Source organism: Haliotis cracherodii, unplaced genomic scaffold (assembly GCF_022045235.1).
Source record: "Haliotis cracherodii isolate W230 unplaced genomic scaffold, xgHalCrac1.p SCAF_17, whole genome shotgun sequence".
Classification (NCBI taxonomy): Eukaryota; Metazoa; Mollusca; class Gastropoda; order Lepetellida; family Haliotidae; genus Haliotis; species Haliotis cracherodii.
The window spans coordinates 10,318,968-10,446,740 of record NW_027266272.1 but is presented as its reverse complement, the minus strand read 5'-3'; the positions used below and the strand labels follow the sequence as shown (position 1 = coordinate 10,446,740).

At 41.8% G+C, this 127,773-nt stretch overlaps 6 protein-coding genes across 6 annotated transcripts; 4 read left to right on the top strand and 2 right to left on the bottom strand.

The window, feature by feature from the left end:
- Positions 1 to 9,051: 9,051 nt before the first annotated feature.
- LOC139464367 (general transcription factor 3C polypeptide 4-like) lies at positions 9,052 to 33,890 on the bottom strand. Its single transcript, XM_071245896.1, has 20 exons — positions 33,771 to 33,890; positions 32,574 to 32,706; positions 31,883 to 32,000; positions 31,487 to 31,565; positions 29,072 to 29,171; positions 26,842 to 26,962; positions 25,500 to 25,591; positions 23,872 to 24,017; positions 23,046 to 23,169; positions 22,372 to 22,464; positions 20,292 to 20,403; positions 18,464 to 18,509; positions 17,928 to 17,976; positions 17,305 to 17,449; positions 15,339 to 15,396; positions 14,092 to 14,206; positions 12,311 to 12,457; positions 11,599 to 11,649; positions 9,850 to 9,945; positions 9,052 to 9,508 (listed from the first exon to the last, which is right to left on the bottom strand). Exons 1-20 carry the CDS (start codon positions 33,888 to 33,890, stop codon positions 9,447 to 9,449), a joined length of 2,007 nt encoding a protein of 668 aa, XP_071101997.1. The 3' UTR covers positions 9,052 to 9,446.
- Positions 33,891 to 34,089: 199 nt separating this feature from the next.
- LOC139464366 (histidine protein methyltransferase 1 homolog) lies at positions 34,090 to 53,971 on the top strand. The gene is made up of 9 exons (XM_071245895.1): positions 34,090 to 34,174; positions 36,998 to 37,086; positions 38,008 to 38,146; positions 39,626 to 39,714; positions 42,731 to 42,805; positions 44,408 to 44,541; positions 45,333 to 45,431; positions 45,691 to 45,806; positions 53,855 to 53,971. The coding sequence occupies exons 1-9, from the start codon at positions 34,120 to 34,122 to the stop codon at positions 53,896 to 53,898; spliced, it is 840 nt and encodes a 279-aa protein (XP_071101996.1). The 5' UTR covers positions 34,090 to 34,119; the 3' UTR covers positions 53,899 to 53,971.
- A 1,766-nt stretch (positions 53,972 to 55,737) lies between these two features.
- LOC139464365 (uncharacterized) lies at positions 55,738 to 64,743 on the bottom strand. The gene is made up of 6 exons (XM_071245894.1): positions 64,713 to 64,743; positions 63,590 to 63,772; positions 62,048 to 62,168; positions 58,608 to 58,769; positions 57,861 to 57,945; positions 55,738 to 56,470 (listed from the first exon to the last, which is right to left on the bottom strand). The coding sequence occupies exons 2-6, from the start codon at positions 63,751 to 63,753 to the stop codon at positions 56,148 to 56,150; spliced, it is 855 nt and encodes a 284-aa protein (XP_071101995.1). The 5' UTR covers positions 63,754 to 63,772; positions 64,713 to 64,743; the 3' UTR covers positions 55,738 to 56,147.
- A 6,364-nt stretch (positions 64,744 to 71,107) lies between these two features.
- LOC139464364 (latent-transforming growth factor beta-binding protein 3-like) lies at positions 71,108 to 82,206 on the top strand. Its single transcript, XM_071245893.1, has 8 exons — positions 71,108 to 71,159; positions 74,381 to 74,512; positions 76,219 to 76,335; positions 77,308 to 77,436; positions 78,254 to 78,394; positions 79,015 to 79,173; positions 80,929 to 81,054; positions 82,094 to 82,206. Exons 1-8 carry the CDS (start codon positions 71,108 to 71,110, stop codon positions 82,168 to 82,170), a joined length of 933 nt encoding a protein of 310 aa, XP_071101994.1. The 3' UTR covers positions 82,171 to 82,206.
- A 6,910-nt stretch (positions 82,207 to 89,116) lies between these two features.
- LOC139465036 (uncharacterized) lies at positions 89,117 to 94,329 on the top strand. Its single transcript, XM_071246711.1, has 3 exons — positions 89,117 to 89,249; positions 91,032 to 91,208; positions 94,193 to 94,329. The coding sequence occupies exons 1-3, from the start codon at positions 89,117 to 89,119 to the stop codon at positions 94,327 to 94,329; spliced, it is 447 nt and encodes a 148-aa protein (XP_071102812.1).
- Positions 94,330 to 101,866: 7,537 nt separating this feature from the next.
- Positions 101,867 to 118,987, top strand: LOC139464363 (matrilin-3-like). The gene is made up of 6 exons (XM_071245892.1): positions 101,867 to 101,875; positions 105,884 to 105,938; positions 106,976 to 107,176; positions 111,904 to 112,047; positions 115,624 to 115,740; positions 118,410 to 118,987. Exons 1-6 carry the CDS (start codon positions 101,867 to 101,869, stop codon positions 118,985 to 118,987), a joined length of 1,104 nt encoding a protein of 367 aa, XP_071101993.1.
- The last annotated feature ends 8,786 nt before the right edge of the window (positions 118,988 to 127,773 follow it).

Below are 127,773 nucleotides of genomic sequence, written 5' to 3'. Positions count from 1 at the left end.
TGCCATGGATCCATGACTTCGTGTTCAATATATACCAAAAATCATTGACCTACCTCTCTCTCTCTCTCTTGGGTTCATTGTCCATATACAACACATATATAACGCCCACACAACATTGGGTTCCATGTGACGCACAACCTCTTTGTCCATATACTAGTATAACACGCGCACACAGCCTCCTTTGCCATATACAACACACACAACTTTCTTTCCATGTGACTCACAACTTCACTTTCCATATATAATACAGGCGCACAACCTCCTTTTCCATATATAACACAGACACACAACCTCCTTTTCCATATATAACACAGACACATAACCTCCTTTTCCATATATAACACAGACACAACCTCCTTTTCCATATATAACAGAGGCACAACCTCCTTTTCCATATATAACACAGACACAACCTCCTTTACCGTATATAACACAGACACATAACCTCCTTTTCCATATATAACACAGACACACAACCTCCTTTAAAATATATAACACAGACATACAACCTCCTTTACAATATATAACAGCCGCAGAACCTCCTTTTCCATATATAACACAGACATACGATTTGACTTTCATATATTACACAACACACAACACTGCAACTATATTAATTTAGACGCATTTCTTTGTGGACATTCGCCTGCATAGTTCCGACGTATATTTGCACCAGATAATTACAAACCATGCGAAACAATTATCCGATATATGTTTGTTGTTTAACGTAGCACACAAGAATATTCCAGTTATGTGACTGCGGTAGAAGCACTCCTTGCATCGTAGCAAGAGGTGGATTAAGGCGTTGTTCATTGCGAGCTGATCAGTATATCAGAATAAAGTATTTGTTGAAGTAGATATAACTATTCTCAAAATAGTCTATCATTAAACAATTTTATTTAGCTGAACGTGGACGTTGATGCTGGGCACAGCAAGTAAAAATTTTATTGTTTAAATAGCGTTGGATATGTATGGGTGAATGTTGACAGTGTTAAACCTTTTTTAAAATATGTGTAAGGAAGGGTGCATGGCAATTTGCAGTCAGATGTTGTGCGACCAAATCTAACAGTTTTCTAAATTTAAACATGTACATTTTTTGTTTGTTTAGTTGTTGTTTAACGACGCACTGAGCAATATTTCAGCTATATGACTGCGATCTGCAAATAATCGATTCTGGAGCGGAAATTCAAGTGATTGACATTATAAGCATCGATCTACTCGATTGGACTACTATGTGACGCTATCAACCAAGTCAGCGAGCGTGACCACCCCATTTCGTTAGTCGCCTCTTACAATCAGTATTTGTTTCTCCAGAATCATCTGGGTGCGATTCAGTAGGGGGAACTTGAGGACGCATATTATCTTTGTTTGTTTGTTGTTTAACGCAGCATTCAGCAATATTCTAGCTATCTCACGGTGGTCTGTAAATGACTGAGTCTGGACCAGACAATCCAGTGATTGACACCACGAGCATCGGATATGATGACATGCATCAACCAAGTCAGTGACCTGACCCCCGATCCCGTTAGTAGCCTCTTACAAGCATAATCATCTTTTACGGCAAGCATGGGTTGCTGAAGGCCTATTCTAACCCGGATATATCCGGATCTTCACGGGTCTATTATCTAAGTTTCCTTTACATTGGAGACTGCATGCTGAATAGTATATTTTTTAATCGAATATGACTTGCCGTAATATATTGTTAGAAATCCTAGAAACATAATCGGGGCGAACCGGGATTCGAACCCACAATCACAGGTTTCTAGCGTGTCCAAGGGACGCAACTCTGCACAGCAAATTGCGGCGCCTTAGACGACTGTGTCACCCTTGCCCCTTTTTCAGTGTAGTGAGTGAGTGAGTGAGTTTGTTGTTTAACGCCGCACTCAGCAATATTCCAGCTATATGACGGCGGTCTGTAAATAATCGAGTCTGGAATAGACAATCCAGTGATTGACATCATGGGCATCGATCCACGCCATTCGGATCGATGACATGCATCAAGTCAGCAAGCCTGACCACCCGATCCCGTTAGTAGCCTCTTACGACAAGCATAGTCGCCTTTTACGGCAAGCATGGGTTGCTGAAGACCTATTCTACCCCGGATCTTCACGGGTCTTTTTCAGTGTAGTTACATGTAGGTTACCAGCAGATATAACCTCGCTAAATTGCGTGTTGTATCGAACGCACTGCCGGGACTTCCTAATGTTAAATTTAGCTTGTTTCCAAATTCAATTTCAAGGCACAGGTAACCCAGATCTACGCTGGAAACACAGTGCTCGTGTTCGGTTTTAAAACCCCTGGCGGTCCTGCTGAACTCAAGCAGACCAAGGTTAAGCCAAGTTAACTTGGTTTGACCAATGTTAACACATGTTAACTGACCACACTTCGGTTGATCATAGTTGCCCATTCCTAGTGAACCCCTGAAGTGGTGTTTGTTTGTTTGTAGTTTAACGCTGCAGCTTTATGACGGCCATCTGTAAAAATCAAATCTGGACCAGACAATCTGGTGACTGACATCATGAGCATCAATCTACACAATTGGGATACGATTACATGCATCAAGCAAGTCGCGGAACCTGACCACCCGATCCCGTTAGTCGACTCTTACAAGCAAGAGTTGCTGAAGATCAATTCTAACCCGGATCTTCACGGGAATGTGGAGTGATACTCTGGTTAGGAGCCTCAAAATGACGTCATCACGTTAAAGGTAATTAGTTTTCACTGATGATTTATTTAGCACAATGTAATTAATCAGGTTTCTATATTACATAAGTATGACATGCGAAATATTTAATTTTCAATTTGGGCGTAAATACTTCAGAATCAATAATGCAACTTGATGTTGATTTTGCGTCTCAATTTGGTGTTCTGCGCGTTATTTTTAAACATACTGTCTCGTTTAACTCTTATATAGACGCGGACAGCATTGTCTCGTTATAAAACACGTGTTAGCCACTCACAGTTGTATTATAGCAATGACTGACAATAGTTATTAATTCAGTTAGATCATTGAAATGTGTTTAAATCAAACCCACAAAAAATATTTATCTCACATATTTGTTAATTATTAAAGACATAATCTTCAAAGTTGTGCAAGCTTTACTATGAGGACATGTCTTATCCATATTCCGCATTACAAAAAAAAAAATCAATTTTATTTTCTGTTTTGTCGACGCGAACACCATGTTTTCTCAATGCGAATGAAATGTTGTTAAGTTTTACTGAATTGAGTTATGCCCCTTTGCACGCGCAATCACAAACAGCGAAGAGACAAACTTGATTACTGGTATTGACATTGAACAGGCAGACGTGGAATATATATATCGAGTTTAGAGCATGAGAAACGCAGGCTGTTTCTGTGTGTGATCTACCATACAGACCATCGAGAAATGCCGTGTTATTACATACTGAGATCATTAACGGAGACACGAAAAAACGAGGGAGGATTTCCTTGTGTGACATATTTTATCGTTATTGTCATAATCTTGGCACATAAAGGTGCATTAATGAGGGATTTTTCCAAAGCCAATCCCATTACTGATTGGTCCTATTGCGGCGGACAAGAACAGAAAATGAAACAAAATCGAGCATCTTGGATCTTTTATAATACAAATAAATAATCAAACTCTTCAAAAACAACATAAAATTAAAACATATTTAACCACAATTGTAACACAATTATGCAAAAAACATACAGAAGAATTCAGATGACAACTATAGCTCCCAACACAAATAACTTCCCAAAAGTTCAATATGCAAATTTCATGTACCGAGCACGTGGAAAATAATCCATGATCCACATCCTCAACATTGCCATCACTAAAGTCAATCAAAAGCAACACCCCTCGCTCAACTGCGTCAGCTTGGATCATGTGATTCAAGTCTGCCAAGAGAAGAGGGTAGATTACATCTGACTAAAGAAGCAGCTGATGCTTACATAGCATCTGATGTGCCGAATGATCAGATACAAACTCTTTTGATGGGATTAGGATAATGATCATTCTCAATAAAATCAGATCTTAGTTCTCACTGCCATGAAACAAAGATCTGAGGACATACCATTACGGGTCTCGTCAGACCGACCAATGGAATTACTGACAAGAAGACGACATAAGCCAATCAGAAGGCAGCTTTCTCATGCTTTACAGCACTAATTTAATATTGGCGACTACGCTTTGAAACATATTTTGACAAATTCTCGCTTAAAAATTTGAAACCTGAACAAAAGAACGTTCTAGAATGACTAATATATGGTCTAGATTGTATAGATTCAGTCGTTAAGCCCGTAACTATCGTTCGGAATACCCCGTTTTAACGTTTTCGAGGCTGCATGATTAGAAATCACATTCTGACTGTCACTTTCATGATCTGGTAAGCGACACTTTGATTGGTCGGATGAAAGGTCGTTCTGGGGTGCCCCCTAATGGGATGTCCTTAGATCTTTGTTTAGCGGTAGCGAGAACTGAGATCTGATTTTAATGAGATTGGGATAATGATTTAAGAATCTGTGGTATAAAGGGAGACACATTCCAGATTGTATTTGCAATCAAGTCATCCAAGGGATAATGGGATGACAATTAGCATCACATTTGTTTTGTTTTAGTTGTCAATACATCTATGAACAGATGTGTAGATCATATGAATAGAGGGAAATCACATTTGAGAGTACCTGTATATAGAGAGAAGACACATTTGAGAGTCCGTATTATTGAGGGAATACACACTTGAGAGTCTATATAGGCAAGTCACATTTAAAAGTCTGTATTGAAGGGTGAACACACATTTGAGAGTGCCTGTTTTATAGAGGGGAGATGTATTATTGAGGGAATACACATTTGAGAGTGCCTGTATAATAGAGGGAAGACACATTTGAGAGTCTGTATTACAAAGGGAAGTCATATTTGATAGTCTGTATAATAGAGGGAATACGTATTTGAGAGTGCCTGTATTATAGAGAGAAGACACATTTGGGAGTCTGTATTATAAAGGAAACACATTTGGGAGACTGTTTTATAGAGGGAAGACATTTAAGAGTGCCTGTATCAAAGAGGGAAGACACATTTTGAGAGTCTGTATTATAGAGGGAAGACACATTTGAGAGTGCCTGTATCATAGAGGGAATACACATTTGAGAGTGCCTGTATTATAGAGGGAAGATACAATTGAGAGTGCCTGTATTATAGAGGGAAGACATATTTGAGAGTCTGTTTTATTGATAGAAGACACATTTGAGAGTGCCTGTATTATAGAAGGGACACATTTGAGCATCTGTTTTATAAAGGAAACACATTTGAGAATCTGTATTATAAAGGAAACACTAGACTAACATATAGTCTCTGAAATGAACATATCGCACAGAAAAAAACAGTTGTTCAGTTATCTATATAAAAATCTAATAAAAAGGGAGCCCAGTGATTCTCTTCATTTTCAGATACTGCAGTAATCTAGACTTGCCAAACATTATAGACTTGCATGGGCTGTAGTTGATATAAATGTATCAGGGTCTGTAAGACAGACTAAGGAAACACATTGGAGAGTGCCTGTATCAAAGAGGGAAGACACTTTAGAGAGAGCCTGTATTATAGAGGGAAGACACATTTGAGAGTGCCTGTATCAAAGAGAGAAGACACATTTGAGAGTGCCTGTATCAAAGAGGGAAGACACATTTGAGAGTGCCTGTATCAAAGAGGGAAGACACATTTGAGAGTCTGTATTATAGAGGGAATACACATTTGAGAGAGCCTGTATTATAAAGGAAACACATTTGAGAGTGCCTGTATTATAAAGGAAACACATTTGAGAGTCTGTATTATAGAGGGAATACACATTTGAGAGAGCCTGTATTATAAAGGAAACACATTTGAGAGTGCCTGTATTATAAAGGAAACACATTTGAGAGTGCCTGTATCAAAGAGGGAAGACACATTTGAGAGTCTGTATTATAGAGGGAATACACATTTGAGAGAGCCTGTATTATAAAGGAAACATATTTGAGAGTGCCTGTATTATAAAGGAAACACATTTGAGAGTCTGTATTATAGAGGGAATACACATTTGAGAGAGCCTGTATTATAAAGGAAACACATTTGAGAGTGCCTGTATTATAAAGGAAACATTTGAGAGTGCCTGTATCAAAGAGGGAAGACATATTTGAGAGTCTGTATTATAGAGGGAATACACATTTGAGAGAGCCTGCATTATAGAGGGAAGACATATTTGTAGTGTATTATTGAGAGAAGACACATTTGAGAGTGCCTGTATTATAGAGGGAAGACATATTTGAGAGTCTGTTTTATAGAGGGGACACATTTGAGAGTGCCTGTATTATAAAGGAAACACATTTGAGAGTGCCTGTATCAAAGAGGGAAGACATATTTGAGAGTCAGTATTCTTGAGAAGACACATTTGAGAGTGCCTGTATTATAGAGGGAAGACATATTTGAGAGTCTGTTTTATAGAGGGGACACATTTGAGAGTGCCTGTATTATAAAGGAAACACATTTGAGAGTGCCTGTATCAAAGAGGGAAGACATATTTGAGAGTCAGTATTCTTGAGAAGACACATTTGAGAGTGCCTGTATTATAGAGGGAAGACATATTTGAGAGTCTGTTTTATAGAGGGGACACATTTGAGAGTGCCTGTATTATAAAGGAAACACATTTGAGAGTGCCTGTATCAAAGAGGGAAGACATATTTGAGAGTCAGTATTCTTGAGAGAAGACACATTTGAGAGTGCCTGTATTATAAAGGAAACACGTTTGAGAGTGCCTGTATCAAAGAGGGAAGACATATTTGAGAGTCAGTATTCTTGAGAGAAGACACATTTGAGAGTGTATTTGAGGGTGAAGACACAACTGAGGGTCTGTATTATAGAGGGAACACATTTGAGGGTCTGTATTAGAGAGGGAACACACTTTTGAGAGTGTGTATCATAAAGGAAACACATGTAAGGACCTGTATTATACAGGGTACATATTTTCATCTGTTTTCCTTCTAAACTACAAACTTGCATTTGGGATCTCTCTAATACAGATATTTAAATGAGCATTTCCCCTTTCTTGTCTGCAATTATATAAGGAATGGATTTTCATGAGACGTTGATCCAAGTGATTCATTTAAAGGATCTGACAACCACATATACATAAGGGAATGAGTCCCACATGATACTTCAAGCAATCCAGTGATTGACATCATGAGCATTCTATCCCTACAAAAAGTCTTGGGAAGAAAACACAACTGAGAGGTTGGAAATGTTTATCTGGTTTATTGCAAGTCCTTTTTGTACATTTGTTCCATTTCTGAAGACAGCAGAACGCTATTGCATCATCAACCAGATGGAAACACAAGTCCAAAACATCAGTGGAATCCCTGACAACAGATGATGAGGTTTTCCTACCAAACGGACTTGTGGTGTTGATTAATGAGTAAAGTCGCACAATGTTGAAACGATGTTGAATGTTGTAATTTCCGTGTATATCGCTGTGTTATTCTAACTCGGATCATCACGGGTCCATGGCAGTCTTATTGTCTGTTTATCTCAGTATGGATATACTTGAAACTCACCACCAAGTACCAAGAGTGAGTCAGTGTGTTTAATGTCACAGTCAGTCATCATGGCACCTCAGGACAAGGAACACCAGCCCCTTGGCACAGATCCATGTCAAGGCTATGTCATCCAACCATGTTGCAGAGTCTGACTACTCTCTATTGTCCACTCACAGGACAAGCATGATTCACTGGGAACCTGTTCTCCAGACAGTTCCAAACAGCGGTTGATTGTTTGGCCTTCAAGCCAGCAGCCACGTCTGTGGACAGAGATCCCATGGTAATGCATCGGCAGTGGACACTTTGGATACCCACTGGAAGTGATCCCAGGCATGTCCAGGCGTCACAGTGCTGGATGTGTCAGTCAGTTCCAGGTGGTCATGTCGTGGTCGACTGTCCAGGCTAGAGAGTTCAAGATGGTTCTGGACGACTGTCACAAGAGAGTTCCAGGTGGTCATGTCATGGTCGACTGTCCAGGCTAGCGAGTTCAAGATGGTTGTGGACAACTGTCACAAGAGAGTTCCAGGTGGTCATGTCGTGGTCGACTGTCCAGGCTAGCGAGTTCAAGATGGTTGTGGACGACTGTCACAAGAGAGTTCCAAGTGGTCATGTCGTGGTCGACTGTCCAGGCTAGAGAGTTCAAGATGGTTGTGGATGACTGTCACAAGAGAGTTCCAGGTGGTCATGTCGTGGTCGATTGTCCAGGCTAGCGAGTTCAGGATGGTTCTGGACGATTCACAAGAGAGTTCCAGGTGGTCATGTCGTGGTCGACTGTCCAGGCTAGCGAGTTCAAGATGGTTCTGGACGATTCACAAGAGAGTTCCAGGTGGTCATGTCGTGGTCGACTGTCCAGGCTAGAGAGTTCAAGATGGTTGTGGATGACTGTCACAAGAGAGTTCCAGGTGGTCATGTCGTGGTCCACTGTCCAGGCTAGAGAGTTCAAGATGGTTCTGGACGATTCACAAGAGAGAACCAGGTGGTCATGTCGTGGTCGACTGTCCAGGCTAGAGAGTTCAAGATGGTTCTGGACGATTCACAAGAGAGTTCCAGGTGGTCATGTCGTGGTCGACTGTCCAGGCTAGCGAGTTCAAGATGGTTCTGGACGATTCACAAGAGAGTTCCAGGTGGTCATGTCGTGGTCGACTGTCCAGGCTAGAGAGTTCAAGATGGTTGTGGATGACTGTCACAAGAGAGTTCCAGGTGGTCATGTCATGGTCGACTGTCCAGGCTAGCGAGTTCAAGATGGTTCTAGACGATTCACAAGAGACTTCCAGGTGGTCATGTCGTGGTCGACTGTCCAGGCTAGCGAGTTCAAGATGGTTCTGGACGATTCACAAGAGAGTTCCAGGTGGTCATGTCGTGGTCGACTGTCCAGGCTAGAGAGTTCAAGATGGTTGTGGATGACTGTCACAAGAGAGTTCCAGGTGGTCATGTCGTGGTCGATTGTCCAGGCTAGCGAGTTCAGGATGGTTCTGGACGATTCACAAGAGAGTTCCAGGTGGTCATGTCGTGGTCGACTGTCCAGGCTAGAGAGTTCAAGATGGTTCTGGACGATTCACAAGAGAGTTCCAGGTGGTCATGTCGTGGTCGACTGTCCAGGCTAGCGAGTTCAAGATGGTTCTAGACGATTCACAAGAGACTTCCAGGTGGTCATGTCGTGGTCGACTGTCCAGGCTAGCGAGTTCAAGATGGTTGTGGACAACTGTCACAAGAGAGTTCCAGGTGGTCATGTCGTGGTCGACTGTCCAGGCTAGAGAGTTCAAGATGGTTGTGGACGACTGTCACAAGAGAGTTCCAGGTGGTCATGTCGTGGTCGACTGTCCAGGCTAGAGAGTTCAAGATGGTTGTGGACGACTGTCCAGGCTAGAGAGCTCCAGATGGTCATGCAGTGTTCGACCAATCAGAGTAGCTGTCCCTCACATAGCGCACATCGGGTCAGGTCGGCGGCCAGCCAGGTTATATCTGAAACAAGACGCACATAATATGGAGGTTAATCTGATTCCATTTGGTATTTGTTTGTTATGTGTGTTCGCCACACAACGCAGCTACATGATGGCAGCCTGTAAATAATCATGTCTGGACCAGACAACCAAGTGATTGATATTGTGAGCAAGGATCCATGCCTTCAGGGAACTATGAACCGCAATCAACAGTCTCCCGAGCCTGACCAACCAATCCATTAAGTCGCCTTATATGACCAGCATGGGGAGACATTCTGTATTGTCTCTTAGATGACTAGCCCACCCACATGGCAGCTCTTGACATCAACTGTCACACTATTGAACTTGAGGATATCCTGGTACCTTTCAGTTGCTCCAGGTGCATAGAGAGGGCGCCACAGGTCTGGCACTTCCTGTACGGGATCTGGTCACACGGCAGCAATGTCAAACAACACGCCCCTGGAGAGACAAGAAACACACATCAACTAAGACCAGGACACCACAAGTTTTCCATTCTAAGGAGTATGTGAGTGAGTTGGGTTAAACCCCGCTTTTAACTGTATTCTAGTTATATCATGGCATGTCAGCTTAATGTAGGAGGAAAGCCTGAAGTGATGCAGGTCTAAGATGTTTAGCACTTGGGTGAAACCCATGAGCACGGGTATGGTGCTGACAAACCTAGAAACATGATTGGGGCGAACCGGAATTCAAACCCACAATCATAGGATTCTTGCATACCCAAGGGACGCAACTCTGCACAGCGAATTGCGGTGCTTTAGACGACTGGGCCACCTGTGTCCCCTCATTAAGTAGGAGATGTTGATTAATTTATGTATACTACTCCAAAGTAAAGGTCCACCCGACTCTTTCATATCATTAGAGTTAATGTGTCATGGCAGCACAGACAGACCTTTACTTCTTGTGAGTAGTATATATAATTAACCTTTTGGCTAAAGTTTTTGGTTTGTCTAACTGCACTGATATATAAATAGAATGACACTATTCAGAAAATAAAAAATTGTGATGACATATGTGATTGTTCTGATAATATAACAACAACTGTCAAGTTAATCAATATCAAACAATAGTGAAAACCAACACTTCAAAGATTATATTTGAGTGAGTGAGTTGGGTTTAACGCCGCTTTTAACAGTATTCCAGTTATATCACGGCGTGTCAGCTTAATGTGGGAGGAAAGCCCGAAGTGATGCAGGTCTCAGACGTTTACCACATCGGTGAAACCCACGAGCACGGGTACGGTGCTGACAAACCTAGAAACATAATCGGGGCGAACCGGGATTCGAACCCACAATCATAGGTTTCTGGCGTGCCCAAGGGACGCAATTCTGCACAGCAAATCGCGGCGCCTTAGACGACTGGGCCACCCGTGCCTCCTCATATAGTAGGAGATGTTGATTAATTTATGCATACTACTCAAAAGTAAAAGTCCACTTGACTCTTTCATATCATTTGAGTTAATCTGTCATGACAGGACAGATGGACCTTTACTTCTTGTGAGTAGTATATATAATTTAACTTTTTGGCTAAAGTTTTGGGTTTGTATATCTGCACTGATATATAAATAGAATGACACTATTAAGAAAATAATAAAAATGTGATGACATATGTGATTGTTCTGATAATATAACAACAACTGTCAAGATAATCAATATCAAACAATAGTGAAAACCAACACTTCAAAGATTATATTTGAATTTGGCAGTGTAGTGTTTTTTAAAAACCTGGCAAAGAAGAACCAAAAAGACCCTGTCTTTGCAGTTTCACAACCTTCATTCCACATAAAAGAATTCTATAGTCCTCAGTTTCCTTTGATCCTCACAAAAGAAGCTACTGGAGAGTCACTTTACCAGTTTGCTGATGTCTGTGAACAGCTGGTTGAAAAGGCTCAGAAAACTATGGATGATATTAAACATGGTAACCATTCTCTATGTTTCATTCCAGTAGTTTAAAAAAAAAATATAGAGCCATTAGGCTCTGTAGCGCACCTTAATAATGAACAAATAATGACAACCACGGCATACAATCACTTGACCTTCAGTCAGGTGAGCTAACAATGAGTGTGCTATGGAACTATGAAAACTAAATGCTTACCAAATGTATGCCCGTTGACACATTTACAGCTGGAGGGATCCATCTGAAGACCTGCTGATGTTAAGGTTAATTAGGGATTGCTCAAACCTGGGAGCCTATAGAAGACTAGTTGACTACATCTGTACAGCAAAGTGAAGCAGCTATATGACTAACAGTCGCTTCCTACAAAGACAACCAACATGGTGAGCTCGGGACTAGTCTCACCCAAAAAGAGATAAGCATTGGGTGTTGGAATCTAGTCTGCCCAGACAGAATGGTTCTACAAGGATAGGGTGCTGGTGCTGGGGATCTAGTCTGCCCAGACAGAATGGTTCTACAAGGATAGGATGCTGGGGATCTAGTCTGTCCAGACAGAATGGTTCTACAAGGATAGGATGCTGGGGATCTAGTCTGTCCAGACAGAATGGTTCTACAAGGATAGGATGCTGGGGATCTAGTCTGTCCAGACAGGGTGGTTCTACAAGCATGGGGTGCTGGGGACCTAGTCTGCCCAGACAGAATGGTTCTACAGGGAAGGGGTGCTGGGGATCTAGTCTGTCCAGACAGGGTGGTTCTACAAGGATGGGGTGCTGGGGATCTAGTCTGCCCAGACAACTTTGGTTCTACAGGCAAGGGTTGTTGGGGACCTAGTCTGCCCAGACAACGTTGGTTCTACAGGCAAGGGATACTGGGGACCTAGTGTGCCCAGACAACGTTGGTTCAAAAAGGATATTCTCTTCACAGATGGTGCAGGCGGAGGGTGGGAGGTGCATCACACGGCCCATGACTTTGATGACGACGTCCGACTCAGCGTACTGGTGTAAAGTCTCATTAGAACTTCGCTCCAACCACTGGCACATGTGGGTCACGATTTTCTGCTCTGAAGTTTTATAATATCATTTCAGAAAGTAAAGAATGTCCTAAAACTCGCACTGTAAATATCATCAAGTATCTCTTCAAAATATACCTCACTGTATGACATGTCCCGGTCTGCCATGACACGGCAGTCCCCTTTGTTTGTTTGTTTGTACTCTACACAGCACTCAACTATACTACTCTACATATGACAGGGATATCTGTTATATGTCGGTTGTTTGTTTGTTTGTTGTTTAACGCCGCACTCAGCTATTTCAGCTAGATGACGGCGGTCAATAAAAAAATCAAGGCTGGACCAGACAATCCAGTGATTGATATCATGAGCATCGATCCACGCAATTGGGATACAGTGACATGCATCAACCAAGTTAGCGAGCCTGACCACCCGATCCTTAGTCGCCTTTTACAGGGTTGCTGAAGACCTATTCTACCCGGACCTTCACAGGTTCTGTCATATGTCAAGTGTCTGACAGGTCTGAATATTTCTATCAAAGGGTGAGTAGTATATATACTCACCGACAAAAGAAACGCGAATACCATACATGTTTGTTAATATATGAAAAATTACTTATATTCAAGAGATTGGTTCGATGCACAAACGAACATACTGTTATGTTGTGTGAACACATCACATGTGACGTCAAAGATCCATGACTTCAGACGAACCATTTGTCTCGTGCAGGATTAGCGTGTAAAGTTTGGAAATCATTTGAATATTGTGATAAAAATAAGGAAACTCTGCGGTAACACTTGACTGGTTGTTAGTTTTGTCATTAAGTGATACAAATTTGAAACATCTCTTCTTAACGTACATACTCCTCTACATGTTCCCATGATTCGTGTTTCTTTTGGAGGTGAGTATATATATATACTACTCAACTGTGATGAGATTTTCCTTTCAGGGTCAGATAGGTAAAAGCTGGACAAATGGACACTGCTGCCAGGGTTTAACCTGGGTTAATTATTTTATGGATCTAGGGGACTTAAATTGTAGGGTCTCAGTTTAGAAAATGAGGCTCTTACGCTTGAAAATGGGGTCTTACAGAAATGTCAAATATTGAATACAGTACTCTAGTTGGTTGGTTGGTTTGTTGTTTTACGCCACACTCAGCAATATCCCAGCTATATGATGGTGGTCTGTAAGTAATTGAGTCTGGACTAGACAATCCAGTGATTGATATCATGAGCATCGATCCATGCAATTTCGATTTCAACCAAGTCAGTGAGCCTGACCACCCGATCCCGTCAGTCGTCTCTTACTACAAGCATAGTCACCTCTGTGACATAAGGTTATGTCAGAGGTTGTAAGTTAAACATGGACATTGAGTTCGCCCACAGAAACGAATCTACAAGTACTAACACTAGAAGCTCGTGAAGCATTTGGCTGTGTACTGTTCTTTTTAAATGATAATGTACAGAAAATAATTGCAAGTTTGACCAAATTATGAAAAAGTAGCTTTCATTTCAAACATGTAATTTTTAGGATCTGTTTCCATTTTTATAGAGAATGCAGGATTTCACGTCCAGTAACTCCCTGCTTGACTCTTGACTATACAAGATTGTAATATCCTAATTATTGATATTTGTTTCATTTCCGTTTGATGACAAAGATTAGTTCCAACTATCTATTCAACATACCCAGCTGTGAGAGCTTTCCTTTGCATTTGTTGATGTCTTCAAATCTTTGTTTAATTAAGCGGCCATGAATTTCATCTGTGAACTTCTCAATGTCTTTAGAAATTGGCTGAAAACCCTGGAGGACAAAAAGATGGTAAAATGTGTTTGAACAGATTGTGAGTGAGTGAGTGAGTGAGTGAGTGAGTGAGTGAGTGTGTGTGGCTTTACGCCGATTTTAGCAATATTCCAGCAATATCACGGCAGGGGACTCCAGAAATGGGCTTCACCCATTGTACCCATGTCGGGAATCAAACTCGGGTCTTCCGCGTGACGAGCAAACGCTTTAACCGCTAGGCTACCTGATCGCCCCAAACACTTGTGAGTAAGACAAAAACTGAATCAGGATTCAGCATATCCCCATGCTCAGTATATTGAGGAAGTCAAGGATCAGGGTGAACCGGGATTCAGGGTTTTACCTTGACTTACAAAAGCGGGGATCCAGGGGACCCCCAATAATTCACCTTAAGGGTCCTTGCAGGCAACATGAGGGTCCTGCAAAGTTATGAAAGGGCGTTGTGTACTGTACTGTATACATCCGCAGATAAGCCGAATTTTGACCAGAAATAAGATTCTGTATAAAGGGGTCGTCTTATCCACGGGATACACTTTCATGATAGTATTTTTCAGATCGTGATCTGTCAGAAACATCGCCTGAATGACGGTCCCGAAAGAGTGGAAGTTGTCACGACTACAGCCATTATTGTTATAAATTATCAATAAAGTTATTATTATACAATCAATGTTGTCATTATTAAAAATATTTATGCATGTCACTATTTCCGATCAAAAGTTTTCAAATGTTCATGGTTTAGCATTCTTCATAAACTCCACGATCTTTACATATAACAATTTAATCCACAGATATAATCGCATGTTTCGATAACTACTTTAGAGCCTGTAATACATAATAAACATGTGGACAGTGCTCATGATTGATGTGTGAAATAACAGACACCCATAACTGCTCTTGATGTGCTGTAGGTACAATGAATATCATTATGCATCCCTTGGGACGCAGTATATTTTTTTCCTGCATCCATCCTCTACATTTGTGCATCACGTAAATCCCTGGAGCCCACAATCACTGGTGTCTGGTGTGCCCAAGGGATGCAACTCTGCACAGTGTATTGCGGTGCCTCAGACAACTGTCCCAGACATAAGCAAGTGATACAGGACAACGTGGTGAACAGTCCAGGAAAATACCCTACCTCTTCTTCCTCATCAATTGTGTTTCGCAGAAGGTTATCCAAGACTAGAAACAAAAATCTGAAAACAAAACATAATGCTCACTTTTATGTTCATTTAGCATCCATTTAGCATCCGACCAGCGAAGATTCCGGGGTAGAATAGGTCTTCAGGAACCCATGCTTGCCGTAAAAGGTGACTATGCTTGTCGTAAAAGGCGACTAACGGGATCAGGTGGTCAGACTCGCTGACTTGGTTGATGCATGTCATCGAACTCTGTTACGTGGATCGATGCACCTGATATCAATCACTGGATTGTCTGGTCCAGACTCTGATTATTTACAGACTGTTGTCATATAGCTGGAATATTGCTGAGTGCGGCGTTAAACAACAAACAAACAAAATCATTTAGCATCCATATACCACTTGATATATTCCATGAAGTCTTGCCCACTTTCACTGCAGGAATATGACCACCCCAAGGCAGTGGGATGTTTACTACACAGCTGCAATTTTGAATTATAATAACATGTGAATACACAATGCCATTAAGAGTGTGGTCAAATGTAACAAATGTTATATTTGTGGAACCCTCGGTGGATAAGGGGGCTAGATTGCTGAGTTTGTGGGCTGACGATCTGGTGCCACACTGGCAGTGTGAGTTTTACCGTTACTCAGAAAGTGTTGCCCCCAAATAACATTTGTTGACTATGAGATGTTTTAAAGTAACCAATTATATTGAATACTCATGTAACCTTTGAAATTCTGTTTTGAAGACTAGTCCAAAGGACTACAGGGCTACAACTTACCACTTATTACACCTACCATATTCAACGTACTAAGCGCCCCGCTCTAATAAGTGCCCATGGCGATATTTGCTAATGTATTGGCTCGTGAACAATTCCAATTAGCACCCCTTCCGATTGATCAATGTACACAAGACTTATTTATTCACGTATAATACGCACTCGTGTAGTTATATGCACCTTAAATATGGGCAATTAAATTCTTGGAAAATATATCTGTCGTATATAAACATTTCAGGCTGTCAGCATAAACAACGAAATTTATCTTTCAACTCACCAAAATAATATTCTAATAAGAGCCCCCATATTTCTAATTTTGAGAGCGCCCTGGGCGCTTATTACGTCGAATACGGTAGTACAAATTCCTGAATGCTTGTATAAATTTTTCAATTTCCTCATTGTTTTAACATCACAAGGGCATTTTATCTTACCCATGCCAGAAAAACATTTGAGTTTAACCCTGGACTAGCTTCAAACCTATTTCATTCATCCTCAGAGCTTGCAGTTGGTCCTGCTAAAGTGAGTGAGTAAGTTTGGTTTTACGCCGCTTTTAGCAAAATTACAGCAATATTACGGCGGGGGACACCAGAAATGGGTTCAAACATTGTACCCATGTCGGGAATTGAACCCAGGTCTTCGGCGTGATTAGCGAACGCTTTAACCACTTGGCTACCCTATCGCCCCTGGTCCTGCTAGACTAACTTGTAGTAAAATCAAAGCATCGAGAACTGGTAAAGTTATAAAAAACAAAGAATTATAACCATAAAATATTACTAGTCATTGTAGACTACCATTGTTAAATTATTAATTATGCTCATAAACATTTAGTAGTCTCTTGCTAGAAGGATTCTTGAAGGAATGTCAAGAAGCATCTGATATAACAAAAAATTTGTTTGAAAACATACTTGTCTAAATCAGTGTAATGCTGTAAATCTTGAAATTATCCCGAGCCCCAATTAAATGTGTCAAGAGTTCTACCCACTTGTGTCAAACTAGGCATCATTGACCACTCCAATCAGTGAACTGTTGTTGGGTTGGGGGTAGTCGCATTGATTTTGAGTCACATTTTTTTCTTGGCGTCAGCAGTCGTATTGATTTGGAGATGCATTAATTTCAAGATTCACGGTAAATGTTTGGGATTTGTTTCTCGAGTCATGGGAATCCAATAAACATTAAATCTCACCTGTAGATCTTGAGGGCCTTCAAGGGCTGGTCGTTGAGGTCGGTGATGTTGAGGCGATGCTCCTTTAGGAGGTCCTGGGGGTCAACCTCACAACATATACTCTGTCTGTAGGCTTCAAAAACATCTCCGGCCCTACATAACGACCCTGCAACACAGTCAACATAGTGAGTAGGACCAGTACCTGACGGCAGTGTATTGTTAACTTCCTTGTCCTAACTTCAGCAACATCACAGTGAGGGACACCAGGACCCACTTGCACAAAGAGATCTTAGTGCTATGACTACTGTAAGCCTATGTTAAAGTATGGGAGTTACGATCATCTTTCGCTAAGATCGCTTTGTGCAAGTGGGCCCTGAAATGGGCTTCACATATTACATGTATACCCACGAGGAGAAATGAACCCAGGTCTTTGGTGTGACAAGCGAACGCTCCATCCACTAGGCTACCCGACTGTCCTGATTTGCATGAACACCAGGTCAAGTGAAATAGGGAAACAAATAAATGTATGTTCCATGTGAAGTTGTTTTTTAGGACCCTGCTGAAGCAGCCCTGGAAATTGTCTGGGGTTCCTTCAGAAAGTGCAATGGCAAGTAGTCAAGTATTGAGCAGAGTAGACACCATACCTGCATACTCATGGATGATTTCTTTCTCTTCCACATGAATGACTTGAAGCTGAAACAAAATATAGAATAAGGCATTGATGTTTAAAGGTGTGTGTGCGCCGATGCGTGCGTGCGTTGTCGAATACAACACTCAGCAGTATTCCAGCTATATGATGGCGGTCTCCAAATGATCTGAGTCTGGACCAGACAAGGATTGAGATTGTGAGCAACATTCCACACAATCGGGGTACAATGACACCATCAACCAAGTCTCATAGTCGGAACACCCAGTCCATTAAGTCGCCTCTTACGACCAGCATAGGTTGCTGGGGACCATTCTAACCCGGAATCTCCATGGTTGTTTGCTTTCAGACAATACAGGAAATTTGTTTAACTGAAATTGAGCACCTTTTCATTTTGTCAGAATTGTATAACCCTGTAAGTTCAAACTTCCTGCACTCCATGTATTGTCTAAGCCAATGTTATCAGCATATAATCTGAACGTGGCACTGGACTTTGTCCTGAGAAGGCTTCCCTCAAGTTGACGGTCAGCTTACCTTTACTGGTTCTCTCATTTCTAGATGGCAGAACCTGGATGATGGTCTGAAATCAGATCCAGAACGATTAAGGTACTTGAGGACCATGGTAGCATTTCTATTGTCAACTGTACAAGACGTATACGACAGCACTGGAAGGTGGTTACAGGCGTCAATATCAGCTGGCCCTGACTGTCGGTGTTGAGATACTGGACAATTTGATTGTGAAGCTTGATTTATAATTTATGATAAGATATATGACACATGATATGATATATGATGACATATGATGACACATAATATGATATATATAGAATACTAAACGAGCTCCCGTGTAATACCAATTTTATGAAACGAGTGAATAGTTGTGGTATTTGACGAGCGAAAGCGAGTCAGATACCACAACTATTCACGAGTTTCATAAAATTGGTTTTACACGGGAGCTCGTTTAGTATTTTATTTATTACTTGCCATTTAAAACGATTTAGAATTATACTGTCGAGTGTGAATAGGCTGACACCTACACGATCCACGGCATAATACAATTGAGTTTAACAGAATAATACTTCAAACACGTCAAAAGTTGAAACGTATGAATTTAATACCATACAATGGTCTATCTTTAGAATTCAGGCGTCCGTTCCACAAAAATATCGTAGCGTTAAGGTTATCGCAACTCACATACTTAAACTTAGACCAAGGACTGTCGTTGCGCTACAATACGATCGCCTTGTGGAACGGGGCCTTGCACCTCAAAGTTTACAATCACGTCACAATACCCGATGACGTAATTTGTGGAATTTTGTTGCAAGATCCTTCGGCGAAACAATGCCATGTGACGTCAGCCTAGCAACAAGGTTGCTGTGGTCATCGAGTGTGTTTAAGCTCCTCTCAGTGATCTATCATCTCCACACGCAATGTCGTTGAATAAGCCAAGGGATGTTGAGAGCTTTCAATATTTGTTCGTGAAACGTGTTCCGAGAGTACATAAGCACGCGTTTTGGTATTACACAATGTGTAATACAGCTGTATGTTTATTAAACGGGTGATCTCTTCACTGGCAAGTAATAAATGATGACACATGATATGATATATGACACATGATATGATATATGACATATATGACACATGATAAGATATATGATGACCTATATGACACATGATATGATACATATATGATGATATATGATGACATATGATATGATCTATATGATATATGATGACATATGATATGACATATGATATGATATAGGATGACATATATGACACATGATATGATATATCGTCCTATCCTGTGTTTTCAGACTCTGTAAATACTCAGATGATCGCTTGATTTTAAGATAAAATTGTCTTTTATAAGTGAGTGAGATGTTTTACGATTGTTCTTGTGATTAGCAAGCAAACTACACATGTTTCTCAAGCATCTGAATAATATATGGTATGATATGATATGATATTAATTTGATTTTAAGATAAAATTGTCTTTTATAAGTGAGTGAGATGTTTTACGATTGTTCTTGTGATTAGCAAGCAAACTACACGTTTCTCAAGCATCTGAATAATATATGGTATGATATGATATGATATATGATATGATATGACATGACATATGATATGTGACACATGACATGACATATGACACATGACATGACATACACCATGACATGACATATGACATGACATATGACATGACATGACATGACATGACATGACATGACCTAAATCAATCTATATATGTCACACTGGTTTCTTCACTTCACAATACAACAGCACACAATTCATATTCAAGTGTAAAATAACAGCAAGGACTCTGACAGCCTCCAGCTGGCTGCATGAGGTGAACACTTACGTGAAGACCGCCGCACAGAAGGAGCCATTGGGGGACAAACACGTGCCGTGACAGCTCCACAGATATTTGTCGTCTTTAGGAAATGGTAGCAGGCTGGTGTCAACCACAATTTCTACAATAAACAGCATGATTGAATCATTACGTCGCTTTTAGCAATAGTCAGCAATATGAAAATGAGCATTGAAATCAGGGCTTCCACGTGACAAGCAAACAAATTAACCACTAGGCTACCCCTGCCTCTGAGTGAGTAAGTTATGTGTAGGTGTGGTGGTGGTGGTGAAATGGGGCTTAAAGTCACATTCAGGATTATTGCACTTATATGGCAATGCACATGTGTGAATGTGAGTTTCTGGGTCTTCTTGTACGAGTCCAGTCTAATGACCATTTTCTAGTGCTAGCCCACTAAGATACCATGAGGCAATCTAACTTGGATATCCACTCAGACACAGTATACTGACTCCGAGCCAAACGGTCCTTGTTTTAACCCCTTAATGTCAAGTGCCAGACAGGAAACCATCAGTACAATATTTTAAGACTTTTGGTATGATGCTGCAGGGTTCAAACCACCAACATTCTGTTTCCTGGCAGACACTCTTTCCACTACACCACACTGGAGGTGCAGTATGAATGGAGTTTTATGCAAAAAGGACCAATGTTGCTTCTTGGTGTAGCAGTATTCTCACAATACCACATTGGCCTGTAAATATGAGTGAGTAAGTGTGTTGTGTTTAACGCCGCTTTAAACATTATTCCAGTTATATCACGGCTTATTGTGTTGCAGGTCACCGATGTTTACCACTTCGATGAAACCCACGAGCACGGGTATGGTGTTGACAAACCTAGAAACCAGGGGTGAACCAGGGGTGAACCAGGAGTCGAACCCCCAATCATAGGTTTCTGGCGTGCCTAAGGGACGTAACCCTGCACAGCAAATTGCGGCATCTTAGACAACTGGGCCACCCGTGCCCCCGGCCTGTAAATATGGAACTGGGTTAAATCAAATCATTTGAGCACCATTCGACACCATCATGGCCAAGTCACAGTTTCAAGTGGGAGTTTCAAGTTTCACATTACTGAACTACAGCAATCATATCTCACACCCAAAACTGATTGCTGTAGCTGCTGAATCCTCATTAGTCATTGGCTACTCACAGAGAGACAGTCATAGGGTACTAGGGACCGATCCTGACTCAGAATTCCGAGTCATGCATTGTAACAGCATGATACAATGAGTGAGTGAGTGAGTTGGGTTTGAAGTATATGCAAGTAATGTGATACCGGTATGTGGAATCTGTTTGGTCAATAGGAGGGACATAGAAATGACATAATTTGAAATAGCCACTAGTCACAACACATTTAAGCCACGAAATCCAAGCCTTGTTCGACAAGGGTGGAAACTGAACTTTTAACCCCTTGTCTCGGGAAGAGTGAGTGAGTGAGTAAGTTAGGTTTAACGCCACCTTTAACAGTATTCAAGGTATATCGCAGCGTGTCAGCTTAATGCGGGAGGAAACCCCGAAGTGATGCAGGTCTCAGATGTTTACTACTTCGGTGAAACCCAAGAGCATGGGTATGGTGCTGACAAACCTAGAAACATAATCGGGGCAAACCAGGATTTGAACCCACAATCGTAGTTTTCTGGCGTGCTCAAGGGACGCAACTTGCGCCAGCTTAGACGACTGGGCCACCCGTGCCCCCGTGAAGTATGTAATGGTGTAGTGCACTGTGTGCTTTGATAACTACTTTTGAGCAACATAAATACATAACAGTCATGTGAACAGTGGTCATGATCAATGGATGAAATAACAGACACCATAACTGCTCTTGATAAACTGTAGGTACAATGAATATTATTATGCATCCCTTTTCTGCATCCATTCTCTACATTTATGCGTCCGTTAAAGGATGGTGTATGGTGCTGACAAACCTAGAAACATAATTGGGGCGAACCAGGATTTGAACCCACAATCATAGGTTTCTGGCGTGCCCAAGGGCGCAACTCTGCACAACGAACCGCAGCGCCTCGGATGACTGGGCCACCCGTGCCCCCATGTTACAATGAAACCAGACTACCCGGTACCTGCACTCTTGTTCCTCATCTCGGTGACCGTGACCTTCTGTACAACTCCGTCCGCTGAACCCAAAACAGTGATACTGTCGTGACTGGCTAAACCTACAACATAGAAGGTACTGACACATTCCTCACGTTTCAATTAAAATTCATGCTAGCCCGTGACTACTGGAAATTTGTTGAGCAAAAAATTATAAAGATGACTAGTAGCATTTAAAGGCTATAATTTTGAATGAGTTCTCAAGGCTTCAATTTTGCTTCAAATTGGAACTGAAAACTAACTGACAGAATGTAAATAGAGTACATATTTTAGTCTTGTTCAAGCATGTCCAGCTACAAACTCTGAGGACTAGTAAAATAAGGTTTAGACAAGTCAGGACTAGTCATAAAAAAAAAGCACAAAAAACCCATGAATTTCTCATGCTGCTAAACCTCTCCAGCCATTCCTGGAGACAGCTATTGCTGAGTGCGGCCATATTGTCATGCCGCACTCAGCAATAGCTATGTGTAAAAACCTGTAAATAATCTGATCAGGGTCCCATTCCATAATGTGATCCAAGCGCTGCAACTATCGTATGTAAGTATGGTATCTTAAGTGTGGGACTTACGATCATCTCAGCACTAAGACCAATTTGTGGAACAGGGCCAAGAGAAACAAGTGACAGACATTATGTGCAACCTACCAGTGCCGGCCATCCAGTGACTTCCTGTAACTGTGGCCTTCTGGGAGAAACTCAGTTTGTTGTCTACTTTAACACTGTGAGTCAATAAATATTGTTCCTTGCTGGATATCAGTAGGTAGCTATCCTGCAAAGAAAGGGGGGCGAGTATCATGTGTTTGAACAGTCCTGTGACAAGGTGATTGTGGCATTAATGTGTCATATTATTTTCCATGATGTCTTTGAGCCTAGCAGCGTTCAGCTGAAGGGCACAATGTTTGAATTTTTTATGTCATTTCCGGTTGGGGAAAATAGATGTCATAGTCAGTGTAACTTTCAAAGAAAGTGGTATGCCTCTTAGAAACATTAAAGACATAGAAGAAGCATGTTTTCATGTACCTAGAGTGAGTGAGTGAGTGAGTGAGTGAGTGAGTGAGTGAGTGAGTGAGTGAGTGAGTGAGTGAGTGAGTGAGTGAGTTGGGCTCAATGCCGCTTTGAATAGTGTTCTTGTTACATCACGGCGTGTCAGCTTAATTCGGGAGGAAAGCTTGAAGTGATGCAGGTCTCAGATGTTTACTTCTTTTGTGAAATCCACGACGGGAATTAGGGAGTTAGGGAACTGGGGAATTCTACAAGCATGTGTAAGGTGGTAACAAACCTAGAAACAGATCTGGGACGAGCTAGGAATAGAACTCCGAATTATAGCTTTCTTGCATGCCCAAGGGATGCAACTCTGCCAGCAAACTGACTTGGCTACCAATGCTCACTGTTCACTGTGAACAGATGTTCCAATATTTGAGTACATCTGCCCTTTAAACCAACATCAAGTAATGCCAGTGTTAGTACTCACCTTCAGTTTCTTCCAGCACATGCAGGAGATTCGAAGATCATCCTTCTCCCCGTAGAGGCATGCCGGTCTGACTGACACCTCGTCCCCACCGAGAGTCACGTCCATCAGGTGGATCACTCCGCTGTTGTAACCAACTGCCAAAACAGCTGAAACACAGTAGAATCATCCTGAACTTGCTTCCACAGGAGATATCACTTGGGCGATATATAGAGGTTATCACGCTTGTGTGTTTGGGGATGGTAAATATCCTGCATTAGGAATAAATGTTGTATTTAGCGAGCCTTGGCGAGCTAAATACATAGTGTTTATTCCTAATACAGGATATTTACCATCCCCAAACACACAAGCGTGATAACCTCTTTATCATATAATGTCATTCTTTAATTCTGCGCTTCAAAATCGCTTTCCCTCTCACAAACATTACCGAAAAGTTTTCCTGGAATGCGCGCATTAATATTTATTACGTCACAGGGTAAGTGATGTGTCAGTCGGACAGTGACAGTAGCCAATATAGTTCCAACTGAAATCTGTTTCTTATACAGTGGCGAAGCAACATATATGCAAAACAACAACTGTTTTTAATTGCCTTTCGCGGCAATCCATCGCTCTGTCCGCTAGAGTAACTGCCCTTTGTCAAAGGGAAGCTACTCTAAGCCTAGTCTATGAGACGTCACAGTCATGGTCAGACGTTGTTGACAGTCGGTCTGTCCTGTCATAACGTTAAGAACTGTAGTCAGATGTACACAGAGTGACAAAAGAAAACAAAGTAACAATTCAAACATATTTCGGCCAAATCCAACTATTTCAATTTGTGGAGAAGGTTTCAAGCCGCAGAGGTCTACCAGTCATGGCTACTGATCCCGCTTGGCTAGGCCTCGTGCCCTCGCAAAATTGGTTCGAAATTTATATCTCCAAAGTTGCCAAAACTTATAAAATGCCTTAGCTACGTCACAGTTAGACACTGATTTTCAGTATATTAGACTGTTCTTTTGATAATGATAGCAATTATCTCTGTAGTTTATCCAGATTCCCGATGGTTAATTCTAACTCGATTGCCGAATGACGAGGGCGACGCCATGTTTGTTTATAAACAGTGAAAGTAGTCCCTACTTGACCTTTGATATTTGCATCTCTATCCGCATATGACCCCAACGGATATCGTTTTTATCCGTTGGCTTTATCCTGCCGAGAAACCTACCCATTATATGATAATAATGGATACCTCCTAGGAGATATTGCTACAGTGAACTGCATCACTATGCCTGCAGACCACTGTGACATCATCGGTCACTATGACTTCATAATCAATGACATCACTTGTCTCCCTATCACTGAAGCTGGCTACCTCCATTTTTTTCAACTCAAGGCACTAGCTGTACAATCTTGGAAATGTTGGAGGAATGATTTTGGATGATAAATAGAATCTCATCCTCAAGTCAAACAAACTCATCAATAAAAGTTTAAAACGTCTCAGCATTGATAATGCCTCCACAACAAGTCTGACTCATTGTCCAACAAGAGTTCTGAAACAATGGCAGAAAATGTCATGATGTCTCCTTTTCAAATGTCATGACTGGTCTCTAATATGCCACCCTTCGTGAACAGTGTGTAACCATAGTAACCATTACCTCGCTTGTCCTGTCCCAGCTGCCGGCACCAGGACACAGAGGTGGGGATGCTGGTGTGAAGGGAGAGAACTTTCACGACACGACAGTCTTCACTGAAACAACACGGAGTATCCACAGAGAGAGGCTAACACAGAGAGACATCGTATTGGGAGTAAAACATCTCATTCTAATCAACTGGATATAAATTATACCTGGATTATATATTCATTTTATTGTAAAATACTCATGATGGCAGCCTCTTGAACAAATTCAGGCATCATTATTTGTGAAATTTCAGCTAAGTGTTTGATGGTTTCTGAGAAGATAGATGACGACATTCGCTGGCACCAGATGAGAACCCTCGGTCCAGGCAGATCAGCTCAGGGGTCCTTGGGTCGTTGCTTATACATAATGGCCTCACGAAGAGAAATTATTTGTATAAAGATAATATTACCTTTAGGGGTGCGGAAAATAGATGAAAATGTTTTCAGTAATTCTCAATGAGCAATATCATTTTTACTTCATGCTGATCAGCTAGTTCCTTCTAATTGTTCCATTGTTTTCATCGTTTGTGGAAAGAACCATGGCAATGTCGAATTTAAATGAATGTACTATTGCAAATAATAAAAGATGACTTCAGCCATTGTTCATGACGTCACATTTAATGTGGCATTGTTCAAACAACAGACTAAATGGCCTGATGTATCAAATGACCGAAAAAGAAAACTTGAAAGTCGCTGGCAAAAGTTCGGAACTTTAGTGAATTCACTCATGAAAGCCAATCAGCAATTCTCTGTATTTTGTAGGCTATTCTCTAATGACTTCTACATCAATAATCGCAAATAGTTTGAACCCACTGACGAGTTCCTGGAGTTTTACTTTTGTACAGAAATAGAGTGACATCGTGGATTTTTCTTAGGAGTCTGACAAGGACCCCTCGACATTCATTCTTAACATTAAGCACTGCAATGATTGACAGCTGATTGTGTAGCTGGCATGACAAAGAGTAAAGCTACAATGATATTTTTCTGTTTTATCTCCCAGATTCATTATACTGAAGGTTGGTTGTGGTTAACGCCGCTTTTAACAGTATTCCAGTTATATCACGGCATGTCAGCTTAATGTGGGAGGAATCCCCGAAGTGATGCAGGTCTCAGACATTTACCACTTCGGTGAAACCCAGGAGCATTGGTATGGTGCTGACAAACCTAGAAACATAATCGGAGCGAACCGGGATTTGAACCCACAATCATAGGTTTCTGGCGTGCCCAAGGGATGCAAATCTGTACAGCGAACTGCGACGTCTTAGGTGACTGGGCCATCCGTGCCCACTATACTGAAAGGTAAAGACTGGAAATCTTACGGGTGCAGACAGGGCAGGTGAACCTTCCACAACACAACGTCTCCATTCTTCATGCAGACAGCCAGCAGGGAGTAGGCGCCTTCACCCTGGCTGCCTTGGTAGCAGTCAGACCAAGAGAGTTCTGCAAAAGGCATGAAATAACACTTGAACTCAAAAAGAATTTGGAAATGAGCAAGTTACTTGTTTTCACCTAGTATTGTTTTATCTAAATCAGAATACAGTCATACCCATCTAGCCTGATCTATAGTTTGTGTATGAGTGAGTGAGTGAGTTGGGTTTAACGCTGCTTTTAACATTATTCCAGTTATATCACGGCATGTCAGCTTAATGTGGGAGGAATCCCCGAAGTGATGCAGGTCTCAGACATTTACAACTTCGGTGAAACCCACGAGCACGGGTATGGTGCTGACAAATCTAGAAACATAATCGGGGCGAACCGGGATTTGAACCCACAATCATAGGTTTCTGGCGTGTAGAGGGGACGCAACTCTGCACAGCGAATCGCGGCGCCTTAGACGACTGGGCCACCCGTGCCCCCAGTTTGTGTATGATGAACAGTAATGTGTTCAAAACATTGCAATACGAGTTATACAGCATTGTGTACAAGATACAACTGCTCAGTGAATTACAGAGCTTTAGACAGGCCTAAAGTAACAAATAGTCCCTGAAATAAATTCATATATAGGTTAAATAAAAATAATTCCATACCGGAACTCATGAGTTTTTTACCCCAGAGAAAATATTAAAAAAACGAGTCCAACACAAGTCTAGAATGATTTGGCAAGTCTAGATTGCACCAGCTCTGAAATTTAGGATTTCATTTTTTTCAATTAATAGACATACTTTTTAAAGTAAGATAACTTTATATTTTGGACTAAATGTCAGTCTTTAGTACCCTGAGTTGAGTATGGTATGAGTTTAGACTGATAGAGCCGAGAAGGGGATGTGGGCGATTTCTGTATTTGCCATAATAAGCGCCCAGGGCGCTATCAAAATTAGAAATAGGGGGCTCTTATTAGAATGTTATTTTGGTGAAAAACAACAGAGATGAAAGATCGTAAATTTCGTGGCTTATGCTGACAGCCTGAAAAGTTTATATACAACAGATATATTTTTCCAGAATTTAATTGCTTATGATTAAGGGTGCATATAACAAACGTATTATGCACGAATAAATAGTCTTGTGTACATTTATCATTCGGAAGGGACGCTTATTGGGACTGTTCACTTGCAATTCTACCATGAATTTGGAATTTACTCGATTCTGATTGGTCAATCAGAGGCTATTAAATCACAATAAACCCCCTCTGATTGAAACAGCTGGTTTGACGGCCGCATCACCGCGGAAACTAATATTCATAGACTAGTACTATTTTCAGTTATTTTCGGTAGGCATATTTGAATAATTATATCTACAATTACAGGTTACAAAATGCACAGATGCGGTTACTACAATATTAAAAGGATGTGTGGCAATACATTTCATGCAGAAAAACACGACAGAAATCAACAAAGGGAATGTGTTTACGTTTTGGAGACAACAGAGAGCTTGGAATTTTGGCGCTTTTCTATATACGACTGTGACGTCATATTTTTTGCGTCACAATGAGTGATATGACGTCATAATGGTGACGCGCGCTGTAGAGCGAAAGCCTTGCAAAGCTTGCTTTGTTTTCTTTAGGGATGCCCACCTCATGTTAGCTTACTAAGTTGCCGTACTTATATGCTTTCAATGCCTGTCATATGTTCGAGTGAAGTATTACGGTGTAAACAAACTGCTTGAATATATACAGCACCATATTTTGTTCGGTGATTCCGTAATTCAGATCGATAACCCACTCAAAACACTGAACTCAACCCATGCCGCTTCACTCTGTAAATTTGCTAACACCAAAGAGTTCGCATTTTATTTAGTCATGGTAGAATGGAGATAAACATACTGTGTTTTCAATGTAGAGCTAGGTTACCTGTAGATTTAACCGCGCTAAATTTAACATTTGAAACCTCACGCTGCGCGTTCGGTTCCAAATTCAATTTAGCGGGGTTAAATCTACAGGTAACCTAGCTCTACATTGAAAACACGGTATGTTTATCTCCTAAATATATGAGCAAATATCGCCGTGGGCGCTTATTAGAGCGGGACACTTGTTACGTCGAATACGGTATTTATTAGATATAGGCCCTGGGGTCTGTCCCATGGACGAAACTCTGGGACACACATTCCACCTACCCATAGCTGCCAACTTGTATGTCTGTCCCCGGAGTGCACTGAAGGTGAGGTCACCAGGAAGTGGATTGTTGGAGGCATAGATTTGAGACAGATCCGCCACCTGTAACCATGGCAATTACAACTTGTACATCACAGCATCCCAACAGAACCCATTCCTAGTGAGTGAGTGAGTATGGTTTTACGCCGCTTTTAGCAATATTCCTGCAAAATCACGGCGGGGGACACCAGAAATGGGCTTCACACATTGTACCCATGTCGGGACGAGCGAACGCTTTAACCACTAGGCTACCCGACCGCCCCCCGACTCCTAGTGAGTGAACATGGTTTTACACTGATGTCAGTCATGCAGCAATAACATGCTGATACAATGGATATGATGGGAGCTGATGAAAAATTCACAATTTCATTTACAGTAGAACATGGATATAACGAAGATGGATATAGCGAACAAACGGATATAAAGAACTGTTAAAAAATCCCCAATTTATCTCCTATATATTATCATATAAAATTTACGTACATAACGAACCCTCTACAGGGAACTAACGGATACAGCGAACTGATATCTGATCACTGGCAAGCCCATCTATCTCTAATTAGTGACGTGTTTAGCGAACTGAACAATATCTCAGTGTCAAGTTTCACTGACATTTGGCTGTACGCGATCAGCGGCGAATCAAAAGCAAAATCACAGACTACACATCTCCTATATTAATCGAAAAATGATAAATATGTTTACATTTTGAACATGTATTTGATAACAATCTTCAGAAAATGTTATGAATTTAATGTTATTAAATGAATGTTATAAATTTTTATCAATTGAATGATCACTGCTAATACAAATCAATGCTGCAGTTACGTGTATTGTGTTTTGTCTTATCCAAGATGGCGGACGTTTCCGAGCAAAAATGTGTATAACGAACAACGGATATAACAATCTGATTTCTCTGGTCCCTTGTAGTTCGCTATATCCGTGTTCTACTGTACAGTAAACTACGGTTATAACGAACACGCTTATAACGAACTGACGGATATAACAAACTAACATTTTAGTACCGACTATTTGCTGTAGTTATGCTGTATATATGCTTATAACGAACTATGGTTATAACGAACTAAAAATAGAAGTCCCTTTGAGTTTGTTATAACTGTAGTTTACTGTATATGGGGACTGAATACCAGTCACTAATCTAAGAGTTACTACACCACTGACTTATTCAATGCCAATGCATGGTAACTATGGAAACAAATTATAACTCCTCCTACCATAGTCGACGTAATTGCCATCCTAGGTGCTTAGAAAAGTTACGATAATTAAAACCGAACACAATTTAAATTTGTTGTCAGTGGTGGAAGAGAACAGATTCAGTTCAAACGTCCATGAAACAAACTTAGCATCTGCCCGAGGCAAGGGGTTAAAAGTTCAGTTTCCACCCTTGTAGAACAAGGCTCGGATTTCGTGGCTTAAATGTAGTTATGTCACTTCTATGTCCCTCCTATTGACCAAACAGATTCCACGCATCACATTACTTGCATATACTTCAAATAAAATATTGCCGCGCAGTCAAATTACAGGACAGTTTTGCAAACTGGGCTTCCATACTCAGCTGACTCCCTTGCCTCGGGAAGATGAAATAACAGTTACAATACCCCTTCTACACTGCTGTGTTTACTGTAAAAACATCTGTTACGTACACAAGAACATATGGACATGATGGATGTTGTGTCAATTTTCACTGTCATTTGTGAGACGTAACAGAGCTCCAGATAAGCTGCGTATCTGCGTAAAATACGCATCAGAAATGCAGAAATACGCAGTAAGATAATATCCAAGCGTATCAAATACGCAACGAACATTTCAGATACGTCATCAAAATATTGTGAAGTAACCCTGTGTATTCGATTAGCAAATCAGCAACTTATTTTGAAATTATAAACAGGCATTCCGTCAACCTTGCCAAACTCCACGATGACAGTTACTTCATGATCATTTGCCGTCACACTTTCTTGTGGAAGTATCGTGGTATTTTTGAGTCCTATAAAGCTCTCGAACCCACACAACCTCAGTTTGCAGGGACTAGATGAATAGTATTATTAAATATTTAACTTAAATACCCACATGTGCAAAAACTAGTGGGTAACAGGAATTTGAATACCCAGATAGAATTACTGATACCCAGTGATTTTAAAACGCATGGGTAAAATACCCACAACACCAAAAGCTTATCTGGAGCTCTGCGTAAGCTGAGCACTCATTATAGCATTTAGTTGCTTCCCTCCATCTGGAACCAGCCCTCTGCTTGACTTGCTAGTTACACATAGCGGCTACACCAAAACACCAACATATCTATTCATGGGGATGAAGGAATATAGGGCATTCAACATCGTAAAGTGTGGACGATGTAATCTCACCTTTTTCCACGTCTTCTTGGTATCTGATGTGGTGTGGATACACACCTGGTGGTCATGTGACACACTCGCCAACACACACCTGCAACGCAAACCAGACCAACATTTTCATTATATAGGGAGATGTAGCAAAACACATCTAACATCTAACATTCCAGTGTTACCACATTTTCTTATGTAGTGCACACTTGAGTATAATGACAATATACTAAGGGCAAGATTCTCATTGCCCAAATGAAATTATGCACCATCAGTTCCCTTGAAGTAATAGATCACAATGCAGTATTTGAAATTAACAGAGGTCCTGGGGTCCTGTACAAATAATGATCTCCCCTCAATTTACCTGCTAAAGACAATTTGATTAAAATCTAGACAAATTCCTGTGGATGGTCCCCTCACCTGCCAGCTATGTCCCCTCCTGCGGGTGACCAGGCCACCACCTTGTATCCCTTGCTGGACGTCTGACAACCTGTCCTTGGACACAGTGTCCGGTCAAGCATCAGCTGATGGACCTCCTCTAGCAAAAGGCAATACAGAGGAGTGAGTGAGTGAGTATGGTTTTACGCCACTTTAATCAATATTCCAGCAAAATCATGGCGAGGAACACCAGAAATGGGCTCCACACAATGTACCCATGAAGATTCCGGGGTAGAATAGGTCTTCAGCAACCCATGCTTGCCGTAAAAAGGCGACAATGCTTGTCGTAAAAGGTGACTAACCGGATCGGGTGGTCAGGCTCGCTGACTTGGTTGATGCATGTCATCAATCCCAATTGCATGGATCAATGCTAACGACATCAATCACTTGATTGTCTGGTCCAGACAAGATTATTTACAGACCGCCATCATATAGCTGGAATATTGCTGAGTGCGGTGTAAAACATGTGGGGAATAAAACCCAGGTTTTTGGCATCATGAGCCCTCTGGGCTACCCCACACCCCAAGAGAGAGGAACATGATGGTACCACAGATTGGAGATTTTGATACACAGCTATACAGATATTAGAATAATGAAATGAAAAAGATAAAATATCCTTTTTGATAAAAACTAATAAAAACGTTGATAGGTGTCGCAGGCACCAATCACTAACCTGTTTCCAAAGATTTGGAAAACTTCTCAAAATCAAAAGACACAAAGCTGACAGCATCCTCTTTGGAAGGGGGGATATTTGAGTGAAGGAAATGGCAAGCTCCATCTACATGGGAGGGCCTGATAGAAAGTTCCTGGAAAACAAATGGTACAAATCAATTCCCCATAGGAGGTCATGTCAGGTAAACTTTCTAATCAGTCAATCAGCGTTGAGGATTCTAAGTTTGCAGTATGAGGGAGAGAGGAATTGAAACCAGCATATCTGATTTCTGTATCTCATAGACGAGCCCAAACAATAACTTCTGAAAGTAGAAAGTATAGTGCTGCCATAATATTGTTGTGCTTAGTTTAGGGTCCTGACAGTGACGCATTTAAAATTATTTTTGGGGATTTATTATTTGCATATGCAGAGTTTGTGCATGAAGTTGTATGTATCATCTGTATAGGCCTTCTGAACATGTGTCACTGCGAGTCACATGCAATGGGTCTTAGCACTGAAGTTTGCAATTCTAAGCTGGTAATATACACTTGTATGCGTGCAACTACTCAATAATAGTTGCCATTTGATTAATTTCCCTGTTCATGTTAATTCAGAGGTCATTTCGATCTCCTGCTTAGGAGATGGGGAGCATTGAATTTTACTGGGTGCATCTTTTTCATTTCAATTACCATATTTTCTTGAGTATAGTGCGCACCCATGTATAATGCGCAACCCCCTCTAGCGGGTTCAATATTTTGGTAAAAAAGAAATTTGAATATTATGAGCAGAAAAAAATTACACCGTACCCCTTCAGCGAAGTCTGGCAAAGGAACAGGTGATGAGAAACTTTGTCTTTAGAAATTCGAAATTTAGCACCCCATGGCTAAGCTAGGCTAATGACCTAATCAAGGTAGCCAAAGGCGCTATGACAAAATTATAAGTTGTCGTTTTTCTAGTGATCAGCATTCAGCACTTGAAAGTTTACCCTTATGCAAATGTAAGGGTGTGTAGACTTCGGGGTAACACACTAACACTAAGAATCAAAGAGGTGGTGAGATCCTCCGCTGACAGTCCGAGACAATGAGGCTAAAAGCTGCGATCAGTAAACTGCAACATTGCAGCTGATCATCCAAATCATTCCAGGTTTGCAGCTGTCCCTGTGGATCGTGATGTGACAGATGTTCACATTAACAATGACATTATTTCCGAAATGATTACCAATAAAAACAATCCCCCGTCCGTTGCAATGGCCAATCTGTTGTCGTCTGACCACGCAACCGCGTTGCAGGCAGTAATATTTGAAGGAAATGTAGCTACAAAGGTTCCCGCGACCGCCATGTTTGAAACAAACTCGACAATGTTAAGAGAGAAGAAATATTATTGGTTGAATGTGGACCAATTATCCAATGATAATTCCGTATGCATATCGAGCTCAAGTTGTTTCTATTGTATCTTTTTATTGGTTAATAGGCCCGATTTTACACCAATCACGTCGTTCGTTTCAAGTACTTCCCATATGTAAACTTCAACACGTGTTGTCGTTCATAATAAATACTGAACAGAAGCGATGCCATTTAAATTTAATTTTTCGACCCCTTCAGATGACACGATCGATGACGAGGGTAAATACATGACTTGTTCTTTTAGTTATTCATTCAGTTCTAGGAGTGACAAAGACTGAATTATTGTAATCACCATCGATCGTTGCAAAGTAAACAATTAAAATACTCACTCATTGACGAAATTACTTAACACGACAGTCAACACATTCCGATATATGTCGATTCGAATAAAGCAAAGAATGTTGGCCTTCATTGTGTATATAACATTCCTAATATAAATTACAATGATGCATAGTTAATCAAGTCCTGATTATCCTATTTTACGACAAATACAACATATATACCGTATTCGACGTAATAAGCGCCCCGCTCTATTTGCTGATATATTGGCTAGTGAACAATCCTAATTAGCACCCCTTCCGACCCCTATTCGCATATAATACGCACCGCTTCTTTCCCCTATTCGCGTATAATACCCAATCGTGTGTTATATGAACCCTATATTATTGGCAATTAAATTCTGGAAACATATATCTGTCGCACATAAACATTTCAGGCTGTCATCATAAACCACGAAATTTATCTTTCGACTCTGTTTTTTTCACCAAAATAATATTCTAATAAGAGCCCCCTATTTCTAATTTTGAGAGCGTCCTGGGCGCTTATTACGTCGAATACGGTAACAATCTGGCCATGGTTATCTCCAGCATCTCCGTGAAGATATGGGACTGAAGTCACATATCCATCGATGCCGGGAAAGATTAGCTTATGATGATCGAAAAGGCTGAAAATTACCAAAATTGAGAGATACCCAACGGGGTGTCAGATGATCATCTGTGAGCAGTGGCCATGTTTTTGAGACCGGGAAGACCCCGGTGGACACATCGGAAGAAAATACCTCTGAGTTATTTTCTTGTGGTGGCCGGTGGTCCACACCCCCATCGGTAATGGATCTGGGACACATCTTCCAGCCTCCCACCAGTGACCCTCCAGGCACCTGCCAGACCGCGAGGGAATTGGAGGACAAATTTTGCAGTGCATGGGTGTGGTATGGTCATCGGAGTATAGCTGAAATGTCATCTGCCGGGAATCGGTCAATACTCGGCATGTTCCCCTCCGGTGACTGGATGATTAAGCCAAGTCGTAAGGTGACCAACTGGAGTCCGGGCAAGCATTGAGCAGGCGCCGAGCGGGTGTCATTCATCGGACACCGGACATGTTGACGTGCCTGTTCCAGAGTATATATAATGGGCTGAATGGGATGAGCAGCATAGAATGTCTTCAGGACGCCTGTCCCTCCACTCACACTGAGACTGGCCTGGCTCCGTATGCAGTACGCTAGAGCCTGAAGCTACCTATGCCTTTCAACTCTTCATCTCCGAAGTTTCAGACTCCGCAAATTTACAAAATCAGCTGAAATGTGATACAGTTCTTGCAGCAATTTCGACGGCGAACACGAAGTATGATCAGCCGGGCACTGAGCGGGCTCCTTTTATAGCGAGCAGGAAACGGGCGGTGTTCATCCAGGCATTGGCCGGTGCCAGGATGGGTGTTGCACGTTTTGGTTTACACCGGACAAGCACCATCCAGGTATCGGGAGATTACCGGCCGATTCCCGCCAGATGACCGGTCAGTCACTCGACGGTATGAGCCTACCATTTTTTCCAAAGTCCTTCGGATACCCTCCAGCCACCAGCCGATCATCTTTGGTTTCATGACTACAGCACCGATGTGTCACAGATGTGGGCAAAAATCTGTTGCACACCGAAACCCACTGATGCCCCTACATGGTCCGGCAACCGTTGTATATGTGACTGAGGCATCGACTTGGTCTGCAGCAACCCATGCTTGTCATGTGGTCAAGCTCACTGACTTTTTTATGCATGTCATCTTATCCTTATTGCTAAGATCGGTGCTCATGATATCAATCACTGGATTGTTCGGTCCAGACGTGATTATTTATGTCTGTCGTTATATAGCTGGAATATTGCTGAATGTGCTGTTTATGAAGAAACTAATAAATACCTGCTAAATGCACAGAGACAATATCTTAATTTTACACAACTTCACTCAATTTACAAAGTCTCCACCAAAATTGAATTATGCTCCAGACTATTGAGGACAGTTCATATTTATAAAACAAATTAAAGATTTTTACTGTTTTCTGAATTTAGCACTTTACTGCATTTGTTCTTAAGAACTGTCATACATTTGAATAAGTTTTGCAAATGTGTTGCATTTATTCCATGATTTAGAAGTATATCTTGTTTCAAACCAATGTCATTACAACTTAACTATTGAATGTATTGCAGATTAATATAAAATTAATGAAGTTTAAACTGTTAATAATATGCTTCTTTCAAATCAAGAAATCCTCTGAATGTTTAATCTGTTTGTCTCTGGTGATAATATCCTTTATTAAACTCAAACCCTCCCACTTGTTAGGGTGTGCAACATTACCAAAATGAACATGTTATGTAACATGGAAAGCATGCAGCGATATATTAGAAATAGGGGGCTCTTATTAGAATATTTGAAAGATTGTAAATTGTGTGTTTTATGCTGGCAGCCTGAAATGATACAAAAGAAAAGTCTGTGCGTATTATACATGACAGATATATTTTCCAGAATTTAATTGCCCATAATTAAGGGAGCATATAACACACAACTGCGTATTATACACAAATAATTAAGTCATGTGTATATTGATCAATCGGAATAGGGTGCTTATTGGGATTGTTCACAGGCCAAAATATTAGCAAATATCTGAGTGGGGTTCTTATTACATCGATATAACATGATATAATTGTGTTGTAAGCTGTGGGTCAAACTATAAAATGTAAATATAGTAATTATAAATAGACTGTTTTGCCTCATTTTTAGCTCATGGAGAACATGCTGATAACTTTGTCTCTGATGACGACGATACTAAAGCTCTCCCTTCACAAGAAATCTCATGGAACCCAGAACAGGTGAGTCCTGGCATTGGTTGAAGAAGTCAACAGTTTGAAATAATCACCAGCTGTTAATCATGCCTTTCTGGGAGGTCACTCTGACCTTCTTCCGCCAAGGAACATACGAACCAGCTGCTAGCTGCACGATGCCTCCTGTGACGATTAATGTTGTGTGTGTTATAAGGCCATGGAGAGAACATCTCCCTACTCCCTAAATAAGCTTGAACTGAAATGTTGCATTGAAATAATAAAGAAGTTGAGATTCACTTTCTTGATAAAGGTACTAGCATTGGCTGAAAAAAAAGTAAGTTGAAACTAGGGCTGGGACGAGTCCAAATATACTACCCTGGTACCAACACCCCTATCACCTGACCCTACCCGAGTACCTGCTGTAGGTCCCAATTAAGAGATTGGTAAAAAATGTCCATTTGGGAATAGTTTGACTGTACCCATGGAAAAATGTATTCAGATGTACACTATTAATAAGACGATCCGGTCATTCATACACTGAAGTTGACAGAAGTTTTATCTTTATTCAAGCATAAAAGTCAGAGAGAATGTGTGCACAGTCAGAAAGAAATGTGAACATTAGTGACTTGTAGTGTAACCATGGAGTAACCATAATTTTTGTCATTAAACAATATATCACGTGACTAACCACGGGTCCGGGTAGTCCTGTGGGTACCTGGGTCCTACTCAGTACCCACCCGACCCGAGTACCCGATCGCGAGTTACCCGTCCCAGCCCTAGTTGAAACCCATTTATCAATTCGTTCTTCCTTGATATTACAGTTTCCAAAATGGCACTTCAAGATGCTTCCATAGTCCAACCCAGATTCTGCCCAGAAAACAATGACACGATGATGCTACTGACTATTTTATCACAAATCCATTCACAGACTCACTCAAATCATGACAGAAGTTTACAATTTGTTTTCAGAATGTCAGTGATATGAGTTCAATTGAACACAACATATGTGGTGCTGTATTTCGAGTGATCCGTCAACAAGATGTCAACGTCAGCAGCTCGGCGCTCCAAGTTACAGCTGAGTCTGATCTTGTTCCTGGTGTTTATGAAGGTAACCATAGCAACCAAAACATTGTAATGTCTTTAATAAGCAAGATATCAATGTAAGCATGACTGATTAACTATATGATGTGAAAAAGATCAGGTGGTCCTTAACTTCTTTTGAGTAGTATATAATCAGTCTCATAGCTGTGGGGAAGCTAGTGATTTACCTTGGTGTGTCCAGGAAACTTTAAATTTAATTTGGGGACCAAGGCAAGATTGTTGGGGTCACAGACTGGTGCATTTTCAAGATTTTAATTGATCCCATATAAATGCACCTGCTCCGAAGCCTTAGGCCTGTTATAGATGGGAATTTCATTGTCAGATTGAAGAAAATCAACCACTGATATCGCTCTTAAGAGTATTCCAGTTATATCACAGTGAGTCAGCTTGATGTGGGAGAAAAGCCCGAAGTGATACAGGTCTCAGACGTTTACCACTTTGGTGAAACCCACGAGCATGGGGTGAACCGGGACCTTTCAAGGAAGGATTTGAGTACAGTTGTCAGTAATCAGTTGTCAGTTATCACATGTAATCCTGTCATCATTACCTACCTCACTAAGAATGGGAATTAGTTACCCTACAATATAAGAAAGCTATGAGATACATCACAATGAAGAAGGAAGCGTGGTTTACTTCACGATAAAACATTGATCTATAATGACGTCATTTCTGGAGATTCGAACATGCACTCACAACTTGATGATGTCGTAATTTTGAGAGGGAAGTGTCAAGTGAGTTGTTCCCCATAGATGTAGCTGTACAGCGCAGATGATGCAATGGCTGAACGATCGCATTCAAAAGTGTGAGAGAAATGACAATCAGAAATGGGAGAAAAGGTCCCAATAACATGAAAATTGTGAGAATATCTGAGAAATACCAAACTTAACCCCCCTGTTTATCAAATAAACATGTCCGACATTCCCAAGGTCGGATTTTATTCAGGGAGTCATCATTATTGAAAGTAAGAGTAAATATTTTTAAAGCTTGAACATTTTATCAAGATCCTTAAAGATGCTATTCAAAATGTTGATATTTCATATAAAAAATAAATGACTTTGTTGTATGAGGTGCTGCTATTTGCTATGCAGAGTTGCATCTCTTAGCTGTGTCAGGATTAGCTGATCGTTGTTTGGAGTACCTGTTTTGCTTGATGGCTGGCCAGCACCCATGCTCGTTGGTTTCACTCAAATTGTAAATCTGTAAGACCCGAGTTCCTTTGGACTTGCTTCACACGAGCATCGACTGTGTCGGGCAACTGCCTTACTGACAGAAGTGATGTTAAGCCAGTCTCTCACTCTCACGGGCGAGCAGGTAGCCTAGTGGTTAAAGCGTTCGCTCGTCACGCTGAAGACCCAGGTTCGATTCCCGACATGGGTACAATGTGTGAAGCTCATTTCGGGTGTCCCCCGCCGTGATATTGCTGGAATATTGCTAAAAGCGGCGTAAAACCATACTCACTCACTCACTCTCACTCTCACTGTTTCAGGTGGCCTGAAGATATGGGAGTGTGGTGTAGATTTAGCCGAGTTTCTCATCAATCACAATATTGACTGTAAAGGGTTACGTGTTTTAGAGGTAAGAGCTTGTGAAGTCTTTGATTGGCATCAGAAGTTGGAGGTAATGTGATGTGGAAAAGGCTTTAATGTCGCATTCAAAATTGTTTCACTCATATCACATATCCATGCGTGTGTATTTGGCTGCTCGTACTAGTCCAGATGTACGCCAGTTTTTAGTCTGTCTTACAGACCCTGATACAAATATATATCAAATACAGCCCATGCAAGTCTATAATGTTTGGCAAGTCTAGATCACTGCAGTATCTGAAAATGAAGAGAGTTACTGGGCTCCTTTTTATTATATTTTGATTAAGATAACTGAACAACTGTTTTTATGTACGATATGTTCATTTCAGAGACTAGATTTTAGTCTAGCCAGTTTTATAATGCTAAGGTTTCTTTGACATTGGTGTGTCACTTTTAAATTCGGCGAGCCATTGTTTTTCATTGAATAAAATATTTAAAAAAAATTCTTACAAAGCAGTCAACTAACATTGTGTTAAAAGAGCCGATTTCAATGAGTGACCTGTTGTGTTTGTCTTGGTTGGAAAATGATAAAGTGTTCCTCCGTCATCATTTTCTTCTCAATATTAAATAAACAAAAGTCCTCCTCACTTTTGAGAAAAAAGTGCCTGAGAAACATATTTTTTTACGCAACCTAGCCCACTGAGATACCAAGCGTTTGGTTATTTGGGTATTTTACCCATAGGTTTAATTTTGATTGGGTATCCAGAAGTTTTTTTATACCCTCCTATTTCTTGACATTTGGGTATTTCACTTAAGATCTGTTTCGTAACAATCCCTGTGAATCATTTGAAACTATGTGAATAGAAGTGAACCTGTCTGCGTCTGCTTGTGAGGAATTGTAAGAAAGGTGCTATTGTTTTAATTACCAATCAGCAACTAAAGTACTCACAGAAATGAAAAAAAACTGTTTTTCGACCTCAGATCTTAAATAAATGCAGTTAATGTACAAAATATGTAAATATTCAAACAACTTAATTAGTACTAATTGGGCTGTGGCAGAAATACAGCGTATCAAATGTTTTTATGCCTTTTTACACGTAAAAGTGGGTAAAAATGTGAATAAAACAGACTATTGTGAAACAGGGCATAACCAGGTGTAAGTAGATCAAGGTGACCTATGACACCTTGACGACAGGTGAGAACAGGTGCATAATGCCTATAGTCTGTTTCTGCTTTGTCAATTTGGACTTAGTTTTATTTTTGAATGTTGAAAGTGCCGACAAATTACCTCCTGTAAAGTACATTTTGTGTTGTTCACTGAATTCAAACTAGCAAATCCAGACTAGTACTTTTCCAGTTGTTTTGTTATTTCGTATTTACAGCTACGTAACACTTTGTGTCGATTTTTAACTTGAGAAAAACAGTTTTTGTTCATTTCCGTGAGTACTTTAATATGGGTACACCATGTACACTGACTAAGCACAATGTGCTTTTCATTTGGCATCGATCAGTATGTTGGTCGCAGGAGCTTTTCCTAATGTAACTGCCGGTAAGTGAATTCAGCGATTGGCTGATACACAATCATTTGATCTTACAGTTGAAATATATGCAATCATTTTATCTACTATATGTAATATACACATTAATTTCATTTCAATAGCTGATTTATAGTTTTTGTTGCGAATTTGATATGCTAGGAGACCCGTGAAGATTCCGGGGTAGAATAGGTCTTCAGCAACCCATGCTTGCTGTAAAAGGTGACTATGCTTGTCGTAAAAGGCGACTAACGGAATCAGGTGGTCAGGCTCACTGACTTGGTTGATGCATGTCATTGATCCCAATTGCGTGGATCGATGCTCATGATATCAATCACTGGATTGTCTGGTCCAGACTCGATTATTTACAGACCGCTGTCATATAGCTGGAATATTGCTGAGTGAGGCGTTAAACAACAAACCAACCAACCAACCAAATGATATGCTAGGATTTAATTTTTCCTCATATTTCAGTTTATTTCATGCATATTTTACGCAAGTATGTAGCTTATCTCGAGTTCTGGTCTAAGGACTGCATCACTTTCCTCCATTCTAGCTTGCACACTGTGCTATAACTGAAATACTATTTATTGAAAGTGGTGTTAAACCCAACTCTCTCAATCATTTAGAGTGGGTGGTCATAGATTGGTGTTCTTAAATCATCAGGAAGAGAGGCAATGTAACAGAGTAAGATGTCTGATCTTCACAAGATTCTGTGTGTAGCAGACTGAGGTTATATTTCCTGGCTGTGTTTCAGCTGGGCTGTGGAGAGATATGTAACAGAGTAAGATGTCTGATCTTCACAAGATTCTGTGTGTAGCAGACTGAGGTTATATTACCTGGCTGTGTTTCAGCTGGGCTGTGGAGAGATATGTAACAGAGTAAGATGTCTGATCTTCACAAGATTCTGTGTGTAGCAGACTGAGGTTATATTTCCTGGCTGTGTTTCAGCTGGGCTGTGGAGAGATATGTAACGGAGTAAGATGTCTGATCTTCACAAGATTCTGTGTGTAGCAGACTGAGGTTATATTTCCTGGCTGTGTTTCAGCTGGGCTGTGGAGAGATATGTAACAGAGTAAGATGTCTGATCTTCACAAGTTTCTGTGTGTATCAGACTGAGGTTATATTTCCTGGCTGTGTTTCAGCTGGGCTGTGGAGAGATATGTAACGGAGTAAGATGTCTGATCTTCACAAGATTCTGTGTGTAGCAGACTGAGGTTATATTACCTGGCTGTGTTTCAGCTGGGCTGTGGAGAGATATGTAACAGAGTAAGATGTCTGATCTTCACATGATTCTGTGTGTAGCAGACTGAGGTTATATTTCCTGGCTGTGTTTCAGCTGGGCTGTGGAGAGATATGTAACAGAGTAAGATGTCTGATCTTCACATGATTCTGTGTGTAGCAGACTGAGGTTATATTTCCTGGCTGTGTTTCAGCTGGGCTGTGGAGAGATATGTAACAGAGTAAGATGTCTGATCTTCACATGATTCTGTGTGTAGCAGACTGAGGTTATATTTCCTGGCTGTGTTTCAGCTGGGATGTGGAGCGGGACTACCAGGACTCACGGCCATGCACAAGGAAGCGGCCGAGGTCCACTTTCAGGATTACGTAAGTGGAGGGAATATTTCCCCCAGGGGCATGTGTGTCAGGGAACTAGTTTTGAGAAATTCTCAACAAGCATAATAGTCTTTGCCTCATGCTGATTGCTAGTTCACAATGTGACATGTCAGTGCTTTGTTGCAAATAGCTGAAGATGCCGTCCTCAGATGTTTTTATCCTATTACGGTATTTACCCTATTAGAACCCTGTTAAAAAAACCACCCCTGACAGAGTTGTGCACTTATTAAGTCCGCAATCCGCAATATTCAAGCTGTACGACAGTGGCCTGTAAATAATCAAACCTGGACCAGACAATCCAGTGATTGATATAGTGAGCAGTGATCCAAACTGTATGAGAACGTGCTATCTACCAAGTCACTGAGGCTGACCACCCGATCCATTTGGTTGCCTAGCATCAGTTGCTAGGGACCGAGTCTAACCAGGACTTGACATTATATGATAAGGAGATTATGACCGTAATGTTTTACATATTGTAAATATCACATATTAGGATTAAAAATTGTATTATACTTGATAATAACTGCTAATGCACCACACCTCAATACTATATAATGTATTTTTCAGAGTAATAATAAAATTTATTCTTATCTTGACTCATAACAATTGCTTATCTCAACTAATTTCCGAAAGGTAGTGGAAACTTCCTGAATTATGTTCCCGGAGAACAGGAAAAAAAGCTCACCCAAACACCCCCCCTGAACTGTGCATGCTCATTGGAACCATGTAACCAGACCGGTAACTTGTAACTCTCATTTCATTCTCTTACATTATGTCCAAAACACAGTGAAAGAGGGGACGGCGTACGAGTCAGGATAAGTATAAATTATATTTTTACTCTAAAAAATACATATTTTACCTTATCCAGACTCATACTAATTGCTTGAATCCCAAGGAAGGTGGTGGGTTCCACCTGTGCGCGTGGTTCAGATTGAGATCTGTTCAGTTAACCCTTCGGGAACATGATAATTTTAATTCTTCTATCTATCCATGTGGGGGTATCACATCCTTCTTGGGAAAGAGTAAAGTGGATTTAGTAAAGTTAACTATGGAAAATAGTTTTCATTAAATGATGATAGTGTTAAGAGAAGGTCGTAAACTCAACACAATCGTTTTCACTCATCCTCTGAATTATGTAGTTAAACAGGGGAACATGGACTCTCAGTCATTGGTTATGGGACAATAAGTCTGTGATAGTGGGTGAGTACTGGTAGGAAGGTCTATCTTCTAGAAGGCATTGTCTGTTGTTGTGCAACTGCTCATGGTCCAATTTGGTGAATTCCAGGGTGCGTTCAGGCGAGTTGTTTTTTCTGTTCTTTGGGAACACAGTTCAGGAAGGAAAAATAAGCTATTAGCATGAGTCAGGATAAGGTAAAATTATCCCAGTCAATTATAGAGTGTCATAAAACCAGTTTTGTGATTGTCGGGGTGAATCAGGATTTGAACCCACAATCATAGGTTTCTGGCATGCCCAAGGAACACATGTAAGCAAAGCAATTTGCAGCATTAGAAGACTGGGCCTGTTGTTCCCCAGTGTGATAGCAATCTAGTCTTCATGGTGTGTATGTCTGAACTGATTTCTTGTTGTTGCAGAACCCTGAAGTGGTTGAAAATATCACAATTCCAAATGTTGCACTTAACAAGTGTTCACACTGCAAGTGTCGATTCTTTTCTGGAGACTGGAGTTCTCTCCCCTCAACCATCTGCACTGAGGAAGAAGCAAAACGGTGAGTTGATGCAGTTTCATTTGGAACTTTTGACTGAAATAATTTAAGCTGTTAGACCACAATTATGCAGGAATACCATACAAGAGACTGAATATCTTTATATTTAAAGGTTTGATGTCATGTTTCATCACAGACTTTTGTAGAAATCAGCAAATAAGAATTGTTCAAGTTTCACGGTAAAGATGAAAGAAGAGTAGCCTACTATAACATCTCAAACATCACTGACTTCAGCATCACCCTTGTTTTAGGGGAGGACCATTTGATATTAGGTGGGAGGATTTTTCTAAATATATCTTGTATTCCCAAAAATGCTGCACCCGTGAAGATCTGGGTTAGAATATGTCTTCAACAACCAATGCCTGCTGTAAAAGGTGACTATGCTTGTCGTAAAAGATGACTAATGGGATGGGATGGTCAGGCTCGCTGATTAGGTTGATGCATGTCATCGTACCCCAATTGTGTAGATGGATGCTCATATCGATCACTGGATTGTCTGGTCACGTCATATATAGCTGGAATATTGCTGAGTGCGGTGTTAAACAACAAACAATCAAAAGTGCTCATTTAAAAAATAAAATTAACAGAATAAAATCAAATCAGTCAAGGGACATACTGGATATTCTTACAAAAACATTTATTTGTATCCACATAACAGAGAAAAAATTGTATGTTTTAAAGTTCTGATTGAAAAGAATTGTGCTGTGTCTTAAAGATCCCAGGAACCACCTAAAAAATAAATACTGAATGGTGGGCCCTGTAGGGCATCATTATTCCCAGCCTCTGTGTTCCAGGTATGACATGATTCTCACAGCGGAGACAATCTACAACACCAGGAACTACAGCAAGCTTTACCAGGCCTTCCAGCAACTCCTCAAGCAGGGTGGAACCATGTATCCTCGATCAGCTGATGTTTCATATGAAACCCTCTATAAAGAGGGTTTATGTTCCAGTCTGGTGCTCATGTCCATGTCTAGACTCTAGACAGTTAGAACCCTGTGTGTAATCATTACCAACCACTAGTCGCCATCTTCCCAAGATTTTTCCCAAGATCCTTTGATTTTCATGCTTATTTTCAAACACTGCAAAAGTGTTATAACGATGTACTGTGCAATTATGTTATGTCGCTGCTATTTCCTGAACGCTATCCAGCTACCTAGCAGCCAAGTCGACCTACTTTGGTGTTGGAGGGGGAACCCGACTGTTTGAGGCATTTCTCAAGAAGGGGAATGTCTTCACGAGCCAGGTGTGTCTGGAGATACAAGCAGGTGAGAACACAATCAGCATTGTTTGTCAAGCAGGTGAGAACACAATCAGCATTGTTCGCCAAGCATTTGAGAACACAATCAGCATTGTTTGTCAAGCAGGTGAGAACACATTCAGCATTGTCAAGCAGGTGAAAACACAAGTAGTATTGTTTATCAAGCATGTGAGAACACAATCTGCATTGCTTGTCAAGCAGGTGAGAACACAATCAGCAGTGTTTGTCAAGCAGGTGAGAACACAATCAGCATTGTTTGTCAAGCAGGTGAGAACACATTCAGCATTGTCAAGCAGGTGAGAACACATTCAGCATCGTTTGCCAGTAGGTGAGAACACAATCAGCATTGTTCGCCAAGCATGTGAGGACACAATCAGCATTGTTTGTCAAGCAGGTGAGAACACAAGTAGTACTGTTTGTCAAGCAGGTAAGAACACAATCAGCATTGTTTGTTAAGCAGGTGAGAACACAATCAGCATTGTTTTTCAGGCAGGTGATAATACATTCAGCATTGTCAAGTAGGTGAGAACACATTCAGCATTGTTTGTCAAGCAGGTGAGAACACAATCAGCATTGTTCACCAAGCGTGTGAGGACACAATCAGCATTGTTTGTCAAGCATGCGAGAACAGGTGGTAAATTAAAACAGGCTAGAACATCATTAGGAAATTTTTCAAGCAGGTAAGAACAGTATTATTCTCTTTCAGATTAAATCCTCCTTGGGGCACTTATTGCATTTTCCTGGCTCAAGAAAATCTACATGACATAGTTGTAACCATTTTCCTTAATAAAAATTGTTACCACACAAAAAACTTTGTTTTTGTCTGATATACGTCCACCCTTATGGTGCCTCACCCTCCACGGCGCGTCACGCCAAGGGAAGCAACTCTCACCCAAATCACTTTCCTTATGTCATCTGACTAAGACAGACGTGCTGTTTTTTTCAAGACAAAACAAAGTACAAGATAATCGTTCGTACAAGAACCATGGCAGACCAAACTGTATGTATGGTACATTTCTTTCATGCAAAGGCGTAATACATCGCATTGTGAAGTTATAAAGTTGTAATTATGTGACACGTGTACGATACCTTTGAAAACAAAGGCCGTAGTAGCGTCCATTTTGTAGTGCCACGTATGATACATGTAACACCAGGGCCATCAAAAACGGCTTGGGTTTTTTAATGTTATATCATCGGGCTTTAGCCTACAATCTTTTCCTTTAATAAACCCAAGGTGGTGTGTTATTTATTTTTAAATTACACTTACCTTTTTTACGGGTTTTTTACACCTTCGCGCGTAACACGCCCACTTTGGTGTTATAATTATACTACGACATTGGCTATTAGTATCGCGTTACCAATCGCATTCTAAATTACGCCTTTGCTTCTAGTTGCACAATTTATGCACGTATCTTTCCGATCTTTCAATCGCACTGATACACTTTATTACCCTTCCCGCCAAACTCAAAAATTACGGTCTTTTTTACAGACCTTCAAACTGTGTACGGGGTGCTCGGCTTCGATTCCCCCCCAAGACAGGCATGATACTTGCATAAAGTGTTTGGCCGAAGACGGGCATGACGATGGGTCATGCCCGATCTGTGTTGCATTTACACCACGGGCGCAAAAAAAGAGGAAGGTGGACCTCTTACACTTTAAGGGTCTATTGAAGGCGGGGGTGGACATTAGATCGGCAAAGACCGCCCCCCCCCCCCCCCCCCCCCCCCATCTAAAAAAGTAAGAAGGGGAAAAAAAACCAGCTGAGACTGTCTCCTCCGCTCCCTCCCCGGGGGCCGGGGGAGAAGGCTCTAGGGTCCCCGTCACAATCACTGCACCCTCTCCTGCACCGTCTTTGGCAGACATCTCTGCCTTGTTGAGGTCGCAGATGGCGTCGATGATGGAGGAGGTAAAGTCTCAGCTCCGAGAGGAGATGCGGACCGAGCCTTCCCCGTTGTCGGCGCTGGACGCGGCTTCGAGACCTTGTGATATGCCCGGCGTCGGCCGAGGCAGGCCACTTGGTCTCGGGGACGATCTCAGACCGGGCTTCGGCGCCGGCTCGAGGTCGCTCCCCAGCGGAGGGGTGGCGGGCACTGGCCCGTTCACTACCGACGCACAGTTCTCCCTAGCGGAGCCAGACGCCTCTTCCGAGGCCGAGGCTTCCTCTAGCGGATTGCTAGCCCAGAGCCAGGTGGGTTCCCTTGAACCCCCGGCACCTCGGGACCGGGACTCGGCTTCGGGCCGGGTGCAGCCCGGGGATGCGAAGGCCCAGGCCTTCGGGCGTCCCCTTCCGACTTCGTCTGCCTCTTCTCTCGGGGAAGAGTCGATTAATTTCGGCTCGGAATCGAGAGAGGAGGAGTGGATGGAGGAGGGGGGAGACGACTCGGAGACCTCGGGAACATTTTCCTTCGTTTCCTCGTTGAGGCATGTACGGGACAAGATTGTCCAGGTACTGCCTCAGGTGGCTGCGCCTATGCCCCAGTCGGATCCGACTGAGTTCCGCCTTCCGGGGGACGCTTTTGCTCCGAGCAAGGCGCCCCAGGTGCGGCTCCGTATTCTGTCCTCATTGGTGCATGAAGTTATCAATCCTCTGTTGTCGGGTGCCCGCAGGAAGTTCGACCTGCCCGAACTTATTAAGCGGTACCCGTTAGCAGAGGATGGTGATTTTGAGGTACCGGTGGTGGACGAATGCGTCTGGACCTCCGTTACCCTGGGGGGGTCTTCGACCCCCAACTTGGCTAAGGTCAAGCAGGGCCGGCGGTTGCCACCCTTTCCCGCGTGCGGTACGGAGCTGAAGGCTGCTTACGTTTGCTTCGAGGAGCAATATCGTAACGCATGTCAGCAGCTCCGGGTGTCCGTACACTCCGCTTATCTGTCGGCCGTACAGAGGGAGTTAGCGGGAGAGGGGCCGGCCGACTCTTCGGAGTTGGCCGCGCAACTGACGGAGGTACATAGTCATCTTGCCAGGGACGCTATTCGTAACTGTGCCTCGCAGATGATGTGCGCAGTCATGGGCATGCGCAGGCTGTGGATGTCGGTATCCAAATACTCGGCTTCCACACGCCAGGATCTACTTGCTTTGCCATATAAGATGGGTGCCACCCTCTTCCCTGGGGCTCAGCAGGTGGTCCGAGAGGCCGCACAGTTGTATGCCTCCATCAAGGATTCTAAGGCCTTGTTGGAGGTACCATGCGTTAAACCGCGTAAGCGGACCTCTCCACTTGCTTCCTCCTACGCTGATGCGCCGGGTCAGAAGTCTGCACCTGCTTGGAAGCAGCCGCTTCCTTCAGGTAAGGGCGCCGGGAGGAGCAAGAGAGGCAGGGGCCGGGGCAGGGCAGCTGGTCGAGGCCAGCAGCCTTTTCGCGGGGCCGGGAACCCATCGGGTTCCCATTAGCGCCCGAAGTGCCCCGGGCGGACCCACGGTCGCATGTTATCGAACTGCCGACAGCCGGGGTCCACTGCCTCAAGCCGGATGTCCCCGTAGGCGGCCGACTGGCTCTATTCCTGCAGGAATGGGAGACAGTCACATCCAATCCCTGGACCCTGTCCACTCTAAGGGATGGCCATTTGCCTCGGTGGAAACACCATCCGCCCCCCTTCTCCGGGATAAAGCACACTCCGGTGCCTGCTACCCTAGAGAGGGCGGAATTCCTCCGTGCCGAGGTCGACGCACTTCTTATGAAGGCTGCGATCGAACCGGTTCCCGTGGGACAGGAAAGCGAGGGCTTCTACTCGACATATTTCCTAGTCACCAAAAAAGACGGAGGGTTCAGGCCTATTCTCAATCTGAGAAGGCTGAACAAACTTATAGAGGTACCGTCCTTCAGGATGGAGACACTGCGCTCGGTGATCTCAGCTGTCGAGACCGGAGAATGGCTAACGTCAATAGACCTAAAGGACGCCTATCTCCACGTACCCATACACCCCGAGTTCAAGAAATACCTCAGGTTTTCTTTCGACGGGAGGTGTTATCAGTTCAGGGTTCTACCATTCGGGATCGCTACGGCCCCGAGGGTGTTCACCAAGCTGATGTTGATTCCCGCCCAAGTGGCCAGGTCAAAAGGTCGGTTCTGCCATCCGTACCTCGACGACTGGTTACTAAGAGCTCTATCGCAATCCCTGAGTCAGATAGCTACACAACAAGTGATAGATATTCTGATCACTCTAGGGTGGATAGTCAATCTCAAGAAGTCAGATCTGAGCCCTACTCAGAATCTAGTCTTCCTAGGGGCGAATTTCAACACGGTGAGCGGAATTGTATCTCTGTCACAAGATCGCATTACCAAGGTCAGAAGGGTTACTTCCCAGTTCCTTCTGTCCGCCAGTCACACTGCTCGTACATGGCTCCAGTTACTGGGCAACATGGCGGCGACAGTGGATGTGGTTTGGCGGGCGCGCTTGAGAATGAGACCCATTCAACAAGCGCTCCGTCGACTTTGGGTGAACTCGGAAGATCTCGAGACTGTTCTCGAGACTCCGCAGTGGCTCAATGCACACCTTCAGTGGTGGACCGAGGTCGGGAATCTGTCCCGGGGGCTCCCCCTCGACACTCCCGTGCCGTCTCTCACAGTTCAAACAGACGCGTCACTCTCCGGCTGGGGAGGCGTTCTGAACGATCACACTGCCTCGGGACTATGGTCCCAGCAGGAGATCAAACTGCATATCAATGTGCTAGAACTGAGAGCGGTCAGGTTGGTGTTCCAACGCTTCCTGGATCTGCTTCGTGGCCAAGTGGTGCGTCTAGAGATGGACAACCAAACGGCGATGACTTACATCCGGAAGCAGGGGGGAACGGTGTCTCCGTCGCTTCTCCAAGAGACGTGGCAGTTCCTCCTATGGTGCGACTCACACGTTATCAGGGTGCTACCTGTTTATCTCCCGGGGGTAGACAACGTCCGTGCGGACGCTCTGTCTCGCCGGATCCTCGCTCCTCACGAGTGGAGGCTCGACCCGGGGATATTCGGGATTATCTCCCAGTTATACGGGTCGTTCCAGGTGGATCTGTTTGCGTCTGGGGTGAATCACCAGACACCAACGTTCTGCTCCCGAGTCCCCGACCCGAGGTCGGTGGCACCGGACGCCTTCCAGCTAGATTGGACGGACAGAATTCTGTGGGCATTCCCCCCAGTACCTCTGATTTCCAAGGTCCTGTCTCAGCTAGCCACTCAGCCTGCGCGACTACTTGTGCTCCTGGCACCCCTTTGGTCGGCGCAGAGTTGGTTTCCAGTCATACTCAGGTTTCTGGCTCAGCCTCCTGTTCTATTACCTTTACGACCGGACCTCCTATCCCAGAACGAGGCCCTCCACCCGAATCCCAGGATTCAGTGGGTGGCTTGGCCACTGTCCGGAATCGCCTCCAGGAGAGTGGTATTCCTGCACGAGTTGCAGACACAATACTGGCTTCGCGGAGGGATTCGACAAACGTTCAGTACGAGGATAGATGGGCCTGCTATGCGCGCTGGTGTGTCGATAGAGGGATTGCAGATCCCTTTTCTGCAGATCTCGTAGCCGTACTTGAGTTCCTCCAGTCGCGACTAGATGTCGGCCTGGCCGCATCGACAGTCCGGGGGTACTCTACAGCTATCGCTGCCTTTCACGTCCCCGTCGACGGGGCACTTTTGGGTGCGCACCCATTAGTGCAGCGTTTTTTAGCAGGTGTGGACAGGATCCGACCGCCTGTCCGGCGGATCAGTCCCCCTTGGGAATTGTCAATCGTTCTTGATTGGCTGTCCGGTCCTTCCTTTCGGGATCTGTCGTCTCTCTCTCTTCAGCTGTTGAGCTGGAAGACGGCGTTCCTTGTGGCGGTAACGTCCGGCAGACGGGTAGGCGACATTCACGCAATGTCAGCCGATCCCGAACTAACTGTCTTTCACCGGGACAGGGTCAGTATTCGCCTGCCGGACTCTTACCGTCCTAAGGTCGCACACGCCTTCCACGTGACGGCTCCTATTGAGCTACCTGCTCTTTCACAGCCTTCTTCGTCGGGGACCACTACAAGACATGCTCATGTCTTGGATGTCCGCAGGACCCTTAAGTCCTATATCAGCAGAACTAAGGGTATCCGTAAGGATAATCAACTATTTTGCTGTTATGGCGGTAGGAAGGCTGGCTCACCTGCGAGCAAACAAACAATCTCCAGGTGGATAGTCTCTACTATATGTACGGCGTACACACTTCAAGGCAGGGACCCCCCTACCAAGTTGAAGGCTCATTCGGTTAGAGCAGTGGCTACGACACAAGCGTATGCCGCGGCTCTGCCCATTGAGGAGATCTGCTCCGCGGCTATTTGGAGCCAGCCGAGCACGTTCATCAAACATTACCAACTCGACAAACACTCAAGCGAGCGTGCTCGGTTTGGTCAGTCAGTTCTCCGAACTGGGCAAAGTTCTACATCTCTAGCCGATTGAGCCTTCGAGATTTTAGACCGCCCGGACCGGTTATAACACTGCTCAGTAACGGTCCGGATATTATCTTCTACGGTCGATACAATACCAGCCATTACCACTCGATAATCATCGTATTTGCACATGCACTCCTTCGATTACGGGGACCCTCTGGCCTAGCTCTGTGCGGGTTTATAGGCTCTCGTGATCTGTGCCCCAATATCACTTGTTCAAAAAAAGTGTGGGGGGTGGGGGGTGTGTGTGTCTCGAGTTCTCGATATGATAAGCCACAAAGAATGGCTCTTTTCATGGTGTATGGTCGATAACGCCCTGTCTCCAGCCCCCGCCTTTCGACGGTGGTGCCTCACGATAAGGTTGGTTCCATTTATTGAACTCTTGTTTATTCATTGAAATAATCAAAATACGATGTATTTATGCACGCTTGTTGCTGACGGATGCCACTTCCTAGATTATCTTTAGGAGTCTATCTTGATGCAATAAGTGCCCCAAGGAGGATTTAATCTGAAAGAGAATTTTACAAACCTGTAGAGGTTATGAATTCTCTGATGAAATCCTCCTTGGGGCACGGCCACCCCACATTCCGTCAGCATTAGACATATGGAAAGTGATTTGGGTGAGAGTTGCTTCCCTTGGCGTGACGCGCCGTGGAGGGTGAGGCACCATAAGGGTGGACGTATATCAGACAAAAACAAAGTTTTTTGTGTGGTAACAATTTTTATTAAGGAAAATGGTTACAACTATGTCATGTAGATTTTCTTGAGCCAGGAAAATGCAATAAGTGCCCCAAGGAGGATTTCATCAGAGAATTCATAACCTCTACAGGTTTGTAAAAATTTAGAATGACCATATTTGAAATTAAGGACTGGTAATATATTATAGAGGTGGGGTGGGGGGTTCAGGGAGAGGGGTCCATATGCAAAAAAATATCACAATCCGAAGACCAATCTCACCAACCCACCCCAATATATAAATGACCAGTCCCTAAGTGTTATTTAGGATGACCAGGTGTGAACTTTAGTATAAGTTAGTATGGGCTAGGGCTGGGACGAGTCCAGATTTACTACCCGTGTACCCACCCCCTCTGTTAACCGACCAAACCCGGGGACCCGCTGTTGGTCTCAAGAGATAGGTACAAAATGTCTGATTGGGCATAGTTTGACTGTAGCCCTGGCAAAATGTATTTAGGTGCACATATAAAACGATCTGGTCATGCATACTGAAGTTTACTGCATGAAGTTTTATCTTTATTCAAACATATAAAAGTCAGAAGGAATGGCTGCATTGTCAGAAAGAAATGGGAACATTAGTGACTTATAGTGTAACCATAGAGTTCTAGATAATTTTTGTCATTTTTGTAAACAATATATCACTTGACTAACCTCGGGTCCTGTGGGTACCTGGGACCTACTCAGTACCCACCCATCCTGAGTACCCGGGTTACCCTTCCCAGCCCTAGTATGGGCAGGTACGACCTAAGTATCAGAATGAGCAGTTGTGAACTTTAAAAAGTAGCTGTTAACTGTGACTACCAAGTTTTTCTTTTCCTATATTTACTGGGAGATGTCGTGAGTAAAGAATGACAGGAAATAAAAGGATAAATTCAACAATTTTGTATTTATTACATTTACGATTTCAACATTTATTTTCTTTACAGGTGTGCCAAGGGAGATCTTAAAGGTGACAAGAAAGACATCGTGACATCATCCCGCCATTGTTGTACATATTGTATCATCGAGTACATAGAGCAAGCATTGTACATAACACAAATACTCTTGCAGATAAATCTGTTTTGAATCATACTGAATGTATTCTTAATCTGTAGCGCACCAGTCTCATGAAATCAGATATGATTGCTTGCTGCCTCTACACACAGATCTGAGGACATCCCATTACAGGTCATGTCGGAACAACCTTTTGCAAACTTTGACTGACCAATGAAATGACTAACAGGCAGTCGACATTTGCCAATCAGAAAGTAGTTTTCTGAGGGACTTATCTAGACCTGCTCAGAGGCCAATATTCGGCCCCAAGTTTGCAGCAAATGTCAGTAAAAAATTTCAACTTGAATTAAAAATTCCCCCGTTCCTCAGAATTTACAAAAATAAGAACATTAATAACATCCAGTTTGGAGGGTGCATGGGTGGCCCAGTTGTCTAAGGCGCTGTGATTCGCTGTGCAGAGTTGCTTCCCTTGGCCACGCCAGAAACCTATGATTGTGGGTTTGCCCTGATTATGTTTCAAGGTTTGTCAGCACCATACCCGTGCTCGTGGGTTTCATCGAAGTGGTAAACGTCTAAAACCTGCATCACTTCAGGCTTTCCTCCCACATTAAGCTGACATGCTGCGATATAACTGGCGTTAAAAGCTGGCGTTAAACCCAACTTGCTCACTCCAATTTGGAACAACATCACAGTATTTTCCCAATTTGCCTGCCAAGGGCACAGAGTTTGGAATCCTAGATGAATCTGTTTCTGAAGCTTCATACCACAAGATTCCAAACTTGAAACTGAACAACAGTAAATTGTTATATACAATAGCTGGTTGAATTTGTATGGCAGTACTTCCCACAGGCTATGAAACTCTTCCGCTTCCAATGTTTATTTCAGTGAAGTGAGAGATTGACAGAGATTTTGACTGAATATGATGACACTGCAGCAGTCAATACAGATAAGAGTGAATGAGTGAGTTAAAATTTTACATCACATTGGCAATATTACAGCCATATGAGAACAAGTTAGTTATTATTAAACACCTGTCGACAAAGATCAGTAAAGCTTTTATTTGTTTGTTTGTTGTTTAACACTGCACTCCGCAATATTCCAGCTATATGACAGCGGTCTGTAAATAATCGATTCTGAACCAGACATCCTGAGCATCGATCCACACAATTGGAATATGATGACATGCATCAACCAAGTCAGCAAGCCTGACCACCCGATCCTGTTAGTCGCCTCTAACGACAAGCATAGGTGCCTTTTATGGCAAGTATGGGTTGCTAAAAACCTTTTCTAACCCGGATCTTCACAGGTAAACCTGAGTAAAACCACTGGATCATTGAGGCGAAACGTCACATGTTCGTTTCTTCTAATGGTGACACCTGGATCCTTGAAAGAGGTTCTAGACAAAGTCTATCGTGTGGTACGTTATTCGTACCCTGCCTGTCAGATGTTTTGATTGTTGGACAAGAAGTCAAAATGGACCGACAACTGACAATGTACCTTGCAGTAAGGTATTGGGACATCCAGTCCATGTGAGGTATAGGTATTGTTACAGAGAAGAGGTAGTATAAATTAATAAGCAATCAACCATTTAATATTCCTGGAAGGGCTGGGTTTTTGAGACAGAAAGCAACAAATAAAGGTTTTGCATATCAATATTTTTTTTCAAGTCAATGTCAAGCAACGTTTTTTTTTATAGGCATTACAAAGAACTTGACGGATGACAAAGTTGACACAATTTTATTGATAACTTCTTTAAATACTGTAAAGGCGATGTATCGCCTTTAGTCTTTCAGTCTTGCTTGACAACTGTATAAGGATCTGTATCGAAAGCAACAAATATTAAATGTTTTTGCATATCAATATTCTTTTCAGGACAATGTCCAGCAATGTCTTTTTTTATAGGCATTACTTAGAACTTGATGGACAAAGTTGACAATTTTATGCATAACAACTTCTTTTGATAGTGTAGAGACGACGTATCGCCTTTAGTCTGTCAGTCCTGCTTGACAACAGTGTAAGGATCTATACCGAAACGTCACCTTTACAGTATTAAAAGAAGTTGTTATCCATATAATTGTGTCTACTTCAACATGTTTTTTGTAAAACCCGAGGCAAAATACTTTTTTTTCCAATGCATCTCCAAAAGATCAAATTTAAGACCCCAAGTCGGCAATTTGTTGAGACTTATTCTCACATCGGAGGTGACTTGTGGTTCGTGAGCTATCATCATCTTCGGAGCACTATTTCTGTTCCTATGAATGATGCCCCATTATGCCCCAGACACAGCGTGTGAGACGAGTCCGAACCAATCTTGCACACATGAACTTTGGTTTCCCCCTCTGTGGTCAAAACAATATCCCGTGCAGTCTCAATCTTCAGCTGGACGCCTCCAGTAACGTCATACGGAGACGCAGATGTCGATATAGTTGTCTGTTCATCCCTTTCTTCAGGACACGTCCGTATCACGCCATCAGTGACGTCAGATGAAGATGTACCAATCGTGAGAGGTCTATCTTTATCTACACCAATACATGGCAGTAAAACAGCTCCTGTTATAACAAACATGATAAACCTTTTATAATAAGAAAGAAGACAAGGTCATCCATTTCCCCAGCCCATTGTCCAGTCTTAAAGATGGTATGTGCATTCAAATGTGACATTGTAAATTATCAGTTTGTCCACCTGCTTGTGGAAGAGGTTGAATACAAGAGCTTCTGTATAACACTTCTTTGTACAAATATCTGCTTTTGTAAGACTGAAATGATAAACAAAGGTTATAATCATCGTCTAGTATTTGAAGGCTAAGACTTTTTTGTGTCCTTGAGAACTACACATTTCACTTGTTTAGATATCACTGCATTGTAGAACAGTGTTATACAGGCAGGTATGTTGCAGTCCCGGTTAAGGCCTCTACGGGTAGTTACCAGAGTAAGGTACAAGGTACAAATAAGGTTAAAAAGATGTGAGCATGCTGACTCCTCAAAACCTGGTGAATTTCTGATACATCTATTATAGCTTTGTTTATTGCAGTTTCATTGACATTGTACAAAGTGCAGAAACAGAGCTGAAGTAAAATTGTTAAGATTGCTATCATTCAATTCAAGTCTAATTTTATCATTTTTTAGAAAAACAAAATAATTGGGGGAATCCTAAATAGCAAAAGACACACCTACATTATATGGTGAATGTGTTTACCAAGTTTCTTAAAGATATCTCTAAATTATTTTTCCAGTTCTGCTCTGGAAATTAAACCCACTACTTTCAGTTAATTCAGGGACTCCAAATTTATAAAATTCCTACAAAATAAAAGAACTAATCGGGGGAATTAGAATGGCTTGAATTTATATAATGTTAATCAACACATTCACAAAGAAGATCCGGGTGAGAATAGGTCTTCAGCAACCCATGCTTGTCTAAAAGTCAACTATAAGCTTGTCGTAAGAGGCAAATGGGTGGTTAGGCTTGCTGACTTGGTTGATGCATGTCATTGTATCCCAATTAAGTGGATCGATGCTCATGATGTCAATCACTGGATTGTCTGGTCCAGACTTGATTATTTACAGACCGCTGTCATGTAGTTGAGATATTGTTCAATGTGGCGTTAAACAACAAACAGATACACAAACCCGGGCTATTGGGTTTCTGAGAAGCAGACATCTTTAACTTTTGGCTTTCCTTCCAAGTAAAGCTGATATTAATACTGTTCTCAGCAGCGTTAAGCCCTACTCGGTCTCCCACCCACCCTCCAAGTCACTCCCTCCAGGTGATATGGGAGACTGATTGTCAAAGCATTTGCTTGTCATGCCGAAGGCCGGCGTTCTATTCGGCACATTGGTATGAAGCTAATTTCCGAAGCTCCCGGTGTAAAACCATACCCACTCACTTACTCCAGAATCATGGACTAGGCAGCTTGCAGGTATATCATCTCACAACACGTACCTGTCTGGTCTGGAGGTCGGTCATAGATGCCATCTACATCAGTGAGGAACACAACATGGTGGACGGTGAACACTTTACACAAAGTCTGGAACATGGAACATCTCACAAAGGTCAAACACAGGTCATACACACAGCAGAAACTTAGTCTATCTCAAATTTGTATCTCTGACCTGCATAATCCGAATATTTCTGCTTCAAGGATTTGGCCAAAAATGTCCTTATGATGGCTGGTCTTTAATTAAATATGGGGGCGGTCGGGTAGCCTAGTGGTTAAAGCGTTCGCTCGTCACGCCGAAGACCCGGGTTCAATTCCCGACATGGGTACAATGTGTGAAGCCCATTTCTGGTGTCCCCCACCGTGATATTGCTGGAATATTGCTAAAAGCGGCGTAAAACCATACTATCTCACTCACTTAATTAAATATGTCTCGCTTCAACCATTGTGGTGACCAGACATTAGAGAATATCGTTAGACTAACGGTGCTCATCATAGTCGGCATGACATCATTGTTATGGTTTAACCTTCTGTCATATTCCGACTGATTTCGGAAAGGAAATACTACAATTTTTGTGTGGAGTTTTGCTTTCAATTGTTTTGGTTCTGCTTGTAAATATGTAATTGTGGGATATTAAAAGGTTAATAGAAAACATTAGCATATATTTTCATTCCACACATTCATCAATTGGGACACGAGTCTTCTTGCAGGTTACGGAAAGGGGCGGGTCGTGAAGAACGGTGTAGGTAACCTTGATAATGGTATCTCCGCTGAGGATGCATCCGCCGATGTTGGTGTCTCGGACAGTGTCTCCGTGTATCACGGGGACGAACCCTGCGTCCAGCAGATGACTCAGTGTGTCCTGGCCAGAAGAAATCACCTCCTTATTTCTCGTCACCCATGAACTGCATGGCTGAAAACAATCACTTGCATGAGTTGTTTGATTTCATTACATGGATTAAGTTTCGGCTGATCACCAATTTCACAAATGTGGAATAAAATTAAGATATTAACAAAACAAATTTCTTTCTTTTGAATCACTGAAGAATGTTTTCCACATTTTCATACCTGAAACTTTTTTCCTAATAGTGACCATGTCAAGGTTTGAATCAGAAACCATGAAATTAGCCATACATTAGCCATACACTAGCCATACATTAGCCATACACTAGCCATACCTTAGCCATACATTATCCATACACTAGCCATACATTATCCATACACTAGCCATACACTAGCCATACATTATCCATACACTAGCCATACACTAGCCATACATTATCCATACACCAACCATACAATAGCCATACACTAGCCATACATTAGCCATACACTAGCCATACATTAGCCATACACTAGCCATAAACTAGCCATACACTAGCCATACATGAGCCGTACACTAGCCATACACTAGCCATACATGAGACATACTTTAGCCATACATTAGCAAAACATTAGCCATACATTAGCATTCATAATATGTTGCAACATCAAAGGCTTGTGATAAGAGGCAAATTATTGTATTGAGATCCACAGGAACTGCTGCAACATTGTGTTGGTCTGGCGCCATGTACCGAGGTAATAAACTCACTGGGCAGGGAACTGCTGCAACATTGTGTTGGTCTGGCGCCATGTACCGAGGTAATAAACTCACCGGGCAGGGAACTGCTGCAACATTGTGTTGGTCTGGCGCCATGTACCGAGGTAATAAACTCACTGGGCAGGGAACTGCTGCAACATTGTGTTGGTCTGGCGCCATGTACCGAGGTAATAAACTCACTGGGCAGGGAACTGCTGCAACATTGTGTTGGTCTGGCGCCATGTACCGAGGTAATAAACTCACTGGGCAGGGAACTGCTGCAACATTGTGTTGGTCTGGCGCCATGTACCGAGGTAATAAACTCACTGGGCAGGGAACTGCAGCAACATTGTGTTGGTCTGGCGCCATGTACCGAGGTAATAAACTCACTGGGCAGGGAACTGCAGCAACATTGTGTTGGTCTGGCGCCATGTACCGAGGTAATAAACTCACCGAGCAGGGAACTGCAGCAACATTGTGTTGTATCAGGCAATTGACCACAAGACTATTCAACTGAAAGAAATGTTAAGAAGACGTTTTGTAAAACTAGCTTTACTGAAGTGGGAACTTGGACTGGTAACATGGTAGCAAATGACATTAAATGTAAAACAAAATGTAGTTTAGAAGTGACATAAAACTGAAGCAATTTATAACTTAGCTAGTAGCAACAAAGGTGTCTAAAAACTTTTGAGAACAGGGATTTACTGGATGCGAAATCTTGCAAATCTATACACATAAATTTTTAAAATAAATAAACGGAAAAAAAGTCATCATCCACTGGGATGTAGAAAAAAAATACAAGAATACATTACACAGGCACATGTTTCATAATCTTTTTACACAAGTTGTTGTGTTTCACTCAGAAATTCCATACCTATTTTTAAGTAATGACCTTTGAAAATGCACTTACATCACTAATAGTTGAATATTGACCCGTATCGATCAGGTTCAAGTGTGTGCTTCAAAGCATGGCAAAACAAGGATTTGTAAAATATTTTTGGCAGGGCAAGTTTTAGTGTGTCTCCAAGTGCAATTTCAGCAGACAAACATTACCAAAAGTTACTTATGATATTACATATTAAATAAGATCAAAACAACCAAGGAATGAAGATGTTTTATTTGAATTAACATTTTGTGGGACCCCCACTTTTTAATCTGAGGCCCCAACAATTAAAGGGTGTGACGCCCCTGGACCCCCCTGGACCCCCAAATAAATAACGAAGTAAATCCTTGTTGAGTACATGTGCTGATGGAAATTTCTTCTATGCTTGACTGATAGCAATCATAAAAGGGGACTTCACAGTCCTATCCAGATTGATTTAAGTTAAACCCATTTTCTCTGCTTCCTTATATTCAGTGATGTTAATCCATCTGGCAGTTGACCGACACAATGTTCCAGTTTGACACAGAGCACCAACAACAACACCTACACCCAGCTTTAAAAGATCTCTTATAAAGGCTAAAAAAAATAATAGTCTTGGTTCTCAGGCACCGCCCGCATCATCCTAAAGTTCATCGCACATTTAGTTTTTATTTCCATTTTATAAAAAAACAACCAAAAACCTTAAATATTCCAAGTCCAACGGTAGTCAAATAGTGTATTCCAGTATTTTACTCATCAAGGAATACATTTTTGTAGGGAGGCCCTTTCCCAGGTTGATTATACACAATTGTTTATTGGTAACATACTAGTTTGAACAACCTAAAAAAAAGAAAGACACTGCCCGCCCGCCCTATATTTCCAAAAACCATTGCCTGAGAATCAATTCTTTTATTTTTTTAAGCCAAATGTGCATGTATTTTTTTTATGAAATTGATTGATTCTTTTAAGATTCCATACTAACTGTCTTATTCAGGCTTATAGGGACAAATATATTATTTAGTTCAAAATTAGAATTTAGAAAATACAAATATAACTTTGCGAGGTATTTTAACGTTGTATTTCAATGTTAAAAGTATTTAATCCTTATCCTCTTCATTGGTCTTGTTATTAGTGACCTCAACCAAGGATTAAAAAAAATAAAGGAATTGGTTCACAGGAAATGACTTTGAAAATTTAGTGTCGGCAGGCGGTGTTTTATTTTCTTTTTTTGGTTGTTCAAACTAGTATGTAACGAAATAAACAGTTGTGTACCATCAACCTGGGAAAGGACCTCCCTACATAAAGCAACATACACACTCTTATTGCCGCCATGACCATAACACAAGATGCGTAGTAAGGCAGTGCCCGTGTAAGGGGAGGCATATTGGATCGCATTGTTTTTAAATATTAAGATTTTTATATTACATTTAGAATGACAATAAAAACAGAATGTGCAGCAGACCTAATGATGACGTGGGCGGTGCCCGAGAACCAAGACTACAATATTTTGGGGCACAAGCTATCACATTAGGTGTCATCGTATTAACCCGAATTGGGATAATTAACATTTCTCTTTGGAAATCATAACTAACATTTGCTGCAGACTTGGTCAAATGTCGGTCTCTGTGCAGGTTGTAAATATATCTTTGACAAGACCTAGATTGGACCAAATGATTTAATCATGTGAGAAATCAAACCCAAAATATATGTCCGACTACATTGAAACCAGAAAAAAGTTTGAAGGCGTTACCTTAGCAACTGATGTGTGTGTTTGACAGAAGCCTATTCTTGCAGCATGTGCTGCTGCAGCCTCCAGATGAAGGAAGCCGGAGTTGACGCTGTGCTGCTTCGCTTGATGGTGGCCAAAGGATCTGTTGATGGAATGGAAAATGAGCATCGAATGAATGGATGAACAATCAGCCTTTGAAATTCATGCTAGTCTGTGTGCTAAAGTGTGCCAAAATGTGCTGAACACAAATAAAAATCCAATAATGTTTGTCTTATTGAATAGTAGTATTTGAGTGAGTGAGTGAGTGAGTGAGTGAGTTGGGTTTAAGGCCGCTTTTAACAGTATTCCAGTTATATCGCAGCGTGTCAGCTTAATGTGGGAGGAAAGCCCGAAGTGATGCAGGTCTCAGACGTTTACAACTTCAGTGAAACCCACGAGCACGGGTATGGTGCTGACAAACCTAGAAACATAATCGGGGCGAACCGGGATTCGAACCAACAATCATAGGTTTCTGGCGTGCCCAAGGGACGCAACTCTGCACAGCGAATCGCAGCGCCTTAAACAACTGGGCCACCCGTGCCCCCAGTAGCATTTGAGGGCTATAATTCTGAACCAGTGCTTCAAATAGGAACTGAATAAAATGTAAACATAATAAAAATGTTTTCTTCAATCAGGACTCGCTTCAAACCTTAAGGACCCCTCTGAACCAGTCTGACAATACATTATTATATACTTGTTACAATTATTTTGTTACAAGTATTTGTTTGTTTGGTGTTTAATGCTACACTCAACAATATTCCAGCTATATGATGGCGGTCTGTAAATAATCGAGTCTGGACCAGACAATCCAGCGATTGACATCATGAGCATCGATCCATGCAATTGGGATACGATGACATGCATCAACCAAGTCAGTGAGCCTAACCACCCAATCCCGTTAGTCGCCTCTTACGACAAGCATAGTAGCCTTTACGGCAAGCATGGGTTGCTGAAGATCTATTCTAACCCGATTCTTCACAGTTGTGATTCCAGTGTGACCAATATGATGGCGGACTGTAAATAATCAAGTCCAGACAATCCAGTGATAAATATTGTGAGGAATGATTCACACCATTGGGGTACGAGGACACGCTATCAGACAAGTCAAGGAGCCTGACCACCCGTGCCACTTTCACTCTCAAACAAGGTGAGGTGAGGTGAGGTGAAATGGGATTTAACGTCGCGTCCAAGATTATTGCACTTATATAGCATGCACATGTGTGTGTGTGTGTGTGTGTGTGTGTGTGTGTGTGTGTGTGGCTGCTTGTACTAGTCCAGACTGATGCCAATTTATAGTGTTAGCTCACGGAGATACCATGCCGCAGTTTAACATGAATACCCCACTCAGACACAGTATACTGACTCCGAGCCTTGCTGAGCGCCAGACAGGTACCATCTTTTAACGTCTTTTGGTATGACGCGGTCGGGGATCGAACCCCGGACCTTCTGCTCTCTGGGCGGACGCTCTACCACTAGACCACGGAGGCGGTCCTCAAACAAGGAACCCTAATCCTGGAATCCTACCCAGCTCCGTGTACAACTACACAGGTCATGTTCTTCTGGATACACTCTTCAATCAACATGGCGGCCTTGTCGAGTTCAGCTTGTTTGAGAACTTCTAATTGATTCTTGTTCGTAATTGCGCTCCCACCAAATTTGACAACGAGATCCACTTTTCTGCGAGACATAATGAGGGACCCCTCGCAACTGTAATGGAGTGAAAGCAAAGGTAGTGCTACAAAAAGTGCCAGGATGTATGATGTCATTTCCTTTAGTGTAAATGATCATGTGATTGTACACCTATAAATACCAGGGGGGGGGGGGGGGGGGGTGTCCCAATGCACCCCGGTCTCCCCTATAATTGTTAGACTAATGGAACACTGTAGGCGAGTGAGTGAGGTGTTTTGAAAGTCATTTAATGTGGGAGGACATCTGAAAGTGATGCAAGTCATGGATTTCATCATTTTTGTTAAATCCACAAGCTTGCTTAATTAAGGTGCCGTATCAAGGCATTCAACAGATGTTTCCACCTATGAGGGATGCAACACTGCATGACAAGCTGCAGAGCTGAAAACTACTTGATCACTGAAATTGTGCCAAATGAAAATATTTAACAACAATGAAATATACATTTCAGTTGATTAACTTGGATTTTAAACATGGCTACCTTAGCAGGCATCTTGAATTTGTATGATGTCACTTCCCCTAGTTATAGACCTTTGTTGACAGCTTTGTTAGATGTTTGATGACTGACTTAGCAATATTCCAGCTATGTGAAAGCGGTCACTAAATAATTGAATCTGGACCAGACAATCCAGTGATTGACTACATGAGCATCCATCAAGGCAGTTGGGATATGACAGCTACTCGATCTAGAACTCATGGTGTCATCACAATTGAGTTGGATAAGCCAGTTTTCCGAATGACATAAAAATTTGAAACGGTATATAACGTTGGCATCATAAGGTATTACTATTTACGGTATAATGACGCTCCATGAAAACATTGAAACATGAATGTCGTAAGAATATTATTTATGCATTGTGAATCATTATTTGTTATGTGAAAAGCATGCGACAAGTGCAAGTTCTGATATAAAGGCGACTATGTCGTCTGCTCTCGCAAACAAGAGCATATATATTTTCACCTGGAGAAACAGAACCTTATCGTCAACAAGCTTTTCCAAGGGAGACTACTCATGTCCCACTCACATTCTTCATTGTGAAAACACTCGATCTGCGAAAGGAAGATCGAACCTACAACATTGCTCTTATTTAACCAGTCAGTGGCATCATATTTTTGGCTTAAACAATATAGCTTTAAGGTTGAGCTGTAATCACTGCGAAACTAAAAGAAAGGCGATTGCACACTGATACAAATGATACAGTTACATATACTGCACATAGGCCGTCATGCTTTCATTGTTTTATTATTGCATACTACATCATGCATATTCTGCACACAGTAGGGTTGGGACGAGTCCAGATTTACTACCTGGGTACCCACACCCCTATTACCCGACCCTACCCGGGTACCCACTCTTGGTTTCAAAAGATAGGTACAAAATGTCCGCTTTGGAATAGTTTGACCGTAGCCCTGGCAAAATGTATTCAGATACAAGTTTTTAAAGAACGATCTGGCCATGCATATACAATGAAGTTGACTGAAGTTTTACCTTTATTCAAACATATATACCGTAATCGACATAACAAGCGCCCAGGGCGCTCTCAAAATTAGAAATAGGGGCTCTTATTAGTGTATTATTTTGGTGAAAAACAACAGAGTTGAAAGATCGTAAATTTCGTGGTTTTTGCTGACAGCCTGAAATGTTTATATAGAGCAGATATATTTTTCCAGAATTTAATTTCCCATGATTAAGGCTGCATATAGCACACATATTATACGCGAATAAATAAGTCTTGTGTACATTGATCAATCGGAAGGGGTGCTGATTGGGATTGTTCACTAGCCAATATATTAGCAAATATCGCCGTGGGCGCTTATTAGAGCGGGGCGCTTATTACGTCGAATACGGTAAGTCATGAAGAAATGCGAACATAAGTGACCTGTGTAACCATGTAGTTTAAGTGATTTTTTGTCATGAAACATTATATCATGTGACTAACCACGGGTCCGGGTTGTCTTGTGGGTACCTGGGTCCTACTCAGTACCAACCCGGCCCGGGTATCCGAGTTACCCGTCCAAGCCCTAGCACACAGACCATAGAAGTAAATTGATTGAAGTGATTTATTTCTTTGAAGACTAACGAGCAGCGTATCACGTCCACATACTCGACTGGTCCTATTCCCTCCCTCGGTATGAACACTACTATTATAGGTGAGGTGAGGTGAGGTGAAATGGGGTTTAACGTCGCGTCCAAGATTTTTGCACTTATATAGAGACGTGCATGCACGTGTATGTGTGTGTGTGTGTGTGTGTGTGTGTGTGTGTGTGTGTGTGTGTGTGGCTGCTTGTACTAATACGGACTGATGCCGATTTATAGTGCTAGCACACTGAGATACCATGCCGCAGTTTAACACGAATACCCCACTCAGACACAGGATACTGACTCCGAGCCGACCAGTCCTTGTTTTATCCCCTTAATGCCGAGCGCCAGACAGGGTAACAACAAGTACCATCTTTTAACGCTTTTTTGTATGACGCGGTCGGGGATCGAACCCCGAACCTTCCGCTCTCCGGGCGCACTGCTATAATAAATGAAGTACTTGCGCATAAACAGCTAGGGATAATTCCTCAACGAGAAAGCTCCTGTCGCCACAATGAATACATTTATGATATTGCAAATCATTATTTATTATAGAATGCACCTGTCTCTACAACTGATTTGGTTTCAGAGTTATTCTCCTGTTGTATGGATGTGCAACAAGGAGAAATGGATACTGATGTGATGTTAGGGCGTCTATCTGTATCGTCTCCCGGGTGATATGGAATCTCGCTTAGACCGTGACAACACAGGCGTAACATCTGCACCGCTAGATACTATCATTACTATGCATTATTTGTCCATAGCCCTCTTTGGCATTCTATATGCATATGTTGTGGGTTCGAATCCCGGTTCGCCCCGATTATGTTTCTAGGTTTGTCAGCACCATACCCGTGCTCGTGGGTTTCACCGAAGTGGTAAACGTCTGAGACCTGCATCACTTCGGGCTTTCCTCTCACATTAAGTTGACACGCCGTGTTATAACTGTAATGCTGTTAAAAGCGGCGTTAAACCCAACTCTCTCTCTCTCTCTCTCTCTCTCTCTCTCTCTCTCTCACACACACACACACAAACACACGCGCGCGCGCGCACACACACACACACACACACACACACACACACACACACACACACACTATATGCATATGATACTTGTCAGTTTGCATCCCCAAGACATTGTTCTATGACGATCTCTTAAAAATAAAGATCGGAAAGTTCTGTTTGGTGGCAAAACATCACTCTAATAAAGTTCCGGACAAAAGAAATTAATATAAACTTGTAAATTGGATTTGACCAAAACTTACAAACGTTTCAAACTTACCAGGCTGAAAAAGTCGCTGAAACACTGCAGACTTTAGGTCCAAAACACAACTATGATACTGGTATGACATACATCATCATGGAATAACTATTTCTTGTTTCGTTCAATATTAGCCACCATCAAACATGGCGTATGCTTTCTTTTGCCAGGGGGGCTGTCGGGTAACCTAGTGGTTAAAGCGTTCGCTCGTCACGCCAAAGACCCGGGTTCGAATCCCGACATGGGTACAATGTGTGAAGCCCATTTCTGGTGTCCCCCGTCGTGATATTGCTGGATTATTACCAAAACGCGGCGTAAAACCAAACTCACCCACTCATTCACTTTTGCCCGGCAGTTTAGATTATACCTTTAGGAGAATACTTATTTTAAAAGGTAAATAACGGAGTGATGTGAGCAAGCACTGGCGATATGTATTTTGTATAACGCAAGCTTTCCAACTTGCTCTAGATACACCTAACAAACTTTACTTGATCCAATGATCAGACCTACTGTATGTGTGTGAGCGGTAAAGATATTTTTCTATAGTTGTTTTCCACAATTTACTTTCTCTAGTTAGGAATCTGGGTGAGAGAGAGAGTTGGGTTTAACGCCGTTTTTAACAATATTCCAGTTATATCGCGGCGCGTCAGCTTAATTTCGGAGGAAAGCCCGAAGTAGGTAGTGATGCAGGTCTCAGACGTTTATCACTTCGGTGAAAGCCACGAGCTGACAAACCTAGAAACATAATCGGGGCGAACCGGGATTCGAACCCACAATCATAGGTTTCTGGCGTGCCCAAGGTCAGCAACTCTGCACAGCGAATCGCGGCGCTTTAGACGACTGGGCCACCCCTGCCCCCAATTACAAATCTGATATTATTTTTTTCTAATAATATAGTAAATAGGATATTCCATAAAACTGGCGTTTTCATTGCTTCCGATGTACCGGTTTAAGAAACCAGCGAGGATCCGGGTTAGAATAGGTCTTCAGCAACCCATGCTTGTTCCTGTTTTTCCAGGTGAATATAAATGCTCTAGTTTGCTAGAGCGGACGACATGGTCGCCTGTATCAGAATTTGCACTTGTCGCATGCTTTTCACGTAAAATAAATTGATTAACAATGCATAAATATCCGTGTGACATTCAGGTTTCAATGTTTTCATGGAGCGTCATTATACCGTTAATACCGAAATGATGCCAACGTTATATATACTCGATTATTTACAGACCGCTGTCATATCGCTGGAATATTGTTGAATGCAGCGTTAGACAAAAGACAACAAACGATTAGTTTTCAGAAGAAGTCCAGGCATAGAGGAGGTGAGGAATCAGTTATATGCTGGCAAGCAAGTTTCGAAACGCTGGGGCCAAGGGACACTTTGCAATGAGACCAATCACAACGACATTTTCAACACAGCTTTTAACAACACTAGCAGCTAAAAGTTATTTGTTCAAAGAATACATTTTGATTCGGTGACATTGAACCCGGTGCAAATAGTTACACAGGTTCCCGTGCATATTCGCAAAGTATTTGAGTAAATGCGGTTTAGAAAAATGACATTTCAGAGGCTGATATAAACACACCTGGCAACCTCAGTCAAGCCATACGAATTTTCTTTGACAATACAGTTCAACAATAGTGAACAAGATGAGATGTAGGACAACATTAGTTTCTGATCCACACAAACAAAAAGAAATTGATACTCAAGTATCAAGTATTTTTTTCTGGCCATGGTGTGTTAGCTCTATTTTGAAGGAATCATTACAAAATATTTTGAATGGGATACCTTAAATACCCAATAGGAACAATGTACACGTATATTGTCTAAAATATTCTGAATTAATTTTGTGTCAACCTGGAGACTGCCCAAAAATCTCCAACACGATCTATCATCAGATTTTTATGTATGATCAAAGGGTTCCTTCCTAATATTCAAATATTTTACTGAAATGAATGTACAAACGTGACAAGTCATTCCCCATTATGAAATTAAGTCCCCCGTAGACCCGTAAACAAAGCTATAAAAACCTTATAACATTTAATACCATAAGCTTCCCAGGGCGCCCACATACGTCACAACCTACTCAACAGGCACCTCTGCACGTGACCTGATCTAGGTTGCCCGACATTTGACCTGATTGTTGTATCCCAGGTGAACTACTAGCGCACCTGTCACGATGCCCGTCACGTGGTCTGTCTGAACGATGACGTGGACCTGTCACGTGCAACCCAACAGGGATCTACAAAAAATGATGGTTGTGTGAAGTGTCACATATTATTAATATTGTTACAAGTACAAATACATTCGAAGCTCATTTCACGAAGATATCATTGGTAACCTAATGCAGATATCATCGTAATGCACATATCATTGTTGACGTAATGTAGACACCATTATTGACGTAATAGAGATACGGATATTGACGCAAGGCAAATACAATTGATGACGTAATACAGACAATTATTGACGTAATACAGATGCAATTGTTGATGTAATAAAGATACAATCGTTGATGTAATACAGATGCATTTGTTGACGAAATACAGATACAATTGTTGACCTAATACATATACCATTACTAACGTAATACAGATACAGTTGTTGACGTAATACCGATACTATCATTGACGTAAGAAGATACAATTGTTGATGTAATACAGACACAATTGTTGATGTAATGCAGATACAATTAATGATGTAATATAGATGACATTATTGACGTTATACAGATGACAAATATTGACGTAAGAAGATGCAATTGTTCACGTAATGTAGATACAATTGTTGACTATTACTCACTGATTATTGACGTAATACAGATGCAATTGTTGATGTACTACAGATACAATTGTTGACGTAATACAGATACAATTGTTGATGTAATACAGATACAATTGTTGATGTAATACAGATACAATTGTTGATGTAATACAGATACAATCGTTGATGTAATACAGATACAATTGTTGATGTAACACAGATACAATCGTTGACGTAATACAGATGTGTTAGTGTTAATTCCCCTTGAAATATAGAACAGGAAGGTTGACACATGAACGAATAACGTGACGCTTACTGGGCGTGTTACACAATGGCGTAAATACCTGCTGTCTCGTCTAGATGCATATGTGCAACTCGGTGACTGTTATAAACAACATCTGCCATTCAGTTTTCTTTTTTAACATTTTAAAAGCCAGTCGTGCTTCAGTGAACATACATGCGCATGTTAACTGAAAGTATACGTCCACGCCCTATACGTTAAAGATGTGGTTACATTCACCCATGCCTTCTAATCATTGAGTGAGTGAGTGAGTTTGGTTTTATGCCGCATTTAGCAATGTTCCAGCAACATCAAGGCGGGGGACACCAGAAATGGTCTTCACACTGTACCCATGTTGGGAACTGAACCCGAGTCTTCGGAAAGACGAGCGAACCCTTTAACCACTAGGCTACCCCGCCCTCCCCTACTATCACCGAACCATGATTATGATTAATGTGCAGAAGGGCGGATGGAATATTGCCAAAAGCGGCGTAAAACCATACTCACTCACTAATGTGCAGGATCAGTGTAGGTGATTGAGTTGTGTTTGACGCCGCTTTGAGAATATTTCAGCTTAATCACGGCCTGTCAGTTATATAAGGGCGGAAATCAACATATATTGAACTTTAAAAGGCATTTTAAACTTGATCAAATATTTATTACTGTGCCGGATTAACGGACAGGTAATGTTTGAGGAACGTTCTTCCTTGGCGGTGGTATACATGTGTAGTCTGATGTGAAAAGGTTGGCCAGCATGTTTCTTGTATGAGGCTGCACATACATGTGACTTTTCCGGAAATCACGCTCCGACCTGCTTCTGACTAGACTGAGAAAATTATTCCATCATAAAATGTTTCCACCACGCCCAGACGGAGAGTTGTTGACACATCCACAGATACGTGTCCACTAGCGGTCAATGCCGGCCAGATCACGGACATATACAGAGAGTTTTTTGTATAGTTAATTGTGACAGCACTATGTTGAAGATTGGACTTTTCCTGACTTCGTGGCTGGCGGTTAATGCGCAAGGTAAATTGACATCAATCAATATTTTTATATTGGTTATAATTTACATAACATGGATTTTGATTGGTCATTATTGCTAAAAAGTATAAAAACAGATGCGTCTTGAATGGTTCGCAATGATTAGCACGGATGTATCTTTTTTCGGATCAAATGAACGTTTTTGTCCCTGGCTGGTATACGTGTGTACATTGTTAAAGATTTTACTGATAAATACTTAAGCTTTTCAAATAGATGGGGATTTCAATAACAATTTAAGAAAATCAACCACCGACACTTTATACCAGAACACCAAGTAAATAGTTTTACCATAACAGCAATTTTCAGTTATATGGTATTTGCAATAATTATATTTATTATTTTGATAAATGATTCAAAACAACCTTAATCGCGTTCATTCTTTCGATTGGCTATGTATGCTGACATACAAACGCCACTGTGGCATTTGTTTTACTGTCGTGGTTGGAATTATGCAGATATGCTTAGTCTTTTCACCAACACATGGTGGCATCACTGGTTTTCAGAGGTCCATTCCTATAATTGTTTTCACTATTTTGCCGGTCGTATCCGTGGTCTAGAGCCAGGGTTCGGGGTTCGATCCCCGGCCGCGTCATACCAAAAGCCGTTAAAAGATGGTACTTGTTACCCTGTCTGACGCTCGGCATTAAGGGGCTAAAACAAGGACTGGTCGGCTCGGAGTCAGTATACTGTGTCTGAGTGGGGTATTCATGTTAAACTGGGGCATGGTATCTCAGTGAGCTAGCACTATAAATCGGCATCAGTCTGGACTAGTACAAGCAGCCACAAACACACGCATGTGCATGCACGTCTCTATATAAGTTCAATAATCTTGAACGCGACGTTAAACCCAATTTCACCTCACCTCACTATTTTGCCCGTTGCCTCAATGGAGTCCGTTTCGTCCGATAATCGAGACTGATTATTCTTCTGGAGAGAACAACAGCAACGTGGAACAGTCTATGGGAAGAATGATCTTGTTATATGCAACTGAGTCATGTTCCGAGGTATTTCACACAGCAGGGCGTGTGTCCACCGTGTGCATTGATACAGGCCTGTCACACAGTCAGTACGGCGTGTGTCCACCGTGTGCATTGATACAGGCCTGTCACACAGTCAGTAGGGCGTGTGTACACCGTGTGCATTGATGCAGGCCTGTCACACAGTCAGTATGGCGTGTGTCCACCGTGTGCATTGATACAGGCCTGTCACACAGTCAGTGGGGCGTGTGTCCACCGTGTGCATTGATACAGACCTGTCACACAGTCAGTAGGGCGTGTGTCCACCGTGTGCATTGATGCAGGCCTGTCACACAGTCAGCAGGGCGTGTGTCCACCGTGTGCATTGATACAGGCCTGTCACACAGTCAGTACGGCGTGTGTCCACCGTGTGCTTTGATGCAGGCCTGTCACACAGTCAGTACGGCGTGTGTCCACCGTGTGCTTTGATGCAGGCCTGTCACACAGTCAGTATGGCGTGTGTCCACCGTGTGCTTTGATGCAGGCCTGTCACACAGTCAGTATGGCGTGTGTCCACCGTGTGCTTTGATGCAGGCCTGTCACACAGTCAGTACGGCGTGTGTCCACCGTGTGCTTTGATGCAGGCCTGTCACACAGTCAGTACGGCGTGTGTCCACCGTGTGCTTTGATGCAGGCCTGGCCTGGAGTCTGGACCAGATAATCCAGTGATTGACATCATGAGCAACTGTAACCTGGTGTTGATATTCTTTATACAAGTTTTGAAACTTCACACCAACTCGGGCGTTGGGGTAGCTCACTCACATCAACTCAACATCATACTCTCGAACCATCAACCGCTCTAAGTGAGAAGATGGTGAAATGGGTTTTACAGGCTTCGATGGGATGGTGTACAAGACTGTTCGGGTTCGAATCTCGGTTTACCTCGATAATGTTTCTAGGTTTGTCAGCATCATAACAATGCTAGTGGGTTTCACAAAAGACCTGAATCACTTCGGGCTTTCCTCCCACATCAAGCTGGCACGCCTTGATATAACAGGCATACTGTTCAAAATACTCACTCACTCAGTACAAGATTATTCAGCTCGGAAATTCCCGTACAACCCGCTGGTAACTAACAGAAGATGTAACTCTGAAATGTAAATCTGAAATGTAAATCTAAAATGTAAATCTAAAATGTAAATCTGAAATGTAAATCTAAAATATAAATCAGAATTGTAAATCCAAAATGTAAATCTGAAATGTAAATCTAAAATGTAAATCTGAAATGTAAATCTGAAATGAAAATCTGAAATGTAAATCTGAAATGTAAATCTGGAACCTAAACAATATCAAGGAGCTGTATAACTTCGCCATATTATGTCCATCCTTTGGTGACATTCAAAAGCAATACATACCAAATATAAATATATGTATCCGACGTTGTCCAACAATTTACTCACCTATAAAAGTCAAGTTTTAACCCTTGTCGAACTAGACTGGAATTCCGGAGTTACAATTTGGCTGGACTTACATGCATGGTCCAATCAAAATCGGGTAACGAACAAGACATCCTGTAAACAACATAGATTTCAAAGCGCAGATTTTCATCGACCCCAGGATTTGCAAATGTCGAACAGTCAACTGGGCGTCAACATATATTTTCCATTTTTTTTCATGTTTTTATGTAGGTGCACAAGTCATTTGACTTCGCGAGGTAAGATCCGTGTTTTTACAACAGAGATCTTGACTATCGATCAGATCGACTTGATTGGGCGCCGCCGTTTTGTTTGAAGCAAATACAATTGATATGAGAGATGGAATCTGAGTGGTCAATAGGAGGGACATAGAAGGGACATAACTCGTAATAGCCACTAGATGGCGCTACGATAGAGCCACGAATTTCAAGCCTTGTTCGGCAAGTGTGGAAACTGTAGTTATAGTCAGTTAACGCCCTTGACAAGGGAAGATGGTGGCAACCCCGAATTATAAAAGTTTAAAATCTGTCATGTTAGATCTCAAATATACCTTCAGGAACAGAAATGTACTCTAATGAAACATGTGAATCTATTTGTAAAACGATCCTGTACTATACTATATGAATTTCATGTATTTGGGCCTGTGGTCTTTCATACAATAAAACCCGCCGTGATATTGCTGGAATATTGCTAAAAGCGGCGTAAAACCATACTCACTCACTCACTCATACAATAAACATTTGAATTGACCAGCAATGACTGTTGTGGTTCACAGGGACATCTGGGAACTGCATGTCTTCTGGGTGTGGCGATGCCGGTATATGTATAGACTATGGGAGCGGCAACGTGCGCTGTTCCTGCACCGACGGCTTCCAGGGGACGGCGACACAGTGTGTAGCAGAGTCGGGTAAGAATAAGTAAAAAATAATATAACATAACATAATTCTCATATTTCAAAATTATTCTAATGTCTGTAATATTTTACAAATATAAAATGTTGACCAACGACAGAGAACAATCAGTCGTGATTATCGGGCGCGACGGGGGCACGGGTGGCCCAGTCGTCTAAGGCGCCGCGATTCGCTGTGCAGAGTTGCGTCCCTTGGGCACGCCAGAAACCTATGATTGTTGGTTCAAATCCCGGTTCGCCCCGATTATGTTTCTAGGTTTGTCATCACCATACCCGTGCTCGTGGGTTTCACCGAAGTGGTAAACGTCTGAGACCTGCATCACTTCGGGCTTTCCTCCCACATTAAGCTGACACGCCGCGATATAGCTGTAATACTGTTAAAAACGATGTTAAACCCAACTCACTCACTCACTATCCGCCGAGACAGGCGTTAAAGGCACAACAGCGGTGAAACATATTTGAATGGATCACTGAAAATCAGTGATGACACCCAGGTGTTCGCGAAAGTAACTAAGTTTGTGGTTTCCAAATTTGGGACGTTTAGAAGCTAGCTTCGTCGCCACTGTGATTCTGACATTTGTAAGCCTATGTTCAAGTATTGGAGTTACGATCATCTTAGCGCTAAGATCGCTTTCTGCAAGTCCAGAAGTGATGTGTCCGAGGACTATGGCTCCTAATTACCTGCACGCAACCAAGTACAAGAATTAACGAAACACAGGGTTTGATATTCACAAACACTTTACTGCAGTTCAGCCCATCCCTGAATACACAACTAATCAGACTCGATAAAGAATGGACAACTGGAGACGACCGAGCTTCGACTCGATCTCAAGACCGCGGAGCCCGAACTACTGCTTAACCACGTGAAGGTCTTTAAAGGTGTTCGAGTCTGGCTTGCTTATCACGTGCCCTGATATTCCATTTTGATTTATTAAAAACATCCCAGACCATGTTGTTTTAAGGATTGACTATATATTCGGTTCATTGAGGTATGAATTGAAAAACCGATGTGAAAACTGTATGAATCCGCCTGACTACTCGATCCCGTTAGTCGCCTGTTGTATGGGTTGCTGAAGACCTATTCACACCCCGGATCTTCACGGGACTAAAACAACGTAAAAAACGTACAAACAATACAATGTATGAATTAATTTGTTTGTAGGTGCTGCAGAATGTAACAGTGGCGGTAGGATCATAACGGATTATTTTCCAACTCGCATCTCAGATTAAATATTTCTACTTTCAATTTACAAGAAATATGACAAGATCTATATACGCCGGCGTACTTGTATGCATTTACGGCAAACGACATGGAGTTAGTGGAAATAAGAATATCAGCTATCTTGGTTGAATGCTGTAGGCATTTTCTTACCTTCTTAATTGAAGGTAAGGTCAAGGCTTCAGGGCTCCCTATACTCGTGCCTAACATAGCCTCCCCGATGAAAAAATCACCCTAAGCAGAGGCGACAAAAATCCGTAGGAAACTCCACTTACTTGGTATCATAGTATACATGCTTTTCTGCGTGCGAGCTTGAGCGTGTATTTTTTTCCGGATGTTGTTTATTGAACATGTGTATATGTATGCCTACGGCTGATGATACTGCACAGTGATAGGTAAAAGAATTTAATCGCACACCGTACGATTATATAAGATGTAATCCTATCTCATTTCATATATTTATCTTACAAAAGATGATTGACAGATTGTAGGTTCACTGGATGCACGGACGGCACGTGCGAGGCTGGGCGTGACGGATCATATAGATGCACGTGCAAGGCTGGGTTCGTCCTGTCTCAGGATGACAACAAGTGTGTGCCAGGTGATATATAACTGTATAATAAACTGTACCATACCTCCATGTCAGAATGACGAGATCTGATTGGTCCACGTGATCTAAATACAATATTTTTCTTACCTACATGTCAGAATGATGAGATCTGATTGGTCAACGTGATCGTCAGATCTCCATGTCAGAATGATGAGATCTGATTGGTCCACGTGGTCTTGATAAATAGTTTATCTACCTCCATGTCAGAATGATGAGATCTTACTGGGTCCACGTGATCTTGATAAAATACTTCATCTTACCTTCGTGTCAGAATGATGTGATCTGATTGGTACACGTGATCTTGATAAAATACAGTGTAACCCGCCTTGGAGGGTAATACAATTCTCAGCGGGGGAATAAATCTCTTATACCCCGCCAGGAGCACTACAGGCTGCACGTGGATTTCTGATAGGCAGATAAATCCCATATACCGGCTTCAGAGCAAAAAGACGCACACTTTTTTCCGAGTCAATGGAAGTCACGTGACATAACACAAGTCAGCCTCAGCTCAGTCGAACAGCTGTTAATTAATATTGAATTTGTGTTATTTTACAATGTCACATTAAAACATGTCGGTAACATAAATTCGTTGAAGCGGGCTCACTCGGATTACATGGAGTTTATACGTCCCACGTGAGTGGAATAAAACCTAAGGACCTAAAACCCCATGTACCTCGAGTGATCCTGCTAAAACGTATATTGTCCCATCCCACCTTATGAATATCAATACAGTTGAGTAGAATGAAGAGGGGGTTAAAATGTGCGCCCCATGTACTGACGGAATAGATCCTGCTGTCAGTCACTGGTTTGCCTGGCCCAGTCTCAATTAGTCACAGGTCATCGTGAGATAGCTGGGATATAACTGGAAGTATTAGACGTAGAATACTGATCGGAATTTATTTGGATAAATATGAAATGAATTTAAACGACAGTTGAAAATAATTTCTTCTGTTTTCCATGAAGCGCCCGAAAACTGCCCAGACACGCCGTGCCCCAAAGGATACTGTCGGACCAACACGGACGGGAGCAAGGTGTGCGTGTGCACCGTTGTCATCACCTCAGCATCTGGTCTCATCAAATGCAACTCGTCAGGTAAATGTTACCCCTGACTTCAGGTAAATGTTACCCCTGACTTCAGGTAAATGTTACCCCTGGCTCCTGGTAAATGTTACCCCTGACTTCTGGTAAATGTTACCCCTGACTTCAGGTAAATGTTATCTCAGGCGTCAGGTAAATGTTACCCCTGACTTCAGGTAAATGTTACCCCTGACTTCAGGTAAATGTTACCCCTGACTTCAGGTAAATGTTATCTCAGGCGTCTGGTACATGTTACCCCTGACTTCAGGTAAATGTTACCCCTGACTTCAGGTAAATGTTACCCCTGACTTCAGGTAAATGTTACCCCTGACTTCAGGTAAATGTTACCCCTGACTTCAGGTAAATGTTAACCTTGACTTCAGGTAAATGTTAACCCTGACTTCTGGTAAATGTTACCCCTGACTTCAGGTAAATGTTACCCCTGACTTCAGGTAAATGTTTCCCCTGACTTCAGGTAAATGTTACCCCTGACTTCAGGTAAATGTTAACCCAACTTCAAGTAAATGTTAACCCAACTCCAGGAAAGTGTTAGCCCTGACTTCAGGTAAATGTTATCTAAGGCGCCAGGTAGATGTTACCCCAGGCTTTTTGTGAATGTCACACAGGACTTTAGATCATTGTTAACCGTGACTTTAAGTAAATGTTACCCCTGACTTCAGGTAAATGTTCACCCTGAAAAGAAATACATGTTACCCCAGTCGTCAGGTAAATGTCACGCCAGAAGTTTTTTTTCGATCATTCCATATTTCAAAAACAACCGCCCTTTAGTTAAATTTTGTAATTCTGTATGACATTCTTTCTCTTATTCCAGCCTCCATGACAGTAGACTGCTCGATCCGGAACTGTCAGTACGGCGTGTGTATCAACAGGAACGGCGTGTTCGGCTGCCAGTGTCTCATGGGATACACTCTGTCAGCAACGGACCGCACTGTGTGTGTCCCCGTCATGCAAGGTTAGCCATACGTTGTTTATTTTTTGTTGTTTAACGCGGCACACAGCAATATTCAAGCTATATGACGGCGGTCTGTAAATAATTGAGTCTGGACCAGATGATCAAGTGATTGACATCATGAACATCGATCTATGCAATTGGGATACGATGACATGCATCAACCAAGTCAGCAAGCCTGACCACCCGATCCCGTTAGTCGCCTCTTACGACAAGCATGGATTGCTGAAGACCTATGCTCTACCTGGGTCTTCATGGGTCGGTTATCCATTAAGTGAAACTCGTTAATTCGGAAACCCTTCACTGGACGATTACGAATGTTTATACATGAATGAAGGGGAACACCCCGTACCCCTAACTCAACAATCGGGGAATAGTTTTATTCAGATAAAGAGGAACGGCGGCGTCCGGAAAGACAGGATCCTACTGTATGCATATTCTGAAGTACAGTTTGATGTGACGTTGTTGTGATGCGTAGTGACTAGCGTGACGAATAGTGCTATGTAGTCACTACATATGTAGTGCGTATAGATACTTTCATGACACATAGTGCGATTTGATAATTATAAGTATCGTAATAATGCAAATGAAATATTCAACTCCAAAGGAAACTACATTTTCAGGACAGTCCTCCACAAATGCCATCAATGTATGTCAGTGGACGGTCTGCACCAACGGTCGCTGTGGCACTGACGGTTCAGGGGCTCCACGCTGTATCTGTGATCCTGGCTACCAACTGTCACCAACCAGCAGCAGCGTGTGTGTGAAGATATACAAACCAGGTGAGTAGCCACGCCTCCAGCACCTCATCCACATATATAATCTGAGAGTGCGGACCACAGACAGACCGCCCATCAACTACGAAAGGTGACCCGTGAAGATCCGGGGTAGAATAGGTCTTCAGCAACGCATCGGGTGGTCTGGCTCGCTGACTTGGTTGACACATGTCGTCTTCAGTGATACAGACAGCGTTTTCAGTGGACAACACGTGGAGACGGGTCATCTTCACTGATGAGTCACGTTTCCTTCGTTAATGCTAAAGTGTTAAAGTGCCCTGGTAACCCGTGAAGATCCGGGGTAGAATAGGTCTTCAGCAACCCGTGCTTGCCATAAAAGGCGACTAAATGGATCGGGTGATCAGGCTCGCTGACTTGGTTGATGCATGTCATCGTATCCCAATTACGTGGATCGATGCGCATGATGTCAGTGATTGGATTGCCTGGTCCAGACTCGATTATTTATCGTCTTATAGCTGGAATATTGCTGAGTGCGGCGTTCAACACCAAACAAACAAACAAACAAAACTTACGAAAGGGGGTTGAAAAGTTATGAACCTAACTACGAAGGATGCATCGAACGTCCTTGTGAGTGTGTGTGTATTCACCACACTACTTCCCATGCTAACAGGATGCATTCGAACCAATACACCACAGGCAGCATATTTATGCAGGCAACAACGTCACTAGGTATTCTCTGTTGATGGTAAGGGACAAAATGGTAATCAACTATCTCCAACCGAAAGGGCTGACACTAACAGCCATCCATGTGGAAATGGTGACTTTACGGCATGTTGCTCCAAACCTTGTCACTGTCAAAGGAGACAGAGCGTATCCAAGATGATCCCAGATCAGGAAGACCTTCTAGGATATGTATATAGATGATCGACAACTCACCAATTACACGTCACATGGTCAGTACAGTAGGTAACTCCAATGAGGGAGAGTTGAGAACATTCTGAGGAATGGCTGGGCGAGACAAAAGTTTCCGCACGCTTGGTTCCTAGACTTCTGACTCCTGATAAGAAACGTATACAACAAAGGCCCAAGTGGTTAATTTGTTACCAACTAACTAGCCCTGAGGGAGTTTAACGTTTAACATACTTAGACAAAAACATACAAGGTAGTGCTCACAACTCGTTAAATCTACAATGGCGTCACACTAACGTCAACAACGATTGGCAGTAACGTCCTAACTGAGGTCCTAGTGTCATCATAATGTCAACAATGATTGGCAGTAATGTCCTTACTTGGGTACTGCCATTACACGTTAAATCCACAATGGCGTCATCGTAACGTCAGCAATGCTTGTCAATAACGTCCAAAATACAATCCTGGAATTACACGTTAAATCCACAATGTAGTTATCATGACGTCAGCAATGATTGTCATTAACTTATTAACAAGGGTCCTGTCATTACAAGTTAAATCCACAATGGTGTCATCATAATATCAATAATGACTGTTATTGATTTATTAACTAGCGTCCTGTCATTAGATGTTAAATCCACAATGGCGTCATCATGACGTCAACAATGATTGTCAATAACGTCAAAACTCGGGTCCTGCCATTATACGTTAAATCCACAATTGTGCCATCATAACGTCCACTATACTTGTTAGTAAAGTCCTAACTCATGTATGGTATTGGCATTATGCATTAAGTCCGCGTGTCGCCATGACGACAACGATGAGTACGAAATACGAGTGTATGTATTATACATCTGTTTGGTATATAATATGCCAGGTTTTATTTTCCAGGTCAATTGGGTTGCGATGTGAGTGGATGTCTGAACGGCTACTGTGCTAGAGGGTATAATGGTCGCCGGAAGTGTATCTGCTATCCTGGATTCCGGCCGCATCCTCATTACCCATCACGCTGTGTCGGTAAGTCCAGTGCCATCGGCCTCAGTGAGTGGGTGGTAGGTCTGTGGGTGCGTGGGGAGGGTGGAAGGGTGGAATGTAGGAGGAACGGAGGGACGAGAGACGGAAGGAGGGGATCGGTGAGTTTTTAGTAGGTCTGTGGTTGCGTGGGAGGGGGGGGGGGGAGGGGATGAGGAAGGAACGAAGGGACGAGGGACGGAAGGAGGGGATCGGTGAGTTGGTGGTAGGTCTGTGGGTGCGTGGGGGAGGGTAGGGGGGGGGGGGAAGGGTGGAAAGTAGGAGGAACGGAGGGACGAGAGACGGAAGGATGGGATCGGTGAGTTGGTGGTAGGTCTGTAGTAGCGTGGGGGAGGGAAGGGGAGAGGGGGATGAGGAAAGAACGAAGGGACGAGGGACGGAAGGAGGGGATCGGTGAGTTGGTGGTAGGTCTGTAGTTGCGTGGGCGAGGGAAGGGGAGAGGGGGATGAGGAAGTGACGAGGGACGGAGGGAGGGGATCGGTGAGTGGGTGGTAGGTCTGTGGGTGCAGGGGATGGGTAGGGAGGGATGAGGGAGGGACGGAGGGAGATGATCAGTGAGTGGGTGAGTGAGTGGCTGTGTGGTTTGGCGAAACTTCTGAGCAACCACACCACAGCATTGACCTCCGTTGAGGTGCTTAACAAATTGTCCAAAGACAATCGAACTCGGACCTTCAGCATGACGGGCCAACCCTTTTACCACTAGTCTACCTCACGCCCTGCGCAGACACACGTCTATTGAAACAGTTCTTGTTATCATGATAATGTTCGTCTTAACAGGGCATTATGTTTTAACAATGATACTGAGTGTACAGTAAACTACGGTTATAACGAACTCAAAGGGACTACTAATTTTATTTCGTTATAACCGTAGTTCGCTACAAGCACATATACAACATTTATACAGCAAATGGCCGGGACCAAAAATTAAGTTCGTAATATCCGTCAGTTCGTTGTAAGCGTGTTCGTTATAACCATATTTTACTGTATCTGTTATTTGGTAAATGTTATTTGTTGTTTTTTGCAGAGATGTACAATCCCTGGAGATACAATTTTGACATTTTTTCTTCACCGATGGGACTTCTACTTCTGGGAGATTTCTAGATCCGTGGACTGCCCAGTTTCGACTTAATAATATAAGTCAATAACACGAACTGTCTTATTTATATATGTATGTTGCGTTAAGTATGTTCAACCTATGAAAACATTTGTGTATTATAATGAATATGTTTCACCATTGAATGGTGTACGTTTGCATCGTGTTTTCCCCATCATGACAATTGTACGTAATTCTGGAAGGGACATAGTTGAATTGTCTCCCTTAAAAAAACCCAGGCACAATAATAATAAACAAAGCGCGATATCGTGACAGTGTCCCTTCTAGGGTTCCATACATAGCAGACAGGTGAGGTGAGGTGAGGTGAGGTGAAATGGGGTTTAACGTCGCGTCCAAGACTATTGCACTTATATAGCGACGTGCATGCACGTGTATGTATGTGTGTGGCTGCTTGTACTAGTCCGGACTGATGTCGATGTATAGTGCTAGCTCACTGAGATACCATGCCGCAGTTTAACATGAATACCCCACTCAGACACAGTATACTGACTCCGAGCCGACCAGTCCTTGTTTTAGCCCCTTAATGCCGAGCGCCAGACAGGGTAACAACAAGTACCATCTTTAAACGTCTTTTGGTATGACGGGAGGGATGAGGGAGGGTATGACGCGGCCGGGGATTGAACCCCGGACCTTCCGCTTTCCGGGCGGACGCTCTACCACTAGACCACGGAGGCGGTCCATAGAAGACAGGGAATGTATAGACGTGTACCTGTATATATCACTGCATCTATTATGTAACATTGCTTATGTGGATTGATTACGTAACTGGTCGAAATTATCCCCTAGTTTGTTTCTTATTTTTTAGAAATATTCCAGTTCGGTTCAATCTCATTAAAATCAGATCTTAGTTCTCGCTTCCGCTAAACAAAGATCTGAGGACATCCCATTACGGGTCACGTCAGACCGACCTTGCGCGAACTTTGACCGACCAATGAAATGACTGACAAGAAGTCCACATTAGCCAATCAGAAGGCAGTTTTCTCGTGTTTTACGGCACTAGGTTCAAACTGGCAACTACGCTTCGAAACACATTTTGATAAATTCTCGATAAAACATTTGAAACCTGAACAAAAAAACATTCTGGAATGGCTAATAGATGGTCAAGATTGTAACTATCGTTCGGAATACCCCGTGTTAAAGTTTTCGCGGTTGCAAGATTAGAAATCGCATTCCGACTGTCACTTTCATGATGTGGTAAGCGACGCTCTTATTAGTCGGATGAAAGGTCGTTCTGACGTGACCCGTAATGGGATGTCCTCAGATCTTTGCTTAGCGGTAGCGAGAACTAAGGTCTGATTTTAATGAGATTGAGTTCGGTTAGAATTTTGACAAGGAACGGACACGCCCTGCCATTTCGTGGACGCCATGTTTGTATGTTGGCTACGATAAAAAAGACCCCACCTCTAAAACTAAATTATAAGACAGCGGCTTGTAAATATCTGTGCCTGGACCAGCCAAACCAGTGGTGCACATGATGGGCAACTTCTGACGCCCTCGTGAAAGGATGACACGACATCCACAACAATACCAAGCCCGACCAAACAACTCATTTAGCCGCCTCCTACGACCAGTAATAGTACTGGGAGCCTATTCAGGGTTCCGACCATGACGAACACCTGGTGTCACGTCTTAAAAGGAGTTTTAATATGTTTGTCGTTTCCATTTTGCTTGGAATTTATGTGAGGATAACGGTACCAGTGGTGCTTTACATTAATGATGACATTGTAATACACTGAAGGTTACACCCCTGTCCAAAAGCCTCCCTTTACAATGACTGAAACTAGCACACATTGCTTACAAGTAATAAACCTATCCATAGTCGATATATGAATTAATTTGCCGTGTCATATGTTTTGATTTATTTTGTGAAGGTCAGTGTAAAAACATTTCTTACACGTGATCTATTCCGTGCGACCCAGGAGGGAAAGTATTATCTTCCCGAGGCAAGAGAGTTAACTGACTTTGAAAGTCCAGTTTCCACCCTTGCCGAACTAGGCTGGTATTATTGAGTTACATTTTGGCTGGACTAACGAGCCTCTGCATAGTCCAATCAAAATCGCGCATCGAAATCGAAATCCGGTTCGTAGAGTGTCATGCAGATTTCGGTCGACTGCAGGATTTGCAAAGCATGTGCACCGCTAACTCGTTGTCAACAGATATTTTGTAAATATTTTCATGTTTTTAATCAAGGTGCTCACGTGATTTGATGCACTTCGCGATGTAAGACTCGTTTTATCACAATATAGATCTTGATTATCGATCAGATCGTCTTGACTGGGCGCCACCGTTTTGTTGGAAACAAATGCAAGTGATACGAGAGGTTGAATCTGATTGGTCAATAGGAGAGGACATAGAAAGGACATAACTGGTAATAGCCACTGGTGGCGCTACGATCGAGCCCAGGAATTCCAGCCTTGTTCGGCAAGGGTGGAAACTGGACTTTTAAAGTCAGTTAACTCACTTGACTCGGGAAGATGGGAAAGTACATACAGAACGTCAAGGCAAGAGAATAACCAATCTCGATTATCCGCGTAAAAGGTAAAAAGCGGTGAAAATTATGTAAATGGATCACTGAAAATCAGTGATGACACCAGGTGTTCGCGAGGGTGAGCATGTCCTGCCCTACCGGTAACACCCGCCACTCGAACGAATGAGAGGGAACTCGTTCCACAATCTAAAGCCATTGCCATCGCAAGTCTGTCCACCAATATTCCAGCAATATGGCGTCGGTCTGGAAATAATCGAGTCTGGACCAGACAACCCAGTGATTGACGTCGTAAGCATTGATCTTCACAATTGAAATACGATGACATGTTTCAGCCAAGTCAGCGAGTCTGGTCACCTGACCCGTTAGTCTGCTCTTGCGACAAGAAAGGGTTGCTGAAGACCAATTCTAACCCGGATCTTTACGGAGCTATCCTGAACTAAGTAAGTTACGATAGTCTTGGCGCTAAGATTGCTGGACAACAGGTGGTGTATTATATACTTATGTATAAGGTTATGAAGGCTCCTGGTCCATAATTATAATTAATATATTTGTTGTTAACGATGGAGTTTGTGAGTGAGTGAGTGAGTTGTGCCGCTTTAAGCAATATCCCTGCAATACCACGCGGATAACTAAAATGGATTTCACACATTGTACCCAAATGGGCAATCGAAAACGGATCAAAGACGTGGCGTGAGAACGCTTTCACTCATGGGCTACGCCAACTAGCACTATTCATTGTATTTGTAGAACTGGCTTCTACCAATATCGTTCACAAAGGTTTCTATAGTCTTTTATTAAAGATGGAGTTGGCCATTGGCCCATATACAGGACTATAGCCCACCGCCATACATGGGTACATCAGATGACTAGTGAGATAGTATAGTTCTCCTACCACGCATTGCAAAGTAAAGATATAAACTGATACTATGGACAATACTTCTTGCTCACTTGACTAGAATATATCAAATGTATTTAATGATGGCAGCGTTACCTATTTTCAAGGGCAAACATTTCTCTCTCAAATCAGAACATACTGACTAGACAAGTTGTAAATAATGTCCATCCTTTATATCGCCTGAATCACAGCATTATTTGGCAATGCCCCTACCCGTTTTAATTCCTAAGGAATCCACTCAAAGATATCTTACATTTATCAAGTGAGATGACATTAATATAAATTTCACAACTCAATACACATTTGAAACAACTACATACATGTACGTATGTTTTAGAACCACTAGACATTACACTGTGACACTCTCGTTCACATGAGCATCCAGAGAGATTTAGTTAACAACACATTGAGTGCTCCAAACATGACCAGTCCCCATTTACAAATCAGTATCTGTAATGTTACCCAATTTCTTTTACCCCTATCAGAACATAATATACTCAACCCTCAACCCCCCAAAAACGTATACATATTTGATCTGCTGTGTTCAAAGAAGGAAAACCTAATTAATACAATATCACTTGCAGCCAAATTACACAATAAGAAATTCAGTAACTATAAATATGGCATACACGTTCAATCAGTGATGACGCGAGTCTACAAGTTGTTTGTTTGTTTGTTGTTTAACTCAGCAATATTCCAGCTATATGACGACAGTCTGTAAAATAATCGAGTCTGGACTTGACAACCCAGAGTTTGACATCATAAACATCGATCCACGCAATTGGAATACGATGACATGCATCAACCAAGTCAGCGAGTCTGACCACCCGATCCCGTTAGTCGCTCTTACGACAAGCAAAGTTGCCTTTTACGACAAGCATGAGTTGCTGAAGACCTATGCTAAACTAGTGGGCGTTGTTCTCAGTACCACCATGTGCCTCAAAAACTGCTCTACATCTTCTCGACATGAATTGAAGAAGCGTTTGGATCCGAGCTTGTGGCATCCGAGCCCTCTCGTCCTGCAATGCCGGTAATTTACAGTTGATGACGCGTCTGGGGTGGCGGTTGACGTAGCTGTCTATGGAGGTCATTACATTGTTATAAGGGTAACTGCCCGACGACAGAAAACGTCATGCCACTATAATGACCATTTTGCCCTGTCAAGGTGTGTGTTGGAAGTTGAAAAAAACGAGGGCTTCTGCAAATGATAATGCTATGAAAAATAACATTACCGTTATTATAGCTAAAATGGATGGAATTTGTTATCAAATAAAAAGAAACAACAACATCGGTTTTGAAACATTTACTGCAATCAACACGAATGACACTGACCACATTTCACAAATATGGAAACGTCATAGAACAAACCAGATGACGTCACTATAATACGTGTACGTCATTTTCTCTACCCTATGACGTCACCTAACAAAGGGGTTGATAATGGCCCGTCGTCAAGCAATATGAGGGCATTATCAAATTACAGTGGCCCGCTCATTTCTGATAACGTGCGGGCGGTTTAATGATAATTCTATCCATTTTAGCTATAATATAAGGGTAACGCTATTTTTCAGGGCATTATCATTTGCAGAAGCCCGAGGTCTTCCATTAACTGCCCGACGGAAACGCAATCAACAGTGGATAGAATTATCATTAAACCGCCCGCATGTTATCAGAAATGAGCGGGCCACTGTAACTTGATAATGCCCTCATATTGCTTGACGACGTGCCATTATCACGCCCGTTGTTAGGTGACGTCATATGACAGGGATAGGTAACGTCACGTTCAACAGTGACGTCATCTGGTTTGTTCTTTGACGTTTCCATATTTGTAAAAGTGTGTCAGTGACATTCGTGTTGATTGCACTAAATGTTTCAAAACCGATATTGTTGTTTCTTTTTATTTGATAACAAATTCCATCCATTTTAGCTATAATAACGGTAATGTTATTTTTCATAGCATTATCATTTGCAGAAGCCCTCGTTTTTTTCAACTTCCAACACACACCTTGACAGGGCAAAATGGTCATTATAGTGGCATGACGTTTTCTGTCCATGGAACAGACAGTGGTCACTAAATGCAGTGCGATTTTAAATATGTAGTTTCGACACCCCTCCCTCAATTGCACAAGGGTATTGCAAACAGATCTTTCTCCGTAACATTTTCATGCAAATTTAGTCCACCTCGGGCATAAATGCGTTGCTGTTGAAAATGGTGCATTTTGACAACGGAAACATTTTTATGAACAACAAAATTTTTGTTGTTGCAATGTTACAATCCAACACCATTTCTGACTACATAACATTGAAGGGATGAGCATTTTGGATGTCAACGTCTTTATTACGAGGAACACAACGTTTCGGAGTATAACTCCTTCATCAGGTAGACCGCCTCCGTGGCCTAGTGGTAGAGCGTCCGCCCGGAGAGCGGAAGATCCGGGGTTCGATCCCCGGCCGAGTCATACCAAAAGCCGTTAAAAGGTGGTACTTGTTGTTACCCTGTCTGGCGCTCGGCATTAAAGGGCTAAAACAAGGACTGGTCGGCTCGGAGTCAGTATACTGTTTCTGAGTGGGGTATTCATGTTAAACTGGGCCATGGTATCTCAGTGAGCTAGCACTATAAATCGGCATCAGTCTGGACTAGTACAAGCAGCCACACACACACACACGTACATGCACGTCGCTATATCAGTGCAATAATCTTGGACCCAATTTCACCTCACCTCACCTTCATCAGGTGAAGGTACATGCTTAATCCTTCATTTCACCTGATGAAGGAGTAAACATATACTCTGAAACGTGTTCCTCATAATAAAGAAGTTGACATCCATAAATTCTCTTCCTCATGTGTATCACTTCTAAATGCCTTTCATGCATAACTGATTGCCTCTTTCCATACCATCTACGCGTTTCTCTTTTGGAAGAGCATATATTGTAACATTTTTTCGGATACCAGGTGTACAACCATTTAATCCAACTAACAAATGCTATTCATATACACGCATGTTGTTATATAATCGACTTTTACTCAAGTGTCATGTTAATATATTTACAACGTGAATAGACGTGACGATAAAGTGATTCAGATAATGTTTCGTGTTCAACATTTGTCGGGGGGCGTGATGTCGGAGAACACTGGAATTTTACTTGCCCCACACTGATAAACAGCCGACGGCGTCTGACGTCAATGTGCCGCTATTCGTATGATATGCATGTGCATGTTGACATAAATAGAGTTATAAATTGCAACCTCTGTCATAATAAGTCATATTTTGAAGTTTATGTTAAGTGAAGTTTTCGTTTACACAAACCTACGTCCAACCAGTGTGTCTTTGTATCGTCAGATGATATATTAGAAATATGCAGGATTCATACCTGGGCAATATCTCACCTGTTGTATCCTTGTAAACTTTAACATTTCGTCGCATGACTGAATCCACTGAACTGATAAGACACGTTGCCAATTATTTGAACTCCTATTTGGAAAGAAAGAAAGAAACATAGGAAGAGGAAAACGGTCGCGTTGCATAATCTGCTGGAACCTGGCTCCGTGATGTCCCACAAGATGAATGCTGTGGTTGGACTGTGTGTATTGATGACACCGTGTATTGCGTTCTTCATGTCTCAGCCGACTGCATTGGACCTGATGAAGCTGCTGGGACCACAGGCACCGTTCGGGCAGCCGGGTGAGTTCTATATAGTCGGGTGAGTTCTATACACTCAGGTACGTTCTAGATAGTCGGGTGAGTTCTATACAGTCGAGTGAGTTCTGGCTAGTCGTGTGAGGTTTTTTTACAGTAGGATGAGTTCTAGCTAACCGGGTGAGTTGTATACATTAGATTGAGTTTTAGCTAGTCTGGTGAATTTTGTACCATCGGGTGAGTTCTAGGTAGTTTGGTGAGTTCTGTACCGTCGGGTGAGTTCGAGCTAGTCTGGTGAATTTTGTACCGTCGGGTGAGTTCTAGCTAGTTTGGTGAGTTCTGTACCGTCGGGTGAGTTCTAGCTAGTCTGGCGAGTACTATACCGTCGGGTGAGTTCTAGCTAGTTTGGTGAGTTCTGTACCGTCGGGTGAGTTCTAGCTAGTCTGGTGAGTACTATACCGTCGGGTGAGTTCTAGCTTGGCTGGTGAGTACTATACCGTCGGGTGAGTTCTAGCTTGGCTGGTGAGTTCTGTGCCGTCGGGTGAGTTCTAGCTAACAAGTTTAGGCAAGGAAAACCAAACTTGTGGGCAACAGAACAGAACACTTAAACATGGTGGAACTTAATGAAGCTTTTGTCATAAAATGCTTACTTTGAAATAAGTGCCTTACAAAATGTGAATTACAGAATGAAGGGTAGATACGAGTAAATACCTGATTATTATTTTGAAACAAATGTTTTGACACGAGTGAATGTGTTAATGAATATCTGTAAAGGCGATATTTCATCGTTTTGCCTATATTTACTATTTTTACAAAATAACATATTTATCGCATTAAGTGACCTGGCATAGTTGATACTTATATAGTTGCCCCCTTATATGGTCTAAATCCCTACTACCGCCTCCGTGGTCTAGTGGTAGAGCGTCCGCCCGGAGAGCGCGCGGAAGGTCCGGGGTTCGATCCCCGACCGCGTCATACCAAAAAGATGGTACTTGTTGTTACCCTGTCTGGCTGTGTGCATTAAAGGGCTAAAACAAGGACTGGTCGGCTCTGAGTCAGTATACTTTGTCTGAGTGGGGTATTCATGTTAAACTGGGGCATGGTATCTCAGTGAGCTAGCACTATAAATCGGCATCAGTCCGGACTAGTACAAGCAGCCACACACACACATATACACGTACATTCACGTCGCTATATAAGTGCAATAATCTTGGACGCGACGTTAAACCCAATTTCCCCTCACCTCACCTAAATCCCTACTAGGAGGTTCTGTATCATGCTGGAGACCCGTGAAGATTCCGGGGTAGAATAGGTCTTCAGCAACCCACACTTTGTCGTAAAAGGCGACTAACGGGGTCGGGTGATCAGGCTCGCTGACTTGGTCAGTGCATGTAATCGAACCCAATGGAGTGGATCGATGCTCTTGATGTCAATCACTGGATTGTCTTGTCCAGATTATTATACAGACCGCCGTCATATAGCTGTAATATTGTTGAGTGCGGCGTTAAACAACAAACCAACCAACCAACCATGCTGGATTTGTCTAGCTGTTCGAGAAGATTTCAGATTACACTTGACTCCCAAGGCATCTAAATATAGTAACTTCCACACCACTGCTTACATTAGATAATAACACATGACCTGCATCATTTTCTGCAACTTTTAGCTGCCACGCTGGAAAGGTATTCAAAGCGGCGTTAAACAACCCAACTCACTCACTCGTATATATTAAAAGACAATTGAACAAAAACTGTTTTCATTTCTGAGACTAGTATTAGTCTATACATCAGACTGACACTTATATTTAATCAACGACTCTAATTTCAGCCTCGGTCGGTCAAGGCCACGGAAGTAATGTATTCGGCCAGAAGTCCAACTGTTTGTTTCGCGGCTGTATCAACGGCAAATGCATTCCCGTCTATGGCTTCACCGGCAACTACGTGTGTCAGTGTCCCCCGGGCCACTCCCTCCACCCTACCTACAAGCTGATGTGTGTTCCCACCGGTAGGTGTAATAGATGATCCCAACACGTGTGTCATCAATATTGGAATCAAGATCATAGATCGGGCACCCACGCATATGGGAGGCAATTCACACATCGAATCGACGCACATTAAACGTGCCAGAAATATTTGGTCGTGGGTTCGAATCCCGTTCAATGTAATTATGTTTTTTGCAAACACGTGCAAAATGGTATTAAAGGCTTGCATCACTTCATTTCCTCCCTCTCGGAAAACCTACACTGACCCCTTGACCCGTCCACGAAGTTTTCGCGGTCTTAAAGAATCTGTCCTTGATTTTCTTTAACGTTTTACAGGACCGCCTCCGTGGTCTAGTTGTAGAGCGTCCGCCCGGAAAGCGGAAGGTCCGGGTTTCGATCCCAGGCCTCGTCATACCAAAAGCCGTTAAAATATGGTACTTGTTGTTACCCTGTCTGGCGCTCGGCATTAAAGGGCTAAAACAAGGACTGGTCGGCTCGGAGTCAGTATACTGTGTTTGAGTGGGGTATTCATGTTAAACTGCAGCATGGTATCTCAGTGAGCTAGCACTATAAATCGGCGTCAGTCCGGACTAGTACAAGCAGCCACACAAACACACACACGTACACACACGTCGCTTTATAAGTGCAATAATCTTGGACGCGACGTTAAACCCAATTTCCCCTCACCTCACCTTAACGTTTTACCGACCAATCAATCTCATTAAAATCAGACCTTAGTTCTCGCTACCGCTAAACAAAGATCTGAAGACATCCCATTAGGGTTCACGTCAGAACGACCTTTCACCCGACCAATCAGAGCGTCGCTTACAAAATTATGAAAGTGACAGTCGGAATGTGATTTCTAATCATGCAATTTCGAAAACTTTAACACGGGGTATTCCGAAACATAGTTACGGGTTTAACGACTGAATACATACAATATAGTCCATCTATTATTCATTCCAGAATGTTCTTTTGTTTATGTTTCAAATTTGTAATCGAGAAATTGTCAAAATGTGTTTCGAAGCGTAGTCGCCAATTTGAAATTAGTGCCGTAAAGCACGAGGAAGCTTCCTTCTGATTGGTCATTCCATGGGTTTGGTCAAAGTTCGCGCAAGGTCGATCTGACGTGACCCGTAATGGGATGTCCTCAGATCTTTGTTTAGCGGTAGCGAGAACTAAGGTCTGATTTTAATGAGATTGACCGACCAATCAAACGTCGAGATGAAGAAAAACTGTAAGGGAGGTAACTCGCCAAAGCCATCGACAGTTTATATGGACATGAACACATCCTTTCCATCAATAAGAGTTTTGAAAGTTTTATTTTACGTGTCAGTCAGTTTTTTTAACTTTGAATTTCTCGCAAACTCTATCGTAATCAGTGGGGCTGGCGGCTATCTTGTTCATACCTGGTTTGTAACTCGCATTCTAATTGGTACGTTAGACCTAGTAGCGTAGCCAATCAAATTGGCTTAAGGAAATCAATCAATCAATCCTTATTCATGGTACTGATGAGGCCAAAGGCCCATAGTACCTTGTCTGGGGCGTGTTACAAATTCATACATTTTCTTAGTTTCATAGCATGATAATGAACATTGATAAATTTCTCATAGTTTCTGTACAATCACAAGTCATTAATTTACAAAATTTGTTTCCGTTTGGGTTGCGGTAGAAATAGTTAATATATGTAGATATTTTGCTCTTTAATCATTATACACTGGACATACACATAAAAAGTGATATTCATCTACAATACAATCAGTTTTACAAATCCTACAAAGTCTATGTTCTCTTGCAATACCTGCGTATCTGCATTTTTTCAATAAGTAGATCATGTGAGCCACAACGAAATCGAGAAAGAGCTGCTCTAAACTTACACTTAATAGATAAGGTTCTAGTATAATAGTAGTCTTAAATGTAGTGTAGTAATTTGCTTTTCTAGAACTGGACAAAGAGCCATGCCATTTTTGGATGTACATATCTTTCAAGGTCTGTGTCAAACGGGAGAAGAAATGCTGTGGCATATCTACATGTTGCTGTAACCAAATATAGCAATATCCACATTTGTATTACATTTTTTAACTTTTGATGCCCAATTTTGTTTCCCATAGCTGTCGTAGAGAAGCATCATATTATACCATTTTTTAGGGTATCTTGAAGATGGCATATTTAATAGCTTGACCCAGTATTTATTAACCTTTAAATAACTATAGATATACATGGCAAACCTTCCGCGTTCAACATTTACCCTTGCGTTTTCTGTGCTAGATTTTACACCCAAGAACTTTTTACATGCATATAAACGTATTTTCTCAATAACAAATCAAGGGCAGGTAATTTAAGAGGATGGACATTCAAGCGCTAGATATTATGAGCAACGATCCACAAAGTACACAAAAAGTGAGTGAGTGAGTGAGTGAGTGAGTGAGTGAGTGGGTGGGTGGGTGGGTGGGTGAGTGAGTGAGTGAGTGAGTGAGAAATATAACATCTCTATCACGTAATGTAAAATATTCCAGTTTCTACAAGCCAAACTGTTCGGTTTATAGCATATAGCATATAGATATCACGATGGACAACACTTAAATAGGTGAGGTGAAATTGGGATCAACGTCGCGTCCAAGTTTATTGCACGTGTGTGTGTGTGTGTGTGTGTGTGTCTGTGTCTGTGTGTACTAGCCCGGACCTGATGCTGTTTTATAGTTCTAGCGCACTGACATACCATGCCGCAGTGTAACATGAATACCCCACTCAGACACAGTATACTGACTGACTGACACAGTACTAACTTTAGCCCCTTAATGCCGTGCGCCAGACAGGGTAACAACAAGTACCATTTGTTAACGGCTTTTGGTATGACGCGGCCGGGGATCGAACCCCGGACCTTCCGCTCTCCGGGCGGACGCTCTACCACTAGGCCACGGAGGCGGTCCAACATTAAAAGATTTAAACACTTAAAACATTGAATGTCGTACAATAATTCTAACAATGCTTATTGATTTAAATTCAGATGCATCCACGTTTGGAAGTCGTCAATCGCTGTTCAGGATCCTGTGGCTGTTACAATGGTTACGGTCCATGCAGTCAATGCGACAACCGTCACCGACACAGGGTCAACCCCAGAACGAGGCCTTGTTTGATGCTTAGGCGGCCTTCCATGATGAACAAGCAGCCGTGTTCAGTGTCCAGGATACTGCGTGCGCTGTTAAGTGGGATCACATCTTAAACCACATAGATTCTGAGATTACAGACTGAATCTAAACTGCTCATCTGGGGTGTTAAACGCATATTTGTTAAATGTTCCCGTTAGCGTAACATTCACTGACTTCCAATATTTATGACAAAGATATTCTGTTCACAAAATTGCTGGAATTGTTTTTTGTCAAAACACATCATTCACTGGACATATGGACATTCGGATAATTAATAGAGAGAAAAATGTTATACTGTAAACTACGGTTATAACGAACACGCTTATAACGAACTTACCTGTTAGCCCTGGCCATGTGTTTTATATATGCTGTATATATGCTTATAACAAACTACGGTTATTTCAAACTATAATGGGTGGTCCCTTTGAGGTCGTTATAACCGTAGTTTACCGTATTTTGATTTTTTTAAACAAGATGACAAGGTCAAAAGAATAACAATTGAAAGGACTGTTGTTAAATTTGATTCTGTAATCTGTGGCTCTATACATTTTGAATAAATATAACTTGGTTAAATGAAGATTGGATTAATAAATGAATTTACAATCAAATAACTCCTATCATGTTTGAAATGTGTGCCTAAACAAATATATATTGAATTTCAATGATAAGATGTCTACCCATCAACAATTGTGTTTTATGCGAAATTTTACAATCTGTTGAATACATAGTTGTCTGTACCTTCCTAGTCTGTCTCAAAGTCCCTAAACCATAATCTTCCCTTCCACCCAGCCCTAACTGTAATGATGTAGCCCCAAATGAAGCAAGTCCAGATTTTCCACAGGTCTGTCTCTCAGTCCATGAGCCATATTATTTACCATTCCACCCAGCCCTAACTGTAATGATGTAGCCCTAACTGAAGCAAGTCCAGATTTTCCACAGATCTGTCTCTCAGTCCATGAGCCATATTATTTACCATTCCACCCAGCCCTAACTGTAATGATGTAGCCCTAACTGAAGCAAGGCTAGATTTTCCACAGATCTGTCTCTCAGTCCATGAGCCATATTATTTACCATTCCACCCAGCCCTAACTGTAATGAGTGAGTGAGTGAGTATGGTTTTACGCCGCTTTTAGCAATATTCCAGCAATATCACTGCGTACCCATATCGGGAATCGAACCCGGGTCTTCAGCGTGACGAGCGAACGCTTTGACCAATAGGCTACCCGACCGCCCTAACTGTAATGATATAACCCTAACGTAAGCAAGCCAAGGGGCTTTCCACAGGCTCTGAATCTCCCATCCTACCGGGGCTCCTTTTCAATTAAAAATGAGTTTCTATCAAAATTATATATTTTCAGAGGCTATGCGTTAGCCTATAACTCTCAACCAAGTAATTAGTTATGCAACCAATAGTCATTTTATATTTTTAATTATGTACCATATCATAATATTTTCGAAACTTTAACCAATATTTCCAACAAAACACAAAAAAAATAAACAATCCCTAGACTGATGTGTATTGTTTTAGTTGTTATTTATGATAGAAAAACTTTCAGCTGTATTACGGCGGCCTGAAAGTATTCGAGTGAAACTAGAGACAAACCAGTGATTGATATCATGAGCAATACCCCATACAGTCAGGGCACGGTGGGATAATTACGCTATAACTATCGATAACGTATGTGTCACATTGCAAACATCTTTCATGTATATATTGCAAACATTTTCATATAGCATTGAAATGTAATAAGGTTTTGCTTATGTCTGGATTGCTCAGGATTGTGGAAACACGAAGGGTTTCATAACTATGTTTAAACAGAGATGTGTAGATATGGAGATACAGAAATGGTTTCAAAAGATTACAAGCTCACATTTCCTGTCACATTATAATTCATACAAGTCATTACTAGGGCCAGAGATGTATGTCACATCGGGTGTTTTAGATAAAGACTTGATCTGTGTATTAGCTAAGTTCCGCACTCTTTCGCATAGTTTGAAAATACAAAAACTGCGTTATAGTAAAAATAATGCGAAAACAAATGTTGATGAGCTGATGCTATACTGTGACCATTGTGATGAATTAGTTGTTGAGGACGAGTACTATTTTGTACTAGTCTGTTCATACTATAAGCAAAGTAGAAATACATTTATTCCACAATATTACCACAAACACCCTTCTCGTAAAAAATAATTGAACTAATGTCCTCTACACACATTCAACAATCAAAGGTCTTGCTTTGTACCTAAAGAGAAATTTGAAAAACACAAGAAACAAACAAACATAATTATGTATTACGTCACATATCATGGAAACATTGTAAGTCAACTGTGTGAGATCCACAAATAAATTAGATGTAAATGTATTGTACTCTGGGCCACGAGGCCTCCAATACTGAAATAAAGAATCTTGAATCTTGAAAATCTTGAAATGTAATGAAGCGTTGGCACAAGAAGACATGTTCCTCCAGATGGTCACAGGGGCGGTCGGGGTAGCCCAGTTGTTAAAGCGTTCGCTCGTCACGCCGAAGACCCGGGTTCGATTCCCGACATAGGTACAATGTATGAAGCCCATTTCTGGTGTCCCCCGCCGTGATATCGCTGGAATATTGCTAAAAGCGGCGTAAAACCGTACTCGCTCACTTGTCACTGATGCGTTAAATTAATAACACACTAACATGCGTAGATAAAGAGTTTGGTTACATCTCTTAAAGATAGATATGGAAAGAAAATAGTTTTTGCGCAAAAGGTTTTAAATGTTGTAATTGACTTGAGCTCGGAGTTGTTTGTATGTTTAGAAACTGGGAATAAGAACACACTGAGGCCTTATTCAGTCTATTGGTTTATAAGTTTTACAAATGGTTTGAGGTGAGGTGAAATGGGGTTTAACGTCGCGTCCAAGATTATTGCACCTATATAGCTACGTGCATGTACGTGTGTGCGTTTGTGTCGCTGCTTGTACTAATCCGGACTGTTGCCGATTTATAATGCTAGCTCACTGAGATACCATGCCGCAGTTTAACATGAATACTCCACTCAGACACAGTATACTGACTCCGAGCCGACCAGTTCTTGTTTTAGCCCCTTAATGCCGAGCGCCAGACAGGCTAACAACAAGTACCATCTTTTAACGTCTTTTGGTATGACGCGGTTGGGGATCGAACCCCGGACCTTCCGCTCTCCGGGCGGACGCTCTACCACTAGACCACGGAGGCGGTCACAAAGGGTTTGAAATTCTCATGGTAAAATAAGAACTCTCACACATCATGGTTCAAGCCTCAGATAATAGATTTAGAACTTCTAATCTCACACACACACACACACACACACACACACACACACACACACACACACACACACACACACACACACACACACACACACACACACACACACACACACACACATGATATACCAGTATGCCAGGTAACAGCTGTCAAATTCATAAACATGATATAGCGCTTCTCTTCGTAAACACAGATAGCGAGGGGCCAAGCGAGATAATCTATATATTTGATATCATTTTACAAATAATTAGGCAGTTTAAAACGTGGAACGTCCTTCGTGCATGTTATACTTGAAATGCATCTCAACACTATAACATTTAGTATTGACGTAAACAATGAATACCAGCTGCCTGCATACCAGTAGGTACCACGCGCGACACGTCTTCGCCTTTAGTGAGGGTATTGAGTATAATTTGCAACAAATGTTAACAATATTCCAGCAATATCACGGCGGGTGTGTGTGTGTGTGTGTGTGTGTGTGTGTGTGTGTGTGTGTGTGTGTGTGTGTGTGTGTGTGTGTGTCTGTCTGTCTGTCTGTCTGGGGGGAGGGGGGGATGGGCTTTATAGTTGGTTCGCTTACTTGGAAATCGAACCCAGGAACATGTTGCTAGGAAACGCTTTACTCACTAGGCAACCCAATCGATCCTCCACCGCCATTAACATCAGGGTTTGGTTTGTTTCGGTTGGTTTGTTGTTTGACGCCGCACTTAGCAATATTCCAGCTGTATGACCGTGGTCTGTGAATAATCGGGTCTGGACCAGGCAATCTAGTGATTAATATCATGAGCATCGATCCACGAAATTGGGATACGATGACATGCATCAACCAAGTCAGCGAGCCTAACCTACTGATCCCGTTAGTCGCCTTTTACGACAAGCCCAGTCACCTTTTACGGCAAGCATGGGTTGGTGAAGACCTATTCTACCCCGGATCTTCACGGGTCTTACCGTCAGGGACACATATGGCACATATATACTACTAAGAAAAGTTCAAGAACACCCAATTCTTTATATAACACTTTAGTTAAACTGTCACGACAGGAGTGATTTAGTTTAACGCCATTGGGAAGAGTAATCCAGTTGTACCACGCCGTGTCGCCTTCATGCGGGAGGAAAGCCCAAAGTGATGCAGATCTCAGATGTTTACCACTTTGGTGAAACCCACGAGCACGAGCATGGTGCTGACGAACCGGGATTCGAACTCTACGATCATAGGTTTCTGGCGTACTCAAGGGACGCAACACTGCACAGCGAATCGCGGCACCTTACACGACTTGGCCACCCGTGACCCTAAACGGATAAATTCATCCGAACGAATATGTTTATAATAATGATACACCCCACAATTATTTTTTTTTGTATCAACCAAAAACCAAACTTGAACACGCACTTCATCTTTAAGATGGGACATTATAAGCTGAGAACCATTGTCCAAGGATAATGAGTTACTGCGGGGCTATGAATACTTTTACACCGGCGTCTGTTGATAAGTCGCGGCCATGTCATATATATTTGTATATATTTGCATATATCCTCCACCACAATGGAATATATTCTAGACATATTCGCTACCACGGCTTCATTCGTTATTTGTAACATGTACCTTCTCTCGCTCATGTAATCTGATTAGTGTTATTGTGTGTGCGCGTGCGTGCGTGCGTGCGTGCCTGCGTTATCAAGGCTTCGTTCGTTATTTGTAACATGTACCTTCTCTCGCTCATGTAATCTGTTTGGTGGTGGTGTGTGCGGTTCTGTGTGCGTGCGTGTGTATGTATGTGTGTGTGCGTGCGTTCGTGCGTGCGTGTGTATGTATGTGTGTGTGTGCGCGCGCGCGTTATTTGCAGCATACTTTAATTCGAATTAGACTCAAAACAAAGCTTTGATACGAATGTGTCCAGGATAATTACCTTAACAAAATAGATACCCTGGATAGTCGAGGATGATATGTGTGTCCATTGTTCTCAATGGGTAAGAGGGGGCACGGGTGGCCCAGCCGTCTAAGGCGCCGCGATTCGCTGTGCAGAGTTGCGTCCCTTGGGCACGCCAGAAACCTCTGATTGTGGGTTCGACCCGATTATGTTTCTAGGTTTGTCAGCACCATACCCGTGCTCGTGAGTTTCACCGAAGTGGTAAACGTCTTAGACCTGCATCACTTCGGGCTTTCCTCCCACATTAAGCTGACACGCCGTGATATTACTGTAATACTGTTAAAAGCGGCGTTAAACACAACTCACTCACTCATTGGGTAATTAGGCATAGCAGCTAAAGTATATTGTTCGCGTTTAATGAATACATTGATATTCTATGTGTGCGTGTTTGTTTTCCTTTTTTTTGTCATCGAAACATCTATATTTGAAGATTTAATGATTGAATAATTTCATTTGATAAATGTACATGACATTTGAACTGATGGAATATACATAACTTGAAATGATACTGAACATTATTTGTGGCATTACCAGAACAATCGGTATGTTTTTTTAGAAGGCAGTCTAATATTACTTTTGATCCTGAGTTACAATATAGTACCATATCATGATTATATTGAATTAATAATTACACGTGCTGTTACACACATCATTCTAGGAACAGGAGGAGGAGGGGTAGAGGAGTAGTGAGTGAGTGAGTTGGGTTTAACGCCGCTTTTAACAGTATTCCAGTTATATCAAGACGTGTCAGCTTAATGTGGGAGGAAAGCCCGAAGTGATGCAGGTCACAGACGTTTACCACTTCGGTGAAACCCACAAGCACGGGTATGGTGCTGACAAACCTAGAAACATAATCGGGGCGAACCGGGATTCGAACCCACAATCATAGGTTTCAGGCGTGCCCAAGGGACTCAACTCTGCACAGCGAATCGCGGCGCCTTAGACGACTGGGCCACCCGTGCCCCGGGTAGAGGAGGAAGAGGTGTCAGAGAGAGAGAGGTGTAGGAGAAGGATGAACAGGAAGGGGATGAGGAGAGGGAGGAGGATGAAGACAAGAAAGAAAATGATGATGGGCATGAGGATGAGGATGAGGATGCGGATGAGGAGAAGGTTGATGAGGAGAAGGAGGATGGGGAGAAGAAGGAGAAGATGAGGATGAGGATGAAGGAACGGAGGATGAGGATTAAGAAGAGGAGAAGGATGATGAGGAGGAAAGGAGATGGAGGATGAAGAGACGGAAGATTAGGAGAATGAGGGTGAAAATGAGAAGAAAGATGGTGAGAAGGAGGATGAGGAGAAGGTGGAGAATGAGGAAAAGGAGATGATGACGAGGAGGATGAAGAGAAATAGGATGAGGAAAAGGATGACTAGATGGAGGAGAAGGATGACGAGGAGACGAAGGATGAGGAGAAGGATTATGAGGATGAGGAGAAGGATGAAGAGGATGATGAAGATGATGAGGAGAAGGATGAGGAGAAGGAAAAGATGATGAGGATGGGAGAAAAAGGATGAGAGATGGAGAAGGAGGATGAGGAGTAGAGAAGGTGGATGAGGAGACGGAGGATGAGGAAGAGGAGAATGAGGATGTGGAAAAGGAAGATGATGATGATGATGAGGAGGAGGAGGATGAGGAGAAGGAGGAGGAGAAGAAGGATGAAGAGGAGGAGAATGTGGAGGAGGATTAGGAGAGAGAAGAAGATGATGATGATGACGATGGTGAGGAGAAGAAGGATGAGGAGAAGATGTTGATGAGGGTGAAGAGAAGGAGAAGATGACGAGGAGGATGAGAAGTAGAAGGATGAGGACACGGAGGATGAGAAGGAGGATAAGGATGATGATGAAGGATATAATGACGATAAGAAGGAAGTAGGAGGACTGGAGAATGAGGAGGAAGAAAGAATGGGGAGAATAAGAAGGATGAAGAACGGAAGGTGAGAAAAAGGAGAAATATGAGGAGGAAGGGAGGAAGAGAAGATAAGGAGAAGAAGGAGGAGAATGTGGAGTTGGAGTTTTAAAGGAGTTGGAGGAGTTAACCATTCGGTGCGTGGTCACCAGCACCGAGCCGCTCGTTACCTTGACTTCACAGTTCTACCGATACTGATATGTCAGTGAGGCTTGAGTATTATTGGCTTGCTGTAAGTGTCATTTTTTAGTGTCATAAATGTCAAACTGTGATTAATGTTGGACGATTCTAAATGGACAACCTTGTTTTAATAACTGAATATAAGAGCCATGCTATTTCAGAAGCAGCACATGTTACACGTCAACTCTAGCATATAAAACCATTGCAGTAGCATCACACTGGGTATAACTGGTGACAATGGAGAAGGTAAGTTGTTTTCTGTATGTTATAAACTTCTGTATAAGGCTAAATAAATTGCATTCTACAGGGGAACCGACACTGCCGGTGGATCACCGCCTCATCACTGATCAATCACTGATAGGTCCCCACTAGGTTGCAAAGAGTCAACACCCTTGTGCAGACGAAAACGATCACCGCACAGTAGAAACCAATCTGCTATTAGAATAACACCACTTGGGGACCCCTAGGAGACCTCTAGGAGACCAATGAAACATCGAGCGACCAAATCGGTCGCAGCAAGTGTTTTGTGCATGTTCAAAAGACTGTTTGCGACCGAATGGGTCTTGCGACCGCTCTGAAACCTTCTCGCGACCTCAATGAAACCTTTCAGAGATCCTTGAAACCTCACTGCGATTGTCAAATAGTTTGGTCGCCAGAAGGTTGCATGGCGGTCGAACTGTCTGTGTGATTGAGGCTATAATTGCCGGGCCAAAAAAAACGTATACACCTATGTTTCATGTGGCTACTTGTGTTTTGGGCCTTAAGTTTTTTTTAGCCCATTAACATATTCATAACGTTTGTAATATGTTGGTTAAATTCAATTTTCAAGTGTATACTTTCTTATACTAAGTGTATACTAAAATCTGATGCGGACTTCCGGTCTCATGATTCCGGATTGAAATTATGGAACAATGTATTATGTAATTGTCGCTCTCTAATTCGGAATTAATGTTCCCACATCTCCGTCGCGCATCCGGTAGGCTGTTCTGCAACCTTCAACAATGGCCTAAGCTCAACGGACCGCCTCCGTGGTCTAGTGGTAGAGCGTCCGCCCGGAGAGGTCCGGGGTTCGATCCTCGACCGCGTCATACCAAAAGACGTTAAAAGATGGTACTTGTTGTTACCCTGTCTGCCGTTCGGCATTAAGGGGCTAAAACAAGGACTGGTCGGCTCGGAGTCAGTATACTGTGTCTGAGTGAGGTATTCATGTTAAACTGGTATCTCAGTGAGCTAGCACTATAAATCGGTATCAGTCCGTACAAGCAGCCACACAAACACACACACGTGGATGCACGTCGCTATATGAGTGCAATGATCTTGGACGCGACGTTAAACCCCATTTCACCTCACCTCACCTTAGATACATTGTATCATTGTTAATGACTAATAGAGTGAATCAAACTCTTTAACAAATCGCAAATACTACAGTTTGTTTGTTTTATTTCTACATTCTTGTTGGAATATTTACTTACTAGTTGGAATATATATCTTCTTGTTGGAATATATACCTGCTTATTGGAATATATACCTACTTGTTTAAATATAAACTGTACCTACTTGGAGGAATATATACGTACTTATTGGAATATATACAGGCCTGATGGAATATAGATCGACTTGTAGGAATATATACTAGTACCCACTTGTTGGAATATATATCGGCTTTTAGGAATATATACCTGCTTGTTGGAATATATACCTAATGGTAGGAATATAAAATTGAAGGAATATATACCTACTTGTTGAAATATATACCTGCGTGTTGGAATATATACCTGCTTGATGAAATATATGTCTGCTGGTAAGAATATATACTGTACCTGCTTGTAGGAATACTAGTATATACGTGCTTATTGGAATATATACCTGCGAGTTGGAATATATACATGCTTTTTGGAATATATATCGGCTTTTAGGAATATATACCTGCTTTTTGGAATATATATCGGCTTGTTGGAATATATACCTACTTGTTGGAATATATACCTGCTTTTTGGAATATATATCGGCTTGTTGGAATATATACCTACTTGTTGGAATATATACCTGCTTTTTGGAATATATATCGACTTGTAGGAATATATGCCTACTTGTTGGAATATATTCCTGCCTTTTGGAATATATATGTGAATATTATGATATATATCTGCTTGTGGGTATACAGGTGAATCTATTTTTATTGATAATCAACTTTCCAATTGTTAATGTACATCATACCCAAGTAACACTTGTCTCTCTCCCCGTGTTCCGAGGCAGAAAAATCCCCCAGGATCCTCACTGCGGAATCCTGGGCAGAATATGTTGTTAGAATCCCATGGTTGTCTCCCCTTAATCATTCTTAAGGTCTTCAGTAACTTTTGCCCCTTCATGATATACTACTCAACATTTGATAGGGATTTGTTTTATCTTTCCATGATGCACAAAATGATTCTCAAAATAAACTGAAGCGCAAGAGGAACAATGTATCTTAGCTGATTTCATCATATGTTTGATTTTTAATTGAAAATATCTTATGTTAAACGATATTATATGAAAAAAAGGAATTGTACTGGCTCTTGGTCAAAGCTCAAAGAATACTTCTACATGGTTTAAGGGGCAGTCGGGTAGCCTAGTGGTTAAAGCGTTTGCTCGGCACGCCGAAGACCCGGGTTCGATTCTTGACATGGGTGACAATGTGAAGCCCATTTCTGGTGTCCCCCGCCGTGATATTGCTGGAATATTGCTAAAAGCTGCGTAAAAACATATACATGGTTTTATGTTTCAAAATATAATTTGATTTAAAACTTTGAAAACTTAAACAAACCAATTTTAACAATATAGAACTGCAAGGGGGAATCTTAGACATCTTACCTTTGAAAATCAATAAATTAAGATTTTTTTTCTCACAAATTTACAACATTTCAAACATGGTAGAGGGCATGTGGTTGGAAATGATTTCTCACTTCAGTCCTTCATTGAATCAATTCATTTTCACACAAAATTACCCAGCCACTCATTATCTTGTACAAACGGTTTGCTGGAATGAGTGATGGTTAAATAGACAGTCGATAATCACATGCTGTCGTTGTACAAAGGCATTGGAAAATGTTAACTGTCATGTCAAATAAGGCCACAAGGGTGCGCTGAACTCAGTTTCTCGTGTGATCGGGCAGCAATCACAGCTCTGCATCTCCTCGGCACTGACTGGATAAATGTACAAATTCTGCCATGCTGAATTCTGCGCCGTTCTGCTTGTAACGCGTTGGCCAGTTGTGGGAGTGTTTGCGGCGTGTTCTGACGTTGACGTACACGTCGATCGAGTTCATCCCAGAGGTGTTCGATTAGGTTGAGATCTGGAGATCTCGACGACCATGGCAATTCATGTACACTATGTGGGGCAAAACGCTCATTTCGACGACGGTAAACAAGTTGTCTTCCATCTGGCCGGTGAAGAAGAAATCGTGATTCCTCGCTAAACCAGACTCGTCTCCAGTTTCTCAGATTCCAAGGCTGTAAGGTATGGCACCAACGCAAAAGTCGCTGTCGATGAATCTGTTGCAAAACAGGGACGATAACTGGTCTTCTTGGTCGGATTTCAGCCTCGCAAAGATGGTTCCTGACTGTCTGGTCCGATATCCTCCTAAAACAAGGGATACGTCCTGCAGTCTCCGTAGCTGTGCGATGACGTAGGTGGAACACTCGAATGTAGCGATCCTGTGCAGGGGTGGTAACTCTTGGTCGGGCGGTACTCGGACGGTCTGCAGAGAACTGTGTGTATCGGTCCTAAAGGTGCTGTGGTGGACGTTTAAATGGCGCGCAACAGAAGACTGCGATTTCCCTCTTTGGATGGGTCCTGTGGCGATGTTCCGATCGGCAGCGCTGAGCCTCGGCATTTTTTAACTTGACGTTGACAATTGAATAACAGGTTATTGGCTTATGCTTGCCTTTTTATAGCCACTAACACGAGTTACGGATGCCATAGCTTGCACGTGCATTTTGCTTTACTGTTTTCCTCCATGACATTTTTGAACAAGTGTGAAAACAATGCTGTTTGAAACATTGCAAATCGACAATGGCTGCGTTTTGACGCACCGTTTGTCGAATAACAGGCCACCAACATTATTTTCCAATAACATATATATTTGGTTCGTATTTTTTATGATTGCTGCTGCTGAGAATTGATTGGAAAACAAATGTCCCTGTTTTTTCACAAAATTGAATTGCTTTAATTTTGAAGCAGACTTTCAGTTTTGTCTCAAATGTTGATTCTTCCAGGATCCGATAACACTGCTGCTTCTCTTGCTGATTTGTCACTCGTGCTACAACCAGGGTAAGTTGGTTACTGTCGCTCACACGTATCGCATATCTCTGACCTATTGAAACTTAACGTTTTGTTTTATGAAATAACCAATAGCAACAAGATTGAATTAAATCACCAGCTCTTCCAAGTATGTTGAGTACGAAATATTGGCGTCGACATATTCAATCAGAAGTGATATGAAAATCAGATTATTATGATAAATGAATGCAAACAAATTCAAGTGTCACCATTGGCGGTAAGAAACAAGTTTCAGCTTCATTGATCACGTGGTTTATGAGGAGGAGAAGATTACGATGGATGTCTCATGATGTTTTGTATTTTCCAATATGGCGACCAGCAGCCATATTTGATTTCCGATTATTTGTCTTGAACTAACTGGCACTTCGTAAGGTGAGCATCTCCTTCCCCACGTTTCAGACCAATTGTCATGTAAGTTTTTGTGAAGATTTGTTTATTTAAAAACAAATCAAAGATGGGTGGCTGCAATTCTCATGCCTTGAATCCACTGAATCCACGAAACAACCTAGCACCACAACTGTACAGTTTATGTATCGTAGCTGTTCCTCTCAAGGCACATGTCCTGCCAGGGTTCCGGTCAGGGTGACGTCCAGAGAGTATCTGGATTCACCCGTGAAAAGGACATGTCGACAACGCCCGACCCGCCTGCGGAGATATTGATTTACCCACAGCATCCTTCGCTCGCGAGTGTGTAGAGACAGTGGAATGCGTTGTTTACACTTTTGGGATGTCTTCTACAGCCCATGCTTGTCATAAGAGGCGCCTAACGGGATGGGGTGGTCAGCTTCGCTGACTTGGTTGATGCATGTCATCATACTCCAATTGCGTAAACCAGTGCTTATGTTGTCAATTACTTGTACAGATTATTTATGGTCTTATGACTGGACTATTGCTGTGTGCGGCGTTGAACAAAACAAAAGAAAACAAACAAACAAACTAACTAAATAACAAATAAACAAACTGGCTTATTACACCTTTAAAGCAGTAAACAGAACTGACTGATGCTGACTTGAGCTGTGTCCTTTTAGCATTGGCAGATCCATGTAAGGACTTCAAAGAACTTGACAACATCGAGGATCGAGACCCCAGCACGCCAGGATATCCTATCCTCATCGATGACAGCAAGCTGACCCCGGGCTGGTATGGGGCCCCAGGGAAGTGGGAGATGCTCAGCCAGGACCCTGGAAACTCCAATATGTGTGGAACCCAAATCCCGATTTACAGACAGAGTAAGACATGATGTTACATGGTGTGATGGTGTGTGACAACATAGTGGTGTGGTTACATGGTGTGGTTACATGGTGTGGTGGTGTGTGACAACATAGTGGTGTGGTTACATGGTGTGGTTACATGGTGTGGTGGTGTGTGAAAACATAGTGGTGTGGTTACCTGGTGAGATGGTGTGTGACAACATAGTGGTGTAGTTACATGGTGTGATGGTGTGTGACAACATAGTGGTGTGGTTACCTGGTGAGATGGTGTGTGACAACATAGTGGTGTAGTACCTGGTGAGATGGTGTGTGACAACATAGTGGTGTAGTTACCTGGTGAGATGGTGTGTGAAAACATAGTGGTGTAGTTACCTGGTGAGATGGTGTGTGACAACATAGTGGTGTAGTTACATGGTGTGATGGTGTGTGACAACATAGTGGTGTAGTTACCTGGTGAGATGGTGTGTGACAACATAGTGGTGTAGTTACCTGGTGAGATGGTGTGTGAAAACATAGTGGTGTGGTTACCTGGTGAGATGGTGTGTGACAACATAGTGGTGTAGTTACCTGGTGAGATGGTGTGTGACAACATAGTGGTGTAGTTACCTGGTGAGATGGTGTGTGACAACATAGTGGTGTAGTTACCTGGTGAGATGGTGTGTGACAACATAGTGGTGTAGTTACCTGGTGAGATGGTGTGTGACAACATAGTGGTGTGGTTACATGGTGTGATGGTGTGTCACATCATAGTGATGTGGTTACATGGTGTGATGGTGATGGCAACATAGTGGTGTGGTTACATGGTGTGATGGCGATGGCAACATAGTGGTGTGGTTACATGGTGTGATGGCGATGGCAACATAGTGCTGTGGTTACATGGTGGGGCGGTGCGTGACATCATAGTGGCGTGGTTACATGGTGTGGTCACATGGTGTGATGGTGGTTTCATCATAGTGGTGTGGTTACATGGTGTGATGGTGTGTGACAACACAGTGGCGTGGTTACATGGTGTGATGGTGGTTTCATCATAGTGCTGTGGTTACATGGTGTGATGGTGGTGGCATCATAGTGGTGTGGTTACATGGTGTGATGGTGGTGGCATCATAGTGGCGTGGTTACATGGTGTGGTCACATGTTGTGATGGTGGTGGCATCATAGTGGTGTGGTTACATGGTGGGGCGGTGCGTGACATCATAGTGGCGTGGTTACATGGTGTGGTCACATGGTGTGACGGTGGTGGCATCATAGTGGTGTGGTTACATGGTGTAGTTACATGGTGTGATGGTGGTGGCATCATAGTGGTGTGGTTAAATGGTGTGGCAGTTTGTGTCAGCATAGTGGTGTGGCTATATGGTGTGATGGTGTGTGACATCATAGTGGTGTGGTTATATGGTGTGGTTACATGGTGTGATGGTGGTGGCATCATAGTGGTGTGGTTAAATGGTGTGGTTACATGGTGTGATGGTGGTGGCATCATAGTGGTGTGGTTAAATGGTGTGGCAGTCTGTGACAACATAGTGGTGTGGTTTCATGGTGTGGCGGTTTGTGACAATATAGTGGTGTGTTTATATGGTGTGATGGTGCGTGTCAGCATTGTGGTGTGATTACATGGTGTGATGGTGTGTGAGAACATAGTGCTGTGGTTATATGGTGTGATGGTGTGTGACAACATAGTGGTGTGATTACATGGTGTGATGGTGTGTGACAACATAGTGCTGTGGTTACATGGTGTGATGGTGGTGGCATCATAGTGGTGTGGTTACATGGTGTGATGGTGTGTGACAACATAGTGGTGTGATTACATGGTGTGATGGTGTGTGTCAGCATAGTGGTGTGATTACATGGTGTGATGCCGTGTGACAACATAGTGGTGTGGTTATATGGTGTGATGGTGTGTGACAACATAGTGCTGTGGTTACATGGTTTGATGGTGGTGGCATCATAGTGGTGTGGTTACATGGTGTGATGGTGTGTGACAACATAGTGGTGTGATTACATGGTGTGATGGTGTGTGTCAGCATAGTGGTGTGATTACATGGTGTGATGCCGTGTGACAACATAGTGGTGTGGTTATATGGTGTGATGGTGTGTGACAACATAGTGGTGTGGTTACATGGTTTGATGGTGTGTGACAACATAGTGGTGTGATAACATGGTGTGATGGTGGTGGCATCATAGTGGTGTGGTTACATGGTGTGGTCGTGCGTGACAACATAGTGGTGTGATTACATGGTGTGATGGTGTGTGACAACATAGTCGTGTGATTACATGGTGTGATGGTGTGTGACAACATAGTGGTGTGATTACATGGTGTGATGGTGGTGGCATCATAGTGGTGTGATTACATGGTGTGATGGTGGTGGCATCATAGTGGTGTGATTACATGGTGTGATCGTGTGTGGCAACATAGTGGTGTGGTTACATGGTGTGATGGTGTGTTACAACATAGTGGTGTGTTTGATGCGTGTTGATGTGTGTTGGCGTGTGTTGATGTGTGTTGTCGTGTGCTAATGTGTGTTAATGTATGTGAGTGTGTGTTGGTGTGTGAAAGTTGTGTTCGTGTGTGGATTCTGTTCGTGTGTGCTGAGGTGTGTTGGTTTGTGTAGATTTGTGGTTCTTGTGTTGGTGTGTGTTGATGTGTACTGACGTGTGTTGATGTGTGCGAGTATGTGTTGGTGTGTGTTGATGTGTGTTGGTGCGTGTTGATGTGTAGTGATGTGTGTTGGTGCGTGTAGATGTGTGTTGGTGTGTGTTGATGTGTGTTGGTGTGTGTAGATGTGTATTGGTGTGTGTAGATGTGTGTTGGAGTGTGTAGATGTGTGTTTGTGTGTGTAGATGTGTACTGATGTGTGTTGGTGTGTGTTGATGTGAGTAGATTTGTGTTGGTTGTGTTTATGTGTGTTGGTGTGTGCTGATGTGTGTTGGTGCGTGTTGATGTGTGTTGGTGTGTGTTGATGTTTATTGGTGCGTCTAGATGTGTGTTGGTGTGTGTAGATGTGTGTTGGTGTGTGTTGGTGTGTGTAGATGTGTGTTGGTGTGTGTTGATGTGTGTTGGTGTGTGCTGATGTGTGTTGGTGCGTGTTGATGTGTACTGATGTGTGTTGGTGCGTGTTGATGTGTACTGATGTGTGTTGGTGTGTGTAGATGTGTAATGATGTGTGTTGGTGTGTGTTGGTGTGTGTAGATGTGTGTTGGTGTGTGTAGATGTGTGTTGGTGTGTGTAGATGTGTATTGGTGTGTGTTGATGTGTGTTGGTGCGTCTAGATGTGTGTTGGTGTGTGTAGATGTGTGTTGGTGTGTGTAGATGTGTGTTGGTGTGAGTAGATGTGTGTTGGTGTGTGCTGATGTGTGTTGGTGTGTGTAGATGTGTGTTTGTGTGTGTAGATGTGTGTTTGTGTGTGTAGATGTGTGTTGGTGTGTGCTGATTTGTGTTGATATGTGCTGGTGTGTGGTTGTTGTTGTGATCTGAGTTGATTTGTGTTGGTGTGAGTAGATGTGTGATATGTGTGCTGATGTGTGTTGGTGCGTGTTCATGCGTGGAGATTTGTGTTGGTATGTGTTGATTTGTGTTGGTGTGTGTAGATGTGTGTTGGTGTCTGTTGGTGTCTGTTGGCGTGTGTTGATGTGTGTAGATGTATATTGTTGTTTGAGATGTGTATTAATGTATGCGTTGATGTGTGGATATGTGTGTTGATGTGTGTTGGTGTGTATTGGTGTATGTTCGTGCCTGTTTGTGTGTGTTGGTGTGTGTTGATGTTCGTAGATGTATGTTGGCGTGTGTAGATGTGCATTAACGTGTGCTGGCGTGTGTTGGTGTGTGCTGATGTGCGTTGGTGTGTGTTGATGTGTGTAGGTGTGTGCTGATGTGTGTCGATGTGTGTCAGTTGTGTTGGCGTATGTTGTGTGTGCTGATGTGTGTTCGTATGTGTTGATGTGTGTAGATGTATTTTGGTGTGTGTAGATTTGTTGTTCGTGTGTTGGTGTGTGTTGATGTGGACTGATGTGTGTTGGTGTGCGTTGATATGTGTTGGAATGTGGTGGTTGTTGTGATCTGAGTTGATTTGTGTTGGGGTGTGTAGATGGGGGTTATGTTTGCTGATGTGTGTTAGTGTATGCTAATGGGTGTTTGGGTGTGTTGATGTGTATAGATTTGTGTTGGTGTGTGTTGATGTGAGTAGATTTGTGTTGGTTGTGTTGATATCTGTTGGTGTGTGCTGATGTGCGTTGGTGTGTGTTGATGTTTGGAGATGTGTTGGTGTGTGTTGACGTGTGGTGATGTGCGATGTACGGTGATGCGCGGTGATGTGTGATGCGCGGTGATTTGTGATGATGCGTGATGCGCAGTGATTTGTGGTGATGTGTGATGCACGGTGATTTGTTGCGATGTGTGATGCGCGGTAATGTATGGTGATGTGTGATGGTGCGTGTTAACGTTCGCATTTTGCGGTGATGTATTGACAAGTGTGCGTATGCTGATGTGTGATACTGTGTGGTGGCGTGTGTCATCTGCCTTCATTGTGGTAGTAACATTATCAGGCAAACATTAAATGACTTTCTGCATTTCATCTATATGATTAATACAGTTTATCAACTTCTAATAAACAAAAACTATTAAAACATAACTAAGTATTTTATGTTGCAAATATTTTGAGTAAGGATTATGACAGTTCTGCGGACATTAAAGGCAATTTCATTTAATGTAGTTCTAACCTATATTAACTAACACTAATTATGTTTGTTTCAAGGTGAAGAAAATGGCACTTCTACGGTGTGTAATAGAGTTAGGGTGAGGGCGTGTTACAGGCCACATACAATCGAGACGAGGATGTGTAACGGTAAAGAGATATACTATCTCTCCACGCCCCACAGAAGAGCAGGATTTTGCTTTTGTAAGTCTTGGAGTATTACTTTATACTAAAATGTTCTACATACTTCTTGGATGGTGCAGGCATAATGTCAGCGAAGTAGTCAATGAAGAATTTGACAAGACAACAGAAACCGAACCGCCGTTTCTAATTCGTCCTATCCATTTGATTAACACCTCCCTGATTCTCACCCCCTCTAAACTGTCATATCGACCACACACTGATTCTCACCCCCTCTAATCTGTCATATCGACCACACCCTGATTCTCAACCCCCTCTAATCTGTCATATCGACCATACCCTGACTCTCACCCCCTCGAAACTGTCTCAGCGACCACACCCTGATTCTCACCCCCCCGAAACTGTCTCAGCGACCACACCCTGATTCTCACCCCCCTCGAAACTGTCTCAGCGACCACACACTGATTCTCATCCCCTCTTATCTGTCATATCGACCACACCCTGATTGTCATCCCCTCTAAACTGTTGTATCGACCACACAGTAATTGCCATCCCCTCTAAACTGTCATATCGACACATCCTGATTCTCATCCCGTCTAAACTGTAGTATCGACCACACATTAATTGCCATCCCCTCTAAACTGTCATATCGACCACGCCCTGATTCTCATCCCCTCTAAACTGTCATATCGACACATCCTGATTCTCATCCCCTCTAAACTGTCAAATCGACCACTGCCTGATCGTCATCCCCTCTAAACTGTCATATCGACCACACCCTGATTCCCATCCCCTCTAAACTGTCATATCGACACATCCTGATTCTCATCCCCTCTAAACTGTCATATCGACCACACCCTGATTCTCATCCTCTCTAAACTGTCATAACGACCACACCCTGATTGTCACCCCCTTTTGAAACTGTCATATCGACACATCCTGATTCCCATCCCCTCTTAACTGTCATATCGACCACACCCTGATTGTCATCCCCTCTAAACTGTCATATCGCCCACACCCTAATTGCCATCCCCTCTAAACTGTCATATCGAACACACCCTGATTCTCACTCCCTCTAAACTGTCATATCGCCCACACCCTAATTGCCATACCCTCTAAACTGTCATAGCGACACATCCTGATTCTCATCCCCTCTAAACTGTCATATCGACCACACCCTGACTCTCACCCCCTCAAAACTGTCTCAGCGACCACACACTGATTCACATCCCCTCTAATCTGTCATATCGACCACACCCTGATTCCCATCCCCTCTAAACTGTCATATCGACCACACCCTGATTCTCATCCCCTCTAAACTGTCATATCGACCACACCCTGATTCTCATCCCTCTAAACTGTCATATCGAACACACCCTGATTCTCACTCCCTCTAAACTGTCATATCGCCCACACCCTAATTGCCATACCCTCTAAACTGTCATAGCGACACATCCTGATTCTCATCCCCTCTAAACTGTCATATCGACCATACCCTGACTCTCACCCCCTCAAAACTGTCTCAGCGACCACACACTGATTCACATCCCCTCTAATCTGTCATATCGACCACACCCTGATTCTCACCCCTCTAAACTGTCATATCGACCACACCCTGATTCTCATCCCCTCTAAACTGTCATATCGACCACACCCTGATTCTCATCTCCTCTAAACTGTCATATCGACCACACCCTGATTCCAATCCCCTCTAAACTGTCATATCGCCCACACCCTAATTGCCATCCCCTCTAAACTGTCATACCGAACACACCCTGATTCTCACTCCCTCTAAACTGTCATATCGCCCACACCCTAATTCCAATCCCCTCTAAACTGTCATATCGACACATTCTGATTCCCATCCCCTCTAAACTGTCATATCGACACATTCTAATTCCCATCCCCTCTAAACTGTCATATCGACACATTCTAATTCCCATCCCCTCTAAACTGTCATATCGACACATCCTGATTCTCATCCCCTCTAAACTGTCATATCGACACACCCTGATTCTCATCCCCTCTAAACTGTCATAACGACCACACCCTGACTCTCACCCCCTCAAAACTGTCTCAGCGACCACACACTGATTCTCATCCCCTCTAAACTGTCATATCGACCACACCCTGACTCTCACCCCTTCAGAACTGTCTCAGCGACCACACACTGATTCACATCCCCTCTAATCTGTCATATCGACCACACCCTGATTCTCACCCCTCTAAACTGTCATATCGACCACACCCTGATTCTCACCCCTCTAAACTGTCATATCGACACATCCTGATTCTCATCCCCTCTAAACTGTCATATCGACACATTCTGATTCCCATCCCCTCTAAACTGTCAAATCGACCACTGCCTGATCGTCATCCCCTCTAAACTGTCATATCGACCACACCCTGATTCCCATCCCCTCTAAACTGTCATATCGACACATCCTGATTCTCATCCCCTCTAAACTGTCATATCGACCACACCCCGATTCTCATCCTCTCTAAACTGTCATAACGACCACACCCTGATTGTCACCCCCTTTTGAAACTGTCATATCGACACATCCTGATTCCCATCCCCTCTTAACTGTCATATCGACCACACCCTGATTGTCATCCCCTCTAAACTGTCATATCGACCACACCCTGATCGTCACCCCCTCTAAACTGTCATATCGACCACACACTGATCGTCACCCCCTCTAAACTGTCATATCGACCACACCCTGATCGTCACCCCCTCTAAACTGTCATATCGACCACACCCTGATTCTCACCCCCTCTAAACTGTCATAGCGAACACACTCTCATTCGTACCTCCTCGAAACTGTCATAGTGACCAAACACTGATTTTCGCTACTTCAAAACTGTCATGGCAACCGCATCCTGGTTTTCGCCTCTTTCTTCGAAACTGTCATGGCGTTCACGCCCTGATTATCACCGTTTAAAAACTGTCATAGCGTTCACACACTGATTATTGCCTTTTAAAACCTGCCATGGCAGTCATGTCGCTAAATATAACCGTTTAAAAAAGTCATGCCGTTCACATCCTGATTATCACTCTTTGAAAACTGTCATGGCGTTCACATCCTGATTATCATCGTCTAAAAACTGGCATGGCGTTCACACACTGATTATCACCACTTCGAAACTGTCATAGCATTCACACCCCGATTTTCACTCATTGAGAACTATCATGGTGATCATACCCTGATTTTCAGCCTTTTGAAACTGTCATGGGGACGATACCCTTTCCCCCCTCATTCTTAACTGTTAAACCAAACACTGATTTTCACACACAATGATTACCACACTTAAAAAAACTGCCATGAAGACCGCGCCTGGTTATAACCCTTTAACATTTGTCATGAGACGACGCCCTGATTATCAGCTTTAAAAAAACTGACATGGCGTTCACATACTGATTATCACCCATTAAAAACTGTCATGGAGACAACGCCCTGATAATCACCTTTTAAAAAACTGTCATGGCGACCACACCCTCATTATACCCCTTCAGACACTGATTATCACCCTTCAAAAACTCATATGTATTTGCGAATATGTTGTCGTTTGCTCTTTTTTCTTATTTCGAAACACTGTTTGGAAGCTAATTAAGCTTCATATATCCTTTTACAGTCAACAATGATCCCTGCGGTATTCTGAGACCGTGTGCTAATGGAGGCACATGCACACAGATAGGAACCGGGTACAGCTGCGCCTGTCCGCCTAATTTCTCGGGTGTCAACTGTACAGGTAGGTTTCAGAATGGCAATGATGGAATGAGTTCACTTTAACGCAGCTTTTAACAGTGTTTTGACGTAAGGGGATACCCAAATTGATGTAGGTCTTAGACGTTACCAATATGGTGACACCAACTAGCACGGATATGGTGTTGACAAAACAAGAATCAATATCTTGGATAAGAAGCCAAGATTAAGAATTCTGACATGCTTAAGGACATATGAAGATCCGGGTAGAGAATAGGTCTTCAGCAACCCATGCTGACTCCTTGGTCAGGCTAGCTGTCTTGGTTGATTCATGCTATCGTATCCCAAAAGTAGGTCGATGTACATGGTTTAAATCACTGGATTGTCTGGTCTAGACTCGATTATTCATAGACCGCCGTCAAATAGCTGGGATATTGCTTAGTACTGCGTTATCCTACCAACAAAAACACATGCTAAAGGGACACAACTCTACACTACGATTTGAGACGCCTATGTCGACTAGGCCACCCATGCCACTCACGTACAGTGAGTGAGTTTGTCACTATTATTTCACGGCATAGGATTGAGAAACCTCTTGTGGAAGTAGAAGTGTTGTTGATTGGACGAAACAAGAAATTCAAGCTACTGACACCCTCACACGAAGAATAATGTCAGACAATAGATCCCACTATCCCCTCTCTTTCCTCAATCGCGAATATATACCAATCATTATGGGAGGGCGTGGTTTGATTAACGTTGGGGCTCTTCATGATAGAATTGTTTTGTGCACTTTTGCACACATTTATTTGTCTGACGATCCTCGTGTGAAGCATGTCAAGACAAGGCATTCCACAGTTTACTTAAAAAAAACAAAGGGTGTGGGACATAATCTCAATGTCAATGTTGATTTTGTTGATTGTTCTGAACTGCTGTTTCCGGTGTCAACCAAGCGAAGTGCCATATCAAATCGGCCTACACTCAGTTTTTCAATTAGAGGCTATCTGAAGGACCACTGCATCGAGTTTATGTGCAGTGTATTGAGACACAGTATCTCAAGCGACATAATGGAGTGGCTCTTTCATTGTATTACCGTCTTCGCAATACGTGTGGTTTTGACAGAGAGGTCCATCCATGGTACGACCCAGAATATGTAGAGGGCGTCATGGAAAATGATGAATATAAAATTATTTGGAACAAAGGTCATCCTAATATGTGTAACACTGTAACAGAGGCTATACGTATGTGTTACACTGCAATAAAGGTTATCTGAATATGCGTAAGCCTGTAACAGAGGTTACCTGCATGTGACGAAGGTTATCTAAATATATATAACACTCTGACAACGGTTATCTATATATGTGTAACACTGTAACAAAGTTTATCTATATATGTGTAACACTGTTACAATGGTTATCTACATATGTGTAACACTGTTACAAAGGTTATCTATACATGTGTAACACTGTTACAAAGGTAATCTATATATGTGTAACACTGTTACAAAGGTTATCTATACATGTATATCACTGTTACAATGGTTATCTATATGTGTGTAACACTGTAACAAAGGTTATCTATATATGTGTAACACTGTAACAAAGGTTATCTATATATGTGTAACACTGTAACAAAGGTAATCTATATGTGTGTAACACTGTAACAAAGGTAATCTATACATGTGTAACACTGTAACAAAGGTTATCTATATACATGTATGTGTAACACTGTAACAAAGGTTATCTATATACGTGTAACACTGTAACAAAGGTTATCTATACATGTGTATCACTGTAACAAAGTGTATCTATATACATGTATGTGTAACACTGTAACAAAGGTTATCCATATATGTGTAACACTGTTACAAAGGTTATTTATATATGTGTAACACTGTAACAATGGTTATCTATATATGTGTAACACTGTAACAATGGTTATCTATATGTGTAACACTGTAACAAAGGTTATCTATACATGTGTAACATTGTAACAAAGGTTATCTATATATGTGTAACACTGTAACAGAGGTTAACTATGTATGTGTATCACTGTAACAAAGGTTATCTATATATGTGTAACACTGTTACAAAGGTTATCTATACATGTATATCACTGTTACAATGGTTATCTATATGTGTGTAACACTGTAACAAAGGTTATCTATATATGTGTAACACTGTAACAAAGGTTATCTATATATGTGTAACACTGTAACAAAGGTAATCTATATGTGTGTAACACTGTAACAAAGGTAATCTATACATGTGTAACACTGTAACAAAGGTTATCTATATACATGTATGTGTAACACTGTAACAAAGGTTATCTATATTCGTGTAACACTGTAACAAAGGTTATCTATACATGTGTATCACTGTAACAAAGTGTATCTATATACATGTATGTGTAACACTGTAACAAAGGTTATCCATATATGTGTAACACTGTTACAAAGGTTATCTATATATGTGTAACACTGTAACAATGGTTATCTATATGTGTAACACTGTAACAAAGGTTATCTATACATGTGTAACATTGTAACAAAGGTTATCTATATATGTGTAACACTGTAACAGAGGTTAACTATGTATGTGTATCACTGTAACAAAGGTTATCTATATATGTGTGACACTGTTACAAACAACGTATCGGTAAGTCCCTTCATCTACCCACCAGGAACAATCTTTAAATATTGCACATCCTATTTTCCAGTCTGCAATAACATGATGCTAGACATCCTGTTTATTGAAGATGTGTCGCTCTCCATCGGCAAAACCCGCTTTGACGAAATGAAACGATTTCAAGAGAGTATGCTAAACCCTACCACCATAAGCCGTACAGGTGATAACGTTGCATTGATGGTGTTTTCTTCAAACGCTAGAGTAGTATTCAAACTCAATAAATATAGCAACAGCAAGTCGGATGTTCTGGAAGCTCTCAAGCAGCAGACATACGAAGACGGTCCCACTTCGAATTTCGGCGATGCCATCAAGCTGGCTTCGAGTCAAGTTTTCAGCTATTCTTATGGCGACCGCTTTAGGGCTGCCAACAAGGTCGTCATGTTTACCGATGGGTACACCACAAGCGAGGACCGGGAGGCCATTGCTGCCAGTATTGGTCATCTGAAATCCAAAGCTGAGGTATTTGTTGTTGCTATCTCGGCAGTGGATGCCAATTCCACAGTCAACGTGATTGCGTCGAAACCTTCCAACGTCTTCCAGATTGACACCCCTAATGCAGCCAGTGCTATCCAACAGAGGATGAAGACTTGTCGCCAATTGTTTAAATAGCTGCACTAAATGTTATTACGTGTCCAATAAATGGTCTGCATATGATTCGAATTTGTTGTATTCAGGGCCGGACGTTAGGAATCGACCGTTTGATAATCTGTATGTCGGGATATCATCGAAACAAATAAAAGTGTCCCAAATATTGCCTGAAATCTGTATGCTTCAGACCTGTAGTCAAATCAGAATTGTCTGCCACAAAAATACAATTTGTATGTGACACATCGTGACTCATGGCCATATCCCAAGCATATACATGTAATTTAATTGAGATCGAGCTACGCATTTTGGATACGATGGCATGCATCAACCACGTCAGCGAGCCTGACCACTCGATCTCGTGAGTCGCCACGTACATGTGAACGACACTCAAAGTCACCTTTTACGACAAGTTTGGGTTGCTGAATACCTATTCTAACCCGGATCGTCACGGATCGCATATGCAAGGCTAGGAACCCAAAGTCGAAATGACCAATGTAAACCTGACCAACGTATACTGGGGATGCAAACTTGTCATCGTCAGTATAGAGGATGATTTGTCTAGGCCAGAGCACGCCTTGACAGTAAGGAATACTGTAAGGGACATTCTCGCGATGAAACAGGCTACATATACCAAAGGTGCGAGGATGCGAGATCGCGAGATCGCGAGAATGCCCCTTACATCATTCCACACATTTAATTAAATAACTTTGTGCAATATTCTGGATATTTCCAGAACCTGAAATTTTCTTAGATGAAAATAAATTATAGTTTCTCTTACTCACTGTTGCTCATGACACTCTTGCTCACCTGGAATGAATGAGTGAATAAGATTAGACACCTCTTTGAACAGTATTCCAGTTATATCACGGCGTCTCAACTTGATTTGGGAGGAAAGCACAAAGTGATGAAAGTCTTGGACATTAACCATTGGTGAAGCCAATGAGCATGTGTATGGTGCTGAACTGTGAACCGAACCCATCCAGGGTTCTGGCGTGCCCAAGGGACAAACATCTGCACTTAGACCGCTGTGCCACATATCTTAAGGGATTATTCAAAAGGCTACGAACAGAGCATTATTCTTACAGAATGCCATTCAAACATGAATTTATACCAAATCTGCATAATCGATTTAAAAAAAAAATCGTAATAATTATAATTATGCTCCCGAACACTTTGGTCCCGCCTTCTCGTATGCATAGTTTTCTTTTTAGCGGTCGGCCTCCTGTTGCTGTGACGTCATACCAGACAGTCCGCTGTGTGTTGATCGTTTACTGTGGGCTATTAACTGAAAAGTGACGCAAAGCGTTATATTTTGAATGAACTTGCAGTGACAATATGCCGTGTTGTCTCGCATTCGGATGCACTTCCAGTGCTACGAATACTTCAGGCCTTCATTTCCATGGATTTCCCCGCGATCTGCCAAGAAGATAGCTATGGCTGGCGTATTGTCGACGTGCTGATGTCAAACTCAAAGACATAAGCAAATACAGCACGTTATGCTCCATCCAAATCCATTTTTTGACCTTGTGGGTCGAATTATTGGTGAAGATAAAAGCAGATTTCGGCGCGCCATCGTTGCTAATTTGTGTGGTATGACGTCACACGATCACGTGACTGGCTGCCTCATTATCTTACGTAATCGACAAACTAGATTGCTAATTCACGCTGCATAACGACGTTATAATACTGTTTCAGTCAGTCTTGAGTGTATAGCATATAGCATATATACATAAGTATTCATTAATAGCGAATATAAAGCATGTGTAGAAACCTTTTAAATAATCCTTTAAATATCGACAATAACAGCCACAGAGGTTGATGTCAGCATTGATATTTTGTAAAGAATGTATACCGAGGAGTAGGAAGTAAAACACTAAAAGCCTAAATATTGGAAGAAATTTGATGTCATTATAACTGAGAGGGAACAAGTGTTGAGTCCCACTACCAACTAACCAAATTTCATTACATTTTGAACAAACATAACTGAGTTATGGTTGGCAAATATCGGATTCAAACCGCTTGATGGTTGGTTGGTTGGCTGGTTGGTTGGTTGTTTAACGCCGCACTCAGCAATATTCCAGCTATATGACGGCTGTCTGTAAATAATCGAGTCTGGACCAGACAATCCAGTGATTAATATCATGAGCATCGATCCACGCAATTGGGATACGATGACATGCATCAATCAAGTCCGCCAGCCTGACCGCCCGATCCTATTAGTCGCCTTTTACGACAAGCATAGTCGCCTTTTACGGCAAGCATGGGTTGCTGAAAACCTATCTACCTCGGAATCGTCAAACCGCTTGAAGAAATCGGGGTGTCAAGCATGTAAAGTTTCACTGTCAAGTGGTCTCTGAGAAGATGGCTTTTATTTAGCATTTTGAGAGCGTTTAACAGCATGGTGGCAAGTTCAAATTAAAGTCATGTAATGGTCAAACATGGCTGAGTTATGGACCAAAGAAGTTTCAGCTTTTCGAAAGGTAGATTTGTTAAGGTTATATAAATGTCACAAGTTAAAGTGTATAATTTAACACGAGACCCTTAGCTCAAATTATTAACCGCACACGTACCACTTTTCAAACAAAAATTGCTTTAGAAGTAATGGCAATAAATAGCGTTATCAATATTATTATTATTATGGCATCAACCCTCTAGAAGTTTTGGAGAAGATTTGTTTGTTCAAAATCAACGGCGGCATTGAATTTCCAATTTGACTTGATTTCCCACAAATACTTAATATTTAACTTAACATAACTGATTCTGATTGGTCAATCCTAGTTAAATACTGGATAAAATGTGTTGCATATATAAAGGTACTAATTCAACATTAGATAGATTGAGCGAGAAAGATGAGAACGATAAGAATTTGAAGGTCTAAAGACACCAGTGTATTCAAGGCATTAACACAGTTAATGTCTTGTTTTAATGAAAACCTGATAAGTAAACATTTTACTGAATAATGAAATAAAAAACCCAAAAACATTCATAAACAAACTTCTAAATTCACAAAACCGTGATGCAATAAGATCAGTGGCTATTGACATGTATTTTTATTTTTTTCAAAATGAAAATCTCTCATTAAATACTGTGACAATGACTTGTGAACATAGTAGAACTGTAGTTAGGAGCCATATTGTCAGTGCCACAGGTGTGAGGTTCGAAACTGGTTAAAATTCACAACAAGAATGATAAATTAATCCTATAACTTTTGTCAAATTAAGATTAATCACGCTCTCTCAGACCCGTGAAGATTCTGGGGTAGAATAGGTCTTTAAGAACCATACTTGCCGTAAAAGGCGACTATGCTTGTCGTAAGAGGCGACTCACGGGATCGGGTGGTCAGGCTCGCGGACTTGATTGATGCATTTCATCATATCCCAATTGCGTGGATCGATGCGCATGATATTATTCACTAGATATTCTGATCCAGACTCGATTATTTACAGACCGCGGTCATATAGCTGGAATATTGCTGAGTGCGGCGTTAAACAACAAACCAACCAACCAACCAAATATACGTAGCCATAGATCCTATAGATTACATGATTGCATCAACTACTTCCCCGCTTCCTACATTATTTATTTGAAAGTGGGTGATTATTATTTTTTAAATGAATTCCCATTATCCTTTTCCTACTTATCAATTTTAACATGGACCACAAAAGGTGCCCCAGATAATAAGACTTGATGGGATAAAGATAAATGCCTGAACAACTATCAGATTGAAATTCTAACTGACGCTAATTAAGAAAAGCACCATTCTGCAAATAGACACTTTAATCAAAGAAAACATATATCTCAACAGTCATTCACCAGGATAGGATGATAAACTTGATTACAAGAATGAAATAAATTCTTACTACACATATACAACAGCACAACATACTGCGAAGGCTAAAAAGGCAGATGTTCTAGTGACATCCATGACCCAACTCCTGTCATTCCGGGCAAAGCGAAAGACAGCTCCGTGTCCCTCTGAAAGGATTTCCTATTTTTGTAGCAACATCAGAACGATTTCAAACAAGAATGATAATTCTACTTCTGTTACAGTGGGAAATGTTACAGAAGCAATCGCATGTTGCTGTATTTAAAAGAATAAAACTTTGATATATTATTCCAAGCTGACGTATTTGTTCCAACTTTTATTTCTAAGTGTATATTTTTAACCTATTATGATTTTGAAGTTTAATCAAATGACATAAGAATTGCAAGTGTGATTTTTATGCTGGAATGGGCAATTAAAATAATAATGTAAAGAATATCCAGTTGGCTGGACATTCATTTTCCATTAACCAATGTCAGCTATATTTTATACCATGATATAAGTACCAATAAATTATAATGTACATTTTATATAAAACATGAGTTACCAATGAAAACAAGGTGTTTGGATGGCAATCTGTCATTAATATAATATAAGCATATAATAGAGAGAACAAAAACATGTGCAGGCAAACATTAGGGATGTGCAGGGGCAACTTAAAGATGTCTATGTCTTAAAATCTTAATGGTTATCCAAAAACTTAATAAAGCATCAATTAATCATCTAATTTATAGCACACCTTGTGAAAAGGTATAATGCTTGATTTGTCTCAAGATTTCACCACAGAATTCGAAATAACATTGGTGAATATTAAACTTGTCTTTCATATATTGTACATGCCGCTTCGATAAATAACAATTTGTAAAACAGAATGTGTTACATTAATCAGTACCAGATTTAACTCAGGAGTGACAAATTATATCTATTTATATATTTATCTAGTTTAGATAACTATGGGTACAAAATAACCCTAACAATGACTGTTCAATGTTTTCCATTTAATATTCTGGTTATCATAAAACTTCAAAATAGGCACGTCAAGATAAGTTGTATTCTAAATATGAAATCAATGTTAGTGACAAGGCTTTCATAGACTTTTAAAAACATCGTAAATAGAAGAAATTCTAAACCTTCATGTACGAGTTGACAAACCCCTTGTGAAAGTTTAATATGAAAACGCTGAATGATAGGATTGACCTGAGATCAGACTATGCTTATTCACTGTCTTTAATAATACTTTTATTATTATGCTTTTAAAGCATGTAAGCACAATATATAATATTAAAGTTAACAAGTTGTGTATGAACAATATTGTTTTGAAACTTGTGGCAAGTTCACGTTTATCTAATAATATTCATCATCTCTAAGTACATATTAAAATAGATATAAAACTGTATTAAAATTGAAAAGACAAATAAATCGTCAGAGATAAAACGCAATAGCAAAATGTGAGCCTTTATCAAAACAAAACACACAAATGTGGATTTGAATCTCTCATAGTGCATGGTCCTGTTTCTATTAACAATTACGAGTCATGGAACGCAATTCTTTATGGATGTGCTTTGTAATGACGATACATATATTTCACGATTTTATAAACGGTCACATATTGCCTCATTGAACTCACAAAACACACAAATGTGGATTTGAATCTCTCATAGTGCATGGTCCTTTTTCTATTAACAATTACGAGTCCATGCAACGCAATTCTTTTTCGATGTGCTTTGTAATGACGATATATATATACTAGTATTTCACGATTTTACAAACGAATGATTATTTCTATCAAAGTAGCTCATTCCTTACCCACATCTGATTGGTGTGATTGATCGATAGGGGGACAGTCTTCTTGCAGGTTACGGAAAGGGGCGAGTTGTAATGAATAATTCTTGTCAAGGTTTTTGATAACCTTGTTACCTCAGGATGCAACAACATGTTATTATTTTCACAAAATATATTTCTTTTTCAAAAGATTTTGGTTGAAAAGGTATGTACTATAGATGATAATTTGTGAGATTTGAGGATAGATGTCTTGTATATGGATAAAATTGAAAATGATGTTTTAGACACTTTAGACACCCTGAAAGAGTTAATTACGATCTATCAATTCAAAAGCTGTCGCAATCGCAATATTCAAAATTTTGCTTGTGCATAGAGACTGGAATCTATTCATATACACCTTATTGAATCAAAAATGGTTATTCAATCAAAAATAAATAATGTTTAACTTCTTTCAAATTATAAATTGAATAATTGTGCAGATAGCAAATGTGTCCTTGGCAATAATTATAAAACTATATATTCATTGATCCTGTGTATGTGCAATTATAGCACTTGAAATAACTAATAATTTGGTCTTAATACTGACACTGGGTTCCATACAAGACCATATTCGACCAAAGGCATCCAGAGCTTCTCGCTTGGGTTTACAATGTCATTTACAGAGAGAGAGAGAGAGAGAGAGAGAGAGAGAGAGAGAGAGAGAGAGAGAGAGAGAGAGAGAGAGAGAGAGAGAGAGAGAGAGAGAGAGAGAGAGAGAGAGAGAGAGAGAGAGAGAGAGAGAGAGCAATTGTTTCTTCTTTACTTTTGATGAAATTTGGAATTTTGAAGAATGCCGTGCTATAGGTGGGGGAACTAAGGGAGGTTGTGTGTTATTTTGGATCTAAAAAAATTATATATTTAGAAAAAGAAGGTTTTTTTAAGGATTTTAGCATGGTCATATAGAATGATTTTGTAGTTTATAGATGCGGCCTAATAGGCCTGTTTTAATTAGGAAAGTGCCTAATTCCTTGAAGTTTTGAAGGACGTTAAGTGGGTTTAGGATATTATCAACAATTTCCAGTATTCCCCCCACAGTCCTACTCTCCGGACAGTATCAAATGCCTTTGTAAAATCTATGCCCGCACAATAAAGTTTTTGTTGTTAATAGTTTCAAAATATGCATTAATGAATGGATAACGAATAACGAATATATTATCCGCAGTTTGAATTTTTTTCCTGAATCCCGACTGTGCTGGAGTTCTATTATTAGCATCTAAAGTTTTTCAGTCGTTCGTTTAGGATACTGGTGAAAGGTTTTCACAATAAGTCTATACGAGTTTGGATCAAATGGATCGCCTATATTTTTGAAGATATGTTTTATACTTCCCGACAGCCACGTTTCAGGGATTACACCATATGAGAGGACAAGAAAATTCCGAATATAGTTGGGCAAGTACCCCAATGCTATCTATAATATGATTATTCTCGACACAATCGAGCCCGGAGGCCTTATTTAAAAAAAGCAACTTCTTTGCATCTTTTATAATTTCGTCATTCGTTACATCTTCAATTTAAATTTTACAATCATATACAACTGTTGCAGTTTCTCATTCTTCTAATTCAGAATCATTTATTTTGTTTTCATTTCAGTTTTTATAAAATTCATAGAAGGAATTGATATCAGGAGCTTTCGGATTTGTTCTTTCATATATTTTGTTAGGATCTTCCAAAATTCTTTAGGCAAGTGGTAAAATTTTGACGAAAAGTCTTATTTAGATTGTCATTATATTTACACAAATTCTTATCCATACATTTCTTGTAAGCCTCTGCTTCTTGGTGATATGCCAATCTATTAAATTCTGTTTTCGATTTTTTTTAAGACACCGTTTTGCTTATTAAATTACTTACGGGGTCGTCTGCATTCTATTTCGAACAAAGGTTTATCTTTTTCAAGTTGTATTTAACACTGGTTTCTCTGACTCCGAATGTTGCTCGTGGAGTGTTAACAAGCAGGTGCGCGATTTCATTCGCGAGTGTGCTTACACTCGACGGGTCGCAGTGACCTGTCCTTGCTTCGTGCACAGTCGTCATCAGGTTAGTTATCTGTTCAACATTTATATTATCCGATTTATCAAGTTTGTAATGTTGAGGTTCGTTAGAGGCATTTGTATAGATGAATGGTTGGCCTCAGGGTTAAGTTCTGATCTCATTTCATCATTATCCAATTTAAATTCTTCAATTATATATTCGTATGGAACTTGGTACTCGCATATATTATTTGTCTGGGCATTAAAGTCCCGAATTGAAATGACTTCGTGTGCAGAAACCGTTCAATACTCTTTGTAAATGCCTTCTACAGTACATACAATTTACACATGATATATTGACTAGGTCCCAGCTTGCAATGAAGAATTCTAAGAGCTTGCGTCATAACTTCATCTGAGACAATGACTTTCCCTTTGTGCGAACACCTGGCATCATCATTTATTTTTAGTAATGCATTAATATAATTTGGTTACCCATTACGCCAAATCGAATCTTTTTCGTTGGAAAGTCAAAACAATTATTCCCTAGCATTGACGTTTCATATTCCTACAACAATGGTTGTTAACGACATGAGTTTTTGTTGATTAGTTGATAAAATTTGTAAGCCTGTACAGTCTGGGTTACTTTGACATGGCAATTTGACATTGTCAGGACCACGCATTACAGCAAAAGGTACGTTAATGTTGTTTCAATAAGAGTTTATCCAGAAAACAATAGTTAAAAATAGTTTCCTGAATAGACAACTAAATATTTATATTTCCTTGTTAAAAAAAACGCGTTTTAACACACAAAAATACATAACAAATGCAATACTGCGTGGAATTGAAATGAACGTGTTCATCAGGTGAGGCATTTCAAAACAATATGCAATAAAAGGTGTTGAATATCTTCTTTAGTTGACTACAAAATACAGTTTTTACACGTGCACATACCTTCAGCTGCATCAGTTATTATATATATTTATTGATATGTGATCTTTAAATACCCATTTCGAAAATAAATCAACGTACACGAATAACCATACTTATCACTACACAAGGAACATCTCAAGAGATACGAGAGGCCGTCAAATCCCTCAGTAGGAATAAATCTCCAGGTCTGGATAAGATTACAAATGAACACATTATTTATTCGGGAGAACTTCTTATGTGTGAGTTATGTAAATGTTTAAGCATCT

Coding starts and splice junctions, on each gene's coding strand:
- LOC139464364 (XM_071245893.1), top strand. CDS start 71,108: ATGTTGAAGATTGGACTTTTCCTGACTTCGTGGCTGGCGGTTAATGCG. Junction 74,513..76,218: donor ACAGTGTGTAGCAGAGTCGG/GTAAGAATAAGT, acceptor GATGATTGACAG/ATTGTAGGTTCACTGGATGC. Junction 81,055..82,093: donor TTACCCATCACGCTGTGTCG/GTAAGTCCAGTG, acceptor TGTTTTTTGCAG/AGATGTACAATCCCTGGAGA.
- LOC139464363 (XM_071245892.1), top strand. Junction 107,177..111,903: donor AATCCCGATTTACAGACAGA/GTAAGACATGAT, acceptor GTTTGTTTCAAG/GTGAAGAAAATGGCACTTCT. Junction 115,741..118,409: donor CTCGGGTGTCAACTGTACAG/GTAGGTTTCAGA, acceptor CCTATTTTCCAG/TCTGCAATAACATGATGCTA.
- LOC139465036 (XM_071246711.1), top strand. CDS start 89,117: ATGTCCCACAAGATGAATGCTGTGGTTGGACTGTGTGTATTGATGACA. Junction 89,250..91,031: donor GGCACCGTTCGGGCAGCCGG/GTGAGTTCTATA, acceptor CTCTAATTTCAG/CCTCGGTCGGTCAAGGCCAC. Junction 91,209..94,192: donor GCTGATGTGTGTTCCCACCG/GTAGGTGTAATA, acceptor ATTTAAATTCAG/ATGCATCCACGTTTGGAAGT.
- LOC139464367 (XM_071245896.1), bottom strand. CDS start 33,890: ATGGCGGTCGCGGGAACCTTTGTAGCTACATTTCCTTCAAATATTACT. Junction 32,001..32,573: donor TTCCAAATCTTTGGAAACAG/GTTAGTGATTGG, acceptor GCCTTTTGCTAG/AGGAGGTCCATCAGCTGATG. Junction 22,465..23,045: donor TCACTGGATGGCCGGCACTG/GTAGGTTGCACA, acceptor TCTATGTTGTAG/GTTTAGCCAGTCACGACAGT.
- LOC139464365 (XM_071245894.1), bottom strand. CDS start 63,753: ATGTCTCGCAGAAAAGTGGATCTCGTTGTCAAATTTGGTGGGAGCGCA. Junction 62,169..63,589: donor GTAGTTGTACACGGAGCTGG/GTAGGATTCCAG, acceptor TTCCATCAACAG/ATCCTTTGGCCACCATCAAG. Junction 58,770..62,047: donor CACACACATCAGTTGCTAAG/GTAACGCCTTCA, acceptor GATTGTTTTCAG/CCATGCAGTTCATGGGTGAC.
- LOC139464366 (XM_071245895.1), top strand. CDS start 34,120: ATGCCATTTAAATTTAATTTTTCGACCCCTTCAGATGACACGATCGAT. Junction 44,542..45,332: donor ACTGAGGAAGAAGCAAAACG/GTGAGTTGATGC, acceptor TCTGTGTTCCAG/GTATGACATGATTCTCACAG. Junction 45,432..45,690: donor CTCAAGCAGGGTGGAACCAT/GTATCCTCGATC, acceptor AACGCTATCCAG/CTACCTAGCAGCCAAGTCGA.